At 39.4% G+C, this 144,179-nt stretch overlaps 2 long non-coding RNA genes and 1 pseudogene across 2 annotated transcripts; 2 read left to right on the top strand and 1 right to left on the bottom strand.

The window, feature by feature from the left end:
* The first annotated feature begins 35,728 nt into the window (after nucleotides 1-35,728).
* On the top strand, nucleotides 35,729-37,273 carry LOC125091530 (ubiquitin-conjugating enzyme E2 variant 2-like; annotated as a pseudogene).
* Nucleotides 37,274-43,498: 6,225 nt separating this feature from the next.
* Nucleotides 43,499-127,989, top strand: LOC125092122 (uncharacterized). Its single transcript, XR_007124832.1, has 4 exons — nucleotides 43,499-44,039; nucleotides 53,313-53,454; nucleotides 115,274-115,403; nucleotides 127,844-127,989. It is a non-coding gene; the product is annotated as an uncharacterized LOC125092122 (long non-coding RNA).
* On the bottom strand, nucleotides 44,033-47,432 carry LOC125092121 (uncharacterized). The gene is made up of 3 exons (XR_007124831.1): nucleotides 47,309-47,432; nucleotides 44,673-44,883; nucleotides 44,033-44,140 (listed from the first exon to the last, which is right to left on the bottom strand). It is a non-coding gene; the product is annotated as an uncharacterized LOC125092121 (long non-coding RNA).
* Nucleotides 127,990-144,179: the final 16,190 nt, after the last annotated feature.

Genomic DNA, 144,179 nt, shown 5'->3' with positions numbered 1-144,179 from the left:
GGTTCTGCCTTAACAAGGCATGAGGAAGGCCTCGTATGCACATATTCAAAAACATGATGAAATATGGAAGAAGACAGCATTTTTTTTTTCATTATAAAAAAATCTCTGGTATCTGATTACTGTATCTATACTTTCTAAAATCTGTGACATCTTTTTAAATTATTTGAGGAACCTCCAATTTGTCTTTAGAACTAACAGGCCTCTCACATTTACTGAATATGTAGTTGAGGGGAAAACTCTGATTTTTGAAGAGCTCAGCTGAGGTTGTTTTATTTCCTCATAGAAGGAGCTCCCATATCTGTTTTTCCCCCCAGTTACTTCAGTTGGGAAGAAACATTCAGTCTTAGAAATGGATTTTTTTAATGCCCAAAATCTGAATTCTCACCTGTTCCTCTGTTGGGAAAGTACCTACATGATGAGTCACTTTCTGAGCTGCCTTGTGTCTGTGGCCCGGACCTGTGACCCAGGCCTGACCCATCTGTTGTGCACATACCAGACTTGGAATCAGTGACTAGGGAGGCAAAGAAGCTGGGAGAGAGGCATTTTTTTTTTCTGACAGTAACAGCCAGAAGAATGCAGTATTAGTGGCAAGAGTTCAGTGGTGATGATGCCAGCTCTGAGATCTGGAATATGACATGACTGAAATGTATTTCTCCTGACGCTGGTACCAGGGTGTGGCCTTGGCTGTGGTCCTGCCCATGCTCCCCCTACCCCCAACTAACTTCTCCCCTTTTCTTGAGCCTATATCTCAAATCCAGCCAGTGACTTTATTACCTATTAAATGGTCTTTCAGTAAATTCCTTGTTTCTTAAATCTGCCAGAGTTGGTTTCTGGTGCTTGCTGAAACTTGGAGACAATTTGTTATAGTTCCCACTAATTCCTGAGAATTCTGAATGTAAACTTACCCTGTGACCCAGCAGTTCTACTCCTAGGCTTAAACTGCATAGAAATGCAAACATGCACTAGAATGTCGGCATCAGCATGATAATAAAGGACAAAACCTGCGAGCAATGCACAAGTACATTGACATTTGTTCGTGATGTCAAATGAATACATAAATAGTGGCAAATACTTATAACAGAATACAGCAACGACAATGATGAACCACTCAGAGATGAACCTCAAACCAAATGCTGAGCAAAAGAAGCCAGACAGCAAAAAATACATACCTATCAATTCCATTTGTGTTAAATGCAAAAACTGGCCAGATGATATTACAATATTAGAAGTCAGGGTCAGGGCACCTGTGTGGCTCAGTGAGTTAAGCCTCTGCCTTCAGCTCAGGTTATGATCTCAGGGTCCTGGGATCAAGCCCCGCATCAGGCTCCCTAAGCCTGCTTTCCCCTCTTTCCTTGCCTCTCCACCTACTTGTGATCTCTCTCTCTGTCAAATAAATACACAAAATCTTTTTTTAAAAAGTCAGAGTCATGTTATTTTTGTAGAGGAAAATGTAAGTAGGAAGAGGCCCAAAGGGGTGACTTGTGGGGCTCCGGTCATATTCTATCACGTGACATGCATGATGATTTTGTGGATGTGCTTCCTTTTTGGTAATTTAGACAGTACTTGGAAGATCAGCAAACTTTTCTCTTTGTGGTTATCAGTGAGCAGACAAAAGTGAGGCTGGGAGAGATGAAATAACTGCCCGAGACCCTAGAAATAGTTAACCAGGCTGCCTGACTCCCACTCCTAAGCTCTTCATGTTGCCTCCCAACTGTCTTGGCAGGAGGACTTCACAAGCATCGGTGAGTGACTACGAGGAGTTTGGAGATTTAGGCACCTTGCCCAAATCTCAAAGCTAGTCTGTAGGTGATGGAGCCATAATTTCTGTAAACCCAGTTTCTATGTGTGTTCCGTTCACTGCATAGTTCTGAAATTGGAAAGATGGCTCATACTGACAGCATACAAATAGCGTGTATAAAAACCTTATGTACTGCTGATAGGAAATGGTATCCATGATATATTCCCACGAAAGTGAGCAACCAGGGTACAGATTAATATGTGTGATATCAGGGCACCTGGGTGGCTCAGTCGTTAAGCGTCTGTCTTCAGCTCAGATCATGATCCCAGGGTCCTGGGATCTAGCTCCATGTTGGGATTCCTGCTTGGTGGGAAGCCTGCTTCTCCCTCTCCCACTCTCCCTGCTGTGTTCCCTCTCTTGCTGTGTCTCTCTCTGTCAAATAAATAAACAAAATCTTTATATGTGTGTGTGTGTATGTTACGCTGCCATTTGTGTAGAAGTTGAAAATCTCTGTGTGTGTGCACATGCAGGTATGTGCATTTGTGTGTTTTCTTGGAAGTATTAAATATTTCTGGAAGGATCCCCAAGAAACTGGTAACACCGATTGCTTTTGGAAAAGTGACCAGGTTGGCTGAGGGACAGAGCCAGAAGAGAAAATTTTAAAGAGACCCTTTAAGTCATTAAAATTTTGAAACAGGGGAATGTAACGTGTATTTTAAAATACATTTAAAGTCTCAATTCTACCTAAAACCAAAAGTGGATCTCCCCAGGATATCGTATATGAGCAGTGCATAGAGGTGAAGAATTCAGGATTTGGGGGAACTCTGTTGATGTGTTCAATTTGGGTGAACACTTATTTTCCTTGTGTTTTAGGTTCTTAGTCTTACAATGAAGTAAAGATATGTCTTGGCTCCTTCAGTGGCATCATAGGTGAGTAGAAAAGCTATGATTTTTTTTTTTTTAATGATTAGCAGCATTTTGGTATACCACTAGAACATGATCCTCCTTTTCCTCTCTTTCCCTCCTTTCCTAATTAAATGTATCCACTGATTATCCATGTCTCATCCCTCCTCATTCCGGACCTCACAAGCACAAGTTACCCACAATTTGAAGAGCCTCTGCTACTTTCAAAATGTGCAAACTTAGGCCTAAAATTTTATGTGTGACCACATTTTAAACCTTTAGGGAGTGGACAATGGGACCTTCCTATGTAGGTAATGAAAATGAGTAAGTTATATGAAGCATAGAAATCCCTTCTTTGGAGAAATTCTTTAACAGAATTCTACACATAATGAATGAATGGGCTGAGTGAAGTAAGGAACCCTGCCCATAAACAGTCAGTAATCTCTTTGCTCTGTCCTAACATTTGGTGCCTGGTGCTATCAGAGCCAGAGTTAATCTCTTCTGGGAAAGGCAAAACTATGGAGATAATAATAATATTTTATTATGGAACTCAAGGAATGGCCTATACTTTGGAAAGCTCAACATGCATTATTTTGATCTGTTTCAAGCCATCAGTGGATACAACAATATATATGGAGGCAAACAACACCATCTACAAATTAATCATCCTTTTTGTGCATTTGGGCATTAACTAGTTGTCACATAATTCTGTGCCCTAATTGGATCAGGCCTCTTGTGTACCAAGAGAATTCTCCATCTTGTAGATCTTTTTATACCTCTCTTTTCCATTAACCAATCCTGCAAGTAGTCACATAGGTTTAGGCGAGTACAGCACATACACACACATAAAAATATGTTTGGAGAGAAATTAGTATGCTGATCAATAAAATATACATGAAGATATTTTTTAAGTGATGCTGAATGAGAACTGAAATGTCTGAAGGACATCAAAGCAGTTGGCAAGGGGCGCCTGGGTGGCTCAGTGGGTTGAGCGTCTGCCTTTGGCTCACGTCATGATCCCAGGGTCCTGGGATGAAGCTCCACATTGGGACTGCTCAGCGGGGAGTCTGCCTGTCCCTCTGCCTCTGCCCCTCCCCCTGCTCATGCTTGTGCTCTCTCTCAAATAAGTAAAACTCTTCTTAAAAAGGCAGCTGGCAAGCCTATTTTAATAGATAAAGATTTTTGTGGGAAAATATATGTCTAGATGGAACAGTCACATTGGCAGAATTTTAAAAACTATACTACCTTACCATTTTCAGTATTTCTTAGATATTTTTAAGTGTGTCTAAATAATACTGCTGGTAATTTTAGCTGTTTGCTAATATTGGCTCTTTGTAAAAAATGAACTTTTCTTCTTTACATGGTTTTAGAGATTTGTTCATTCATTTAAAAATTTGTATTGAGGTGTAAGGTACATACAGTCCAGCATACAAATCTTAAATCTACAACTCTGTGAACTTTTGTCCGTGTGCATATACATACCAGGGTAAGTAGCACTCAGATGAAGACAGAGAACATCTCCAGTACCACAGATGGTTCCCTCACGACCTTGCCACTTGTCCCATGCTCCTGGAGGGAACCACTCTTCTGACATCTGTCACTATACATTTGATTTGCCCATTATTGAAATTTATGTAAGTGGAATCATATACCAGTAATGGGGCTCATATAAATGGAATCTACTCTTTTGGGCCAGATTTTTTTGGATTATCATGACATCCATGACAGACAGCCACATTGCTGAGTGTAGCAGGAGTTGATTCTTTTTTCTAGAAGAGTAGTAGTCCACTGACTATACCACGGTTTGTTTATTCATTGTACTGTTGATGCGCATTTGAGTTGGTTTTAATTTGGGCTGTTATAGAACTGCTCAGGGGGGCCTGGGTGTCTTAGTCAATTAAACATCCAACTCTTGGTTTCAGCTCAGGTCATGATCTTGGGGCCGTGGGATCAAGCCCCATGTTGGGCTCTGTGTTCAACATGGAGTCTGCTTAAGACTGCTTAAGTCTGCCCCCTCCCAAGTAAATAAATCTTTAAAATAAAAGCTGCTAAGAACATTCTCGTACCTGACTTCTGTACTTGTTCTTTTGGGTGTAAATCCAGGTGTGTGATGGCTAGGTTATAGGGTCTGCATTATGTTTAGCTCTAGTAGATACTGACAAACATTTTTCTAAAGTGGTCGTATCATTTTATATTCCTGGCAGTGATGTATGAGAGTTCCAGTTCCATATCTTCGCCAATACTGGGTGTTGTCATTGTCTTAAATTTCATAGTATCTGATTGAGGTTTTAATTTACATTTCTGTAGGTAGTAATGTTGAGAATATTTATATATGCTTATTGCCTGCTTGGGTATCCCCTTTTTCTGAAATAATAATTCAAGTTTGTTGCCTATCTTCTTACTTGATGCTTTCATATTCTGCTTTATTGAATTTGTGATCCAGTAGGCTTCCTTCAAAAGTGTAGAGGTCATTTGGAAAACAAAATAAATTTGAAATACGTTCACTTTATGGCAAATGTGCTCCACTACCTCAATTTCTTTTTTTTTTTTAAAGATTTTATTTATTTATTTGACAGAGAGAGATCACAAGTAGACGGAGAGGCAGGCAGAGAGAGAGGGAAGCAGGCTCCCCGCTGAGCAGAGAGCCCAATGCGGGACTCGATCCCAGGACCCTGAGATCATGACCTGAGCCGAAGGCAGCGGCTTAACCCACTGAGCCACCCAGGCGCCCCTCAATTTCTTTTATAAAATATTTCTATGTACATGTGAGATAATAACATATTTCTTGGTACATGTGAGATAATAACATATTTCTTGGTACATGTGAGATAATAACATGAAAGAGAGAATGTGTGCCACTTAAAAAAAATCTGTTGAAGAACTTACATTATCAACTATAATTATTTGTTCCTCTTACCTGAAAGCCTCTTCTGCCGTTGTGAAAATGAGCCATATTCACTGACACGACAAATGCTGATGAGACTGTGGAGCACAGAATTGCTTATACATCACGGGGCGGGGGGGGCATGCATAATGGTAGAGCCATTTTGGAAGACTATTGGGTGGTTTCTTACAAAACTTAACATCCTCTTACCATATGATGCAGCAGTCATGCTATTTGGTATTTACCCAAAGGAGTTGAAAACTTTAGTCTAAACAAAGACCTACAATGTTATTCATAGTTACCAGAACTTGGAATCAACCAAGATCTTTCTCAGTAAGTGAGTGGATGAACAAACTGTGGTACATCCAGACAGTGGAATATTATTCTGTGCTGAAAGGAAGTGAGCTGTTGAAACCATGAGAAGATGTGGAAGAAGCTTAAATGCATATTATGGGATGAAAGAAGCCAATCTGAAAGGGCTATATACTGTATGATTCCATTGTGTAACATTCTGGAAAAGACAAAACTATGAAGATAATAAAAAGATTAGCAGTTGAATGGGCCCCCTGGGTGACTCAGTCAGGTAAGCATCCAACTCTTGATCTCAGCTCAAGTCAAGATCTCAGGATTGAGTTCAGGCCCTGCACTGGGTTCCATGCTGGGGGTGGAGCCTACTTAAAAGAAAGATTAGCAGTTGCCAGGAGTGGGGAAGTGTGGGGAGAGGTGACTAGAGAGAGAATGAAATTTTTAGAGCAGTGAAAAATATTGTGTATGATAAACAGTGGTGGGTACATATCAATATACTTTTGTCTAAACACATAGAATATACAACACCAAGAGTGAACCATAAGATAAACTGTGGGCTGTGGGTGATTATGATGTGTCAGTATAGATTCTTCATTGGTTAAAAAAATGGTACCATTCTTGTCAGTGATGTTGATGATAGGGGGACCTATGCTTGTGTGGGGGCAGAGGATATATAGGAAATCTCTGTGACTTCCTCTCAATTTTGTTGTAAACCTAAAATTGCTCTTAAAAATAGTCTTAAAAAATTAGCCAAATTTTTCCACAACTTCCTGGCTCCTGGATTTTACTTTAGAGCCTGAGATCAAGACCTAAAACCTTAACTTGGTAAATAATTGTTATTCAAATTAGACCAGCTAACAGAACCTCTGCTATGTGACTATTAATGGTACATTCTTGCCTCACCAGATGTATGGAAGATAGAAATATACACAATTTACAAAGTAAGCTTTACAAAAATCAATCTTAGTGACATTGTGAAGTAACAGTAATGGTAGTAACAGCATGAAAAGTACTTTTAATTCTTCAAAGCCCACTTACATACATTGTTTTCACCAAGACTGGCAAAGACTGGTAAAAAGGATGTTATTTGCAGTGCGAAACTGAACAAAGTAATGGACCAAAAGCTTAAGTGTCTTTGTATGAAGACAAGTTTCTCCATTTCAAAAGTACTGATACATATCAATAATGAGATACTGATCTTCCAACGTACCATTCTTCTTTGCCATCTCAATTTACTTCTCTTTTGGAGCAATAGCGAATATCCTCTCTTGTGCTCACCACCTGCTAGTAGTCACAGAAACAAATCAATGGACAATTGATCCAAGTATTTCCTTGAGTTAAATCCAGCCATCTCAAAATGAGCACAAGATTGAATATCCTTCCGTAGCTTGTGACATCAGCTGAGCAACATGAGTGAATTACAGCGGCATGTCCCCTCTAGGGCTATCTATTATCCAATATGTCTTATTTAATTTTCAGTTTCAGGCAGGCAAATTGACCATGTATACTTGCTTGTGTCAGTAGCTAATTTTAGATCACCATTCTAATTGGAAATGGCATGCCCGTTTAGCTTGTCATGTAAAAATTCACATTTTCTGATTAATGTGGTTCATTTATATTAGATTTGACTTGACAGAATGGCAGTGTGTAATATAGGAGGCAAGTGTGACAGGATTCCTCTCTCTCTCACTCAGTCACACTCTTTATAAATGAGCCAGTCAAGGCATCAGACTGCAGTGTCTTCCCTTTAATGAGATAAATTTTGAACTCGCACCTATTCTAATGTGACTTTTGTGGTATTTTCTTAAAAGTAGGGCAACCCTTACTGGAGGGGGGGACGTTTTACTTGTAGTCCTGCCTTCATATACATTCATGGCCAGTGGACAAACTGCTGTGATAGAAATGTTGCTCTTCTGTCACTGTTGTGGGTCTGTGTGTCTAAACTGCAGATCGGATTTAGCTGGGCGTCTGTGTTTTAAATGCAATTTGAAGACACTGGTAGGAATTATGAATTATATAAGTAATACGCAATATCGTGATTAGTCTGAAAGAAGTAAGAACTGGTAAAATGAGAATTGCAGCTAAAAATAAAAGGAAATGCTTTGTCGAAGATGAGTTGACCATAGAGTGGAGGGTCTATTTCTGGGCTCTCTATTCTGTTCCATTGATCTATGTGTCTGTTTTTGTGCCAGTACCATGCTGTCTTGATGATGACAGCTTTGTAATAGAGCTTGAAGTCCGGAATTGTGATGCCACCCACTTTGGCTTTCTTTTTCAATATTCCTTTGGCTATTCGAGGTCTTTTCTGGTTCCATATAAATTTTAGGATTATTTGTTCCATTTCTTTGAAAAAAATGGATGGTACTTTGATAGGAATTGCATTAAATGTGTAGATTGCTTTAGGTAGCATAGACATTTTCACAATATTTATTCTTCCAATCCAGGAGCATGGAACATTTTTCCATTTCTTTGTGTCTTCCTCAATTTCTTTCATGAGTACTTTATAGTTTTCTGTGTATAGATTCTTAGTCTCTTTGGTTAAGTTTATTCCTAGGTATCTTATAGTTTTGGGTGCAATTGTAAATGGGATTGACTCCTTAATTTCTCTTTCTTCTGTCTTGCTGTTGGTGTAGAGAAATGCAACTGATTTCTGTGCATTGATTTTATATCCTGACACTTTACTGAATGTCCAATGGAAAAAAGACAGCCTCTTCAATAAATGGTGTTGGGAAAATTGGACAGCCACATGCAGAAAAATGAAATTGGATCATTTCCTTACACCACACACGAAAATAGACTCAAAATGGATGAAGGATCTCAATGTGAGAAAGGAATCCATCAAAATCCTTGAGGAGTACACAGGCAACAACCTCTTCGACCTCAGCTGCAGCAACATCTTCCTAGGAACATCGCCAAAAGCAAGGGAAGCAAGGGCAAAAATGAACTATTGGGATTTTATCAAGATCAAAAGCTTTTGCACAGCAAAGGAAACAGTTAACAAAACCAAAAGACAACTGACAGAATGGGAGAAGATATTTGCAAATGACATATCAGATAAAGGGCTAGTGTCCAAAATCTATAAAGAACTTAGCAAACTCAACACCCAAAGAACAAAGAATCCAATCAAGAAATGGGCAGAGGACATGAACAGACATTTCTGCAAAGAAGACATCCAGATGGCCAACAGACACATGAAAAAGTGCTCCACATCACTCGGCATCAGGGAAATACAAATCAAAACCACCATGAGATATCACCTCACACCAGTCAGAATGGCTAAAATTAACAAGTCAGGAAATGACAGATGCTGGCGAGGATGCGGAGAAAGGGGAACCCTCCTACACTGTTGGTGGGAATGCAAGCTGGTGCAACCACTCTGGAAAACAGCATGGAGGTTCCTCAAAATGTTGAAAATAGAACTACCCTATGACCCAGCAATTACACTGCTGGGTATTTACCCTAAAGATACAAACGTGATCCAAAGGGGCACGTGCACTCGAATGTTTATAGCAGCAATGTCTACAATAGCCAAACTATGGAAAGAACCTAGATGTCCATCAACAGACGAATGGATAAAGAAGATGTGGTATATATACACAATGGAATACTATGCAGCCATCAAAAGAAATGAAATCTTGCCATTTGCGATGATGTGGATGGAACTAGAGGGTATCATGCTTAGCGAAATAAGTCAATCGGAGAAAGACAACTATCATATGATCTCCCTGATATGAGGGAGAGGAGATGCAACATGGAGGGTTAAGGGGGTAGGAAAAGAGTAAATGAAACAAGATGGGATTGGGAGGGAGACAAACCATAAGTGACTCTTAATCTCACAAAACAAACTGAGGGTTGATGGGGGGAGGGGGGTTGGGAGGGGGGTGGGATTATGGACACTGGGGAGGGTATGTGCTATGGTGAGTGCTGTGAAGTGTGTAAACCTGGTGATTCACAGACCTGTACCCCTGGGGATAAAAATATATTATATGTTTATAAAAAATAAAATTAATAAAAATTAAAAAAATAAAATAAAATAAAAAGAAATGTTTAAAAGACGAAAGGAGAAAGATAAAAAGTTAGGAATTTCTCCTAATAAAAGAAGACTTTATTTTATTTTTTAAAAAAATTGTATTTATTTATTTGACAGAGATCACAAGCAGGCAGAGAGGCAGGCAGAGAGAAAAATGGGGGAAAGCAGGCTCCCCACTAAGCAGAGAGCCCAATTCGGGGCTTGATACCAGGACCCCAGGATCATGACCTGGGCTGAAAGCAGAGGCTTTAACCCACTGAGCCACCCAGGCACCCTGAAGACTTTATTTTAAATAATTTATGAGTTCTATATACTCTGTGCCCTTCCCGTTATCATGGGGAAGTATGTTCCTTCTAAACCTACTTTGTTGAGCTGTTTTACCTTGAATGGATGCTATACTTCGTCAAACGTTTTTTCTTTGTCTATTGAAATGATCATATGGTTCTTATCATTTCTCTTAGGGATGTGAGGCATCGTTGATTGATTTGTGAATATTGAATCACAGTTGCGTCCTAGGAACAAATCCCAGTTGATTGTGGCGAATGATTCTTTTAATGTATTCTTGAATTTGGTTTCCTAGTATTTTCTTGAGGATTTTTTTAATCCATGTTCATCAGGAGTATGGCCTACGATTTTCTTTTTTTGTCGTGTCTTTATCTGGTTTTGGCATCAGGATGATATTGGCCTTACAGAATGAACTGGGAAGTTTTCATCCCTCTTGTATTTTTTTGGAATAGTTTAAGAAAAATAAATATTATCTTTTTTTTAATGTTTAGTATAATTTGCCTGTTAAGCCATCTGGCCCTGGACTTCTGTTTCTTGGGAGTTTTTTTAATTATGGATTCAATTTCTTTGCTGGTTATCAGTCCGTTCAAATTTCCTGTTTCTTCCTGTTTCAGTTTCAGTAACCAGTTTTTCTAAAACTTTATCCAGTTCTTCTAGGTTGTGCAATTTGTTGGCATATAGTTTTTCACAATATTCTCTCATAATTATTTATATTTCTGTAGTGACGGTTCTTATTTCTTCCCTCTCAGTTGTAAATTCATTTATTTGAGTCCTTTCTCTTTTTTCTTGATAAGTCTGGCTTGAGGTTAATGAATTTTATTTATCTTTTTCAAAGAACCAGCTCCTGGGGCACCTGGGTGGCTCAGGCATTTGAATGTCGGACTCTTGATTACTGTCCAGGTCATGATCTCAGGGTCCTGGGATGGAGCCCTCTGCTTGAGGATTCTCTCTCTTGCTCTCCCTCTGCCTCTCCCCCCACACTTGTGCTCATGCCCTCTCTCTCTTAAATTAATAAATATTTTTAAAAAGACTGCTCTTGGTTTCATCAATCTGTTCTATTGTGGGTTTTTTTTTGAGTTTCTATATTATTTATTTGTGTTTTCATCTTCATTATATCCTTCCTTCTGCTGGTTTTAAGTTTTGTTTGTTGTTCTTTTTAGCATGGTTAGGTTGCTAATTTGAGATTTTCCTTGGTTCTTGATGTAGGCCGGTATTGCTATAAACTTCCCTCTTAGAACTGCTTTTGCTGCATCCCAGAGGTTTTCAACTGTTGTTTTTATTTTCATTTGTTTCTATGTAGATTTTTATTTCTGGTTTGATTTCCTGGTTGACCCATTCATTGTTTAGTAGGGTGTTCTTTAATCTCCATGTGTTTGTGGTCTTCCCAGATTTTTTCTTGTGGTTGACTTCAGGTTTCATGATATTGTGGTAGGAAAAGATTCATGGTATGACTTCAGTCTTGAATTTGTTGAGGCTGGTTTTATGGGCTAACATGTGATCTGTTCTGAAGAATGTTTTGTGTGTGCTTGGAAAGAATGTGTATTCTGCTTTTCTAGGATGGAATGCTCTGAATATAGCTGTTAAGTCCATCTGGTCCAATGTGTCATTCAAATCCATTTTTTCTTATTGGTTATCTGTTTAGATGATCTTTTCATTTATGTAAGTGGGGTGTTAAAATCCCCTACTATTAGTGTATTTTTATCAATTAGTACTTTTATGTTTGTTATTAATTGTTTTCTGTATTTGATTGCTCCCGTGTTGGTGCATACTTAAAATTGTCATATCTTCTTGTTGGATTGTCCACTTTAGTATGATAGAACGTCTTTCTCTGTCTCTTGTTACAGCCTTTGTTTTAAGGTCTGTTTTGTCCAGTGTTAATTGTTGCTACTCCAGCTTTCTTTTGACATTCATTTGCATGATAGATGTTTTTCCATCCCCTCATTTTGAATCTGCAGGTGTCTTTAGGTCTAAAGTGAGTCTCTTGTTGACCCTGGTCTTAGTTTTTTGTTTTGTTTTGTTTTGTTTTTTATCCATTCTATCACCCTGTCACACTTTCTTTTTAATCCATTCTGTCTTTTGATTGAGGCATTAAGGCCATTTACCTTCAAAGTAGTTATTGATAGATATGTATTTATTGCCATTTTATTACTTGTCTTATTGTTGTTTCTGAAGTTTTTCTCTGATCCTTTCTTTTCTTTCTCTCTTTCATGGTTTGCTGCATTTCTTTAGATTTCTTTCCCTTTATTCTCTGCATATTTATTAGTGGTTTTTCATATATGGTTGCCATTCAGTTTGTATATAACCTCTTCTGCATATAGCTGTTTGTATTAAGTTGATGGTCATTTAAGTTCGAACCCATTCTTTCCTCCTCTCCTCCCCACATTTCAGGTATATGTTATTATATTTTATATCCTTCCACTTTTTTGAGTACCTTCACTGGGTGTTTGTTGTTTGTTTTTTTTAAACAGAAATACTCTTTTTACTGCCTTTGTGTTTCCTATCTTTATTCTGTCTCTTTTGGTCTCTCAAATTATTTTGGACCCTTAAAGGGTCCCCTTTAATATTTCTTGCTGGTTTAGTGGTCACAAACTCTTTTAGTTTTTGTATGTCTGGGAAAGTATCTCTCCTTCTATTCAGAATGATAGCCTTGCTGGATAAAGTATTCTTGGCTGCAGATTTTTCCCATTCAGCATGTTGAATATATCATGCCACTCTCTTCTGGCTTGCCAGGTTTCTGTTGAAAAATCTTTTGATAGCCTTATAGGTCTTCCCTTGGAAGTTAAAGACTTTTTTGTCTTGCTGCTTTTAAGATTTTTTCTTCGTCACTATATTTTGCCAATTTAATTACAATATGTCTGGTGTGGGTCTGCCTTTGTTGATTTTTTTTTAATTAATTAATTAATTATTTATTTATTTATTTATTTATTTTTATGTGACAGAGAGAGAGATCACAAGTAGGCAGAGAGGCAGGCAGAGAGAGAGGGGAAAGCAGGCTCCCGGCTGAGCAGAGAGCCCGATGTGGGGCTCGATCCCAGGACCCTGAGATCATAACCTGAGCCGAAGGCAGTGGCTTAACCCACTGAGCCACCCAGCCACCCCCTGCCTTTGTTGATTTTGATGGGAGTTCTTTGTGCCTCCTGGGGCTTGGGATGTCTGTTTCCTTGCCCAGATTAGGGAAGTTTTCAGTTATTATTTCTTCAAATAAATTTTCTGCCCCCTTTTCTCTCTTATCTTCTTCTGGAACTCCTATAATATGAATGTTACCATGACTAATGGAGTCACTGAATTTCCTAAGTCTGTTCTTGTTCTGCATAATTCTTTTTTCTCTCTTCTGTTCAGCTTAATTGCTTTCCATTAATCTGTCTTCTAGGTCATTAATTCCTTCCTCTGCTTCTTCCATCCTGCTGTTCATTCCATCAAGTGTGTTGCTTATTTCATTTATTGTTCCTATTTTCCCTGCTTTGTTGTTCCCTTTCTCTTTGTTAAGGGTTCCACTCTTTCCTCAAGTCCAATGAGATTATGGCTTAAAGTTCTTTATCAAGCATGTCACTTATTTCTGTTTTGCATAGTTTTCTGGCCATGAATTTGTCCTGTTCTTTCATTTGGGATAAATTTCTCTGTCTCCTCATGTTGTTTGCCTCTCTGTGTCCGCTTCTTTGTACAGAGAGTCAGCTGTGTCTTCGGCTCATGAAAGTAGTGAGTTTATGAAGAGGTGCTGAAGTGCCCTGCAGTGTGGTGCCCCCCTTCACTGGAGCCCGGCACTTCAGCAGAGTCTGTCTCCTGTGTGTTTTGCTTATGCTATACTGTTGTGTCTTGAGTCATTTTTCCTTTCACTAGCATCATCTCTACTGACTCTCTGCCTGGTGTGGGCTATTCTTGCTCATCCATTATCCTGGTGGAACCCAGGCAGGCCCGCTCTGAGGGGGCATGCCTTCCAGGGAACTTGGGATTGGGACAGCAATATTAGTAAAATTTGCACTGAGCCACTAGTCCTGTGCCAGATTCCCCAATTTGCAGTGGTGACTGGGACTGTGCCCCTGGGCAGCTGGGGTCACGTGGCTGGGAATAGCACAAGTTATGGCTAGGTGCAGCTGGGCCCAGCATGTAATGGTGGGTATAGCACAGTACCACTGTGCCCAGCCCATGGTGGCAGCTGTGCCCCTGGTGGCCAGGCACAGCATAGGGGTGGGGGTTTGGGGCTCCTGGTGGCTGGGTGGAACCCGCATGGGGCTTTAACAAAATTTGCCCTGAGCCCAGGGTGGAGGCCAGCAGTCTTGGAATGGGTGGGTCCTCAGGAGAACTCATGGGCGTGGCACACTGCTGGAGGGTTAGGTAGCAAGTGTCCCTGTAGTTCCACCTCAAACAGATAGCTCTGTGTTTATGCTTGGGGTGGGAGGGGAATATGGTCCTTGCCAGCTCCCTCATTTTCAAAGAAGTCCCCCAACATGTTCCAAAATCAGTATGAACAGATCTGTCTTCTGTTTGCCCCACGTCTTGTGTCAACTGCCTCTCCACCCGGGTTGCCGTGTCTTTGAGGGTGGCGACCCAACTATCCCTGGCCTTCCCAGCTGGACCAGGGCTGAGTCAGCTGACTTTTAAAGCTCCAGGTTCCAAATTCCACTGGTTTTACAAACTCAGGGAATTTATCCTCTCTGGTTTTTAAAGCCAAAAGTTCTGGGGATTAGTCTTCCCGGTGTGAATTCCCTAGTGTGAAGGCCCTTTTCTCTGCCCTCTCCATGCATACAGCTCCCTCTCTCCCGGGGGGAACTTCCTTCAACCTTTCTGACCTTCCCAACCTTCCAGATGCAGCTTCTTCTCTATATTTAGTTGTGGAGTTTATTCCGCCTGTCTTCGGATTGCTCTCCTGGTTTCTGACTTGGTTATGGATGATATCTAGTTGTAAACTGGGATGGGGTGAGCTCAGGGTCCTTCTACTCCACCATCTTCCCAGACTCCTTACAATCAAGGTAATTAACACATCCATCACCCCATATACTTACCATTTTTGTGTGTGGTGAGAACACTTGAGAACTACTGTCAGCATATTTCAGGTATACAAGACAATATTATTAACTATGGTCATCATGGTGTACATTACATTCTCAGAATTAAACATCTTACAACTAAAATTTGTACCCATTGTGCAACATCTCCCCATTTCTTCCACTCTTCTCCCCAGCCCCTGGCAACTACCATTCTACACTCTGCTTCTCTGGGTTTGATTTTTTTTTTTTTTAGGTTCCACATATGAGTGAGATTATACAGTATTTGTCTTATATCACTTAACATATTGTCCTCCAGGTCTACCCATGTTGTCACAAATGGCAGAATTTTCTTCTTTCTCATGGCTGAAAAATATTCCATTGTATATATACACCACATTTTTTCTTTATCCATTCACTTACATTGTCTTCATATTTTGATTGTTGTGAATAATGCTGCACTGAGCGGTTATCTCTTGGAGATATTGATTTTATTTCCTTTGGTCATAGACCCAGTGGTAAAACTGCTGCATCATATGGTGTTTCCATTTTTAATTTTTGGGGGGAAGTTCCATACTGTTTTCCACAGTGGTTGCACCAGTTTGCATTCTCACCAACAGTGCACAAGTTTCCCTTTTCTCTACTCTTTCACCAGCACTTGTTATTTCTTGTCTTTTTGGTAATGGTCATCCTAACATAGGTGATGTCATATCTCATTGTGGTTTTGATTTGCATTTCCTTGATGACTAGTGATGTTAAGAACATTTTCATTTATTTTTTTGCCTTGTGTGTCTTCTTTGGGAAAATGTCTATTCTGAGATGCTTTATCTAGGAAGAATTGTGGGTCACTGGTGATAGTCATGAAAACAAATTTCTCAAAAGCATCTCTATTCCTCCTTGAGGTTATTCCTACCCCATTCATCTATGGAATCTGCTTTGGCAGGAAATTGGAATAAATATCTATAAATTTAGAATAAGGAAAATGAAGGATATTTCATGTGTATGGATAATCTTCATAAAGTAGAACCAGAGCTACTAAATATAATAATACTTGCTTTGTGGCAAACACAAAACTCAACCTCAAACAGAGAGCAGTCACACAGCCAGTAAGCAATGGAGCAAGGACTTGACCATAAGTCTTGGGATTCCAAGTCTAATGTTTTTCTAAGACTCAGAATCCCAAAATTATTAATTAATTAATTATCCACTGCACTTTACTACTAGTGATCTAAATTGGGAGTGCTAAAGGGGAATTAAAACATAAATATTCTCCACTGTAGCTAGGTGTTTTTAGACATAAAAGGGATTTTATTACTTATTATAAAATTGGATATTGCTCTAAGCATTCTTCACAATTCTGTATTTCTGGGAAGGCAGATGATTGCCACATTCTGTAATTTCATTGGGCAGTAATTGATTTACTGGTTGACCATTGATAATTGGTAAAATGATTTCATTTTAAGTGAAATCATTTTAAATTAATTTTATTGAATTCATTTTAAATTAAAATGATTTTGTTGGTTCAACAAAAACAAAGGAAAATTATTCATGGCTAATACTACATGTTATAGCACAGTACTCATTGTTTCTTGTCTGAGTGAGAATTCTGCATTTCATATTTACTACTAGGCTTTGGAACTGTGAATACTATCACATACTGTGTGTGGTGGGGAGGGCATGTGTGTGCTCTGAGATTGGAAAATATTATCTTCCCTGTATTCTGTGTAAGTTAGTGTCTATCATAAACCCAATGAAATACATTTATTTAGTTTGAATTATTATTGACAATTTTTTTAAAGTTTTTATTTATTTATTTGACAGAGATCCCAAGTAGGCAGAGAGGCAGGCAGAGAGAGAGAGAGAGGAAGAAGCAGGCTCCCTGCTGAGCAGACAGCCTGATGTGAGGCTCTTTCCCAGGACCCTGGGATCATGACCTGAGCTGAAGGCAGAGGCTTTAATCCACTGAGCCACCCAGGCGCCCCTATTATTGACAATTTAAGAATAAAATATTATCGTCAGTTTATAGCTCCAGAGAGGATACCTATCCATCCACTTCTAAGTATAGTCTTTATTTTTACTGAAGTATAGTAAATATACAATATTATGTTAGTTTCAAGTGTATAATCTTTTCACAAGGTAGGTGTCTTATGATATTAAAACATCCATAATGAAGAAATCCAAAATGTTGGCAAATATTCTAGAACTTACGGCTGAACCCTTCTTCACCATTCCTTTGCTTTTGCCATAATCCACAATTCACTATGTCAGCCTGAGACTTCTACAGTAGTTTCATGGCTAGCTTTCTTGAGTTTGGTCTTCAGCCAGCCAGTTTGCCTTAACTGTCATTAAAGGAGTCATTAAAAAAATAAAATAAGGGGCGCCTGGGTGGCTTAGTTGGTTGGGCAGCTGCCTTTGGCTCAGGTCATGATCCCAGGGTCTGGGATCGAGCCCCACATCGGGCTTCTTGCTCAGCCGGGACCCTGCTTCTCTCTCTGCCTGCCACTCCCCCTGCTTGTGATTTCTCTCTCTCTCTTTTTCTCTCTCTCTGACAAAGAAACAAAATCTTAAAAAAATAAAATAAATAAAATAAAATAAAAAAGAAGTAATTTTTCTTAGGGGTTATTGTAATTATGCTACTTTCTTATTCAGCATGTCTTATCCCCTAGAGTCTCAGTGCTTCTGCTCTAATGCCAGTTTGCTATAATCATCATAGTTGTGCTAACATGCTTACATGTTTACGTATAATCCCTGGCAAACATGTAATTTTACAGTTGGGGAAACTGAGGTTCAGTATGAGCAATGACGAAAATAAACATAACCAAACTGTATTTGGCAAAGTCTGGGTTTGATCTCAGCTGAGTCTTATTGCCTCGGTTTACCTTTCTAACATTATTCCTCCTTATTTTACTACACATACAGTTAGCAGTGGTCATTCTGGTGTCCACACGTTCTTTACAAATATAGCGTACTAGTACTTTTGTTTGTCCTTTTCCTTTATTGGAGTTCCCCTTGTCTTCCCTTTAGAGACTCAAATTCTACCCATCTTCCAGGGCAACACAAGCTCCAGCTCCTCTGTCTTCATTGATTTCCCTCTCATTTCACTTTTTTTTTTTTAAGATTTTACTTTTTTTCTTTTTTTTTAGATTTACCCCTTTTAGAGAGAGAGAATGAGAGGACAGGGAGAAGGACAAGCAGGCTCCTGCACTCTGCACAGAGTCCAATGTGGGGCTTGAACCCAGGACCCTGAGATCATGACCTGAGCCAAAATCAAGAGCCAACTACTCAACTGACTCACTTTCTATAGCATATTAAAAATTCGCAGTATTAGCATGCTGTCATCATTATTTTGTGAACATTAATCATCCCTACCAAAACATACTGTGTGCTGCCCGAGGGCAAGACCATGTTTTATATGCCTTTGGTATTTCTTGGCAGGGTCATAAGCCCATTGTAAATAATAAATGCTGGCTGTTTAACTGTTATTTTGCTTTAAATGAGCCTTTCCTTTTTTGGCCTTTTCTCAATGAGAATAAAAAGGATTTATTCAAAGACTGTAATTAAACTTTAGCTACAAGTCATTCTGCATTTTAGTTTTGTAATATTATAACAGTAATTCTTATTAGGTTCTTCTTTTACCCATTTGACATAAAATAGTAAATGTAAAACATGGGAAATAACAAATTACTTTAGGAAGCATTCTGAACGCCCTTTGGAGTTCTCAGGCTGACCTGAATAAATAATTTGAAAATCCTGGTGTGTCCTGCATTTTTATGCTTCTAAAATGGTCTATGAAGTAAAATTCTTAATCGTTTATGAAAAACAAACACAGATCATGGAGACCCAGGAAAATGTAGTAGGCAAAGTAAGATTAACCCCTTTAGTTGCTAATGTCACATCATACTGTCTAAACAACATAGGGGTGGGGAGACCCCTCAGTAGAGCGCTGGCTGGTGCATGTGCGCCGGCTTGCTGCTTCTTTCTTTATGGAGAGCTGTTTCTGTCCCAGGTCCTTCACCTCTGCCTTGCACCCCTGCATCCCTCCCTTCTCCCTGCCTGGCCTAGCGTCAAAACATTTTGTAGACTAATCGAGTCTAAATAATTTCATTTGAATTTTGGTAAAGTGACATTCAGAAGTTATTTCTCTTTGGGATAAATCTTCCTCTTAGTAGGTATAGGTCTCAAAGATATAAAAGAAGAAAGTCATATATACGTATATGTACATGTAAATATGTGTATATGTTAGAGAATATCTCCATACTAGCTTGATAAATAAGTACCTAAGTGATAAATATGCATATCAAAGGTATAAAAGAAGAAAGTTACATATATACATTTATACATACACATGTGTATACGAGTGTGTGTATGGAGAGAGCGGGCGAAGAATTCCCCCATATTAGCTTGGTAGTCCATTTCTATAAACATTCCTAGTGATGATTCCTTAGATGGAAAGTTTGTATCCTTTTTGTATCTTTTTTCTTCCTACATCACCCTTTTCTCAACTTTCTTGTGCATTAATGATCCTGGTATAGGCATTTTCCAAGATTGATGGACGACTAGCTAAAAGGTTTCATAGCCCAAGGCAAGGGAGAGGTCCATTAACTTCACATGGTCAATAATTTCCCTGGGTAATGCCCTCTTCTGAGATTTTATTGCTAATAAAACCCATGTTTTAATGTTCAGAAAAATTAAACATCATTTTAAGTTGCTCATTCTTAAAATTAAACCTGTCCTTGTCTTTTTGCTGTGTCTTCATTCCTCAAATATGAAGGTATACTCTTTTCACATCTTTCTTTAAAACTTAAGTTTAATTTTCTTTTTATAAATTGAGTCCCACACTTAAAAACTAATACTCATTTTCAAGGGACACATTTGTATAATTCCCTTAACTAAAGGAATCAGACATGGTATTCTGAAATGGAGTGTCTGTAACTAATAGCTTTAGTCAAACCATATATTTATATCTGGTAGGTATATTAGGATTTCTAGGTTGCCAAGTCCACCTGAAAAATAGGGAAAAAGGAGAAAAAGACACTCACCATCAGTTGGAAAAAAAATAACATAATTTTGTTGTTTCTGTGGTGTTTAATGAATTGGCTGAGACAGGCTGAATATAAGGCCATCTTTCCTGCAGACCTTCCTTTTTCATCCAAAGAAATCTTTTGTGGACTATTACTGGCCTTTTAGTTGAATTTGTCACCCCACTCTGAAACCATTAATTCTTTGTATGGCTTTTAATTTTTAAATATCTTCAGATCACAGAACTTAAAATGGTGCTTTGCATTTTCTGAAATAGGATGAAATGAGTTTTGATTTTTATTTAAGACAGAGACAAAGGTATTAAAAGGTCCAAAAAAGTGAGAAAGTCTACTTAAATATTTTTCACACACTTGGGGAAATTACCAGTAATCTCTAGACCTGGGTGCATAAAATCTCATCCACATTGTATCCAAATACACAGTGCAAGGTGTCTTCTCCCAGTTTGCTTTCTTTCTATGATGGAATTAAAAAGTACAGAGGGAATAAATGGGAATAGAAACACTTTCTTTTGAGCTCATCCTTACCAGCTGGGTGTCCTCTGCAAAATTGCTTAACCTGCTAATACATTCGTTATATATCACCTCCTCGAAACTCTATTTAGTAACAGTGGTATTTGCCTTGCCTAGCTTATAGGGCTGCAGTGAGAAGCAATGAAGGCAATGTGGGTGAAAGTGCTTTCTAAAATCTAAAACCAAAAACAAATCTCATATACCAAATAGGAACAGAGCTGCAGTTCAGCCTTGCTACTTTCCTTGGCATGGAATGTCTCTCTATAAATTACTTGGCCTGCCATTGGCAACTTGGGAAAGAAAAAAAGAATCAAGGTCAAGAAAATATGCCCATGAGTTATTAGTCTGCATGTTAATAAGTGAAAATGGTACCCATTATGGCCCTGTAAGTTGTAAAACCTGGGGGAGCCATGTTGGCTAATTATGTTAATGGTTAGATGCTGGAGGATGTTGAATATTAATTCCTGTATAGAATTTGTCTAATCATCCATTTCTTACCTGCCAATCTCTTCCGACTACTAATCAATCAGGCAGAAAGCACAGAACTCCAGCTATTAGAAAACAAATGACCACACGTATGTATCCAGCCATGCACCTGAATCCTTCGTTTTTTGATGAAAACCTATTGCCTGTAATAAAACCACGTTGTGAATATTTACTTGACCTTTTTATGTAGAATGTATTTCCCTTTCTGTAGGGAGATGTATAATACATGCAGACATAAAAATGGCTGTCCAATGAGGTCAAATATTTCCAATAATATTACCCCTATAATCTGGTTTCAAAAAACCACTCTGTTTTCTTAACTGATAAGAGAGAGAACTAAAGAAGCTAGTGATGTGAGGCCACCTAAAATGGACTGTGGGAAATTTACTAAAATTATTAAAATGTTGGGTAGGAAATCTTCATCTCTAGGAGTTCATCAGGCGAGGAAAATCCATATTCCTTAGTAAATTAAAAAGATTCTCAAATTTGTGCAGTGCTTTAACTAGGGTAGTATTGTTATTGGGGGAAGAACAATTCATTGAGGGGGACCATCCCTCAGAGGGCAAGACATTTAGCAGTCAAGCTCTTGCCCTGTAATGACACTACCCATAGTCATGGTGACAAATGGCCATTAGGAAGAGAAATGTGTCCCTATTGAGAACCACTGGAAGGAAAATTCTACATGTTAGGGTTGGACAGACAGAAATCTAGACTTTTGTCAGAGGGTAGAGCCTAGAGACCCAGAGAAAGAATAATAACAAATGGCAAACAAATGAAACTTTGCAGATAATTTTAATTAACAATAGTGAAGAAAGCAATTTTAATAGTACTTTATTACTTATAGATGAGTAGCTTTTGTTGAAACCAATCTTTGCATAATTCTTCTTAATCACTTTGTCACTTTCAGTTATTTCTGATAAAATGCACTTTACTCCACAAAGCAATCATCAGTTATATTTATTAATTGCCAATTTTCTATCATTGACTTTAATTTTCTCAGTAGATACAATTTGCTCAAATTCCCCCAAGAGCCCTGGCTCTGCATCTTATCTCCTAACACACATCACCCTGTCCTCACATGGCATTGACACAAGGAATTTTCCTGTTGGTTTCTTCTCCAGATACTTATAGACTGGCTAATAAATGTCCTACCCTTTCCTTAAAACACACAGTCACGAACTAATAACTACAAATGCCATCACTCTTTTGACATAAGATCTGTATGACATCCTGTAGGTTCTGTGTGACTGGTCCCTAGCGAGCTCTGAGACTATTTCCTACTCCTTAGCTCTTCACTTCCTCTTTTCTGCCCTGGCTGCCTTGTAATCCTGGACACTGTGCCTGATCCCACTTGAGGAACTCTCCCTAGCAGGCCATCAACCAGGACGTGTCTCTCCTAAACTTCCCATGGCCCTCTCCTTTTCTTCTTTCAGATCTCTACTCATCTCCTCAGAGAGGTCTTCTAAGACCTCTAAGACCATCTTGTTCTTCCCCTCTCCCCTACTCTGTCATTCTCTATAACTTTTGTGGGCTTCACTTTTCTTCAGGGAGCTTACTGCCCCCTGCCATTTGTTCTATAGTAATTACCCAACAAATTCTTTATCAATGACATCTGAAATTGCTAAGGATAGGCTACCTGGGGCTGAGTCCCAGTGCTGTGCCTTCCTGATGGCAACGTTTGGCCGTTGCTTAACTTTTCAGTGTATCTACTTCAGAGTGCTGCTGTCCCACCTTCCTCCTTGGCATTAAGGTATGTCTGACTTGGAAAGAACTATGGAGAATATTGACTCCAACTTTCTGTCAAAGGCAATGATATTTGTTTTTCTCTTCCTGTCCTGCATCCCCTCTTCTCTCTTAATTTTATCTCCTTCTTATTACACAATCTCAGAATGGTGAGGAGGAAGAATCACCCTCAGAGTTTTTCGCCATCTTGTATATGTCCTTTTTATGAGAATCCTACCTGGAAAATGTCAGTGACCTTAATTTCACCTCACATCTGCTTTTTAGTAAACACAGCCTTTCAACTGAATGGATTTTCTCTATCATACAGTACAAAGAGTGACAATTGTCATTTGATTATTTGGCTAATTTCAAGTCTCAACAAATACACAGAATAGCTCTTATCTCCTCACAGGTGATAGGTGCTGAAAGTAATAGGAGAGATTGCTGAAAAAGTGTCAGTTATAGTCCACGTCCTTAACAAAACTTGCAATATAATTATGCATATAAAAATCAATGTTCATCAAACAATCTTACTTTAGTTTTTTAAACATCTAAGGGTGTAATTTTTTTGTTCTCTGAAGAAAATTTTTGCAGCTTTATATTTTTTAAATATTTTGGTTAAGTTAAAAAATTTAGAACTCAGATTTTCTCAAGTATGTAAGTTCAATTACAAATCTTATACTGCTTACATTTCTAAAATTATAAATAATCATTTATACTTACTCTTTGATTGGTGTTCATTAGCTCACAGTTAACAGGTTAAATTCCCCTAAACAATTAACCTCAAATTTACTTAAATTTCCTTAAGAATTTCAATTTACATCTCCTGATTTAATATATCTGATTCTTACAGTTCTTCACGAGGCTCCCAGCCTGACACAGTCTTCATCACTTAAGCAACTCCTGTGAATCTGGTACAGCAGAAACATTAATAAAGTAAACCAGGACCACTTACACATTTAAATATAGCTATCAACTTTAAGATCCTCTTACACCCTTCAAGTCAAAGTCACAAGTCTGATGTTGACAAACCATTTCAAATCAACTCATTTTACATGTCAGATTCTCCCATACATAAGCTGCTTTTAAATGTGTTAAGCATCTTAAAAAGAAAACCTGCAGAGATAATAACTGAACTGGCAAAAGGTAATCCTGAACTTAACACAAAATAACATTATTCTGGCTGGGATTAGAAGTATTGTCTCTGCTTTTAGAATTGCAGAGATACAACTACAGGATCCAAGGCATGGCACCGTAATTTCAGTTTGTGGTAGAAAAGTCAATGTCAGAACATAGGAGCCCCCTCCTAGAGTTTTATGTTGAGTTTCTTTTCCATTTTAGTTAGTTCAGCCAGTCTCTTATCATCTGACTGGATGCCATATTGCTTTAATATTTTTTCCTGGCTGGTTCTCATCAGCTACCACCCCTCTTATCATAATTTTATATTAGACTACGTAACATGAGTTCAAGTATCATATCTAATAGTTCCACTGTGCCATATGCACTGTGTGCACAAAAGTAAACTATTTTTGTGTTACCTGGGGAATTTCTATGAGCAAATATATGCTGGTAATAAAAGATGAGATTCTGTTTTAGCTCATGTTCATGTTTAATTTCAGAAATACACAACTACTTATTAGTGGATCTTAAAGCAAACAGGATAGCAACAAATCCAGTGTTTTGAGTTTGATTGAGCACCTTTTTAGAATGAGAAAAATTGATTGCAAGGTTAAAAAAACAAAAGGACCTAAAACCAATTGGTGTTTGGGGGGGATTTCCCATACAACTTCTCAAGTTAGTAAAAAACAGTTTTTTAAGTCTAGTCCAGCTCATGAAACTATGAGCTGATGGCCAAGTTCAATAGCTGGAAACCTATAGTCCAATCCAACTTCATCTGCAGCCCCTCCTTTTCTTTTAAACTGCCTTGATTTATTGTATTAATGGCATTGTAACTAAAGCCAAAGCTAAAGAAAAGAACCAGAGGACAAGAAAAGCAGTTGAATTAACTTTATAGTCCTCTTCATATTATCCTTCAAAATCTTTACTTCTACAAAAAAGGGGAAAAATAAGTCTTTAAAGTGGATGTTATTTAAAGGAAATTTTCAAGTGCCGGCGTTTGCAAAGCTGGCCGAGGGAACTATAGGCGATTAAGTAGCCGGAGGAAGAATGTCAGAACGAGCCTGAGGTTTCCATGTGAAGGCCTTGCTTCCTAATTGTTATTATGCTTACAAGGACACTCTGTAAAAAGAAAAATGAATGCCTTGTTCAACACCTGCTGTAAAAAGATGCTGGGACTCTGTGGCTTGCTTAAATCATTTTTTTCCAGAAACAAATTGCCGAACAAGCCCTAGGCCATTTAATTTCCAAATACCAGTAATTAAAATGAGTAACATGGTCAGAATTTGGCAGGGCCACAGCTTTCCTTTCCCTTTTCATTTTCCCATAAATTTTAGTGAAGGTCAGATTTGTTGAAGGGAGGAGAGGGGGCGAAACCTGCCGGCTGCGTGCTCATGGGAGGTTAAAATATGACTTGTTCACAGTGTCCCTCATAGTTCAGTACTTAATGGTCCTTGACGGGGATAACCTAGAAGTTAATTTTACTCTGTGTCCCAAAAGCAGTCATTGTCAATGTAATCTTTCTTGTGGGCTGAAGGGTATCGTCAACAAATGGTCTGACTCTCAATAGCAATTGACCAGCAACATCTCAGATCCAAAAACTCATGCCTGTGGCTCCTTATTGATTTGTTTCCTACTCAGAGCAGTAAAGATATTTATTCGGGTTTCATTTCACTTTGTTTCTTTGCCTTATCTCTTCTACTGGTCATTTTTTACACATTTCTCCCCAAAATGAGCTCTGAATAGTTTTTGCATTATTTTTTTTCTTAAGTTCATAGTACATCCAACTCAGAAACTGTGAAATGCTTCACAGTACATCATATACACCTGTGTTGAGGGAAAAAAAAACCACAAACTTTTTAAAGGGATGCCTGGCTCTTGGTCTGGGAGAGATGGAGTGCAGTCTCAGTCTCTGTTCCTCAGATGAGCTCTGCTCTACCTAGATGGGCTGACTGAGGTCCCTCTCTCACCTCTCTTGTCCTCGTTGCCTAGTCTGTAAAAGGGAAAGATGATGAAAAGTTGCCTCAGTGACACAGAGCCTACAAGGCAGATTAACTTGGGGAAGAATAATGAGTCTAATTTCCACGGTGGAGTCATCATGAATAAACAAATAGGGCTTTTCCTTTTCCAGTCTACCCCCCCTAAAGAGAGCAGTAAAGCCTGAGCTCCTGGAAGTTTGGGCTCTCCTCACCCAGCTAAGAGTAGCAGGCATTGATCTTCAGAACACTAGCCACCTGCGGTGCTGTCCACAGTGGCCCTGCTAGAAAAGAGGACTCTCCGAATCTATGGAAGCTAGACAATAAATGCCAAGGACATGAACATCATCAAGGGCCTTGAGTGGCAGAGCCTGTCATAAGGGACATTGCATTAGAACGGTTGCAATCTGATTGAAAGCCTTTAATAATGGAAAATGTGGAACTAGAGGACAAAGGACCAGTGGGAAGATAACTTTTCCGAGATGGGAGTAAGAACACATGGAGATGACCTATTTATTAGCACATTAAGTACAACCTGATAGACTTTTGCAGACAAACGGACAGCAAGACTGAGATCTGCCTGGTTCTCTCCAGCTGAGCCCTGTAAAACCAAGAACTCCAAAGAAACAAAAAAATGGAGTGTGGTTAGACTCAGGACTTGGTGTTCCTGCAAAGGCAACTAGATGAGTCTGTACGTGCACAGACACAGTTTCTTTACTCTTGGATGGCTTCTGATCACAGATCTTACAGTACAACTTGAGAGTTGCTTCTTGTCCAATTATTTCTGACCTGATCCATAGGAGAGGAAAGATGATAAACAGAGCACAATGAACACGGGAGAGAACTAGGTAAGGAGTGAGGCTCCTGTGAATTTCATGGCCTACGTCATCTCTCCAGGCCTCACTCGTCTCCGGAAATGTGGTTGCCTTGACAGTAAAAAATGGATTTTCTAGCCCTGACCAACTTTTCCAGGATGTTTTGGAAAATCCAAGAGAGTACTGCGCTCAAGGGCAAGTTCACTCCCAGATTATCACAAAGCTTTGCCAGGAACATGATATTCTGGGTGGAGAAGAGCGCGGGGCTCCTTCCCTTCTGTTCAGTTGGGCTCTGCAAGCAGGGCTATGCCCGGTCCATATGTTTTGAGTTTAATGAAATAGCTTTCTCAGCTTTTACTTGGGTTCTTTCATTTCAGCATTCACCTAAGTGTCCCAGTGACTGGAAAAATGGATTCAAGCAAAAGGCAGAATGTTTCCCTTCCCTGGAGGACATAAGACTAGATTCAGCCTATAACAGATACTGACCATGCCCCGTCTCTCTGTGTCCCTGAGACTTGATGCTTGTTGCTGTAGACGTCCAGCTCCCCATGTCTATAACCCTGTGCCTAAGCACCTGCGCAGCGCTGAGGAATGAATACCTCCTGGGGCAGCCCTCAACCCTTGATTCTCCCGAGAGGTGTATACATGTCCCAGCTCTCACACTGATGGAGCAGGTCTGGGGATGTGTGGTGTACTCTTTGCCAGAGGAATTCTGCTCCAGGTGGCTGTCATGGTAGTTGGCTTAAGGTATCGGCTACCCTCCCCGCCCTGTCTCATAACCTTGTTCTCCTACCAACGTTATCTGTACCTCCCAAGGAAGCTCCTTGAATTTGAATCTCTGCCTCAGGTCCTGAATCTGGAAAAAAAAAAAAAAAAAAAAAAAGAAACCACCAACCGAGACAAGCTTCTTCAAATAAATTCTCTTCCAAGAAGTTTCTAGTGACTCCTACAAATAGATGACTCTTCGGTCATGCCGCATGCTCATTAGAAGCATTCGGATATGTCTGTGCCATGGCAACGGGCACACATAGAGCTCTTCCCCAGGACACTTCCATGGCAGGATGACCCCAACCATCCACCAGTCAGGATGGAATTCTTCCTCGTTTCAAGCCAAAACTCCTCCTCCTGTACCTAGACTATAGACCAAATCACTTTTTTAAAAAATATTTTCTTTATTTATTTGAGAGAGAGAGACAGGGTGAGAGAGAGAGAGAACCCAAGCTGGGGGAGGGGCAGAGGGAGATGCAGACTCTGCTGTTCAGGGAGCCCGATGTGAGGCTCAGTCCTGGGACCCCGGGATCATTACCTGAGCCGAAGGCAGATGCTTAACCAACTGAGCCACGTAGGTGTCCCCCAAATCGCTTTTTATTGAATTTAGCTTTATCGAAATACAACTGAGCAACAAAATTATAAGGTATTTAAAGTGTACATCGTGGTGATTTGATAGATATAAATATCATGGAAGGATCCCCCCCCATCTTGTTAAGTAGCTTCTCCATTGCTACACAGATTTATCTATTTTCATTTCAAAGAAAATATTGAAGTTCTACTCTCTCACTAAATTTCAGTCACAAAATCGCATTATCAATCAGATGGCTTTAAGCAAGAAATAGCAAAGGGGTTTTCAGTTTGCCATGATGAGTCAGTTATCAGGATCTTCTATAGTTGTTCAAAACCCCAGAGCATAGAAGGGAAAGTAATGTACTATCGAGAGCAGCAATGATAGAAGTAGTCATTATTCCAAAATTATTATTTCCACTTTCCAGTTTCCAATAATAATTTCCAGTTTTCTCTGAACTATTTATTCTGACACCATATACATGTACTTTACTCTTCCTTGCTTCCTTAGTGGGCATGAGAAAGGGGTTAAGGGAGTGGGAGAAGTTTACTTTTAACATAAACATTTGGAAAATAAGTATTTTACCTTTAAAATGGATTCTCAAATAAAGACATTTCCTGAGAACACTACTCTTTCAATACCCTTAACCCTGGTAGTTTCCATATGGTCTAATTATTTGAAACATGGTCGATTTGAACGTCTCTCATTTACTTGTTCACCCTTAACCTTTCCTCAAAAAAGGAAAAATCAGGCCAGTATAACATAATTTAGGTACAAAGCTCCATGTTATTTTTTAATCTCCAAATAGAAGTGAAATTCACAAACGAGATAACTAAAATGCTGCCCATATAAATCTCTCCATATAGAAATAAAGTAGAAAAGTTACCTTTTCAAGATGTGGTATGCAGAACCCTAAAATCGCCTCCAAGATTCCCACCCTTTGGTGTATACATCTTTATGATACTTTAGTGTGGGTGGAATCTGTGAATATAATAGGAGAGTCCCCTAGTTAGAAGACTGAACTCTCATGGTTCAGTTGACTTTGAATTAATCAAAAGGGAGATTATCCATGGTGGGCCGGGCCTAATCCGGTGAGTCCTTACAAGGGAGATTTTGTCCTTCCTGAAGTCCTAGAGATTTAAAGGCAAGAGACAGCGGCACCTGGGTGGCTCAGTTGTTAAGCATCTGCCTTCGGTTCAGGTCATGATCCCAGAGTCCTGGGATCAAGCTCTGCATCAGTCTCCCTGCTCTGTAGGAAGCCTCCTTCTCTCTCTCCCATTCCCCCTGCTTGTGTTCCCTCTCTCATTGTGTTTTGCTCTGTCACATAAATAAATAAAATCTTTAAAAAAATAATAAAGGTGAGATTTGTAATTGTAATTCTGCCCTCAGTGGAGTTAATAGTCATGTCATGAAGTGGCCTGTGGGGAAGGTGATACGATAAGAACCTGAGTGAACTGTAGGAGCTGGGAACTGTCCCCAGCTGACAGAAAGCAAGAAAACAGAGATCTCCATCATATATTCTTTTTAAAAAAGATTTTATTTACTTGTCAGCAAGAGAGAGAACACACAAGCAAGGGGAGGGGCAGAGGGAGACTCCCCACTGAGCAAGGAGCCTAATGAGGGACTCTATTCCAGGACTCTGGGATCATAACCTGAGCTAAAGGCAGACACTTAACAACTGAGCCACTCAGGCATCCCTCTCAGTCATATATTCTTAAGGAAATGGATTTTTCCAACAACTTGGGGAAACTTCAAAGGGAAACTTTCAGCCAGGCTTCCATGTGTGGACATAATTGGCCAACATCCTGGTTTCAGCCTTTTGAGACCCTCAGCAGAGGGCCCCAGCAAAAACGTGCCAAATTCCTGACCTGTGCAAACTATGAGACAATAAATTTGTGCTGCTTTAACCTGCCAAGTTTGAGATCATTTGTTAAGCAGCAATATATAACCAATACACAATATTTCCTTGGAAATCGAGTTGCCAGGATCAGTCTGTTATATTAAAGGTCTGTAATTCCCTGCATAAATTCTTTGCATCTCAGAAGACACCATCAAGAGGATGAAAAGACAACCTATAAACTGGGAAAAATATTTGCAAATCATATGCCTAAAAGGGACTTGCACCCAGAAGACTTAAAGGACTCTAAAAAATTCAGTAATGGGGCGCCTGGGTGGCTCAGTGGGTTAAAGCCTCTGCCTTCAGCTCAGGTCATGATCCCAGGGTCCTGGGATCGAGCCCCGCATCGGGCTCTCTGCTCAGCGGGGAGCCTGCTTCCTCCTCTCTCTCTGCCTGCCTCTCTGCCTACTTGTGATCTCTCTGTCAAATAAATAAATAAAATCTTTAAAAAAAAATTCAGTAAGAATAGATGATACCCCAAAAGAGATAGACAGATGGCCAGTAAGTAGAAGAAATGCTACTCAACATGCTGAGTCATCAGGAAGATGCAAATCAAAACCGCAATGAGACTTCACTTCATATCTGCTGGGAGAGCTGTAATAAAAAGATGTGAAGAAATCCAAACCCTCCTATATTGCTGGCGGACATCTGAAATGGTGCAGCCATGTTGGTAAAGAGTCTGGCAGGCCCTGAGCAATCCCACTCATAGGAATCTACGCAAGATACATGAAAACCTGTCCACACGAAGAGTAGTATGTGCATGTTCATGGCAGTATTATTCATAACAAAAAGTGGAAACAGTCCAAATGCCCATCAACTGATGAGCAAATTATGGTCTAGCCATACAATGAACTATTATTTAGCAATAGAAAGGAATAAAACACTGCTGCCTGCCTGCTGTAACATGCTAAGTGAAAGAAGCCTATCAGAAAAGACCACATATTGAGACACCTGGGTGCTTCAGTCTGTTAAGTGGTGGACTCTTGGCTTCAGTTTAGGCCATGATCTCAGGGTTGTGGGATCAAGCCCCATGTGGGGCTCTATGCTGGGCATGGAGCCTGGTTAATATTCTCTCCCTCTCCCCTATTCCCTTCCCCATATCCTCCACCCCCTGCTTGTACTGTATCTGAAAAAAATTCACATATTGGGGCCCCTGGTTGGCTTAGTTGGTTAAACATCGGACTCTTGTTCACAGCTCAGGTCTTGATCTCAGGGTCATGTGTTTGAGCCCCATGTTGGGCTCCACACTGGGCTTGGAGCCTACTTTAAAAAAAAAAAAACCAGAAGAGACCACATACTCTATGATACTATTTATATGGAAAGCCCTGAATAGGCAAATCTATATAAACAGAAAATACATTAGTGTTTCCTTGGGGTGAAGGATGAGAAAGAGGCATGACTATTAATAGTATAGGGATTCTTTAGAGAAAAATGGAAATAATCTAAAATTAGATTGTAGTGATGGTTGCTCAACTCTGTCAATATAGTAAAAACTGTTAAACTGCACACTTAAATGAATTTTATGGTATGTATGTTATACTTCACTAAGTTTTTCTTTAAAGGCTAGCTTCTCCTTTTTTTGTTGGGACCATGCTTGGAGAGCAAGTGTTCTATAATAATGAGACCCCAAAAAAGAAAAAATAAAAGGTCAGTCCCCTGATAGGCATAAGTCAGTGGCCAGCTCTAATATGCTTTCTGATGGTGCTGGAAAGGCAGAAAAGCACAGGGAAGAGCAACAGACATGGACAGTGATTTGCTTACCTTTGCTCACTAGCTTGGGACCCTCTCCAAGCCTTCATATTACTTGGGTAGCAAAAGGAGGGATTGGACTGGATAAATCCCCAGGCATTCACAATTTTAAATGTTCTATTCACCCTAATGATTAATACAAGATAATCACTAAACTGGCATTTGAAGTATTCAAATATGCCAAGATACCACTGAAAAATGCTCTCATCTTCTTTAAATGAAAGAATTTATTTAAATCCAAAAGTGTCACCAAGAATGACCTCAAGCATTACATGGTACTTCTTCTGTGTTACTTAGTCTTGATTTTAATGCTAATGTAAGGGTCAGGATTTCATACAAACTACCATTTAATTCTGAAGCACAATTATTTGCCCTGGTTTTCCTTATCCCAGTTTTGTTCTTTCTCTCTAACTAAATTAATTTCAGACCGTTTTTCATTTACCTGTTCTGAAAGCTCAGAAATGAGAAAAGGAAAGAACACAAACCAGTTTAATGCAATGAAAAAAAATTCAGGTTCACATAGAACATCTAAATGGCTTTCAACTTTCCTTGGTCACTAAATACTCGCAAGGCCTTAGTCTATTAGTTACTAAGGTAACCCAAAGCTGACAGCATGTTGATATAACTTTCAAGGCCAACAGGTTTTTCAGTATTTCACAGATAATGTTGCATTAACCTCAAACTTGTCCTTTTCCCAAAAGAACAATATTTGCTTGAATGAATCTGTTACAATTTTATTTTGGGTTTTTTTTTTAAGATTTTATTTATTTATTTGACAGACGGAGATCACAAGTAGGCAGAGAAGCAGGCAGAGAGAGAGAGGAGGAAGCAGACTCCCCGCTGAGCTGAGAGCCCAATTCGGGGCTCGATCCCAGGACCCTGGGATCATGACCTGAGCCGAAGGCAGAGGCTTTAACCCACTGAGCCACTCAGGTGCTGCCCCCCTTTTTTAAGGAGCTTTTTGCTGTACTTTCCTTTGGCTCAGGTACCATTTATTCTCTTTTTAAGGTAGCATAGTAGTACAAGTCAGATATCTTTATTGATGCCTACGTTAAACCACTCATTTGTCCTTTGTGCTGATTACTCACAGTCAGAGCCAGAATCTGTGTAGTCATCCAAATGTTGCTCAAAAGAGAGGACATCTTTCATTTATCCGGACAGCGCCACAGGAGTACTCCTGGTGTAAATCTAGGCAAAGAGGATGTAAGAGGGATAAAGGATAGAACTGGACAGTCTTTTTTCCTTTTTGTCATTAATGACCATGTATAGACTCACAGGAGAGAAGCAGGATGTTCTGCCCTCATGTTAAGAATGAGAAGTTATAGCCAGGAATCTGGTATATTCCTCGCAGAACCCATAATTACAGTGGGAAGGTAGGTGTGCCACCTAGCCTGTCTAAGAATCATCTACTTGCCAAATTTATGCACTGTGCTGATTGAAAGTGGGAAAAAATGTGCTGAGAGTTCATTAGTCTTTGCCAAATAATCCAAATTAATAGTAAATTAAGGTAAATGTAAATTTGAGGAGATATATTAAATATTAAAATCAAATATATTGACAGCAGATGATCTCTCTGTTTAACAGTGTATACTTCAGAAACATTTGAGATAATTTACATATAATAAATCTGACCCAAGAAAATGCTGGTATCTGAAATCATGGTAGTGTTCAACCATTTGTAAACACTCTCCCACAAATCAGGTACTAATATTGGTTGGTGGTGAATTCCTCCTTCTTCTGAAATTCTTCAAGTTCTTGGAGATTAAGTACTTCTTGGGAGCTCTGAAATTTATTTACTTTCAGGGCATCTGGCTGGCCTGGTTGGTAGACCATGCAACTCTTGACCTTGGGGTTTTGAGTTCATGCCCCACATTGGGTTAGAGACTACTTAAAAAAAAAATTTTTTTTTAGTTTATTTACTTTCAGTTTAGTGAATCTTCAGGTATCCTTAAACCTTGACCTTATTTACTTAGATTCTACTAAAAAATTATTTCTGGACCTTGCTGGTTATATCAAGTTCATATTGAATTCATCAGAGGGTTTACTCAGGTCATGATCTCAGGGTCCTGGGACTGAGTCCCACTTTGGGTTCCCTGCTCTTCAGGGAGCCTGCTTCTCCCTCTCCCTCTGCTTGCCACTATCTCTGCTTGTGCTCTCTCTCTCTGTCAAATGAATAAATAAAATCTTAAAGAATAAGTAAAGTGATAGTACTCTTTTCAATTTAGCAAATATTTACTATGTACCTGTAATAGTTAAGATGCTAAACTAAGCATTACAATTAATTCATTGGTTTATTTTATTTCTTTGTGTAACTGCCCATTTAAAGTTTAGTCTATTAAAGCTAATTTTTGTTATTTCCCTGTGGTAATCCAATCTGACTCTTGAAGAATGGGGAAATTATCTACCATATGCATATTTTGTACTAGATTATTAACATCCAGTTATGTTGTAGTTTATTTGAATGTGTTGAAAAACAAATGAGACAAATGAATGTTTTGCTTACTGCAGAAAACCTTGTCATTGAAAATTCAATATTAGTAAATACCCTACTTTTGTAATTCATGATTATAAGAATGCCAATTTGCATGGCACCTAATGATAAATAATGAACAGTATAAGATTAGAATTTGGCATTTACTTTGTGTCATAACACTTCTCAAGATATATTTTGTAGCTAATAATCCTGTATTACATACTTGAAACTTGTGAAGAAAATAAATCTTACACGTTCTTACCACAAAAAAAGAAATAGTAATTGTGGGACATGTTGGAAGTGTTAGCTAATGCCATGGTAGTAATCACTTTGCAATATATAAGTGTATCAAATCTACACGTTGTCTGCCCTAAAGGTACACAAGGCTATATGTCAATTGCATCTTAGTAAAGCTGGTAAAAAGAAATACTTTGTTGAAATTCACTGTGAATAGTGTAGAGTTTGAAAATAGAATCAACGGAATAAAAAGCTAAAAGACAAGAATTGGGTGCATTTTTTCATAGTTGCATATTCAGGTTTGTCTAGGTAAAAAGAACTTCCCTTGGTGTTTCCCCCATTTTAACTGATATTTTTCTGCTTATTTATAGTTTGTTTTGTCTTCCTTGTGTTAATGAAATTCTGAAAGGACAGTCAAATGTCATGGAGCTTTATTTTATCACCTAAACCTTTAGTTTTTCAAAACTAGATTTAAAAAAATTAAAAATAAAAATAAAAACTAGACTTAAGGGGCACATTGATGGCTCAGTTGGTTAAGCATCTGCCTTCGGTTCAGGGGGGTGTCTGCTTCTTCCTTTCCCTCTGCTCCTCCCCCTGCTTGTGCACATGCTCTCTCTCTCTGTCTCAAATAAATAAAGTCTTTAAAAAATAAATAAAACTGGGTTCAAAATTCAATTAAGATCACATAGACTGTTCACAAATAAGCCACCTTAAATAGAATAAAGTATTAACCATAACACAGGAAAATGTAAAAACAAAGGAGCAATGTTTGGAAAAATTCTAAAACAGTAGAGATAATCTTATAATATAATTGAAATTGTATTTTCAGACACTGAAAAGATAATAAATAGCCTTTGTCTTGTCAGGTTTTAGTGAATAGATGATATACTGAGTTTGTTTTCTCGGTTTTTCAGCTGCATGTGAGTAACTTCTGATTATTTTACATTTTTACTGAATATGTTTGACATCTAACACTAAATTTAAGGTGTGTGTGTTACTTTGATACATTTATGTATTATAATATGATTGTTCTTGTAGCCATACTAATAACATTATATAATTATAGTACAATATTGTTGTCTATATTCATTATAGTGTACATTAGATCTCTGTAGCTTATTTACTCTATCCCCAGGGTAACTACCATTTTACTCTGTTTTTACAAGTTTGAGTTTTTAGATTTCATGTGTAAGTGATCTCATGTGGTATTTGTTTTTCTCTGACTTATCTCATTTAGCATAATGGGCTCAGTGTCCATCTATGCTGTCACAAATGGCAAGGTATCTTCCTTTCTGATGGCTGAGTAATATTCCATTTGTGTATAGATACCACATCTTTTTTTTTTCCCATCCATTTTATCCATTGGTGGCCTTTTAAGTTGTTTCCATATCTTGGACTGATTCTTTTTGAAGATTTTTTTATTTATTTTTTGAGAGAAAGAAAGAGCAGAGTGAGTGAGAACACAAATTGTTGGGGAGAGGCAGAGGGAGAGGGAAAGGGTGAAACAGGCTCTCCGCTGAACAGGGAATCCGATGCAGGGCTTGGTCCCAGGACCTTGGAATCATGATCTGAGCTGAAGGCAGACCCTTAAGGTAGATGGAGCCACCCAGGCACCCCTATCTGATTCTTTTTAAATTAAGAGACTTTCCCGTAAATATTTCACTACCATTGCTTTACTCAAGAAGACTAAACACTGTAATATATTAGAAGGAACATAGATCTTTAAAGTCAATTCATCCTGACGGAGAAAACCTAGTAATACATGGCCAGTTATAATATCGGATAAACAGGTAATAACTGAATCACAAACATTTTGCCATCTACTCAAAGCCTAACACTGTCAGAGAAGTTAATGAATGCAAGGCAGTTATTACACGTTTAAAAGAAATGTAACCTTACTTTGTAAGTAGGCTAGTCACAGGATATATTGACGGCATAATCATGCTTTATCTTTCCTTGTAAACTGTAAACAACTTAAGATCTGGGACCGGTTCTTACTCACTTCTTCATTCTTCATAGTTCATATCACTGATTCCTGAATTCAGAATGTGAACAGATGTAGGAACAAAAACCAGACTTTTCCTTCTTGACAGTTTAGTGTAAATTCTGGAAAGAAAGGCCTCAATGATTATGATTTCTCTAACTGCCCTGCTTGTCCCTACTATTCACACATAATCAGCTAATTTGCTATACATCTAACAAAAGAGACCAACTCTCAGCTGCTTTTCTCTGTTAAACAAAAGTATCTTTCTCATGCGGTGACCTCTCAGGATTTTCTGGCCCTTTGTAGCTATCGTGTGCTTTAATGAAGACCCATACATATGCATTTTTTTCCTTCAAAACCATTGTTATGAAAATATTCTGAATACGGTAAAAGCACTTCCTAGTAAGTTTCCACCCTTGAAATCCAGCCACTTTTAATGCGAGTTACAGTAATCAAAATTCTTGGTTCAAATTATTTTTAAAAAATTGTACTCTTGGAGTTGGGCTGTAAAAGATGGTGGTCTCCACAGACAAATTATGAAAACAGAATACATAGCCTGAAAGTAAAATGTGGACCTAAATATCCCTCCTCCATCTGTTAGATTTGTAACCAAAATTAATATGAATGGAATTAATAATTCCAGTGGATACAGAGGGCATACCAGTGTTATCAAAATGGCAAAATTCATACAGCATTAAAGTTGTATTTCAAAAGCCTAAGACGTCTAGTAATGTCCAAAGAAAACACGAAGTTTCTATGGCCACCAGAAGGACAGAGAACAATTAATTTTAGTGGATCTTAAGCTTGTCTTAAATCAACCATCTTCTGTTCATATTAATATCTTGATTAAATAGTACAATGTAAAATACCCACACATTAAGCAAAAGAATTCCCGCTGGTAAACATCACCTGGATGTTTGTAAGAATATATTTAATATCTATATACCATTACGTTTTAAGTTTACGGGAGGAAAAATGCAGCACAATTTTCTTTCCTCTTGTTAAGGTGCTGTCACTTAAGCATAAACCCGGAGTACTCCAAATAGAGTTCAGGTTTACAGGATGAAAGCCTAGGGAAGAGTCAGATGCTATAAAAACGCATGTATTTCTGAAAAGTTAAAAAAAAAAATCTCAAGAAGGAAAAACAGGCATGCTTTATCCAGCTTGCTTCGTGAAAGAGCTTCAGTTGAAATTGTCTAAAGTAACAGGTATAAGGAATATTGTCACAAGTTGTGAATGTTTGAAGCACTATGAGTACTGACTACTAGTAGTAGCATAAATATGTTCAGGATTGTTTTGATGCCTGTATTTTATGAGAAAAAATTGTGGTGGAGGAGGTTGATGGATTTCTGTTAAAAGCCATTCCTTTGTGTTACAGGAAATGGGGTAAATAATGGTTTACCATCTTCATTTGACAAACCATGCATTTTAGTGAAATCAACACAAAGGAAATAGATGTATGGATATGTGATTTTGAGATTAAAGTGAGTCTTAAAATGTGAACAGAACGTGGAAAATGTCTGGCGGGGGGGCGGGGATTGCACTCTCTGTAGTTGGCCAGTTGTACAATAAAGTTCATTTCAGTTTTCACCTGCTTGTTTTATTTGGGGCAACATATCCTCTTACTCATAAAGCATTCAAAACCTTTGAGAAAGATAACAAGCACAGAGAGGAGGAGAAAAAATATTGACTTGTCTAGGAAAAAATGCAACTGTGATTACCTAAGATTCTAGAGGAAGAGCAAGTGCTCAACCAACATGTTCAACTCAGAGCTCCCAGAAAAATCTGTTTTCTTTGACGTGGTCCCAGATCCATCCTTGGATTTTTGATCCCCAAGAGAGTCTAGTTGACCTTTTGTCTTGGAACTTTAAGTACTGTGTATGCACCTCCTGGCAAAGCTCTTTACTATAACTTTTCTTTGTTGATGTCCAGTCATTCAGCTGCCCCCCTCCACTGATTTTCTGGATTCTACTGTGAATGCCTATAAGTCATTATATTGACAAGTTGGAGCTTATTAAAGAAACCAGTTCACGTACACTCTTGTAACTCTTCAGAAAGCAACTGATTAATTATAAAATATTAGGAGTAGCTACTATTATTGCATATCTGATCTATTCTAGGTACAGTAGTAGGCATTCTCTACATGTCTCTTAATGATAGAGAAAAATCAATTTGTTCAGTGGAAGTGTGTAGACCTTCATTCTGCAGTAGGTTGTCTGGCCCAGCTTGTGGAATCCTTAAATACTTAACTTGAGATTAAGATTTCATAGCTTTGTAGTTCATTTTGTTTGCTCCTCCATCTACAGACCAGGCCATACACAGCCCACACCTGTGGAAGGGAAGTGCTCACATGTGCTCTCACCAGTGGCCTGAGGCCTCAGTTTGACTTTTTTTTTTTTAGCTCTAAAATGGTCTCCTTGGAAGGTTATACACTTACAGATTATAAAATTGAAAGTTGACAAGGGGTTATTGTTAAGTAAATCCCTGCCTCACGAAGGAAGAGATGAAGCCTCAGTGGAGGTCTTCCTTCCTTACATAGGTCCCCAAGTGACAGAGTATATGGTCACATACCACCTGTGTATGCAACACAGCATCACAAGGGGCATGTGAGACCCCAGTTGGGTCACTTCCTGCTTGGGAAGAACACTGGTGGTATTGAGACAGCCTCTTGTAGCACTTCAGCCCCCCGAGTACTGCCACAAGTGTAGTGGGTCACCTCAGGATGTTGGCTCCCTTTTTTTGGGCCACTATTTCATGATACATAACAAAAAAAGGATTTGGGGCACCTGGGTGGCCCAGTGGGTTAAGAGTCTGCCTTCAGCTTGGGTCATGATCTCAGGGTCCTGGGATTGAACCCTGCATCGGGCTCCCTGCTCAGCCTGGAGCCTGCTTCTCCCTCTGCCCTTCCCTTTGCTCATGAGCTCTCATCCTTTCTCTCTCTTTCACTTTGCCTCTCTCTGAAATAAATAAAATCTTTAAAAAAAAGAAAGAAAGAAAGGATTTGTCTCAGCCTCTCTCCAAACTAAACAATCCATGAGCAGAACTCAGAGAAGTTGTTTCACTAAATACATCCTCGCTACTATCACCATAACCTCTAAGCTGATCCCAATCAAAAAAGAAGCTAAGACACCATAGCACTACAAATGCAGGCAGATTTAAGAAAGCAAATGGTGGCCCTGTATTCTGCAACTGTATCCTGTATCCAAAGACAGGGCTCTGTGAACCAGACCATACCCCTCCTCCAGAAATTGGGCAGCAACTCTCCCCAGGCCCTAGAGCATGGTACAAAGACCAGTCACCCTGATCCCATGAAGGCACAGCAACCTACCTCCCATAGCACCACTTCCTGTGTCTCCCCTCTTTCTCAGATCAGAGGAAAGTGATATTTGTAGTTATCTGTGGTCTAAATGTGGGTGAAATTTTGTTGTTACTGTTAGAACTAATCTCCAGATTAGTACTTTTGCCCAAATCCTAGAACCACTGAGTGTGGAGCTGGACATGGGACTCTATCTCAGGACCCCAAGATTAGGACCTGAGCGGAAATCGAGAGTTGGACCCTTAACCAACTGAGCCACCCAGGTGTCGGGGCATTAGGATTTTTAGAAGGGATTCTCCGTAACTGATTCTAATGTGCAGTCAAGAGTGAAAAGCACTGATGGATCAGATTTTGATGATGTACCAGACATCGCTTGACATGGAAATGACAGATGCAGAGTCCCCCAAGAACCTTAATTCTTGGGGAAGGACAGATAAATGAAGGAACAGTTTTGGGAACCTAAAATAAATATTATAATGGAGGACTCTACCACAAACTGTAGAAGTACAAGAAAAGGAACCATTCAATCTGTCTTGAGAAGTCAGAGCAAACATTTCAGAGAATAAGGCGGGCAGACAAATGAGGTGAGCACTCCAGGTGTAGAAGCATTGGAAGGTATAGAGTGCTTCAAAAACTCCAGGCAGCGAAACTGTTTGAAGATGACACTGGGTTTGTAGGCAACAAGCAAGTCCTGAAGGATCTTGTCAGTATTGGGAATGATGGGCAGCCTTTGAATAGTTCTGAGCAGACGAATGATGCAATTACCCTTGTGTCTAACTCACTTGTCTCTGGCATCATTGTGGATTTAAGGGCCTGGGGAGACTAGATGCAGCAAGATTAGACCAAAGTCTGTAACAAAACTACAAGAGAGCAAGTATGATTGTTTCTGGCTCCCGAAGAAGTCTGCTAGAGATCCGTGATAAATCTTACTTCTCACAATAACTTGCACTTGAATACTAGGTAATCGTGGTAAAGTTTTCTTCTCTATTTTAGAAACGATATTCTTTTAAAAGCCTATTATTTTGTTCCTGGGGATCAGTGAGTTTCCCATTAGGAAATATGGTTAACCCCCACCTGGTTCAAAACTAAGAGATCTTAATAGAGAGCTGAGGGGAAAATGAGGCATGCTGAGGCACCCAGAGTCTAGCAGGGGTGGAAAGCCATTGCTACTTCTAAGGCTGAAGGGGAAAGGGAAGAAGCAGACACTAGTGAGAACCAGAATCAAGGAAGAGATGCTGCCAGCTGGTGTGGACAGAAACAGCTACTGCCAGAACCATACCTGAAACAAGGCTGAAACCAAGAAGCCCCCTGACCTTGTTCTCTTTGTTCTCCCCCCTCTGATCTGATGATGACTCCCATTGGCCAAACCCAACCTGAAGCCATTCATAAAGGAGCCCAAGAGGTTTCATTCAAAGTGTTTGGACTCCTGAGAGCATAAAGAAGGTCATAAAAGGACAGAGAATGCATCCAGAGGCCAACAGAGAATAACCAGGCTGTGGATGAACATGATATCAGAGCAAAAATATCTTAGACATGATCTCCCTCCTGATGGTCAGTAGATGACTAAAGAAAAATCATGGTAGACTGTATAACACCCCAACCATTGGCTATAAAGCAGGAACCTTCTTCCCACGAACCAGACTACCAAGAAATTCCAGAGAGTCAATAAGGACTTTTGTAGGAGGGAAAAGTAACTGCTAATAAATTGAGGACATTTTAATTAAAAGCTAAAATTATAGAGTCGACATAGTTCAGGTATTAAAATTTTTCTTATCTACTCAAACCTTTATCCATTTCTTATCATTCCTCTAAGAAATACAGAAATACAGCTAAGGGAAGTATGGTATGTCAGATGCTTTGTATATGGAGTTCAGTGAGACATACACCTTGAGTGTGCTTATAATAACATTCTTTTTTTTTTAAAGATTTTATTTATTTATTTGACAGAGAGAGATCACAAGTAGGCAGAGAGGCAGGCAGAGAGAGAGGAAGGGAAGCAGGCTCCCCGCCGAGCAGAGAGCCCAGTGCGGGACTCGATCCCAGGACCCTGAGATCATGACCCGAGCCGAAGGCAGTGGTCCAACCCACTGAGCCACCCAGGCGCCCCTTATAGTAACATTCTTAAAGGTGCACACAGGTATTGGGTGCCATTGGGTGAAGACTGTCCTTCCTCTAGCTGGGAATTTTGGCCTCTTTTATGCAGTCCACAGCTTTGGGAGGGTTCAGTGGTTCCCGGAGAGAGAGAATACCTATGTAGACAACTATTCAGAAAATCAGCCCTGGAAATAAATTGGATACGATTTGCCACACGTATCCCCTTGTTAAAGCATCTGGTACCTCCTTTTGGGAAATTAACAGTTATCAAGTATCAGATGTTAAATTATAAATCCTAGTGTTTTGTTAGCCTATAAGTCAGGGTAAAACTGAACCACTGGGGTAGATGAGATAGAATTCTTCATATAAAGTATGCAATGTCATTACCACTGCGTATACTGGCCACTGATATTTGAAAATGTTCCTCATCAGGGCACCTGGGTGGCTCAGTCGGTTAAGTGTCTGACTCTTGGTATTGACTGAGGTTATGACCTCAGGGGTGTGGGGGACTGAGCTCCACATTGGGCTCCAAGCTCAGTACAGACTCTGCTTGTCCCTCTCTCTCTTCTCCTCCCCCCTGCTCCCTTGCCTTCTCTTTCTCAACTAAAATCTTTTTAAAAAATAGAAAAATTAAAATGTTTCTCACAATTCATTTGCGAAATTGTGTGGTAGTGCTTTACACATATGTAAAGACATTTGTTTAAAAATATTTTCATAAAACTTGCCTGTGAATATACCTTTCTGCCCCATCAGGTTGTGAAGGCCGGAGGGCCTTGTCTTATTCCTTTTGTAGTTTTTACACAGGCTACTACATTTTCTTGTATATTGTAGCTGCTCAGAAAATCTGTATCAAATGCTAAAAAGAACTGCTACACTAAATATGTGTACAACATAAAAATTATACTTCTCATTAGTCAAATAATCTGTGGAACTGAAGGTACTATACTTCTGTGGCACACTTGGATCCTCAGTTTTAAAAGCATTTCATTTTAACTGGAATAACTGTGGTGATCATTTTGCAGTATATACAAATACTGAATCCTTACATTGTAGGAAACATGTTCAATACTGAGATGATACTCAAGTCATTCCATCTTTCTTTGATAATTTAGGAAAGCTTTTAAATATTTCAGAGCCTCAGCGTCACTAGTGAGAATATCAGTTTTCAATGATCCGTGTGGGAGAAAGCATTAATAGGAATTTCTAGTTGACAGAATATCAGAAAAACTAGACTTTATTTTATTATGGTTGGTTTTCACTGAAGTAACTGGAATGTGGCCTATTGACCTTTTTACTTAAAAGGCTCTAATCTTATTACATAAAGCTAGCTCTTGGTGTCCAAAATTCCTTGCTTCATCCTGTTCCCCATAGTCCATTCTGTGAAGTGGGAAAAAATTTTAAGTTCGCCCAAGATGACTGAAGTTGACTCCCAGGCTTGAATAAAAAAGACATCTCTTAGGTCCATAGTGAAGATCTCAATCCTTCTAAAGATCTCCTATTTCACTGCCAGGGGCTAAAAAAGAGCTTTGTAACATTCAGCTGTCCAGCAGGGTTTAATACTTCTACTAAAGAAAAGCTTTTATTTTGGATTTAGGCGAAATGTTCCCATCACTCATGAGTGTGTTGCAAGACTATAAAATTACTCATACAGTTGCAGCAAAGACAAGGCATGTTTGAATGAGAAGAAAACATGAATTATACTTTTTAATAATAGAAGAGATTTCTTACAACTTTCATTCCCACACACATCTAAGCTTGATGGAGAGTTGTACAAATTCAATTTCATAAAAGTAGTTTCAACTTCACACACTTTTTTACTTCTTTCAACACATAACATTTTTCTGTATATCACCCCTAACATAAATCAGTTTTCATAGATCAGTTTTTGTTTTTTATTTCCTATTTCATAGATAACTAAAAACTCTTATTTGGGTTATGGTGCTGGTTGTAGATCTCTGATTTTTTTTTAATGTCAGGTTGTGCCTTGGTAAGCCAGAAGAATTCATACACATGTATGTGCGCACACACACATGCACTCACACTTGCTTTTTGGCTCTTCCTCCAACTATTTGGCTGACAAGGCAAGAAAAAGGAAGGTTCTGGCTTCCATGTTGCCCCACAGTCAATCAACAGGGTTGGTGCATACTAACAGAAATGAGTAAGTATTCTTTCTAGTATATCAGTTCTTCTGGGAAGCTGGTATGTTCTCTATGGCCATGAGAGAGAAATTCTCAGTTACCTTCAGAAAGTATGGGGTGTCTGTTAAGCCAAAAAGAGATAATTTTAATGAAGATAAGAATAATGATCACCAATTAGGTATAGCTTGTCCACGTTCCACTAAGTCCCAGCCTTCAACCACACATTTCAGTTTTCATCTCATTTAGCCAATAGTCTGGTGACCATGTAAAGGGAGTCTCATTATAAGGTGGATAATAATGGCCGTGGAGAAAACCAAAGACCAGCGAGATGTTCCAAGGATTTCCTCCACTCAAACATGCCATTTATAAAAGAGGTGAGTTTAGAAGGAAGAATTTAGAAACTACTTTCACTTATATCTTGTCAGCAAGCCTGTATTCTATAAATTAAAGGGAAAATTTTAGATAGACTTAAACAACTAGTATTACCAGCTTAAAAAAAAAGTAAAGCTGAGAGAAGAAGTTATGACCCAGTTTTTAAGTAACTGTGAGGATGAATTTACTGATCTAATTCTAATATAGTAGAACCCACTTGAAAGCTGAAAGATACAGGTTAATGCTAACAAAGGTGCATAACAATCTTAAAGAAGTAGTACCTCCTGGAAATCTGGAGATTGGATTTGTGACCTTTCTGATCGTGCTTCATCTCGGTGGTTCTTTAGAGACTGAAAACCAGACTGGATACTCATGGCTGATCCAATGGCATAAGCTTACTCTTATTTAATTTTTCTCTGGTCAAGGGTACAGTGTTTACTCTGGTAAATCATCCCTGAGTCTTGACTCTCTTCTTTTAAACTTCCTCCCCGGCTGATAGGAAAGCAAGAGATTGAGACACCATTTGTGACATCAAGAAGGGGGTGAACACTGGGGAACCTGGGTGGCTCAATCAGTTAAGCATCCGACTCTTGGTTTCAGCCCGGGTCATGATCTCAGGTTCCTGGGATCAAACCCCAAGTCGGACTCCAGACCCACCAGCGAGTCTGCTTAAGATTCTCTCTCTTGCTCTGTCCCTCCCACTCATGCTCTCTTTCTCTCTAAAATAAATAAGTAAAATCTTTTTTTTTTTTTTTTAAAAAGGAGATGAACACTTAAAAAGGTGAGGGGAGTCACCACCCAGGATGGGTTAAGGGTAGGGTTAGGGGAAATTTTAGAAGAAGCCATACCTAAGTAAATTCTTGATATATGTTTGGGGTTGAGCTAAGTAAAGAAACTGGGGAATGTGTTCCAAACAGGGAAACAAAAGGAAAAGTTTTGAGTCTTGACATGACATGGCTTGTGTAGAGAATCATAGGAAGTCTGGTATGAATTCAGGAAGCATGAAGTGGGAAGTGGTGGGAAATAAGTTTGTAGAGAAATTTCTAGCATGGACCAGATCCTGCAGATGTATATCCTGCTAACAAGTTGTGTTTTGCTAAGTCACTTAGTATAGAAGATAAATTTAAGGGACATAGTGCAAGAATCAAGGTGGTTTCTTAGGCATCCAGGTAAAATTCTTCTCCCTCAAAATTGTCAGCATAAATCTGTCTCAGAAGACTTCACTGACACATGTAATGAGCTATCTCAAAAACGAGCATCAAGACGTTGCATTGGAGTTGAATCTTTACGTGAGATAAAATTTTGCACTGACAATTCAATAATTCAGAAATATGGAGTAAAAGAATTTAAGACTGCTTGCCAAACCCATTGGCTGGGCAACCAAACCTTTAGTTAGACAGTATGTCCTAGAAAGAACACTACATTCGGATAATGGCTGCCTCCTCCTCCTTAGATATGTTGAGTAAAGATTAAAGCAGCACAGACTTCTGTGAGTATTACCATTCTAGTGCTAAATAGACATGTCCGTCTCATGAGGGCACATCTGTGCTGGCCGGGATCAGAACATGGGCCTGAAACCTAGCACTCCAGTGGCATGTGGTAGGTTTTATGTATCTATTTGAAAACTGATCTCTGCAAATGGCCTCTTCCTTACCAGTAGCTATGTAACTTGAGAAAACCTAACATAGCTGGGCTTAACAGCCCAGTAATTGTGCAAGAAACTGCATCTTATGAGGATTGAAAATGAAGGACAAAACAGGGAACAATGTGAGAATGCCTGGAGTTAATACATGGGCATGTGAAATTTGCCTGACTTGGCTTGTCCACGTCTCCTCTGGAAAATTTATTTCATCGCATTTATCCTACACAAACTGCCCAGTAGTGCTCATTACTTCTGTTGGTACTGTGTGTGGTAGGCAGAATACTGGCCTCTCAAAGATGTCTCCATCCTGATCCCTAGGACCTGTGAATATGTTAGGATACGTGGCAAGAGATAAGTACGGTCACAGGTGGAAGTAAGGTTTCCATTCATTTGACTTTAGGATAGAGAGATTATCCCATACTATCTGGGTAGACCCAAGGTCGTCACAAGGGCCTCTTGCAGAAATGGGAGACAGAAGAGTCAGAACCAGAGAGGTGGCACCATGAGAAAGAACTGGCATTAAAGCTGGAAGATTACCACCAGTTAAGGAAGGTAGGTGATCTGTACAATGTGGAAAAGGCAAGAAACTCGATTTACCCCTGGGGGGCTCCAGAAGGAATGTAGCCCTGCCAAGACCTTGATTTTGACCAATGACACCCATTTCGGACTTGTGACCTCCAGACCTGGAAGAGAGTACATCTGTGTTGATTTAAACCACTATTGGTGGTAATTCATTATAGCAGCAGTTGAAAACTGATACATCATGTACGCGACAAATGTCATTTAGCATTGTTTGCTGAAACTTATATTGAGGCATAAAGAGGAATCTAAAGCCCTCAGTTTCTATTCAATCCACTATTTTATTCATACTGCAACATCCTCATTTTTGTCAAAGGCAATAGGGACACAATAGGACACCAAAGAACCTTGGGGAGATAGGAACAAATATGCTTTTCTATTTTTCATTAGCTGATTAGATAAGGTTTCATACAATGTTTTATTTAAACTCCTTCGCTAAATACAATCACCTTCACCCTTTGGAGGATTTAGCCAGAGCAATTTGGCAAGTGATTATGTGAACTGAGAATTGATTTAAAAAAAAGAAGAAGAAGAAGAAGAAGAAGGAGAAGGAGAAGGAGAAGGAGAAGAAGAAGAAGAAGAAGAAGAAGAAGAAGAAGAAGAAGAAGAAGAAGAAGAAGAGGAGGAGGAGGGAGAAGAAGAAAGAAAGAAAGAAAGAAAGAAAAAGAAGATAGGTCAGTGCTGAGCTCCTTTTACCTTGACCAGACTCGGTGTTGTTTCCACTTACTTCTTCCTGACCCTCTTTCATTCAATTTCTTCTGTTAACTGCGGTCTGTATTCACTTTCAAAGAACAAAGCACACAGTTTCACTCCGCTGCATTTCCCAGGCCTCCCAAGGAGGACCTGGTCCTAAGGTCAGCATGTTGAGGCACGGATGAGAACGGACTGCCCTGCTGTGGGTAGCTATAGCTCCACCTCTGGGAAGGCCTTGACAGCTCTCCCACCCTGTCCCCCTCCGGAGTCCTTCCCCCTCCCGCTCCCTCTTGCGGGACCGCCTGCACAAAGCATCACATCAGCACTGTTTACCACAGGAAGCCGGCCAAGGAAGTCATAACAGGACAATAGACATACAATCTGATAACCTTGTTAGCTCCAATCAAAGCTCCAAACAAGTGGGAGAGGTTGGTGAAGTGGGATAAAACTGCTGCAGTATTTGGGTTTGTTGAAGTGGCTTTTCAGGTTTTCTTTTTCCCCAGCTGAAGGGAAAAAAAAAGTAGTGTTTCTTATCCCTTTATTTAAGATTAAAACCAGGCACAAGGACACTAAACAAAACAACATGTACAAGGCTAAGGTTAACTTTTAAAAGAATACAAATTATAAAAGGAGAGGAATCTACAAAGTTTGTAATTATCTCCTAATGGAAAATAACATAAAACTTTCTTTGTGTTCTCAGATCTCTGCAGAAGCGTAATAAGTGTGGAATAACCTTCATGATCCAGAAAAAGTTAGGGATATGAATTAATTTGTGTAAATGATAACCAGTAATGAATTCATTTCAGATAAGAGGGCAAGGATGATCAAGGTCTTTGTATTTTCTGTTGTATTTACTTCACATTACAGGATACTGTTTCAACACACAGAGGTCTGGCCAGGTTCGGTTTGGCCTCTTACTCCCTCCTTCATACCTACCTTGTGCTTCAGGGAACGTTCTGACCTTTAAAAATATAATATTAATCCCACAATTATCTCCCTAGTTCCGCAGCGGACATTAACATACACATTCTACAACTGTCTAAACTGTGGTTTTTTACACAATGTCTTAGTCTCCCTTCTCCACCTTCAGTTCCTGAGTTCTTGCCATTTCCACGATCCTGCGGGAAATAGCGTGGACCTCCAAGTCAGCCCTCGGCACTGCTCAGGCCCCGGGACCTGGTTAATCGTCTCTGTGCCTCAGTTTCTTCATCTGTAGCAAAAGACAAAATCATAAACAGATTCAACAAGTGGGCCTTTGGACACATTTGAGTGGGTCATTTTTATATCTGGTGTTATTTTAAGGTTAAAAATAGGTGAAACTTGATGGTTTGGCATGACTCCTGATGAATCTTTTGCTCTTGTGTTTCTCTGAAAGATTAGTTCACCACAGCTAAGTTCATACTGGCTTAGTACTCTGTATCTAGGTAGGGCATTTTATTGTGAACATTTTGTTCAGCCGTACTTTACTGTTTTACTATTTGGAAGTCCCAAGCAACAATTCAGAGTGTATGTGTGTGTGTGTGTGTGTGGTGTAGGTATGTGAGTGCCCCATACCTGGGGGGAAAAAAAGCTTCTTCTATGGCATTGGAAAATTGTAGTGATAAACAGAAATCACTTTATTTTTCCTATTGGCCTTTATTTGGGAGGGATGATAAAGTGGCATTTCTCCAATTATGACTTGGAAAGTCTGAAAATAACAAAAAGGTCTGTGTTGCTTCCTCTCCATCTTGTATATAACTTAAATTGAAAAAAAATCTCAGAAATGAAATTTGGAGAGGATAAAAATCATTATTTTTACACATATGGTACATGTGTAGTTCCAATTCACCAAGATGATGATGAGAAAATAGAAAAAGCAGAATAAAAAGCAATGTATTTGCTATGTATTTGGCATCCACCTACATAAATAGGTGGTGTATTGCAGGGTTTATCTAACAATTACATAAAACGATTGAGTCTTGGCAGTGAGAAGTTCAATATGGGTTTTCTGTTTCTTAGCTTTGAGTGTTTTTAGTTTAAAAATATTCCTTTACATAGATTTCCAGGCAGTCTTTTACTTATATGTCTATGAATCCATTGTTTAAAAGGCTTCACTGCCCTAAATATCTTCACCACTGGTCTCTTCCAGTACCTAACACTTCTAGCAATTTTACATCTTCGTACGAGGCCACTGAAAGATTGTTAGAGAATCCACAGTATTTGGAATGGATAGATAGGTCATCATTATTCAGCAACAAGTCTAGCATGAATTAGTTTAAAAAGGTGTGGCATTTCTTGGGTTAGTGATCTTCATGGAGTCTTAGACTTTGAACCTGGTAATTCAGATCTAGCTGATTCTAACCTTATTTTTGTATATCCAACTCAATTGAAGGTTTAGTTTCATTGATAATCATGCTTCTTGGCACTAGACTGAGTCTACCTATAATCACCAAATCATCTTTAGGAATACACTGAAGGAAGAAATACTACTGGTGATGAAGATCTAAATTTATTCAGTGCCTCCATTTCTTTTTGGAACTCAAAATAACAACTGAAATTCAAAATACTGGGTCAGGGGTGTTTGGCTGGCTCAGTCAGTAGAGCATGCAACTCTTGATCTTGGAGTCATGAATTACAAGCCCCACAATGGATAGAGAGATGACTTAAATAAATAAAACCTTCAAAAATACTAGATCATCTGAAGGTAAATACAACTATAAAATGAGAACATATACCATCCCCAAAGACTAACAACTGCCTGAAGTAGGGTAAGGCAATTAAGATGTCCATGAAGTACTTTTCCATCCAGAGGCCAACTCTAAATATTTCTAATGCAACATGTTGAAATGAGACAGTGTTTTATGTTCTAGTATGAACATATTGACTCAGTTTAGCTTACTGATATGAAATGTGGAACGTGTGAAATTCAAGCATACTCTGCAAGTCCCATTCTTTTTTCTAAAAAGGGTTCTTACCTATAATCAAGGTGACATGTAAATAATTAGCTTGAGTTTTTGAAATGTAAATAGGAGACGGTTTATTAGCTTGCTAATTGTTGGTCCCTTAGAACATGGACTGTAATTCGATTTTTAGCCAAATTGAAGGGATGCCATAGAGTGAGGTAATTGAGAATAAGAAGAGACTGGATCCACTGCTAGCTAAAGGCAGATGTGATCAATTGAACAGAGCATATATCCATTTGGCCTTTCATCTCTGAAATTCTAGCAATCCAGAAAAGTCAACTGAAAGGGATTTCAAGACAGGACTCACTTTTTGTTTATTCTGTGTTTCCTACTATACCTGGCACACCACTGAGTCTGGGCTTAGTAGGCAAATCTTGGCACAGAGTTGAGTGAGAAGGAATCAAGAGAAGTTTGTTTCTGAGTTCCATTTGAATGTTGTCAACGGCATTTCTTCCCAAAATTGATTCATTTTGATCTTCAATAACTAACGTTCCACATTGCATTTTCTGCATCAAAACATTTAAGTTGTATTGAAATGCCTTAAGATCAAATTAGATATTTCTAGCATTGATAGGCATCACTTGCACTGGACTTGGACTTAGTCATTTCTTAACTAAAGAAATAAATATTGTGTTGATTTTGCCTAACAGGTTATTTGAAATAGCAGTTCATGTTCCTAAATGAAAAATTATCTTGCGATGCATGAAAACAACTATAAAACACAGAAAGAATGGATATTTTATATGGTCTTTAAAATATGGTATCTACTAGTTTTATAATTAATGTAATTCACATAGTGCCAGGGGCTTATTAGAGAAGTTACATGAACTGGAGTGGTAGAATCTAACTTCTTCTATTCTAATGCTAACAAGAGAAGTCATATATGAGTGACTACTTCTCAGACCACAAACTTAGCCTTCTGAATACTGGAGTAGTAAAACTCCAAACTGAAATAACTCATTAAAACATTCTTTACATTTGCAGCTGCTTTTGCTTGCCCTTAGTTGCTCGGCTCCAACCCTAAATTTACAAACCGTGTGTGTGTGTGTGTGTGTGTGTGTGTGTGTGTGTGTTCCTCAACACACTAGTACCCTTGGGAAGCATATAATCTTTTAAACTGAGATATTTTTGGTACAGATTGTAAATTAGAGCAGTAACAAAAGTGACACTGTATCTTGATTGAATTTCAAATGCAATCTTTGTTCAGTTAAAAAATAACGAACTAGATTTATTTAGAGTCTCAGTTATGACCTTGCAAATAAGGTGGCTTTGGAAATGACGTGAACTCTTCTGGGTTCTTATTTTACTTTCAAATGGCTTTACCGATAATTCACAAATTGATGTTAACTACCCTGAGTAATTAAACAAATGACCCCATGTCAAAACAACAACAGAAAGAAGAACGAAATATCCTTCTGGAAGCAGGGACTCTCTGGGCTTTGTCATCATAACATTATCCACGGGGAAATAACACCCCTTTACACAGTGCCTTGCTGTGGTCAGCATCTTGGCTTCCCAACATGATGATGCTCAAACCTGTTTGAGTATTCTGTAAATGCTAGAACAAGATACTTGAACAAGAGATATAAGATTGCACAGAATCAGAATTTGAAAGTAGGAAGGAGACTAAGTGGTTGCCTAATTCAATCTGTTAGTACAGGTTTCCTCCACAATCCTAGCTTTCCAGAGTTTTGGCTTGTGACCCAGAATAGAAAAAAGATGCATAACATACATTCTGATGCTGTATATACCAACTGGGGCCTAACTGGACCTGAGAGTTTCCATAAAACAGTACTTACTGTGGGCAAGGAATTCAGATACTTTCCCACTTATGTTCTATTTTATATCTGTTTTTAATTTGCTGATGGGTTGAAACTTGTTCACCGTGCTTGCTACAAAAAGTGTGATCGGTGAACCAGCAGCTGCAGCATCACTTAGGAGTTTCTTAGAAAAATGAAGATTCTCAGGTCACCTAGTGTCCAATAAGTCAGTTAAGCATCTGCATTCAGCTCAGGTCATGATCCCAGGGTCCTGGGATCCAGTCCCATGTCGGGCTCTGTGCTCCATGGGGAGTCTGCTTCTCCCTCTCCTTCTGCTTTTCCCCCCAGATCATGCTCTCTCACGCTGGCTCTCTCTCTCTCAAATAAATAAAATATTTTAAAAAGAGAGAAATACAGAATCTCAGGCCTCAGCCCAATCTAGTGAATCAACAGGCACGTTTGAGCCCCAGGTGATTCCCAGCACTTTAAATTTTGAGAAGATTGTTCTACCTCATCCTTAAGGGCAGTCAAGCCTTTCCTTGAACCCTCTCACTGTGAGGTGTTTTTGCCCTCCTCAGGTACCACCTTTTATTTTCAAACAATTATGTTTACAGAAATATCTTTGTTACATTAAGTGGAAAATTGGTACGTAAAGTACCAGCTTGGAGACCAGCACGGAAACAGCATTTCACAAATGATAAATCCTTGTCCTTTCCCACAGAATCTCCACCCACTGGCACTAGTCTATCTTCTTGTGAAATTGACTTAAACTTCTTTGCACATGGCAGTCTCTCTGCTAAAAATAGAGGACTCTCTGGGACTCCTGATTTCTCTCTCATCCTACGCCTAAACAATCAACAGTCCTGATGAATTTACCTTCCAAATATTTCTCCAATTAAGTATTTCTCAAATTAGTGTCCAATAAGCCAAGGATGAAGGAGGACTGGTCAATAAACATGGAAAGTCATGGCAGCAAATTAAGCATTCACAATGCTCATTTAGTGAGACATTTAATCCACATTCTGAAAAAAAAAAAGGCAATTCTCAGTACATTTTGTTAATAAAGAGCTATTGTTTTGACCACCAGAGACCCTAAAGCTCAAAAGCATGCCACCACCCAGAATACCCTAACATCTCCCGGTTCTTATCAGACTAGTGCCCAACTCCCTGGCATCTGACTCATCCCTCTGGAAAATCTGGAATATTCTGCACATGTTCAAAATGCAATGAATATTTATTTCTTAGCATGCTTCTTTCCATTCTGCCCACCTGGAGCTGGATAACTGTTCCCATTGTTCATTTCAGTGTGCCTCCCACTGCGTCAGCTGTTGAGTTGGAGACCACTCAGTGATCCAGCTGTGACATAAAATGTCATTGCGAATCATCCCTGGACTGAGACATTTTCTCCCTTGAGACTCCACTGATTGAAGCTGGGTTACATATAAGTGTGAGTATAAACATATTTCCCATATCTTTTTGACACTCAGAATGGTTTGTATTCTTATGAACAGAAGAGGACTTGGTATTTAAGAGGATGTCATTGGGTCAATAAGATACAGTCATGAGAACAGTCTTCCCATTCTTTGGGAAATATCTGGGATGTATGTTGAGGGGTAAGGGAGTTGTCAGGCCAGTTCTATGATCCGGTTCCCTGGAGATGAAGTTTCCTTGTCAAAATCAGTTCTTGCCATTACTTACTACTTTGCTGCCATTGGGTCAAGGAAAAATGCTTTAAACCTTCTAAGCATTAGAATTTCAGGCATGGGGCTGTCTCGTGAACAGGAAGATGGAAGGAAGAACATTTCCCAACTTTGTCCTCTGTGTGAGTTCTTGATAACAATCCCGTGTAATAGAGCAGTCCTCTGTGTTTCTGGGAAAAGGGCTGATGCTTCTGCAATCCAAACCAAACAGAAAACTTTTCTGCCCCTCATTGAGAATTCTTTTTACTGTTTTGCTTCATGCCTAACAAACTGATGTGAGTTGTCCTGAGTAAAACAATAACAACTAGACTCTTGTATCAACGCCATGTAACCTATCAGATGACCTAATGTTAAATAAGTTTTGTTAGGAGTGAAGGTGAAGAAACACCTTTTTTTAAAAATGGCTTTATTGGGGCGCCTGGGTGGCTCAGTGGGTTAAGCCGCTGCCTTCGGCTCAGGTCATGATCTCAGGGTCCTGGGATCGAACCCCGCATCGGGCTCTCTGCTCAGCAGGGAGCCTGCTTCCCTTCCTCTCTCTCCGCCTGTCTTTCTGCCTGCTTGTGATCTCTCTCTGTCAAATAAATAAATAAAATCTTTAAAAAAAATAAAAATAAAAATAAAAATGGCTTTATTGACATACCATAAATTCTCCCATTTGAGCTGTACAATTCAAAGGCTTCTAGTATATCCACAGAGCTGTAGATTTTTGAACATTTTTGAATTTTTGATTTTTGAAGCCACTTTTGAACATTTTCATCACCCTGAAAAGAAACTGCACGCCCTTTAGTAGTCTCCTGCCATTTCCCCCATCCCCCACCCCCACTCCTGGACAGGTACTAATCTCCTTTTCATCCACATAGATTTGCTTTTTCTGAACATTCATAAAAATGGAATCATACAATATGCAATCTTTTGTGACATTCATTTCTTCTTTTAACATAGTGTCTTCAAAGTTTACTCATTTATTGTAGCATGCATCAGTACCTCATTGCTTTTTATAGCTGAAAAATACTCTGTTGTAGGGTTACGCCACATTTTGTTTATCTGTTCATTTGTTGGTGGACATTGTGGTGGTTTTCCACCCTTCAGTCATTACAAATAATTCTGTGATGAACTTTTTGTGTACACAGGCATTTAAAATTCTCTTCATTATACTTAGAAATATGGAGGAGGGTATGGATTTCATGGAGCACTGCATGTTATATACAAACAATGAATCATGGAACACTGCATCAAAAACTAATGATGACTATATGGTGACTAACATAACAAAAACATACAATTATAAAGATTTGGAAAGAAAAAAGCCTGATAGGTCATAATGGTAACTCCATACATAAATGTTTGAGCATTGCCCAAACTGTTCTTCAAAGTGGCTGCACCACTTAAGGTGCCACCGGCAATATATGAGGGTTCCCTTTGTTCCATGTCCTCACCAGCATGTGGGATTATCTATTTTTTTTTTATTATAGTCATGCTAGTGGGTGTCAAGTAGTATGTCATGGTGATTTCGATATGCATTTCCAAAGAAAACTACTCTTAAAATACCTCTCACACAAGTATGTAAACCTGGAGATTCACAGACCTGTACCCCTGGGGATAAAAATATATTATATGTTTATAAAAAATAAAATTAAAAAAAATATTCAGTAGAATAAACAGAAAAAAAATACCTCTCACACACATGTAAAAAGTGAATATTTCAGTTCAATCAATTTCTGAATAGACCATGCCTGGAGAGGCTGCTAAAATTACAAAAAAAATCATCTGATGAATCCCCTGTCTTTATGGAAGGAAATTTTATTACACAAGAGATTATTTGAGTTTGGGATTCAGAAATCATCATTTTAAATAATTAAATTCCCAGAGCTAGTCCCAGGCTTAGCCCTAATCAATGATTTTGTCTTTATTAACAGTAGAGGTGGTAAGAATGAGGGGAAAGTCATCTTGTATTCATCCAGCAAATGGTACAAGTGACTCATCCTCTCTGAGACTGAGTTTTCTCATCCACAAAATTAAGTTAGTAATGCTACCTAGCTCAGGGCACCTGGGTGGCTCAGCTGATTCTTGGTTTTGGCTCAGATTGTGGTCTGAGGTCATGGGATCGAGCCTTGCATCAAGCTCCACACTCAGCATGGTGTCTGCTTGAGATTCTCTCTCCTTCTCTTTTGGCCCCTCCTGCTCATACTTGCTCTCTCTCTTCCTCTCTCTAAAATAAATAAATAAATTTTTAAAAATAATAATGCTACCTAACTCATGCCATCATGTAAGGATTATGTGAGATTTTTCTTTCCCATGTGAAATGTAGTATTTGACAGTCAGTTACTGTAGTTAGCTCCTATTAACGGACAGGGTGAGTCATCAGAAGTCTTCTCTGTTGTGAACCATGAGAGACTATGGACTCTGAAAAACGATCTGAGAATTTTGAAGGGGTGGGGGGTGGGAGGTTGGGGGCACCAGGTGGTGGGTATTGTAGAGGGCACGGATTGCATGGAGCACTGGGTGTGGTGCAAAAATAATGAATACTGTTATGCTGAAAAAAATTAAAAAATTAAAAAAAAAAAAAAAGAAGTCTTCTCTGTTATAAGAACTTAAGAAAACATCCCCTGCAGGGGCGCCTGGGTGGCTCAGTCATTAAGCATCTGCCTTCGGCTCAGGTCATGATCCCAGGGCCCTGGGATAGAGCCCCAGGTCTGGCTCCGTGCTCTGCGGGAAGCCCGCTTCTCCCTTTCCCAATCCCCCCGCTGTGTTCCCTCTTTCTTTCTGTGTCAAATAAATAAAATAAAATCTTTAAAAAAAAAAAGAAAACATTCTCTGCAAATATGGAGGATTTACTGAACATTTTGATAAGTTGTTGTCCATCTCTACAAAAGGTGTTTTTCAATAGCTCCAAAATTCCCCTTGAAACCTAAGTTAGCTTCCAGTAAGAACAAACTGTGAGATAGGCTGGTTGGGGAGGTGGCATATTGCCCTCCCCAGAAGTCTTCAGTGTGGGGAGGGCTTGCAGCCTTCCAGCAACTTAACTGTCATCCCTCCAAAGCATAGAAGTGGCGTCTAGTTTCCTCAGCCTAATTCTCTGTTTGCTACAGACTGAAGGTCTTTGGATTCCCTAGAAACCTAGGAAATAAAACTCCCTGGCCTTGAATTACTTGGCCTTGTCCTCAGAAATGATGCTGGACAGAACTGTGAAGTAGGTAAGCTTGGGTTTTTTCTGTTCTTGTTTGCTGCTCCTTTGTTCCTTCTATTGCCCTTTGGGGCACCCGGTGCCCACATGAGGCCCCTGGTTACAAAGCATCTTCCGGCACAGATCCTACTGCCTTCCTTTTCCCCTCAGAAACACAGGTGTGAGCCCTCTCCATCCTCTACCCCAATTCCATCTAAACCTCCCTTCGCTCAGAATGACTTTTTACATAGCTGAGAAACAAATAAATTCATTCAGCAAGCCCGTATTGAATAGTTCCTCTGTGTCAGGCACTGTACTAGGCCCATAGATCACTGACCACATCATAATCCAGGCCCCGCAGTAGCATGGAGAAGATCAACAAACATGCCAGTGGTTATAAAACAGTGTGATAATAATGGATGTGACATTCGCAGGGTTGCTAGGAGAATTCAGAGAATAATTGTAAAACACTTAGAACAGTGCCTGACCCAGAATCAGTGTTACATTCATGTTTATGGCACCAATTACATGCCAGTAAAAGGCTATGCCCCGGGGGCTGTGGGAACATGTACTAAGGCCATGCATCCTAAGCTGAAATACTGAAAGCCTGAGCCGGGTTGAAGACAATAAGGGTTTTTATCAAGTTAAGATGTGGAAGAGATGTGTTCCGTGTAGAGGGAACATCTGAACATGAAGAGACATGAAAGAACACGACACAGTTTAGGAAGTTCAAAGGTTTCATTATGGCTAGAATATAGGCGACGTGAGAAGGCACAGGGGATGAGACTCCAACGGTATAGTGCGAGGTGCATAAATTGCATTAATGGCCTCTATCAGCCTCTAGGATGTAAGCTGTACGTTGCCCTCAAGGAACACTGGGAAGGGGAATGGGTGTTGCATGGGCAAGTGGCAGTATTTGCCATTGTAGTAACATCAGGAGAGTTGTTGGGAAGTATTCTGAGATCTTAAGTACCCTTCAAGTGAACATTATGACCTATGTTTGTAGCGATCTTTTCTTCAGTGAAATAATTAAAATTGGATAAAGCCACAGCGTGTTTGAAAGAATATGAAAAAGTTACTGAACTTTCTAGACTTTATAAGAAAAATCTAGCAGTTGCTCAGTTGAGTGCTGCACTTTTCAGGAACTGAGAGGGTCAATGGCATTGGTAGATCAAGGTGGAATCTGACTAAGATGAAATACTGAATAAGATATGGGTCCTGGTTTACTATTCAGTGAGCTTCACTTGATGAGTTAATTAGCTCTCAATGCCTTTTCAGTGGGGGGATCCTACTGAATGCTGTATAGCTGACATTTCCAATATGAATAAGTCCACCTCCCACTTAAGTTCCAAGGAGTTTCAGGAATAGTGTTTGTGTTAAAATACTATAAATTTGAAATAAAAATTGGCAGTAAGAATTACAGAAACACACAGTAACATCTTGTGATAGGTAGTACAATTTGTTCTTCTAACCCTGGCAGATACTTCATGTGCCCTGTAAAAATGCTTTAAAATCCATCAATTCTCCATTGAAATCTGATTATTTGGGGGATGTTAACAAAAACATTTATTACTACAAACCTGATACATTTTATTTTTTAAAAATTTTTTTTAATTTATTTGACAGAGATCACAGGTAGGCAGAGAGGCAGGCAGAGAGAGAGGAAGGAAAGCAGGCTCCTTGCTGAGCAGAGAGCCCAATGCGGGGCTCGATCCCAGGACCCTGGGATCATGACCTGAGCCGAAAGCAGAGGCTTTAACCCACTGAGACACCCAGGGGCCCCCATTTTATTTTTTAATGATAATATTTTCAAAATAAAATTTTCCACAATGTCTAATTCTTCGAAACTAAATTTGATTATTCTGTGAGAATTTCTGTGGTATCAAGGCACCTGCATGACTCAGTCGTTTAAGTGACCAGCTCCTGATTTCGGCTCAGGTCACAATCTCAGGGTCCTGGGATCTGCTTGAGGATTCTCCTCCTCTCCCTCTTTCCCTCCCCCCACTTCATTCTCTCTCTGCCTCTCTAAAAATAAATAATTCTTGAAAATAAAATAAAATTTCTGTGGTATCTTAGAAGCTTCATGACCTATTCCTAGCCCACATTCCCAATCTTACTGTTTTCTAATCCCCAATATATTCTCTTCCCTAGAGTCAAATCAAAGCACAATACAGAGTCTTCATTGACCTACTTGTGCCTCGTTGCCTACTTGATTCCTTGCTTCTTGATGTTTTTCTCTCCCTTCTCTGATTATTTGATTCCTCACAGTTGTTCCATGTCTGCTCTTTCTCTGAGGGCTCCATCATTCCTCTGGTCATAATTACATTTACTCTTTTTTTTTTAAACACTTCATAATTCTCTTTGTTGAGTCCTGTATTCTATTTGAGCTAGTTTCATATACTTTTCTTTCACTGTTCAGGCTACTGCATTCTGGTTTCCGCCCCTACCACACAACTGAACCTGGCTTTCATAAAATATTCACATTCTCCTGCTTGCCAAATCTAGCAGAAATTTTTTCCATCCCTTTGATACTTTTACCACTCCTTCATCTAAAGATTCTCTTATCTTTTGCCCAGCCCCTGGAAGATTCGTTTTCAGGCTTGCTGTTGTACATTTGGGCATTAGCTAAACTCTCTGGGCCATAGGTTGTCTACCATGGGTGGGTCAAAGGTGCTGCATCATCATGACCCACCACAGCTCTGTAGAGCCCGAATCCTGCCTGATGGAACATGTTATTTAGTCATCACATTGACAGAATGGGAAAAAATGACAAATTATAGCTGACCTAGTTTATATGTTGTTCTTCTGAAACTTGAGGTAGTAACTCTCAATTGTGATGACTATTGGGAGAATTAATGCTATTTAGCATACTGTGTATCTTCCCTATGTAACTTCTTTCCTGCTTCCACCACAAAAATGTAAGCTCTATGAGGACAAGGCATCTTATGTGCTCGGTCCACTGTTTTATCCCTTGCTCCTAGAACTGGACCTGGCACATAAAAGACACTTCAGGAAAAATGGTGGAATTGTTGATGGATGGAACATATTTAATACACAGTAGTCATTCAGTGAATTTTTGCACTACTGAATTGCAGGGAATTCTATACTGTTGTTAATTATAATTTAGCTACAGAAGTTCATCTGTCCCCTTGTGGTTATTTAATCTATTTATGATTTTATGCTTTTACTGTAGTTGCTGTTGACTATTATCTATTTCCTACTTTTAGTATGTGCACATTTTATCTTGGCTTTATGATAACTTCCTGTTATCTTCATTCTAAGTGTGGCATCCACAGGTGGGCTTTTTAGAGAAGACTTGGAACCTTAAAAAAATGTGTCATATGCTTCAAATTGCTTTTGAAAGAAGGCAAAGTGTAAATAGGCAAGAATATGTTGGACGAAACACAGAGATCTCTTTACAGGTAGAGGCTGGTTTCCTGGCTATTTTTAACTTTGTCATTATTGAAAGACCTTGAACCCCAAATGCATTTTGGGTTTTTTTCAGTTTCTTTGTTTGTTTGTTTGTTTGTTTGTTAGAGGGAAAGAGAGTGGGGGAAGGGGAGAGGGAAAGAAAGAGAGAATCTTAAGCAGACTCCACGCTCAGCATGGATCCCAATGCAGGGCTCGATTTCATGACTCATCATGACCCAAGCTGAAATCAAGAGTTGAATTTTTAACTGACTGGGCTACCCAGGTGCCCCTCCAAATGCATTTTGAATGGTAGATACACAGAAATTGAGTGATTTCTTTACTGGGTTTCTCATATATGAGATTGGGCTATTCATTCTTTACCTGTAGAACCTGCTTCATGTGGTAATCCCAGTCAGGATACAACCTCTTTGTACATTGGCTTGTCAGGTGACCAGAAACCAAAGTTAGGTGAGGAGAAGGATGTTGCTGTTACCATGAAACAGAAATAAACTCAGTGGATCATATGGTAATAAAACCATGCTTTTAGCTTCACAAATATTTTATTACTTCCAGACAACCGATCTATTCACGCTGGTTACTTTCTGGCAGCTCATGTATTTATTCAACAGCTATTTATCATCTATCAATTTGAGTCCCAGCTTCATACTTAACAACTGCATATTTTGGGGCACTGCTTCTGTGCCACAGTTTCCTTGTCTGTAAAACAGAAATAATGTAGAACCTGCTGTATAAAACTGTGGACAGATTAAAAAGTAATTACACTTAGAAAAAAAAAGAAAAAAGTAATTACACTTGGAATAAGCTTCAGCAAACAGAGTTATCAAGAGATGTTAGTTATTCTTCCATTATCCTAGAGGCAATACATTTCCTTTTTATTTATACAACTTTACATTAAATTGCCATTGCTTGCAAGCAAGAGTCTCGATTTCAGGAAACTGCAGCTCGGAAAGGTAACATAACCTGCCTGGGATCATACAACAAAATGAATGGCAGATATCTCTGGAGACCCAAATGATCGATGTCACGAGTCAGCTGCCCCCAAGCAAATTATTGAGTCTCGAGGTTCCCCTGTACGGCTGGAGCCTGTGAAATTCCTACTGGTCAAAACAGACCCACCAGATGTGGGAAGTGGCACTGCCTACAGTGTGGAGACCTGCTTCCCAGTGATATTCTCTTGATATCACAGCAAGCTTGAGGTCCCTGGTAGTTACCCGCCTTAACACTGCCCTCTCCATCCTTGGTAATCCCAGTCTCTTCAAAAGCACCTTTAGACAGAAAGGTTGCAGTAAGGTAGCCCTTTCATTTCTCTGAATAGTCCAGAACAGAGGAGAGAATATGCCTTGCATGGGGCTGCAAGGAGTACCCGGGACCCGAGTTGAAGAAATCAGTACACCTACCAGGAGAAAACCTTCAGTTTCCACCAAAAGATTTGCCTGGCACTTTAAACCGTATTATCCCTGAAGATGCAGATAAGATGTAGATGTATTTAAAGATACAGAAATATACATATAGATAAAATGTAGAGATTTTATTTTTTTTATTTTTTTAAAGATTTTATTTATTTATTTGACAGAGAGAGATCACAAGTAGATGGAGAGGCAGGCAGAGAGAGAGAGAGAGAGAGAGAGAGAGAGGGAAGCAGCCTTCTTGCTGAGCAGAGAGCCCGATGCGGGACTCGATCCCAGGACCCTGAGATCATGACCTGAGCCGAAGGCAGCAGCTTAACCCACTGAGCCACCCAGGCGCCCCTGTAGAGATTTTAAAGGGCTAACATTATCACCTTATCGCAGCGTATGCCTATTTTTATACCAGACACATATATCTGGATATAACATAGTTGCTTGACCACTTCAGCGCTAGGTTGTAAGGCTCAGGATTTCATCTACATTTTTTTTCCATTTAACACACCCATGTGTTAATCATGAATATATCTGTCTGGTAGTACAACAGACAGTCTTAATTTATGGTTTTTTATTTATCAAGTTTTCCACAGTGAGCATATATTATTTTAGGATCAGTAACACAGTTAAGCATGTTTATTATTTTCCAGGAAGTAATCCATCTTGAGCTAAATGTTTAGGAAATTCTTGATATGTTTCAGGAGCCAAGTTCTAATTATTTTGGATACAGTTTTTTCATTTAGAAATTCCACGAGGTCGATATTATTATCTTTAATTTTTAGAGAACAGGGTTCATTAGCGTAGCTCATTCAAGGACGCCCGGGTAACAAGTAGCATAATCTCCAAGTCTTTGAAGCATACAACAGCAGAAAAAGTAGAGGAAAGAAAGAAAATGATCAAATTCAGATTCATCGTTGGCAAATCTGGGAATGAAGGCTGAATACGTTTGCCCAAATTGTTCTAATAGTATCTGTAGCTTTAATATCTCCATCTCCAGAGAGCAAAAAATATAATAATAATGGTTTCTGAAGGGGAACAGTCATGGTTGACAGGACACATAAGCAATTCAGAAAATAATTTAAGTGAAGTTTAAACCAGCCTGAGCATATAGCCATTTTTCTATTCACCAAGAGTTTGCTAGTCATGAGTAATTGTAGAGGGAAATGTTTGAAGAATATATCCTTTGAAAAAGTGGCAGAGCTGAATGAACTCAAAAAAGAGCTAAAGATGATTCACATTTTGGGAATATAAAGTTCTCATGAGCCTCAAAGACAGAATCTGGTTCATTCTAAACAGGTCAAATGTTATTGCAGCAGGCTCCTCCCTGCTAAATTTACAACTAGCAGGCACAACTTCACACTCATGAGGGATTAACTACGTTCAGTTATTCTCACCCTTCCAGAGATCATTTCCTGCAGCTTTGCTCCCTACTGAATGTTTAACAACTAGAGTTATCAGAACACAGAAACAGATTTTAGCTTCAAAATTAGTCAGATACTCCTGTGGAAAGAGAAAAAACTCAGACTGTTTCCTCTCTTCCTCAGTGTACTTATAATCCTGATTTCAGCTTGATGCTCAAAAGGAAACTCTTCACATGAAAGTAATCAATTACCTTTAAATTTACTCAAAATTCAAGTGAGGACTTTTAACATTGTAAGATTATTAGAAAATTTACGATGATCTCAAATATATTTACTTACAGTCTATCCATTACAAGTGAATTAAAAAAAGCATTTGGGGCTTTTGGATGGTTACATTTTAGGATAGTGGGAGTAACTGGCCTAGCCCCAGGGTCCTTAGTATACCCCTCCAGAGACAATTACACACAAGCTGTCCCAGGACCTCTAACAGCTAACTACATCTAGTTGCACTGTCACCACAGGGAAAGGACACAAATTCAGTCTCAGTGTCTTCTACCATTTTAATTGTTATAAAGGACGCAAAGGAGATGCTCAGAGTGGCAGAATTTCCAGTGCTCACATAAACAGTCAGGTTCTTCCTATTTGTAAAAGAAAAGGCAATTTCCAGGACAGAGCAGTTAGCTCTATGAATCATGTATCACAGTCAGAACATTTTTTGATAGTGAAAATAACGCTCTGCCTCCTTCAGTCCCACTTCTCTTTCCAGTTACTGCCCCATCTCTCTCCTCCTTCATGGCCAAACTTTTCAGGACCATTATCTATACTTGCTTCCCATGTTCTCATCTCTCATCTTCTCTACCCATTTCCTCTGGCTGTCATCCCCTCGTCTCTTCCCTCTGGCGAGGTAACCAATGACCTTAACTACTACACCTACTGGCTCTTGTTACTATTGCCTTCATGAAGCTTACATTCTCATTGGGAGACACAATTACTTGAATCACCACATGTTTAAATTAGAGTTGCAAACCCCCCAAAAAAGTGATATGAAAAAAAAGTTAAGTGGACTGTGAAAGCTTTGAATAAAGTGCAGAAGAGGACTTTTTCTTAATATTTTTTGGAAATGAAAAATAAATATCAGTTGGTTATTTCCTCCTTTTTGAAACACAATTTCCTTGGAGATCATGACAATATGTTCTCCTGATTTTATTCCTACTTCTCTGAATCTTCCCTTCTATTCTCTTTAGATAACTTATTCTCTGTTCCCTGTAGAACAAATATTGTCCTTTCTCTGAGTGCAGCCTTAAGGCCTCTTCCAATCTCACCCCATGGTTGCCCAATTAGTGCCCCATAGTACCCCATCCAATGCCCAGGGTCAGTGTCTATCTGCCAATGGCTTCCAAATATGAGTTTCTGACACATATTTCACTTGTTAAGTCTAGTTTTGTGTATCTAATGGCCTTGTTGGCCAATTAACTTATTTCAAATAAAATGTCCAACTTGGCCCTCTGCCATCACTCCAGACCAGGTTACCCTCATTCTCTCACCTGGACTAGTGCAGTAGCCTCCTACTCCTCATTTCTCTGCTTACAGTCTTACCTTCCACAGTCTATTCACTGTGTTACAGCCATAGTGATAAAAAAAAAAAAGTGGGGAATGCCTGGGTGGCTCAGTTAATTAAACATCCGGCTCTTGGTTTCTGCTCAAGCCATGTCCTCAGGGGTGTGGAATCGAACCCTGCATTGGGATCCATGCTCAGCCCAGAGTCTGCTGGAGATTCTCTCCCTCTCTTTGCCCCTCTGCCTACTTACACACTCTCGCTAAATAAATATATAGCCTTAAGAAAGAATGTTGTTTTATCTCTATTAAGATCATTTAGATGTTAAATGAGATTAGTGGAAAGCATACATTTTATGACATGTGTGAAATGTCATATATGCAGCTTTATTATTATTGTGTCATTGATAATAGCAGTATTGGAAACAAAGTTTTCATATATGTGTTTGCAACAACATGGATGGACCTTAAGGGCATTATGCAAAGTGACATAAGTCAGACAGAGAAAGACAAGTACTGTATGATCTCATTTACATGTGGAATCAAAAAAAGAGAGAACAGATTGGTGGTTGCTAGACTGGGGGTGGGGGGTAGGGATAGAGGACAAGATGGGTGAAGGAGGTCAGAAGGTACAAATCTCCAGTTATAAAATTAATTAGTCTGGGGATGTACCATACAGCACAATGACTATAGTTAATAAAACTGAATTGCAAATTTGAATGTTGCTAAGAGCGATCTTAAAAGTTCTCATCACATACAAAAAAACTGTAACAACGTATGGTGATGGATAGTAGCTAGACTTAACTAGTGTAATGATTTGGCACCATGTAGCATTATTTTGTACAAATAAAACTAGTGCAAGGTTATAAAAAACATTTTCATATATGTCTATTAATTAGCAATCAGCTGAAGAAATTAAGATATATTCTACCCACTGGAATATTATGCAACCATTAGGAAGAATCAACTCTGTGTATAAGAAGAGTGTGAATGAATTCCAAGATATATCATAAAATGTAAAAGTAAAGCCTGAAAGAGTGTATGTCATATACTGCCACTTGTGTTTGATAACTATAAAATTTATAAGTGCAAATGTTTCTCAGAGAAATTGATCTCACTTGCTCACTCGGGGGAAGGGAACTGAGTGGTTAGAGAAAAGCTTTCCATTTTATACTCTTTTGTATCTTGGCATTGTCTATTCCAAAATATATTTTTAAAGTTTAGTTTAAAAAAAAAATCAGGGGGTACCTGGGTGGCTCAGTTGTTCATTGTCTGCCTTCAGCTCAGGTCATGATCCTAGGGTCCTGGGATTAAGCCCCATGTTGGACTCCCCGCTCTGCGGGAAGCCTGCTTCTCCTTCTCTCACTCCCCCTGCTTGTGTTCCCTCTCTCGCTGTGTCTCTCTGTCCAATAAATAAATAAAATCTTTTTTAAAAATCAAGATCTATACTAAGATCCTAGCCTTAGAAATGTTAAGTATAGCTCTTCCCATAAGTGGCCTGAGGTGATCTCTGAAAATGGTTCACTATTCACTTGACCAGAAGACCCCACAAAATCATGCAAATCAGGAGGTTCAGAACTTCATGTTCACTACAAGAACACATGCGAAACTGCCCAGACCATCAAGGGTATGCGTGTCTAAAAAGCCACCAAGTATCTGAAAAATGTCACTTTGCTGAAGCAATGGGTGCCATTCTGTCGCTCCAATGGTGGCGCTGGCAGGTGCACCCAGGCCAAACAGTGGGGCTGGACACAGGATCAGTGACCCAAAGAGAGTGCTTAATTTTTACTGTGCATGCTTAAAAACGCAGAGAATAATGCTGAACTTAAGGGTCTAGATGTTGATTCTCTGGTTATGGAGCACATGCAGGTGAAAAGAGCCCCCAAGATGCAGGGTAGAACTTACAGGGCTCATGGTCGGGTTGACACACCCATGCGCTCTCCCTGCCACACTGAGATATCCTCACTGCAAAAGAGAAAAAGAGGGGCGCCTGGGTGGCTCAGTGGGTTAAGCTGCTGCCTTCGGCTCAGGTCATGATCCCAGGTCCTGGGTTCGAGCCCCGCATCGGGCTTTCTGCTCAGCAGGGAGCCTGCTTCCTCCTCTCTCTCTGCCTGCCTCTCTGCCTACTTGTGATTTCTCTCTATCAAATAAATAATAAATAAAATCTTTAAAAAAAAAAGAGAGAGAAAAAGAGAAGATTGTTCCTAAGCCAGAAGAGGAGATTGCACAGAACAACAACAACAAAAAAAAGCTATCCAAGAAGAAACTGAAGAAACAAAAATTTATGGCCTGGGAGTAAATTCTGCATAAAGTAAATGAAAATAAAAGGAAAAACAGGGGAAAAAAGAAATGGTAAGTGTATAAAGCCATGTACATAGATAGACACATACACAGACACACACGTGCACACACGTGTATGTTTGGCCTGTTAGGCAGAGGCTGCACAATTAGCTATTCAGATTTTCCTGCAGATTCAGGAAGCAAATCTAAAAGTTTTTTCATGATTTTGCTGAGTACTCATTCTGTGACTATCTCTGTGGACCTGCCAGGAAAATCCTCTAGAAACAAACTTTTAAAATTTAATTTGCTATTTGTAGAACATCTAGAAACCCATAAAAGCATACATATCTCATAGGTGGAATGATTGAAATTCTGTGTTTTGCTGCATACACCCATACTTGCTGGTTAGGGTCCTGGTTCCTTTATTTTCCCTTTTCTACTCAAGGAACTCTGGCAAGGGAACCTGCTAGAACTCACAGATCTTGCCTCAAACCTCCTTGATGGAAGAACAATGCCATGAGAGATGATAATGGAGAAAGAAAGCTTAGGTGGCTCAGCCAGAGAAGGCTTCTATGAGGAAGCAGAAGTGGAGCAGAAATCTGAGGCATGAGTAAGAATTGGTGAGGTGATGAAGATGAAGTATTAGCATAAGCATATGTCCCACATACATTTAAAATCTCCCTCCTGAAACAACAATGAAATGACTGAAAAGAAATTAAATTGGCACAATCCGCAAAAACAAAGGGAAAGAAAGAGGATATGGTAAAGAGGTACCATTGCAGCCAAGTGTTGGAAGATGGAAAGAAGATAGTAATCACTGACTGAGAAGACCAAGGAAAGCTAAATTCAGACTATGTGGGTAGCAAGATCCAGAAATTAACTGATTGATGCTCTAGAACTCCAGAAAGGTTCAGAAACCATAGGTTTGAAGTACCAATTAAGACATAGATACAGGTAGGACTGAAAAGGAAGAGGCTCTGTAATGGCTTTACTGACCCCTAGACACCTAGGTCTCCTCCCCTGGTGGACAAGAGGTATACTCTCTGGCAAGGTTGAGCCAATACTTTCTATTGACTGCATGTTAGAATCAGCTGGAGAGCTTTTATTTAAAAAAAAAAAATTATTTGAGTGGGGTGGGGAGGGGCAGAGGGAGAGAAGCCAACTCCACTGAGTGTGGAGGCTGATGTGGGGCTCGATGCTGAGATCATGACCTGAACCAAAAGCAGTGGTTGGATGCTCAACCAGCTAAGCCGCCCGGGTGCCCCTCTGGGGAGCTTTTTAAAATTCCAGTACTCAGACTTCCTTCCAAAACAATGAAATTAGTGTATCTGAAGATAACACCTTGTGAATTATGACTTTTAAAGCCACTCAGGTGATTACATGTGAAGCTCTGGCTGAAAAGTCACTGGTGGTATACTAGGCAGAGCTACTAAAAAATGAAAGAAAAATGTACCAAATCAGCATAGAGACAAGCCTACCTCTACCCATACATGCAGAGCCATCAGCCACCACTTCAGTGCCGGTATGTTAATATAAACATCAGCCAAGAATTACTAAACATTTGAGGGAAGCCACAAACATCAAAACCATGGACCAAAACCAAATGGTTACAAGGCAGGGAGCGTAAGAAGACTTTTTAAATACCTGTAAGTAGCCTCCTTAGCGATATAGGAGAAGGTTGGCTTCCATAGAACAAGAGCAGGATGACATTTTTATAATTCAGAACATAACAAAGAGCCCCTGGAAATGAAATGTAGATAGTTGAAGTAAAGAAAAATATTCTGTAGGAAAAAAAAAAAAAGAAGAAAAATATTTGGTAGAAATGTTGGAAGACAACGTTGAGATCATTCTCCATGACATTGAACCAGAAGAAAACAGAAAAGAGGAGAGAAAAGAAAATTGCAAAGTTACTTAAGGATATCTGACATCGTATAAAAAGGAGGTACAGTAAGAGAGAACCACTGAAACAGAGTGAACAGAGTAAGGGAAATATAAAAATAAAAATATGAGAGGGGCGCCTGGGTGGCTCAGTGGGTTAGTCTCTGCCTTCGGCTCAGGTCATGATCCCAGAGTCTTGGGATCGAGCCCCACATCGGGCTCTCTGCTTGGCAGGGAGCCTGCTTCCTCCTCTCTCTCTGCCTGCCTCTCTGCCTACTTGTGATCTCTATCTGTCAAATGAATAAATTAAAAAAAATCTTAAAAAAATATGAGAATACATCTGCAAAACTGAAGGATGCAGGTTTCCAGATGAATGCCCAAATACTATAGGTATAAAATTACCCACACCATGATACATGAGTACAGGATTTCAGAATGCCATGGGAAAAGAAAAGGTTCTAACAACCCTCAGAGCTAAAACAAAACAAAACAAAACAAAACAAAACAAAACAAAAAAAAAACAACAACAACAACGAAAAAGAAAAAAGAAAACACCAAACCGGTAGTATGACGTAGATTGAGGGTGAGAATGGCATCTGACTTTGAGAAAGCAGAACTACAATTTGGGAGACAGTGGAGAATTACATGCAAAATTCTGAGGGAAAGTGATTTCCTAACTAGAATTCTATAACTTGACAATCTACTAATTGAGGAGGAAGGGAGAATAAAGGCATTTTCAGATAAGCAGTGTCTAAAAATGTACTTTAACGACAACTTCTCTGGAAGCTACTGGACGATGCTTCACCAAGATAAGGAAATAAGACAAGAAAAAAAGATACTTGATGCAGGAAACAGGGGATCTCACACAGGAGGGATGTAAGGTGATTTTCCAGGAAGATAGTGAAGGATTGTTTCAGGATGGTATTGTGCAGACCTATGGAATAATCAGTCAAAATTGGAGTAGGAAGACAGAAGATTCCAGAAGGGCTAGCTCTCCACATTCTAAAAAATGTTACTGGTAACTTATTTGATGTATTTGAAAGTACTGAGAAGAAAATAAACTTCTGTTACGAGTTTAGGGATAAATCAGCAAGTAGTCCACATTACACTAAAAACAAATAAAATACAGTAATTATGAACTCCAGGGGAAACAGAAGTAGGTACAATAGAAGAAATATCAAAGTACGCTTTGTGGCTCATCAATAAACACTATATCATCATAAATATGTCCATATTAAATACATATTTAGCCAGCAATTTTTTAGAAGCCACAACTTTTTTTAGAGGACTGGAAAAAAAGGGAAGTGTGAAAGGAGAGGAGGTATTGGAGGTGGTGGTAATTAAGGGGAAAATTGTTTGTGATTAATAACGTTGCCTTCCATAGTAAGAAATCAGTGTATATTATGTAAAATTGAAAACCAGGAAATCAGGTTATAAACTTACAGGGCCAAGACCCATAATTATTTTTAACAATTCTCATTTCTTTATTTTATTTCTGGCCTTAGGAATAGGCTACATTTCTTAGTCTAGGTTGCGGCTGTGTGATTTGGCAATGGCCAGCGGGACGTTGTTAGAAGTAATGTTACCCTCTCCCAGGCCTTGCCCTTAAAAACTCACCCTCCGGGGCGCCTGGGTGGCTCAGTGGGTTAAGCCGCTGCCTTCGGCTCAGGTCATGATCTCGGAGTCCTGGGATTGAGCCCCGAATCGGGCTCTCTGCTCTCTCGGGGAGCCTGCTTCCTCCTCTCTCTCTGCCTGCTTGTGATCTCTCTGTCAAAAAAAAAAAAACAAAAAAACAAAAAAAACTCACCCTCCACCTTCTGCCTTCAACAAAGGCCACATAACCCTGGAATCCATGAGCACTACAAGATGATGGTACCCTAGATAACATGTATAATTTTACTTATTAATCTAATATATTAGCTATATAAATATATGTTACTCATTCATGTTTACTTGGAACTTTACCCCTTAATGTTTACTTGACACAAATACCAGTTCAAAAGGAATGGGGCCATTATTTTTTTTTAAAGGTTTTATTTATTTATTTGACAGGCAAAGATCACAAGTAGGTAGAGAGGCAGGGATAGAGGGGTGGGGGGAAGCAGGCTCCCCGTGGAGCAGAGAGCCCGATGAGGGGCTCGATCCTAGGACCCTGAGATCATGACCCTAGCTGAAGGCAGAGGCTTTAACCCACTGAGCCACCCAGGCGCCCCGGAATGGGGCCATTATTGCCTAAGCTTCTCTGCAGGCTTCTGACATTGCTGGTTAAGTTGCTAAAAATAAAAATGGTGTTATTACTCCTGTTCCCTACACAGAGAAAGAAGGGTCTTTCTCTTACTACTTTCGCTTACTACTTCTCTTTACAAACTACTAACCAGAACACTTTCTCATGAGTATCCTGTGTATCTGTAATGTTTTTTTTCATAACCCCAGCATAAATAGGGCTGGTTCTGGAATTTAAGCTAGCAACTGGGGCAAACTCACTGAAAGTGATCAAACAATATGGGTGATAACCTCTCTGTGTCTTCAAATGGGATGAACCCTAAGCAACCATTATTCACTGGCTGCAAGCGCTCACAATAGTATCACCGTGTTTTTCTGTTCCTAGAACATATTGTGTCCTTAAATTAAACAATATGGAGGGAAGAAGGAAGAAGCCAAGAGTGGCATGACTAAATTGAACACTGCTTCTCTACCTCATTTTCCCTTCCATATTTATAACCCTGTTATCTACCCCTCTAAGCTAGGTAACCGAAGAAGCTGAGTCAAAATGTCTTTGAAAAGAAAATGTCTTTGAGCCAAATGCCTCCTGTCCAAAAATTCCCTAAGCTGCCATTTCATAGTTATTTTGCAAATGAAGTAATAAACTTTGATAACTTATAGTTCACTTGATGGTGACCCTGGCCAACGCTACAGTGAAGTACAGGATGCTTCAGAAATTGAATCCTAATAATTAGTTTTAACTAGATCTGACTTGTATTTTGATGCTGTCAATTTACTACATGCATTTGTCTTTTTCATTTTTCATTCTGATTAAACTAGTGGAGCTGATATACTTAGCGACCTATATATTTCTTATTTTAAATTTTTATTTATGTTTTTTTATTCAACCATGTGAAGCAATTGAATGCTCTAGCTGGGTTTATTTGGGTCCATTCCATCAAATAGTTACTTATTGGGCACCGGCCAGGTACCTGGAGAGCAGTGGCCTAACAAGGGCATGGTGGTGGGAGCAGCTCACCCTGAGTGTAGGCAAAAGGGAGTGCGGATCTATAAAGAACCCAAACAGTGATACAGCTGACTAAAACCAACCTGCTTTTCATTATCACTGTGTGCAAGCAATTGTAAACAATGGCAAAGCCTTTTGTGTCCCTAAGTTTTAGGCAATTGCTGTGGATACTGCTGAGTTTCAGTAATATATGTGTTAGCTTCAATGTAGCAAGTATATACTTTTTTTTATTATTATGTTCACTTAGCCAACATTAGTAAACTGTTAGTTTTTGATGTAGTGTTCAATGATTCATTAGTTGTGTATTAACACCCAGTGCTCATCACAACAGCATGTATATATATTTTTAATATGCATTTTATTCCACATGAAAGTTAAGAAGTTAAGAAGGGAAACTCAGTGTTTTCCAGTGTGCTGTTATCCCTGACACGTTGGAAGTTAAGAAGTTAAGAAGGGAAACTCAGTGTTTTCCAGTGTGCTGTTATCCCTGACACGTGTGTACTCACCTACACATATTTGTTTCCTGAGTAATTTCATTACAGTTTGGAATTTTTCAAGCTTGCTTTGGGCGCAGTGTTTGTTTGCAACCCTATGGCTTTAAGTATTCTTGTGGTCAAACAGTAGATTCAAAGTAAATAAGAATAGTAATAAATAGATAGATGATAGATAGATATGAAGATAGATAAATAGACACAAAGATAGATACATAGGTAGATAAGGTACGTATTATAAAGAAGAATCAGAATTTTCACATTTTGCATAACCACTTAGAGTTTTGTGTTTAAAGTTTAAAACAGTGAGGGACACCTGGGTGGCTCAGTCGGTTAAGTGTCTGCCTTTGACTCAGGTCATGATCCCTGGGTCCTCTGATGGAGTCCCCAGTTGGGCTCCTTGCTCAGCAGGGAGTTTGCTTCTCCCTCTGCCTGCCACTCCCACTGCTTGTGTTTTCTCTCTCTTTCTGTCTCTCTCTCTCTCTGACAAATACATAAATGAAATCTTTAAAAAATAAAAAATAGGAAACCTCCTTAAAAAATTTAAAACAGTGAAACAGTGAAAGCATGAACTGCGAAGTATCATATTTTTGTTAAGAAAGTATAAGTAATTTACTCCATATCCCATTCGTGTGTATACTCTGTATCAAGTATCTTTAAAGGGGTATGTGAATAACTTCTTAAAATTTGCTTTTACCCTTGTTGTGTGTTTCTGTACTAAGAAATGAATCACGAAAATATGGTTACTATTGATTATTACATGATTATTACTGAAAATAATGTTGCCATTTAGAGAAGGAGTTTGTTAAAGAATGATCTTCTCTAAGTGTCAGATATGCTAGGTACATAACCACAATAAAATGAGCCAGCCAGACACTCACTACCCTGTCCTTCTGATGCAAAGAGTGAATTAGACGTGAGGCAGGAAAATAAATGTGCTAATGTATTCAAGATACATTTTTATGCACTTAGGTCATCTCTCACCCCCCTCAAGAAACATAGTCTTTAATGCCAAGCTGTCTAAGTCCAGAACTAGGAAGAATGTTCTTGGAGTGATTTTTGTCATAGGTCCCTTTAACTCTTAGTAGTGGTGTTGACAAGTAGTGTAATGGTAAATTCTGCCTGAAGTCAGCTTTTGTAATATCTTCATTAATATATAATTCATATACCGTACAATTAATCCATTTAAGGTATACAATTCATGGTTTTTAGTGCATTCAGTAATATGTACAACTATCACCACAGTCCATTTTAGAATATTTTTGGCATCTTAAGAAGAAACCTCTTATTTTTTTTAGCATTTATTGTTCTTTTTTTCAGTTTTTTATTTTAATTCCTGTGTAGTTAACAGTGTTATATTAGTTTCAGGTGTACAATATAGTGATTAAACAATTCTCTACATTACTCAGTGCTCATCATGATAAGTGTACTCTTAATACTCTTCACCTATTTCACCCATCCCCCCCACCCCCACTAACTATCAGTTTGTTCTCTGAGTTAAGAGTCTGTTTCTTGGTTTCTCTCTCTTTTTTTTCCCTTGGCTCATTGATTTTGTTTCTTTAATTCCACAGATGAGTGAAATCATACAGTCTTGGTCTTTCTCTGATTTATTTTGCTTAGCATTATACTCTCTAGTTCCATTCATGTCATTGCAAATGGCAAGATCTTCATTCTTTTTATGGCTGAATAATATTCCATTGTATATACATACCACATCTTCCTTATCCATTCACCTATCCATGGATACTTTGGCTGCTTCCATAATTTGACTATTATAAATAATGTTACAATAAACATAGAGATGCATATAACTTTTCAATTAAATGTTTTTATTCTTTGGATTAATACCCAGTGGTGTGATTACTGGATCATAGGGTAGTTGTCTTTTTAACTTTTTGAGGAATCTCCATGCTGTTTTCCATAATGGCTGCACTAGTTTGCATTCCTGCCAGTGGTACAAGAAGGATTCTTTTTCTCCACATCCTCGCCAACACTTGTTGTTTCTTATGTTGTTGATTTTTAGCTGTTCTGACAGGTATGAGGTTATATCTCATTGTGGGTTTGATTTGCATTTCCCTGATGATGAGTAACATTGAGCATCTCTTCATGTGTCTGTGTCTTCTTTGTAGAAATGTCTGTTCATGTCTTTTGACCATTTTAATTGGATTATTTATTTTTGAGTTGTATCTGTCCTTTATACGTATTTGGATACCAGCTCTTTATCAGATATGTCATTTGCAAATGTATTCTCCCATTCAGTAGGTTGCTTTTTAGTTTTGTTCATCATTTCCTTCACTGTGCAGAAGCTTTTTATTTTGGTGGTGGTTTATTTTTCCTTTTGTTTTCCTTGCCTGAGGAAACATACCTAGAAAAATTTTGCTATGACTGATGTCAGAAAAATCACTTCCTATGATCTCTTCTTGGATTTTTATGGAAACCCCTTATTTTTTAGCTATTGTTTCCCTATTCCCCTGTGCCTCCCCAACCCAACCCTAAGAAACCACTAATCTACTCTGTGTCTGTAGATTTTCCTATTCTGGTCTTTCACTGAAAGAAATCAAATAGTGGTCTTTTGTAACTGACTTCTTTCATTTGGCATGTTTTCGAAGTTCATCCATGCTTTACCATGTATCAGTGTTTTATTCCTTTTTATGGATGAATAATATCCCGTTAAATGGATAGATCACATTTTGTTTATCCATTCATCTGTTGAAACACTTGTGTTTCCACCTTTTGGTCATTATGAACAATGCTGCAATGAACATTCATGTTCAAGTTCTTATGTGGACAAGTGTTTTCATTTCTCTTGGTTATATATAAACCTAGGAGTGGAATTATTGGGTCACATGGTAACTCTGTATCGGCTCATTTAAGGAACAGCCAAAATATTTTCTAAAGTGGCTGAGAGGTTTTCACTCTAATCTTTGCTGCTGATGAGGCCAGGAGAAGTTTCCAACTGTGTACAGAACTTGCTCTTTTCTGGCAGGAAAGGAAATTCTCAGATGGGAAAGCATACTATACTCACAACCAGGAGATGTGGATCATGATCTTGGCCCTGCTTTTAATTATCTGTACAACCTTGTGCCATTCATCTTCAGTGGGCACAGAACCTCTGTCACTGTATATAAATTAAGGGAATTGGATTAGATGTTACCCATCTCTGAACTCCACCCTCAGAGGATTGCAAGTAGTGTGACATTATTCAGTAAACTGACTAACCATTGTACTCATGTTCAAGATTTTGTTTGGTAAAGAAATAGGATACGATTTTTCTCTCTAGATTGTATCTTATTCTTATAGAAAACCAAAGATTTCCTATTGTTGCTTGTTTCAATTTTTCCTTAGGTAGACCGTGTGCTGCTAGTTCCATACACAAAGTTCCTATAACCTAGAAGTATTTCCAATCTCTTTTTAGACATGGGTCTTTTATTGGTTAGAAAGAACATCTTCGGGACGCCTGGGTGGCTCAGTTGGTTAAGCGGCTGCCTTCGGCTCAGGTCATGATCCCAGCGTCCTGGGATCGAGTCCCACATCGGGCTCCTTGCTCAGCGGGGAGCCTGCTTCTCCCTCTGCCTCTACCTACCACTCTGTCTGCCTGTGCTCATGCTCGCTCCCTCTCTCTCTCTCTCTTTCTAACAAATAAATAAATAAAAAAATCTTAAAAAAAAAAAAAGAAAGAAAGAACATCTTCACAGAACTGAAACTGGCTTATAAGCCTGCCCAGTTTGAATATGTCACACCAGGCAGAAAAACAGTTGTTCTTAGGTCCATGCTACTTCGTGTGTGGGGTCACAGACAAGCGGTGCTGGCATCTCATGACAGCTTGTTATAAATGCAGATTCACAGGCCCCATCTGAGGGCCAGCATGTCAGAATATCTGGCTGTGGGGTCCAGCAATCTGAATGTTAACAAAATTTCCAAGTGAATTATCTTCACGCTGTCTCAAAATTACTGCCTCAGACCCTATGCCGTGTGGCCCTCCACATTAGTATATTATATTCCAAGCTTGTTTCTAGATTTAATATATAATCACTTTTTAGACAGAAGATCTGGGCTTCACCTAAGCATCTTTCATGGAGGGTTTGGAACTAAATGTGCTGGGTTTAACAGCTGACACTTAATCCATGCCAAACGGGTGATGTCTAGTAGCAACAGCTGAATCAGTAAACCTTGGTTTACTTTGATCTGACCCAGAAGGAAAATCACTTCCTGACTGGATAGTTGTACAAGTGAGCCTGCCTGTGTGCTTTATCCCCCCCACCCCAGAATGAATTACAAAATCTTCAAACAGTGTATTTCCTATCATTTTTCGTATTTGTTTCTCAAGGAAGAGTCATACAAGAAAAACAACAAATATTTGAGTAATGTTTTACAATTCCAGAGTTGTTTTCATGTGCCTTTTATCATTTGATTTTCATGGGAACCCTGTGAAATAATATGATAACCCTCTGACTTTCCATGTAATGTGCCCAAAACTTAGTGGATCCAGGGTTCATAGATCTCAGAAGATTGGGTAAGAGAGGGTGACTTTGGCAGTGAGAATGACCCTCACTCTGATCTATTCCCATTGGGGTTCACATCCAACCCTGGCCAAGCAACAATGCTTAAGAGTTCCAGTGGAAGTAATGTAAGGAAGCTCACAGTCTACGCAGTCCACAGGATGTGAGAGAGGAGATAGGAGGAGAGCACCAATATGCCGAACAGATCACCAGAATCCCCACGGGAAGATCTGGCTCTCCAGCTTGACAACAGGAGACTCAAATCTGGGAAGTGAAAAGAACGGGGTCATGGGAATCATTTCTCCATTTGTTCTACAACCTGAATTCTCATTCTCTGCCAAGCACAGTGTCCTTCTCTGGGACTGCACTTGAGAGAAAAAGCACAGGTGGTCCCTGTAACCATGGGCCTTTTAGTCTTGTGTGGGAGACAGAGATTAATAAGTTAACTCTGGCAATTAATGTATAATTGGAATCATGAGTTGAGATCAGTGCTCAGGGGAAAGAAGATTCACACAGGTTTATGAAAGAGGATCTGACCTGGTTGGGAGAAGGAAGATTTCCAGAGAAGTGGCTCTTGAGATGAGAACTGAGAGACTGAGTAAATGTCAGCCAAGCCAGCATTCTTCAGAGCTATTATTTATTTTCTGCCTCATATTTTTGTAATACCTAGATTTGGGACTGTGTTATATATAACATATTAGTATATCTATATACGGATGCAATTCATAATAAATAAACATAGATTTGGCGGGGTGGTGTTCGTAAACTCACCCTTTCAGTTTGTGTGGCCCAAGGCATGAGCATGAAATGATTGAATAGGAACGTGTGTTGGTGGGTGGGAACAGAGGACAAACCAATTATCATTATTTCTCACTTTTGGAAAAACTGAATCAGCTCGAATGCCAAAAAACAAATAACTAACTAATGCCAAAGAACAAATAACTAACAGACCTTTAAAACCCTCTCCCATCTCCACAACATACACAAGAATGCTAAACCTATAGGGAAAACTGCCACATGGGCATACAGCTTGGAGCGAGAACTGCAGCCCTGTATTATCTATTACTGCATAACACATTATCTCCAGAATTAGTGGCTTCAAAATAACATTTTTAACCTCACAGTTTTTAATGGCCTGGGAATCCAGGCATGGTTTAGCTGGTCATTTGGCTCTAGATCTCTCACAGGCTAAAGTCATCTCGAAGTCCTGACTGGGAAAGATCTGCTTCCTATCTTGCTCACATGGTTGTGACAGGATTCAGTTCCTCATGTCCTCTTGACTGAGGCCTCAGTTCCTCATAAGCTGTTGGCCTTCCTTACTTCCTTGACACATGGGCCTCTCTGTAGAACGTTTTCCAATATGGCAGCTGGTTTCAATACAGTGAGCAAGTGAAAGGGCAGGAGAAAGTGCCAGTAAGAAGAGGAGGGCTAGCAGGGCAAGTCAGTCTTATAACCTAATTGCAGAAATGATATTCTAACACTTTTGCCATATTCTACTTAGAATCATGTCACTAGGTCCACTCTGCACTCAGGGGGAGGAGATTACATAAGAGTAAACAGTGTGAATACCAGGGGCAATGCACTTCTGGTCTTTGCTAGTAAATTTTCATTCACTGAGGAAAGAAAAAGACCTTTAGAAAATACTCCATTTTGGGGAATTACTGATTTCCTGATATTTCCTTTTGCAGTGATTTGTGTATAAACTTCATTGTGTGTTTCCTTGTTTTCTTTGTGAAGAAAAACCAGTGAAATATAAAAACCTATTGTCAAAATATGTTTTTCATGGTTTCCACAAACAAACTTATCTCATCCTGTACTGATAATTCACTTTGCTAAAGCAAAAGATTTGAAAATTTATTCAGGACTCATCTTAAATGAATGGCAAAAAGAATGTTTTTAAGTCAAAAGCCTCAGAATGCTTTATTTATTTAGTCTGACTCATCTGAGTCAATGTTTTAAGGAATATAATGAGGGGTGCCAGGGTGGCTCAGTGGGTTAAGCCTCTGCCTTTGGCTCAGGTCATGATCTCAGGGTCCTGGGATCGAGTCCCGCATCGGGCTCTCTGCTCAGCGGAGAGCCTGCTTCCTCCTCTATTTCTCTCTCTGCCTGCCTCTCTACCTACTCTACCTCTCTCTGTGAAATAAATAAATAAAATCTTAAAAAAAGGAGTATAATGATATACAAACCAAGACCTTTGAACAAAATACTGTGAGATATTATGAGGGACACAAAGATAAGTCAGGCTCATATAAAACTAGATGGACAGTAATATAAAGTATAATTAAGAATGTGTGTTGTCAAAGATAAACTCAAAATGGATAAAAGACCTCAACGTGAGGCAGGAATCCATCAGAATCATAGAGGAGAACATAGGCAGTAACCTCTTCAACATCAGCCACAGCAACTTCTTTCAAGACATGTCTCCAAAGGCAAAGGAAACAAAAGTGAAAATGAACTTTTGGGACTTCATCAAGATCAAAAGCTTCAGCACAGCAAAGGAAATAGTCAACAAAACAAAGAGGCAACCCACGGAATGGGAGAAGATATTTGCAAATGACACTACAGACAAAGGGCTGATATCCAAGATCTCTAAAGAACTCCTCAAACTCAACACCCAGAAAACAGATAATCATGTCAAAAAATAGGCAGAAGACATGAACAGACACCTCTCCAAAGAAGACCTACAAATGGCTACCAGACACATAAAAAAATTTCATCATCATTAGCCATCATGGAGATTCAAATAAAAACCACACTGGGATACCACCGTACACCAGTTAGAATGGCCAAAATTAACAAAATAAGAAACAGCGTGTGTTGGAGAGGAGGTGGAGAAGGGGAGACCCTCTTACACTGTTGGTGGGAATGCAAGTTGGAATGCAGGTTGGTGCAGCCACTTTGGAAAACAGTATGGAGATTCCTTAAGAATTTAAAAATAGAGCTACCCTATGACCCTGCAATTAGACTACTGGGTATTTACCCTGAAGATACAGATGCAGTGAAAAGAAGGGCCATTTGTATCCCAATGTTCATAGCAGCAATGGCCACAATCGCCAAACTGTGGAAAGAACCAAGATGCCCTTCAATAGACGAATGTATAAAGAAGATATGGTTCATATATACAATGGAATATTACACCTCCATCAAAGAGGATGAATACCCAACTTTAGTATCAACATGGACTGGTCTGGAGGAGATTATCCTGAGTGAAATAAGTCAAGCAGAGAAAGTAAATTATCATACGGTTTCATTTACTTGTGGAGCAAAAGGAATAACATGGAGGACTTTAGGAGAAGGAAAGAAAAAGCGAATTGGGGGAAATTGGAGGGGGAGACAAACCATGAGAGACTGTGGACTCTGAGAAACAAACTGAAAGTTTTGGAAGGGGGGGGTTGGGTGAGCCTGGTGGTGGGTATTAAGGAGGGCATGTATTGTATGGCGCACTGGGTGTGGTGCATAAATAATGAATCTTGGAACACTGAAAAAATTAAAATAAAAGAAAAACAAACAACAAATGTGTGTTGTGAGGGGCACCTGGGTGGCTCAGTTGGTTAAGTGTCTGCCATTTATAAATGATATCATTGTGTATATACATGGTAAATACAACATAATCAATACACAAATTAGTAGAATTTAGTAAGATTGTTGGATATGAAATCAACATTAAAAATAAATTATAGGGGGGCGCCTGGGTGGCTCAGTGGGTTAAGCCTCTGCCTTCAGCTCAGGTCATGATCTCAGGGTCCTAGGATCGAGCCCCGCATTGGGTTCTCTGCTCGGCAGGGAGCATGCCTCCCCCTGCTCTCTCTCTGCCTGCTTCTCTGCCTACTTGTCATTTCTATCAAATAAATAAATAAAATTTAAAAAAAAAAGAATCTCTGCGGGAAGAAGCGAGGCATCAGAATGACTCTTTAAGGGGCACCTGGGTGGCTCAGCGGGTTAAGCCTCTGCCTTCAGCTCAGGTCATGGTCTCAGGAACCTGGGATCAAGCCCCGCATCAGGCTCTCTGCTCAGCAGGGAGCCTGCTTCCCTTCCTCTCTGCCTGCCTCTCTGCCTACTTGTGATCGCTCTCTCTCTCTGTGTCAAATAAATAAATAAAATCTTTAAAAAAAAAAAAGAATGACTCTTTAAAAAAAAGAAAAAATAAATAAATTATAGGGGTAGGTGGTGGCTCAGTCAGTTAGACTTTGTTTCAGCTTAGGTCATGATGTCAGGGTCCTGGAATTGAACCCTGGGTCAGGCTCACTGCTCAGCAAGGAGTCTGTTTCTTCCTCTCCCTCTGTCCCTCCCCCTACGCATGCTCTCTCTCTCTCTTTCCCTCAAATAAACAAATAACATTTTTAAAAAGAATGTGTGCTCTGGGGCACCTGTGTGGCTCATTCAGTTGAGTGTACTACTTTTGATTTCAGCTCAAGTCATGATCTCAGGGTTGTGAGACCAAGCCCCACGTCAGTCTCCATACCAAGTGAGGAGCTTTATGATTCTCTCTCTGCCCCTCACCCCATTCTTCTCTCTTCCCTCTCTAAAAAAAAGGAATGTGTGTTTTGTAGTTAAAACTGTGTGGCTTCAGCATACATTTGTTAACCTCTCTATTTCAGTAGTTACACCACAGTGGTGTTGTGATGGTTAATTTTGTGTCAACTTGACAGAGCTATGGGGTGCCCAGATATCTGGTTAAACATTATCCTGAGTTTGTCTGAGAGAGGATTTCTGGATGAAATGAACAACTGAATCAGTAGACTGAGTAAGGAAAATTGCTTTCCCCCATGTATGTGGATTCATCCAATCCATTGATGGCCTGAGTGGAACAAAAAAGCTGAGTAAAGGGGAGATACTCTCTCTGCCTGATTGTCTTCTCATTAGGACATCACTCTACTCCCACCTTTGTACTCGGACCTGGACTGACACTTACATCATTAGCTCTCCTACTTTTTCATGCTGTTGAACTTGGACTAGAATTCTATTATGGGCTCTCCTGCTTCTGGACTTCTCAGCCTCCATAATTACCTCGGCCAATTCCTTCGATTAATCTCTTGAGAGAGAGTGAATCTATTCCTTTTGTTTCTCTGGAGAACCTTAATGTAGTTGTTGAGTTAATTGCATAAGATAAGTAATGTGAAGGGTTTTTTACTGAAGTGTAATTGACATACAATGTTATCTTAGTTTCAGGTGTACATCATAGTGATTCATAAACTCTATGCATTGCTCAATGTCAACTACAATCAGTGTAGTTACTGTCATTTTGCATTTAAGTTTATTGCAATATACTCAACTATATTCCCTATGCTGTACTTTTCATCCTTGTGACTTTCCACACTAGCTGCACCATGTTACATTCTCACCAGCAGTGCACAAGCGGTCCCTTTCCTCCACATCCTCATTAACACTTGTTATTTCTTGGCTTTTGATACCAGTTTTTCTGACAAATGTGCAGCGATGACATCTTACTGTGGTTTTGATTTGCATTTCTTTGATGATGAGTGATATTGAGCATCTTCTCATGTGTCTGTTGGCCAACTGGATGTTTTCTTTGGAAAAATGTCCATTCAGGTCTTCTGCCCATATTTAATTACATTGTCTGTGGCTTTTTGGGGGGTGTTGAGTATGTAAGTTCTTTACATATTTTAGATATTAGCCCCTTATCAGATATGCCATTTACAAGAATCTTCTCCCATTCATAACTTGCCTTTTGGTTTTTATGATGGTTTCCTTCCCTGAAAAGCTTTAGTTTTTTTTTATTTTGGGATAGTTCCATGAGTTTATTTTTGTTTTTGTTTCCCTTTCCTGAGGAGACATATCCATAAATATGTTACTGAGGGGGATGTCTAAGAGATACTGCCTATGTTTTCATTTCAGAGTCTTACAGTTTCAGGTCTCACATTTAGGTCTTTTATTCATTTTGAGTTTATTTGTGTGTATGGTGTAAGAAAGTGGTCCAATTTTCTTCTTTTGCATGTAGCTGTCCAGTTTTCCCAACACAGTTTATTGAAGAGACTGATTTTGCCTTATTATATATTCTTCCTCCTTTGTTATAGATTAATTAACCAAATACATGTGGGTTTATCTTTGGGCTCTCTATCCTGTTCTGTTGATCTCTGTGTCTGTTTTTGTGCCATTACTCTTTTGATTACTACAGCTTTGTAGTCTAGTTTGAAATGTGGGTTTGTGATACCTCTGGCTTTGTCCTTTCACAAGATTGCTTTGGCTCTTCAGGGTCTTTTATGGTTCCACACAAATTTTAGTAGTATTTCTTCTAGGTCTGTGAAAAATACCATTAGTATTTTGATAGGGATTGCATTGCATCTGTAGATTGCTTTAGTAGTATAGGTATTTTAACAATATTGATTGCTCTAATCCATGAGCATGGTGTATTTCTCCATTGTTTGTGTCATCTTCAGTTTCTTTCATCATTGTCTTGTAGTTTTCAGAGTATAAGTGTTCTACCTCCTTGGTTAAATTTATTCCTAGGTATTTTATTCCTTTTAATGCAATTGTAAATGGGATTGTTTTCATAATTTCTCTCTCTCCTAGTTTGTTATTAGTGTACAAAATGGACAGATTTCTGTGTGTTGATTTTGTATCCTGCAATTTTACTAAATTCATTTGTTCAAATAGTTTTTTTGGTGGAGTCTTTAGGGCTTTTTTAAATATAGTATCATGTCCTCTGCAAATAGTGACAGCTTTACTTTTTCCTTACCAATTTTGATGCCTTCTATTTCTTTTTCTTGTCTGATTGCTATGGCTAGGACTTCCAGTCTGTGTTGATTAAAACTGGTAAGAGTGAACATTCTTGTCTAATTCCCGATCTTAGAGGAAAAGCTTTCAGTTTTTCACCATTGAATATGATGTTAGCTGTGAGCTTCTCATATATTGTTTTATTATGTTGAAGTATGTTCCCTCTAAACCCATTTTGTCAAGAGTGTCCACAAGCACTGTTGTTCCTGTAGAAACCTCCTGAATATCCTTGCCCCTCTGACCACGAACTAAGATTAACCAATAAATCTCCTTCACATATACCTCAGGCACTTTCCAAACTGCTACTTCTCCGCTGTGTCTCATATTGAGTATTTAGTGTGCTGACTCTTTAAGGGCAGAGACTCCTTTTCTTAATACCCTCCCTATTTCCTGGAGTTAAGCACCACCAGTTATTAAAGCTCCTGGAGTTGAGTCTTACTGATTTTCTTTTCGTTTTTTATGAGAGAGAGAGAGAAAGAGAGAGAATGACCACAAGTTGGGGGGTGTAGAGGGAGAGGAAGAGAGAGCATCTTAAGCAGGCTGCACAACCAGCATGGAGCCCAATGTGGGGCTTGATCTCGTAACCCGGAGGTCATGACCTGAGCCAAAATCATGAGTCAGAGGCTTAAATGACTGAACCATCAAACCTCCCCAAGTCCTGCTGAGTTTGAAAGCCAGATTTTATGGGGACTTACCTTTTCAGTGTGGGTCTTCGGAGCTGAAGGTGTCTGGTATGTGGTCCAATCCCCTCACTCCTCCATGCCCATGATGTCCCTCCCATTTGTGGTTAATAACACTGGGGGTTTGGTTCCCAACTGTGTTTCTGCCCCTCTTTTCCCTTCAATGTAGCCTTCTTTCTATGACTAGCTGTGGAAGATCTGTTCTGCTAGTCTTTAGATTGTTTTTAGAGGGGCTTAAAATAGATGTAGGTGTTGCCTCACTGTATCTGTGAAATGATCTTTTTAAAATATTTATTAGTTTAGAGAGAGTGTGTGCAAGAGGAGGGACAGAGGGAAAGAGAGAGAGAGAAAAAATGAATCTCAAGCTGACTCCATACTGACCAGGGAGCCCAATGTAGGGCTCAGTCCCATGACCCTGAAATCATGACCTGAGCCAAAAGTGCCTAACTGACTGAGCTACCCAGGTGCACCTATAATTGATATTTAATGTTGATTTCATATCCAACAATCTTGTTAAATTCTACTAATTTGTCTATTGATTATTTTGGATTTTCCATGTATATACATAATGATATCACTTATAAATGGCACTTTGATTTCCTCCTTTATACTGCAGCCTAAAAGCTCCCAAGTTGTCTATCCTTCTAGATACTAGCTATGTCTTTGTACTTGTATAGAAGTGTACTTAATTTTTTTTAAAGATTTTATTTATTTATTTGTCAGAGAGAAAGAGAGAGAGCAAGAGTGAGCACAAGCAGATAGAGTGGCAGGCAGAGGCAGAGGGAGAAGCAGGCTCCCTGCTGAGCAAGGAGCCCGATGTGGGACTCGATCCCAGGACCCTGGGATCATGACCTGAGCCGAAGGCAGCTGCTTAACCAACTGAGCCACCCAGGCATCCCAGAAGTGTACTTAATTTTTAAGCAAGTTTTTATGGAGTGATGACATATATAGAAAAGAATACATAAATCATAATTATGCAAGTCTATGAATTGTCACAAAACACACCCATGTGACCACCTCCCAAAACAAGAAAAACACCATTAGCAGCACATCAGAAGCCCCTTCCATACTTCTTCCCAGTTTTAACCTAAGCATTTTTTTCCTAAAAGTAACCAGTATCCTGTTTTCTAATAACTTTTTAAAAGATTTTTATTTATTTATTTGACAAAAAGAGATCACAAATAGGCAGAGAGGCAGGCAGGGAGAGAGAGAGGAGGAAGCAGGCTCCCTGCTGAGCAGAGAGCCCCATGTGGGGCTCAATCTGAGGACGCTGGGATTATGACCCGAGCCGAAGGTAGAGGCTTTAACCCACTGAGCCACCCAGGCACCCTAGTATCCTATTTTCTAAAACTATAGAGTGGTTTTACCTTTTTGTAAACTTAACATATATGCAAAGTTATAGTACTTAATCTTTTTTTTTTTTTACATTTTTAAGTGCTTAATCTTTTGTGTTGACTTCTTTCTCAGTCTTCATAAGCATCCATGGTATATAGCTATTCATTTGTATTGCTGTGCAGTATTCCATTATAATCTAACATATTGATATTTTGGTAGTTTCCAGTTGGAGATTAATAGGAATAACATTATGAGCATTCTCATACATGTCTCTTGGTATGTGTATCTACATATTTCTGTTCAATAATGCCTAAGAATGGAAATTCTATGTTAATAGAACAAAGAGGAAAACACGTAAGATCTCAGTAAGGACAGTGAAAGTGTTATAAAATAATGACTCAGGTCCCAGCAGGCAGAGTTGGGATATGTACATATACATATATGTCTCTAGGCATGTGTAATCAGGTGTCTACACGGCCTTGGAGAAATTGCAGCAGTCCTGGCCATGCTGGCTCAGCCATTTGCCAGATAACTACATTCATTCAATAAATATGTGTATCCCATTAAATGCCTTTTATGGTTTTAGACTGAGGATTCAATGATGACTAAAATGCAGTCTGTTACTTTAAGTTGCCTGCAGCCCAGCACAGGGTTCTTTCTCTAAAGGGCCTTTGTGGTTTCTCAAATGAGAAATACTAGCCAGTCTGTACTCCATGTGACCCCACCCAGATACTTTCCAACCTATGATACTTTCTGTAGGTAGAGTAAACATTGATTTTAGGAAGTTACTAATGATTTAAAGTGGATCAGTGATATTACATAAAGAAACCAAATCCTAATGTCAGGGTCATTTCTTTTTTTTTTTTTTTAAGATTTTTATTTATTTATTTCACAGACAGAGAACACAACTAGACAGAGACAGGCAGAGAGAGAGGAGGAAGCAGGCTCCCCACTGAGCAGAGAGCCCAATGCGGGGTTCAATCCCAGGACCCTGAGACCATGACCCGAGCCGAAGGCAGAGGCTCAACCCACTGAGCCACCCAGGCACCTGCCAGGGTCATTTCTTAAGGAAATTTAATAGAGCATGGGAAAACTGTGAAACAAATAAACAAAAAAATACAAGAAAGGACAATGATATAGAAGAGAAAGTCCATGTTATTTTGAAAAAGATTTTAAAATGTCGGGAGATACTATTAATGACCTTTGTCACCAGATAAATGTGAGAGAAGTGAAAAAGAGAAAAATACTCATATGATGATAGAAGTTAAAGAGAGAGTACAGGAAGGTTATGGGTACTGAGTCTAGAACTCATCTGAGTAGCGTAAGTGTGGAAATTTTGACTTAATCTTAGAAATTGTTTATACGTCTAGTTTCCAAGTCCCAGTTTTTAGAGGAAAAAAGCCTATTGAGGTCTCTCTGAAAAGTGCAGAAGTCTGAGTAACTTTTCAATGTTATCTAACATTTGGATAAAAGATAATTTTTAGAATCCAGATTATTCAATAAATACATGGATTTCATGCTTGAGAAAAATGATCTCAATAGAGTATATTTAGGATCTAAACAAAATTTTGAATAAATTCAGAATTCAGTCTCAGCCCAGAAAAAGCATGGGATTAACCCCAGAAGTCTTTAAATTGGATATTTTTTTCTAACATTACCAACTTTAAAAATCATGTAAAGAACTTGATCTGCCTACATATAAATTGTGTTGTGTCTAAAATAGTCCTAATACTCTGAAAGGTTGTCCTTTATTTTCTAGACACAGCAACCGTTGTCCGTACAAAGTAGAGGTAGTACCAATATCATACAAATTTAACAAATAAAAGCCAGTCATGTGCTCTGATAACTCAGATCCCTCAGTCCTTACCTCCAGCAACTCAAATGGAAATTCTACAGGTAGTACCTTCCATCCCTTAAGGAAGAAAGAAAGAACTATAGCAAAGCACACATTGAAAACTACCCTTACCAACCCCTCAGGCTCTTGGAGTTTTCTAATCCACTTATAGCCCACCCATACACAGCTGAGGTGAGCTGTGGAAAATGTCACTGGGATGGTATCAGGAATGCTGCCATATTGCCACTTCAATTCTCCATTAAGTGCTGAAAACTTCCCCAAGGGCTGATTTTGTTGATTGCATGGATCCTTGTGTGAAAAACTTGTATACTACATTCCTAAAATATGCAATTCACTTTTATATACTGTCGGTGGAAATATAAATCGATGCAATATTTCCAAAGAGCAATAATCAATGTATATAGGATTTAAACACACATATTCTTTGACCCAAAAATTCTAGTTCTAGAACTTTATCTTACAGATATCCTTTCATATATGCACAGAAATGTATGGTCAAAAATATGTTTTCCAGCATTTCTGTGATAGCAAGATAATGAAACAAGATACATGTCCATTCTCATTGGCTGAATCGATTATGGTAACTTTAGAGTGTGATATCCTGTCATCTCTGAAACGTATAAGGTAAAGCCATATATGATGGCAAGGAAAGACGGAATGATAGAATATTTTTAGGTAGATTATAGAACAGCTTGTGTGGTCTACATTTAGATAAATGTCTATGCATCCATTTATTTACTTATATGTGTAATAGATAATATACATAATCAATGGATGCTCTATTTGGGATTAGGATTATGCAGGAGATTGGCACTTCCTACTTCATATGCTTACATATTGCTTGAATATTTAATCAAAAGATCACATGAGTTCCATATTGTTTAAAAAAATATTCTTGGGCCACCTAGGTGGTTCAGTCGGTGAGGTGTCTGCCTTTGGCTCAGGTCATAATCCCAGGCCCCTGGGATCAAACCCCAAGAGTGTGGCTCCTTGCTCAGTGGGGAGCCTGCTTCTCCCTCTCCTCTGCCCCTTCCTCCAAACTGTGTTCTCTCTTGCTCACTCTGCTCTCTCTCTCAAATAAATAAATAATCTTTTAAAAAAATTATTCTTTAAGGATCATTGTTCCAATTTGTCATGGCCATTTAAAAACATATCTTGTTTTACAACCACACATAAATCAGGAACACTGACAGATATTCTCCTCAGTCCAGATCATCAGCTAAGATTTATTCACAAGATTGATTCCACCCATTTTGGCTTCTTCCCAGTCAACTATCATTGGCTCCTTGGACCTCCCCCCTTCCGCCCAGAGCACTGTGACACCATCCTAGCTCATACTCTCCCTTCCCCTACTGTCTCCCACTTCCTGTTGTTTCTTTACCTAGCAAGTCTTAATGCCTTTCATAGTTACCTGACTGGCTCGATGTGCATTCCAGCCCAGACCTTTCTACTTCCTTTTGATCTAACAATGATCCAAATGACACAAATATAAATACATCAAATGTATAAAGCACAATCCCTGTAATACAGACCTGTAGTTCTTACCAAATATTCAAGTTTTCACCTAACTGACTAGATCTGGGCAATAGACTGTGAGCAAAAGTGATGATTTATGGGCTGAGATGATGAAAAGTTGCATTGGGACCCTCCGCCTTCTTATCTTCTGTTATGATGCTTCAGGACAGCAAGATGGCAATGGACTGCTTCCTCTTCTCTCCCATCTTCAAAGTATCATGCAGGTGCTTCTCATGGGGGAAATCAAATCAAAACCCTGTTCACAAGAGAATGTGGGAAATAAGAGTTTCCAAGTTTCCACCCTTGGGATATAGGAGAGAGCTTAGAAGGGCACATACAGTGTATACACTAACAAAAAGTATTGCCCAGGAGTGATAGCTTTTCTTATTAACAGAAGGAATGGGTGCAAACTTATTCCTGTTATAGCACTGCTCTGCTGCATTGGCATACCATACTTTCCTGAGTGGGTGAAGAATAATGTGATGTTCTAGTAAATGGGCCAGGGACTTACATCAAAGAATGTTTAGTCATGAGATCATTGTTGAGACAGAAAATAAATATTGAGAACCATTGGGCTGGAAAATCTGGAAGTGCATCTTTAAGCTCCCTACCCCAGTTCCATAGCAACATGAAAAGCATGTCTTTGATACATTCTAATCAAATCAAGTCAAAGGTAACGATTGTACTTTAAACCCAAGAGCACAAGCTCTGTTTATCTTCTGTAACAATATTTTGGGTCTTGGGAATGAGATAATTTGAGATTCTGTCAAAACACGTGGCATCAAATTAATCTTAATTTAGTCTCTTAACTAAAGTAACACGGGAATTGATTCTTTCTGCATACTTCAGAGCCATTTTTCACTGTCATGTGTAAGCATTCCTGTCCTCTCGGCTACCACCCTAAGTGTTAGCTCTTTCAATAATAGAACAGGTCATGCAGTCATTAGAAGGTGGTAGGAATTCAGTCAGACATTTTTAGGTCTACCTTGCAATGCTTCAGGCTTCTGAGAGGCAGCAGAGTAAGCCAGCTTTCATTTGTTTCCCCTTTCAAAAGGATGTTCGACAATTTAAATATTATGCATGTATTATCCATATCTGAGTATAGCCCTTCCTTGTGTTAAACAGTTCTTTGAATGCTTACATTACCCTCATCCTGGAGGCAGTAGGGCACAGAGGTTAAGCACACAGGGGATGGGATCAGACCATTTGGGTTTGAATTGGGCTTAACTACTGTGAGCCATGTACTCTTGGGCAAGTTCCTTAATCTTTCTTAACCTTAGTTTCTTCACCTATTAAATGGGAAGACTAGTACCTATTTTATGGGACTACTGCAATTTTTAAATGAGTTAACACAGTTATGGCACTGAAAACAGTGCCAAGCATGTAGAAAGAGCCCAAGAATATTAACAATTATTGTCATTCAGTGATATACTTCTCCCATGGGTCTAGTCAAAACTGCTGTACCCTCTCTTTGAATCTTTCTTACTCCATACAGTGTCAGTGGCTCTGAGAATCTCCCTGTGCATCATGGTGTGAGATTTGTGAGCCTGATGATTTGAATCTTACCCCAATCACCAGGAGACATTATTTTATCTGAAAAAGAAATCAAAGGATCCCATTTCCAGTAGCAACAAAGACAATAAAATACTTAGGAATGAATTAAACCAATGAAGTGAAAATCTGTACACTGAAAACAGTAAGACATGAATGAAAGAAATTGAAGAAGATCCAAATAGATGGAAAGGTATCCTGTGTTTATGGACTGGAAGAATGAATATTGTCACAATGTCCATACTACCCAGAGCTGTCTGTGGATTCAAGACCATCCCTACCAAGGTTCCAGTGACATTTTTTAGAGAAGTAGAAGAAACAGTCCTGAAATGTAAATGGAATTCCAGAAGACCCCAAATAGCCAAAGCAACTCTGAACAAGAACAAAGGGGGAAGCATCACAGTTCCTGAATTCTGATATAATTTATGAGCCCCCTGAGGCACCAAGTGGCCACAGAGCCCTCTGAAAACTGGATTATTTCCCCACACAAATTAGATGTCTACTTAAAGGCAGTTTCCCAAACACGGCAGGCTCTCTCACTCCTCTGTGGCTCTGTGTGCGCTGGCCCTCTGTCTGCTGTGTCCCTCATCCTTTTTCATCTGGATTACTCCTATTTATCCTTTAAGACATAGGTTAAATGCTGCCTCCTGTGAGAAGCCTTTGCTAACATGCTGTCACCCACCATCTCTCCTGGAAAACTTAGAACCCAGTTAAGTGAGCTACTCAGTACTGTCCTTCCTTGTTTTCTATGTACTCTTGTACTATGTACTCTTCTGTCATTTCGTTTATTTCCTATCTTTTTTTTAAGATTTATTTATTTGGGGAGAGGATATGAGTGGGAAGGAGGGGCAGAAGGAGAGGGAGAGAGAGAATCTCACTAACCACTGAGTATGGTGCCCTATGTGGGACTCGATCTCAGGACCTTGATATCATGACCTGAGATGAAATCAGGAATCAGATGCTCAACTGTTTGAGTCACCCAGGTGCCCCTTATTTCCTATCTTGACACCATTTTCTTGTCTCCTTTCATCAGCAGCCTATCCATTCTTTCAGTAGGTCAGTAGTCATTTGTGAATGAATGAATGAATGTGTATCTACCGAATATATCATTCCTTTATCATTCTGGATCTGTGCGTATCCAAGAAGGAGAATGCATGATCATCCTAATCAGAATGAGAAGGCAGAGACACATAAAAATGTAGAAGTGAAAGATAGTGTGTCAACAGTTGCTACATTATGTCTACATGATAAGCAACCTCAGAAATCTCAGTGATATAGTGGGGCCTGGGTGGCTCAGTTGGCTAAGCGTTGGACTCTTGATTTTGGCTCAGGTCCTGATCTCAGGGCCATGTGATCAAGCCCTGCGGGCTAGGAGCTCAGCGTGGAGTCTGCTGGAGATACTTTCTCCCTCTCCCACTGCCCCTACTACTCGTGCGTGTGCTCGATCTCTCTCTAAAATAAATAAATCTTTTTAAAAAATTTCAGTGATACAAAACAGCATTATTGTCCCTCTGAGGTATGCTGTCGTGCTGGTCAGATTCAGGATTCACTCCAGACTAGATTCCGATCTTACCTCCCAGCACCTGAGCTAGGATGCTCTCATGGAGCATCCCTGGAGCACAAGAGGGAAATGAACCACCAACACCTGCTTAAGCTTCTACTCACATTCCATTGACCAGTGCAAGTCATGTGGTAAAGAACAGCACCCGGGGAGGAGGAGGTAGTCTCTAAAGTCTCTAACCACGGAGGGGGAGTTAGGGAATAAATATTTGCTGAATGACAAATCAGATTATCATACAGCGTATTCAGAATATCCATTCTCAAGGATTGGTAATTCCACTGAGTGCTCCGAAGGTACAGGGAAGAGAAAGATTTTAATGGCTCAGTGCAGACCAGGAAGATTTGACAAATGAAACGACATTTCAGCTAGGCCTTTAAAAATAGTTAAGCTTGCATCATGGGGCGCCTGGGTGGCTCAGTGGGTTAAGCCGCTGCCTTCGGCTCAGGTCATGATCCCAGGTCCTGGGTTCGAGCCCCACATCGGGCTTTCTGCTCAGCAGGGAGCCTGCTTCCTCCTCTCTCTCTGCCTGCCTCTCTGCTTACTTGTGATTTCTCTCTGTCAAATAAATAAATAAAATCTTTAAAAAAAATAAAAAAAATAAAAATAAAAATAGTTAAGCTTGCATCAGACTAAGTGGGAAAATTGGCAGGTTTTGGGGGTGGAGGAACTGAATGAGCCGCTTCCATAGCACGGTTCAGTGTGTTGAAGAGGTGCTGAGCACCATTAAAAGGGGACCAGAAGAGTGGGCTACAGAAGGTGGAATTCCTCCCTCGCCACTTGTTTTGCTCTTGAACTATTTGGAGCAATTAGGTTGTGACTCTTGACAGTACCTCTTGGCTCATTTTGCCTTTTTGGAGTCTCCTTGCTCCCAAATATCAGTCAGGGCCCAGCTTAGGCTGGTTTAGCAAAAGAGAATAACAAGGAATGTTAAGTTGACAAGGACAGGAATATGGAGGCTCCATGAGATCCATGCGTGGCCACATCATATCCCATAAGTCTCACGAGAGTAGCACATGTGCTACTAAAAACTGGATTCAGAGCTCATGCTGTCACAACTGGAACACAGCCAGACCTAGGCTCCTAGCCCTTACTTACCATCGGCATCACTGTCTCTATGGCCCCTCAACAGGGCTGGCCCCACCACTGCTGCTTCTGCTCCCGCACACTTGCGAAATACAGTCCAAGTAGTGCCTGCCACTGAGCACCGCTTCCAGAGTTAAACTTTGGGGTGGATGTGCCTCATTGACTGAGCTGAAGTTCTGTAACCCTGTTGTGGGGCCTGCGGGGAAATCAGATACCTACCACATTTAGCGTTTGCCCTGGGAGGTAGGCCCCACTTCCCATTTCTTTTTTTTTTTTTTTTTTTAATGTGACAGAGAGAGAGAGATCACAAGTAGGCAGAGAGGCAGGCAGAGAGAGAGGGGAAAGCATGCTCCCGGCTGAGCAGAGAGCCCGATGTGGGGCTCGATCCCAGGACCCTGAGATCATGACCTGAGCCGAAGGCAGTGGCTTAACCCACTGAGCCACCCAGGCGCCCCCCCACTTCCCATTTCTTAGGCAGAAAAGTCTCCAAAACAGGAAGCGGATCCGAGGCTGGCAGTCAAAACACATATCCACTGACCTCTACCCTTAAAAACTGCCCTCCATCTTAAAAAAAAAAAAAAAAAAGAACTATTAACATACTAACTTCACATCCTCTTCCTCTGAGATCCTAATACAATTTGTTTTGGAACTAGTCCTTAGATGTTTGTCTCATGCAACTGTGAATTTTCAAAATGTGTATTTGTCTCTCTGGCTAGCTCGTAAGCCATGTGGGGGCAGTGACAATGGATCCTGTTTCTAGGAATCCATCGTGCTTGTCACAGGTCATTGCTCATCGAGAGCCGCTGAGATCGGTAGTAACTGATAAAAACAGTGAGGGACTGCCGAGAAATTGGGGGAGCAGTGCGATCATGATGTTCTAATATTGTGATGTTTTAGGCTAGCGGTAATGAAGGTTTGAATGGGGCGTCGAAGTGGAAAGGCAGGGACAGATGGCAGACAATTAAGGCTGAGGAGTGCTCGGGCTGCTAGCGCCCCCTCGGGCGAGCCCAAGGCGCACATGGCTTCCCAGCTGCTTCGGAGCCTCACCTTGGGTGACATCTCAGCAAGAGCTTGGAATGGGCCATGGTGGGAATATTTACACCACAGATTCTGCAAATGCTAAGAATCTGGACTCTTATCTTTTCAGGGAGCCAGTTGTGAAATGTTTACCAGCCTGCCACGGCGCTAAGGCAAAAGAAAGTCTCAGTGCACATCTTTCATTTTTGAAATGAATATTCAGCTGTTGAAACCCTGTTACATGGATGTTCTCCACATTTTCAATCGAACTCTTTCTGATGTGGCTCCTTGGATATGAATAATTTTATTTGCCTGTAAGGAAGCAATAGGGACGGATGGAAGGATAGGAGCATTTATATATTCATAATTTGGCAAGAAGAGCTTTCAGGTTAATTTTTAAGATCCTTCTAGCATAACTTAAGATGACAGCCGAATGACAATTTAATCAGCGTGATTTCGTCTCTAGGAGATACCTAGGTAATACTGACGCAGAAAACCCAGATTAACAACTAAGAGCCAATTCCTAGCTCCTGTCTTCACTCTCTGCCCTTCCGCCCCCACGCCAGGAGACATCTTCCGTCATGAATATAGGTATTCTCGCCTCAGAAGGGAGAGACAATTAACCATTTCATTCCATGGGCAAAGGACAGCCACGGCGCTGCACCGTCAATGCACACTGCTATAAGACAATGGAAAACCACTCCCCTTAAGTATGAAATAATACATGCATCTCAGTTTGAACTGCATGATGCTAGTATAGCTTTATAACCTTCTTGTTCAAATGTTTATGAAATGCTTTTCAGCAGGCTTTCATCGGCAGCATCCGCCACTGGAAAGCTTCCCCGCTCCCAGGTCCCATCCTGCTGTTACCCTCTTAGGGCTGTGTGGACCGCGTTGCCATGTGTCCATCAAAGGGAACAATGCAGAGGGGTCTCCAGATGACTGTTTTGGCCAGCATTAAGTGTCAGAGTGGCAGTGTTTCCCTTTGTGAGATGAAGGACGCTGGCCCTTAAAAGTCTTTAAGAAGAAATATCGTGAGCAATTTCTGTAAAAACTTAAAATCAAACGTGTTTTTTTTCCCCTATTGTGCTGCATCTGGTTTCTGTAGAATGAATCTTGTTGATGCCAGTTTCAAGGTTGCTATTCTTTGTGCTTTTAAACCAAGGTCAAGCTAGAGGCAGCTCAGAGGCCTTGAAATTGTCATTGACAAGGAAAATAGAAGCTTTATAGTTGGAGTGCTAATTAATCACTTCTAGAAAAACAGAAATAGGGAAAAATATAGACACAAACTTTTGCATGTCAACAGCTAATAGAAAATTTACTTCGTGATCATAGTCATGTAATTATATGGGTATCAACATACTTTATAACACATTAAAATATATGCTCTGTAACTAGATAAGTTTAGGGGGGAAATATATAGTCTATACTATAACAACTTAAATACTACTATGTAAGTCTGAAATTTCAGAGTTAACTGTCTCAATTAAAATCTGGCTCTGGGGGCGCCTGGGTAGCTCAGTGGGTTAAAGCCTCTGCCTTTGGCTCAGGTCATGATCTCAGGGTCCTGGGATCGAGCCCCACATCAGGTTCTCTGCTCAGCCAGGAGCCTGCTTCCCTCTCTCTCTCTGCCTGCCTCTCTGCCTACTTGTGATCTCTCTCTCTTTCTCTCTCTCTGTCAAATAAATAAAAAATAAAATCTTAAAAAAAAAATCTGGCTCTGTACCACCTCTGGATTTCACTGGATTTCAGTATCTCCTAAGTGACTTAAGACAAAAAATGCTGCTGTTAGCATGTTTCTCTTCATTTACAAAATATTTAACAGTTAACTCTGAAAGAACTCACATAGGAACCAGTTCTTGAAGTGCTTACATTCAAAACTTGTGCGTGAAAATTGATTTGTGTCAAGGTCAGAGTTTACTCATTCTGATCAGTCTTCGTAGCTTTCATGAGAACTTATTATGTGCCAGGTGTTGTGAGATGATTTTCCTACAGACAAAAAAGTGTGTTTCTGGTATTCTTCTGAAATACTTAACATAATGCAATTGATGTAGCGTTGACTTTCAGTGAGCACTTTTTGTTAATTGCTGGTTCAAGAGTTGGATTGACTTTTTTTGGTTACCTTAAAGAGGTTTACCTTAAATGGACACTTAGAAATTGTTTTCAGGAAGAAATTCAACTTGATTTTAATATGAATGAGTAGCATCATGTTGCTATAAGAAAGCGAACCCTTCCAATTTAAAAAGATGATGTGAGTAAAGTCATATTCTATTTTTCCAGAATGTTAAGAAACCAAATATTATATATAATTCATTTCTTCATTATACAAATAATTAAGCAGGCAACAATTGAAACACTGAATACTCACTATGAACCAGGAATTATATAAAGCTCTAATGACAACAGCAATGCTCAAAACATCCACCATTTCTGCCCTCATGGAATTTTGGATCTAATCAGACAGCTCAGTCACTTTCTTTCTTTTTTTTTTTTTTAAGATTCTATGTATTTATTTGACAGAGAGGGATCACAAGTAGGCAGAGAGGCAGGCCGAGAAAGAGGAGGAAGCAGGCTCCCCGCTGAGCAGAGAACCTGATGTGGGGCTCGATCCCAGGACCCTAAGACCAGGACCAGAGCTGAAGGCAGAGACTTAACCCACTGAGCCACCCAGGTGCCCTCACTCACTTTCTGACAGGAGAAATAAACACCTGCTATGGGAAGACTTAGGATAGTTACTCAGCCCAGAATGGGAGTTCAGGTGGGGTTCCCCACAGGAGGTAGTCTCTAAACACGAAACCCAAAATAGAGAAAAAGGATTAGCTAAGCTGAAGAAACCAGTGGCATTCCAGGTAGCAGAAAGAGCAACTCCTCCAGAGAGGAACAAGACCTTGAAGGGATTAGAATCATTTAGTTGTATCTCCAGTTTAGCATTTAAAACAAAACAAAACAGTAGGAGAGTAGGTTCAGAACTCCAAACCATTGAATGATTTCAGTAAGGGATTATGATGAGATTTCTGTCTTAAAATGATCACCTTGCCCTTGGAGTTGGGAACGTAATGGAGGATGGCAAGACTGGAGGGAGGGAGATCAGACCCTCACAGTATCAAACTGTGACAGGATGCTGGTCTGAATTAAAATGGTGACAGTGGGTGGTCTGATTGGATCAGTGATTAGTCTGGAATCCGCAAGTCTGGTGATACATTGAACATGGAAAGTAAGGCTGAGATAGGTCTAGGCCAGAGTTTCTCAACTTTGGCACTATTGATATTTTGGATCAGATTATTCTGATATTGTTGGGGGGGCTGGTCTGTGCACTGTAGTATGTTTATAGTATCCCTGGTTTCTACCCACTAAATAACAGAAGCCCTCTCCCCCTAGCTGTGACAACTAGAAACGTCTCCAAACTGCCAGTGTCCCATGGGGGAGCAGAACTGCCAGTGATTGAGAACCACCCATCTATTCAAATGTCAGTGTTTTCCAGCCTTGTCTCCACAATAGAATCCCCTGGGAAGGTTTTTCAACACACTGATGTCCTGCGCTCATCCGCTACCCATTAGATAAGAATCTCAGATGGTAAGACCTAGACATGGCTATATTCTGAAATAAATTCTAATGTGCAGCTAAACCGAGAGAGCTGCTGACATAGAATAATAGTTAAATATAACAAACCCAGACAGATTAACGTGCTCTGCAAAACCACATATTTTGTTTAATTTTCAACATTTTGAAGTTAACTTTTTAAATGTCCTACTCTTCATGGTCAACATAATGTAAATGTTCCCATTGTGATTCAGAGCCATAATTATGAACACTTGAAAATATTAATGTACAATTTAAAAAACTGCTGTTAGGCATTATTCCATGGATGGAGTGTTAGCCCAAGAGTATGATTCATTGCTGGTTCTGTCTTTGATTTTGGATACCTGTAGCAAGTCCAAGAAATTATGGACATTCAAGGGTCATTTCTTGTTGTTATCAGTGCTTCTATATTTATTTGTCTCTTCCCTTGCCTTCAGTCAGCAACCTTTATTCACTACACTTGATACTCCAATTTGGAATTTTAATCAGTTATAGACTGAAAAACCTTCTAAAACAGATTATTATAGCTGAGCTAAGTGGTAGCTTTCAGGAAGAGGTTAAGAATGTTTTCATCTGGGCGCCTGGGTAGGGTCATTGGATTAAGCCTCTGCCTTCAGCTCCACCTGGGATTGAGCCCCACATCGGGCTCTCTGCTCAGCAGGGAGTTTGCTTCCCCCCCTCTCTCTGCCTGCCTCTCTGCCTACTTGTGATCTCTGTCTGTCAAATAAATTAAAAAAAAAAAAGAACGTTTTCATCAAAGTAGTGCAATAATATTCAGTACCTGGAAGGCTTTCTGACTTATTCTAAGAACTTAGTATAAGGCACATATCCAATTTAGATAATACATCACACACACACACACACACAGAACCAGCAAACACATTCATCTATCCATATAGATGCAAAAATATGAGTAAAACATTATCAAATCAACATACTAAGAAAATAATACATGTAAACTCTACAAAGTTTACCCTAACAATAAAATGATTCAACATTACAAAGTATAAGAATGAAATACAATACATTAAAAGAAAAAAGGAGGAAAAGCATATGATCGTATTTAACTACCAAAAGTGTGATAAAATTCACCAACTATTTTTGCTTTTAGAAAATATTTTAAAAAGACACCTGAAAATACGACTTTCCTAAACCTATGAAAACATTTGAACCCTAAGAGAAAATATTAAAAACTCTCTTATTACTTAACAAGAAGACAAAATATGCCTTCTATCAGCACTAGAATTCAACACTGAGTTAGGAGTTCTGGCCAAAGTTAAAAATACTTGGAAGAGAAATATGAGGCATAAATGCTGGAAAGGAGAAAGTGAAATAGCCATAATTCACACTAGATGTTTTTCCTTTCTAAAAATACAAGAAAATCAAGTCATAAAAAATTAAAGTGAATTTTAAAAAGAGTTCAGGAAGGTAATAAGATAATCAGACAAAATCAATGGTTTTCTAATATACTCCTAATAATTATGAAATATAAAAGATCACATTCGCACCAGCAAAATACCCTATGAATCAGCCAAGAATAAGATGTTTTAGATTTAAATGGAGAAAGCGATACAACTTCACTGAAAAAGAAGAAAGAATATCTGAATAAATTAATCTAGATAGCACACGCTTGAAGGTAAGGCTCAGTACTAGAAAAAAGACCATTTCTTCCAAAATTAACCTAAAAGCTCAATGCAATCCCAATCATTGTACCCATCAAATGTTTAATAATTCTTACAGTTTACCAAAAAATTTCATCCTGATGTTCATTAGGAGTAGAAAACGTACAAAAATAAAAAGGAATATGTTTAGAATTATAGTAACTTGCCCTATATGTATTAAATATACCATAAAAGATTAAAATAATGTGATACTGGCACCAAAATAAGCACATAGATCCTGGAAAAGAATAGGGTACAGTCCCATCCCATAAGGGAATTTTTTATATGATGAAGATGGCATTTGAAATCCATAGGAAAAATGAAGTCTCTTACAAATGATGGCATTACAAGTGTCTGTCGTTCAGGAGAAAAATAATATGCTATCCTTCACCCTATATACAAAAACAAATTCCAAATGGATAAAATACCTTAAAATTAAAAATCAGACTATATAACTGCCTGATGAAGGAGGGCAGTTGTTGTGATGAGCACTAGTTGATGTAGGGAAGTGTTAAATTGCTATACTATACACCTTAAACTATTATTACACTCTATGTTAACTAACTGAAATTTGAATAAAAACTTTAAAAAATTAGAAAATAAAAATAAATAAAAGTACCTGAAAAAAATATAGCAGAACATTTTTATATTTGTGATATGGAAGGACATTCCATTTTTTATTATGTTCAGTTAGCCAGCATATAGTACATCATTAGTATTTGATGTAGTGTTCATTGTTTCATTAGTTGCATATAACACTCAGTGCTCATCACAACACTTGGCCTCCTTTATTTATTTTTTTTAAAATTTTTTAAAGATTTTATTTATTTATTTGACAGAGAGAGATCACAAGTAGGCAGAGAGAGAGAGGAGGAAGCAGGCTCCCTGAGGAGCAGAGAGCCAGATGTGGGGCTCGATCCCAGGACCCTGGGACCATGACCTGAGCCAAAGGCAGAGGCCCCAACCCACTGAGCCACCTGGGGGCCCAATTTGCCTCCTTTAATACCCATCACCCGGTTACCCCACTCCCCCCGCCTCCTCCCTTCTGTAACTCTCAAGACAGTGAACACCGAAACCACAAAAAAAACCAGCTTGGTGAAATTTGCCACATAAAAATGGAAAACTTTGGGACGCCTGGGTGGCTCAGTTGGTTAAGCAGCTGCCTTCGGCTCAGGTCATGATCCCGGCGTCCTGGGATCGAGTCCCACATCGGGCTCCTTGCTTGGCAGGGAGCCTGCTTCTCCCTCTGCCTCTGCCTGCCACTCTGTCTGCCTGTGCTCACTCTCGCTTCTCTCTCTATGACAAATAAATAAATAAAATCTTTAAAAAAAATGGAAAACTTTTATGTGACAAAGGAGCATAAACAGAATTAAAAGATGAGCAAATGACTGGGGGAAATATTTTCAGGACATTTATCAGGCAAAGAACCATCATCCATAATATTTTTTAAATCTTGGAAACTATAGGAAAATGACACACGTAACAACAACAAAAAAAAAACAGGGAAAGGAGGGGATCTAGATGTCTCAGTTGGTTAAGTATCTGCGTTCAGCTCAGATCATGATCCTAGGGTCCTGGGATCGAGTACTGCATCAGACTCCTTGCTCAGCAGGGAGACTGCTTCTCCCTCTGTTGGCCTCTGTAACTGCTTGTGCGCATTTTCTCTCTGACAGATAAATAAAATCTTTTTTTTTTAATAGGGAAAGGACATGAACAGATGGCTTATAGAAGAAACCCAAATAGCTGATGTATGTGAAAAGAACCCATAACCTCATTAGTAATATTGATAGTCATTTTACTATCACTTTCCCCAAAATATTGTAAATACCAGTAACTTGAGAGTTTACAAGTATATGGAGGGAAAGGAGCACTTTTGTACACATTGATGGTGGGGTGATGTTGTTATAACCTTTTGAAAGGGAAATTTCGTAACAGTTGTCAAGCCTTTGAATAAATTGGACTCAGCAAATGGCATTCCTATTGATACTTCTTACAGAGTGATTATATGTGTCCAAGGAAATATGAGTGTTTTATAAATTGCATTCAAGACCAAAAACTTGGAATTTCCCTTTTTAGGAACATCAGTAAAGATTAAATGTTATGGCACATCTGTATCATGGAATACTGGAAAACCATGTAATTATTTAAAACATTGAGCCAGAAACATATGTCATAGGATGGAAATAGCTCCAAGGTACACAGTTTACAAAAACAAAAATGATTACATTTTATTCCTAGTTTCTTACCATTCCCTGCCCTGCTTCCCTTAGTACCTTATCAGTTTCCCCCGGAACAGTTACTTAATAAATCACCCACACATGAATCTTCATCTCAAGGTCTGACTCTAGGCCAGTCAGCCTATGATGGGCTCCCCGCAGGGGCATGGTGACATGGAATGAAAAGCTCCACACTTACCCTGGGGGGCTACTGAACACAGCTAGCACAAGATCATCCTGTTAAATGAAATCCTCCTTGGCAGATAGAGGCAAGTGACCCCCAGATTATCTGAAACATAGCAAATTACTAGGAATTGGTTATCCCTGGGAATTAGGGGTTGAGGGAAGGTGAAAGATTTTTACTCTTTTTCTCTGCATCCTTCTGTGTCATTTGAATTGTACAGAGTGAGCATAAGTTCAAACATTACAAATGGTAAAAAAAAAAAAAAAAAGACTAATTACAATGAGCGTGACTTCAAATATTTTAAGTGTAGTTTCTTAAAAAGGGCTTTGTCACTGTTGTTCTGTTGGTGGAACAGTCTTCAAAGTGGGTTTGGGTTATCATGGGAATACACAGCCTTCCCAAGGGTATATAGGCACTAAGAACGCTAAGAAAATCAATTTCCAGATCCTAGCTTTCATATATGCTCTTACCTAAAATTGGTAATACCAACCCCTTTGCAGCCTGCCTTTACAGAATTATACTTCTATTACTTTATTTTTTCTCCTGTCCAAATATTACTATAATACATTCCCCCCCAGAGCATTGAAATATGTGGGTGTCAAAAAATAATTAGAAATATTAGTATTGCTCTTGAAAAAGCAAATGAGTCTAATGACTTGGTAACAAATCCTTTAGCATGACAGGTGGTTTCCAGTTTTTTTTGTGTGTGTTCAAGAAAATAGGAGTACCTAACTCAGTTGTCAGCTAATAGATCATTAAAATGCATTCTTGATATATGACTATCTTATATTGGCATATAATACAGGAGTTAAAAGAATGGAGTCTTATACCTTTAACTTTCATTAAAGTTCTATTCCCATCTACTTATTTATATGAAGGTTTATCAGTACTTAGATCTAGAAGAGCAAACAGTGAGAATCGACTCGATGTGGAGTTCTGTCTCTTTGTATAATTAACATTCATCCAGAAATATAAATGAATTAGGAAAAAAAATCCCTAGTCATGTCGTCAAGAGAAGCACTTATTTATTTATTTATTTATTTATTTTAAAGATTTTATTTATTTATTTGACAGAGAGATCACAAGCAGGCAGAGAGGCAGGCAGAGAGAGAGGAGGAAACAGGCTCCCTGCTGAGCAGAGAGCCCGATGCGGGGCTCGATCCAGGACTCTGAGATCATGACCTGAGCCGAAGGCAGCAGCTTAACCCACTGAGCCACCCAGGCGCCCCAAGAGAAGCACTTTTTAAAATATTTTATTTATTTATTTGAGAGAGAGAGCTTGTACATGAGCATGGGGAGGGGCTGAGGTAGAGGGAGAGAGAAACTCTAAGCAGAGTCCCTGTTGAGTGCGGAGCCCACTCAGGGCTCGATCCCACCACCTGGAGATCATGACCAGAGCCAAAATCAAGAGTCGGTCACTCAACTGACTGAGCTACTCAGGCACTTTGTTAAAAGTGTTTAACAAATTTTTACTTTTAATTTTTAATAATTATGTGTCGAATTGTGTGCCATATAGTGTTTTGGGTTGGGTTCTAATAATTGCCAACATAGTTAATCCATAACAAAGAATTTTTTGTACCTAAAGATGAATGACCATGGGAATTTTAAAATGTTAATTTTGATTCTTATAAATATTTTCTAAATGGATAAAGACAGGATAACTTGTATGACTGAAGTGGAATAAAAATTTAATTTCCAGGAAAAGGGGAAACAGTAAAACTTCCTACTGTTAAAAAAGAGCTTGTCCATTTATTTTTAAATTGATAATGGTATCAGATAACTATGATACTCCAAATACTATGCTCTTCTCCAGGATATGTTTGTTTCTAAGCAGTCTTACTTAGTTTTACTTCTGAATGTATAGCTAATGGTAATCAGCAAATTTTTATTAAAGTAAGCATCATTCTGTGTTCAAGGTAGTGTTCCAGAACATGAGACCTTTAGAGTTTCAACCTCTAAGAAGTAGGGCTTTACTAGTGATATTCTGAGAAGGAGGGAGACTCTCATCGAGTCATTTCAGTCAGGGACAAGAAGGAACAGTCTCTTCTTCTAGGACACTATGCCAAGCCTGTTTGAAGTAGCAGATTGTAGCAGTGAAGAGGCAGGAAATCGCTGAACAGGTTAGGAGGAAATGTCTTCAGAGAACATTCTGCTCTGGGGACAAGCAAAGGAGTCTGCTCTCTCTGACCAATGACTCATACATAACCTCTGTAATCTACTTCTTGGAACTTGGCTGATTTCGATTACATGCTTTGAACCCACTCTTTTCTTGTTAACATCTGGGGAAACTGCTACTGGTATTTGGTAGAATGCTGCAATTGGGATTTTTAAAAATGTCTTTTTGTCTCTCGAATTAATTATAGTAGGAAAACGAAATGGTCGTTTCCCTCAGGAATCTAAAAATTATCACGCTGGTTCACTCTTCCTGGACAACTAGCAGAGGAATTTCTCTCTGACAGCTGCTTCTAAAAATGTTCAGAAATCAAATATAGGGGTGCCTGGGTGGTTCAGTCAGTTAAGCCTCCTCCTCTTGGTTTCAGCTCAGATCATGATCTCAAGGTCCTGGGATCAAGCCCTGCATCCGGCTCCATGTTCAGCAGGGATTCTGCTTCTCTGCCTTTCTCTCCCTCTTCCTCTGTCCCTCCCCCTGCTTGCTCAAGCTCTCTCTCCCTCAAATAAATAAATAAATCTTAAAAAAAAAAAAGAAATCAAGTTTAAAAACGTAGGTCCTCACAGTAGCCTCAGTCCCCTCCAGAATCACTAATACTTATTAAACACTTACTATGTACCAGTCCCTATGTCAAGCACCTTGCAGAAAAAAAATCATGTTACTCCTCATAGCAACTCTATGTGAAAGGGACCATTCTATCACCATTTTACAGATAAGGAAACAGACCCAGAGCACTGAAGTCACTTGCTCGGAATCACACAGCATTAAAAGCCACCTGTCACGTTGCTTGTAAATGACAGATCTGGCTTTTGCAGGTATTTGCCAATGCTGTTCATGCTGGAAAGCAGGTCATTCACAGTTCCATTCCAATTTATTATCCACTAGCAGCTCTCAGGATAATTCATTTCATAAACTTATTTTCCAGGATCCATCATGTAGATTGGTACTTAAAAATAATTACTGTGGTTAATGTTTCCATGTTAAAAATGGTAAGCTGAACTTCCTGTTTTGTAATTTTCACTTTCAGGCATGTACTTCTGCAAATCAGTAGTCTTTTTCCTCTTTCTAGTCCTCATTTTTCCATGGAGGGCATGGTCATATTAATACAAATGAAAGAATTGATCAGAATTGAACTTTTAAATGTTGTTTTTTTTTTTTTAATTGCTCAGAAAAGGGCAAATGAGAAGCACTCCAAAATTATACCCTTAGGTCAGGAAATAAATACAAATGATCCAAACTCATTGAAAAATTATCATGAAAGAAAGAAGCTAAGAATTAAGTGTGATAAAGTTAATGAGGTTTATCCAAGCATTTGTGCCAACAGCAGTGGGGAGAAAATGCAGGGTCCAGTGAAAACCGATTCTGTATTTTGAAGACTTCCTATTACAACATAAGCCTTATAAGGGCCAAGGCTTATCTGTTTTATACAGTGATGTGTCTGTAACTCTCAGGCCAGAGTCTCTTACACACGTGGATGCTCAGTATACATTTGATGAGTGAATTAATTCCTCTCATGTATTATGGGACTGAAAAATGATTATCGTAATGATTGCCAGAAGATGGTATTAATGGTAATCTTTTGCCATTACTCATTACTAAGTATTATTATATATAATAGTGATATCCTCTAAACAGTGATACCTTCATGCTCCCCACTTTCTGCTGATATGTGACAGTAAGACAGTTGAGATATTGTCGGTGGGGGGAGGGTAGGTGGGGAACCCAGAGCTTGTATTGAATATCCCTTCCTGTCCAGAATATCTCAGTGCAGCACTGCTCATAGAGTGGCCTGCAGACCAGGCCAGGTCTGTGAATTGTTTGTTGTCAGTTCACAAGATTAAGTACAAAAACTGAGGAGTAACCAAATTTTAAAAAAAATACAGTCACAGCAATTTTACTTTGCTGTAACAGCTAGGAATTCAATTTTATCGTAATTTACAAAAATATCAGAACTTGGTAAATTCAGAGTTTAGAACAAAAACACTCTCTTCCTGAGGGCCAGTATTAAAGATAGGCTTTATTGGAATAGTCTGTGGTTTTGTGATTTGCAGAGCAGGAATATGGTCCATTACAAAATGCAAGCCATTCTTCATGCCAGGCCATTATTGTCTTTCTTTAAGTTTTTATCTCTATTCCAGTTAGTCAATGTACAACATTACATTAGTTTCAGGTGTACAATATAGTGATTCAACACCTCCATACATTACCTGGTGCCCATCACGACAGATGTACTCCTTAATTCCCACCACATATTTCCCCCAACCCCCACTCCCTTCCCCCCTGATAACCATCAGTGTGTGTTCTCTATAATTAAGTCTGTTTCTTGCTTTGTCTCTTTTTTCCCCTTTGCTCATTAGTTTTGTTCCTTAAATTCCAGACCATTAATATAGCATAACTCCTTTGAGTACAGAAGTCCTTTGATGTTTAAGACTCCTACTAAGTGCAAATATCTCTAATGGAAATCTTATTTACATCCACTAACCAGGAACACTTTAGGCATCACTTCCCACCTTGACATAATAAAGGGCCAAGAGGATAAGTCAACTAGTACTGAAGGTGCCAGGAACAATCTTGAGTAACAGTAAAAATAGCAATCGCGATTGCCAGAAATGGGACCAAATGACCGTTCATCTTAGAAATATGGCAACTGCAAAATTAAAACCGTTAGTTCCCAGATGTTGCTATGACCCATGATTTCTAAGTAGTATTTGAACACCGATTATTTTAGTTTGACCTAATGTAAAAATTTACTAGTAGATAAAATTTACTTGGAAGCAGCCCAAGTGTCCATCGATCCATAAATGGATAAAGTCGATGTGATATATATAGATATAGATATAAATATAGAAAAATATATATAGATAAATCTATATATCTATATATAGAGATATAAATATATAGCTATAAATTATATAAATTTATAAAAATTTATATAAATTATATAAAAATCTATATAAATATATAGATATAAATTATATATAATTATATCTATATCTATCTATCTTTATACACACACACACACACACACACACACAACAGAATAGTACTCAGCCATAAAAAAGGGTTAATTCTTGCCATTTGCAACCACATGGATAGAGGTAGACAGTATCATGCTAAGGGAAATAAGCCAGTCAGAGAAAGACAAATACTGTGTGATATCACTCATATGTGGGATTTAAGAAACAAAATAAATGAGCAAAGGGAAAAAAAGAGAGAGAAATCAAGAAACAGACTCTTAATTATAAAGAACACACATATGCTTACCAGAGGGGAGGTGGGGGACAAAGGAAGTCAAATAGCTAAACCCAGATTTAGAATATCCATGGGCACAGATACAGAGTGCAAACAAGTTCTGGTCTGTTACCACAATAATCTGGCATACCTGGCACTGGTTTTGAAACATCACAGGCACTCAGAAATAGCAGTTGAATAATGGAATACTGGTGATTTGTCTATTTTTTTTTTTTGTTATCAACATGGACCATTGACACATGACTAATATATTGATGTCTACCAGGGCAAAGTCTCTAGTGATGTGCTTCCTGTATCAAGGGGATATAAAAGGCATGTTTTCCAGATTTTCAGATGCCATGATGTTTGAAGCTAATACACTGAATGATATAATTAAAATCCAAAATATTGAGTTAGAATCCACATAATATTTTTTAATTTATCGGAGTATTATATTCATTGTACATGTTTTGTAATAAAACAAAAAATGTTTTATATTAACACATAGAAAGCATGTAAAAATGTGAATAACCTAATGACTAGTAAAAGAGGATTGATTAATAAATTATAGCAATCTATATAATGGAAAACTGTGCATCTTACAAAAGATGAGATATAGATCCACTGGATAAATACATACACTGATATCAATCCATCTATCTATCTAAATGTACTTATATTCTTATGTGGAAACATTTTTATAATACTGTTAAATTAAAAAGTGAGTTACAAAACAGTATATTAAATATAATTCATTTTTGTTATATACAATGCATAGACACATACACGATCATATATTTATAAATGCAGAATACCGTCTGGATGTTTACAAACAAAAATGTCTTGAAAAGATACCTGCATCCCCATGTTCAGTGCAACATTGTCATTAATAGCCAAGATATGGGGAAAAAAAAACCCAGGTGTCCATCAAAAGATAAACGGGCAAAGAGAATATGGCATACATATACAATGGAACATTACTCAGACAAAAAGAATAAAGTTTTTCCACCTGTGACAGCATGGATGGAATTTGAGGATATTCTGCTAATTAAAGTAAGTTAAAGAAAAAGAAATACCATATGATCTCACTTACATGTGGAATCGAAACAACAACAACCAAGCTCATAGGTACAGAAGCTCATAGGTACAGAAAATGGAAAACTATCTCTGGTAGTTGCCAGAGATAGGAACTAGGCAAGATAAGTGAAGGTGGTCAAAAAACACAAACTTCCAATTATAAAATAAGTAAGTCACGGGGATGTAACACACAGTATGGTGATGAAAGCAGACAAGTAAGCAAACAGTATTTTTTAAAGACTTATTTAGTTATTAGAGGGCTTGTGAGCACGTGGGTGGGGAGGGGCAGAGGGAGCTTGAATCTCAAGCAGACCCCAAACTGAGTGTAGAACCTGACCCAGCTCTTGATCTCTCTCACAACCCTGAGATCATGACCTGAGCGGAAATCAAGAGTTGGATGCTTAACCAACTGAGCCACCCAGGGGCCCTGGTAAGCAAACAGCATTGCTTACATTGTACAAAATGCTTAAAACCTAGTTTAAATGAAATGACTCTCTTTTGCTCTAAAATCTAAATCCTGTAGCTCCCTTCTTTCTGGCTTTTTTTGTATCACAGACAAAAATTGTATCTCTCTTTCACATAATAATTCTACCATTGTAAGAACACAAAGATCATCTTGTTCTTTTCTTTTGCCCTTCAAACGTTCTTTGTGTGACATGAAGGTGGACCACCCTTTTACCCAAGAGATCCACAAGCACCACGATGTGCTGTTTTGGGTCTCTCTGGGAGTTAGCTGTTTGGTATCATCACCTGCCATATGTGTTTTGTGCAGCAGCAAGAGGCATATTCTCTACCACTGCCCACGCCTATGGTGATCTTCGCTATTCCTTCCTTGAAGTGACCCCTTCTCTCCTTCTAGTTGTGCAGTTTGTTCTGTCAGTCCTCAGGTCAATTTCTTGAGCATTCAGAATTACTTGATGATTATCTAGCTGTGGTCACAGACTGAGGCGAGCCTAGGGTCCTCCTACTACACTGCCATCGTCTCTCCTTCCTGGAATAAACATAATATTTTATATTTTTAAATATTTTATTTATTTATTTATTTACAGAAAAAAAATAGAGAACCCCCGTGAGAGGGGGAGGGGAAGAGGAAGAGGGGGAGAGAGAATCTTAAGCATGCTCAGCACAGATCCTAACTTGGGGCTCAGTCCCACGACCCATGAGATCATGACCTGAGCTGAAATCAAAAGTCAGGCACTCAACTGATTGAGCCACCCATGTGCTCCAACATAATATTTTGGAAGGATTACTAGTGAGTTCTGCATGTCGATACCAAAAATTCATTTTTGAAGTTTAGAATGAAAGACCACGTTTCACCTCAAGTCATTTGAAGAAGAGATTAGGTTTAAGACAATTCCAACGTCATTTGAAGCCCACAGGATCATTTGTCCAGTAAAAAACATAAAAATGCAATTTTCAGTCTACATGGATAGGTATTTGGAATCATTATTGTAGAGCCTAATAGTACTGGTAAGACCAACACCCATACATTTCGTGCATTTTTAGATGTTCCAACTAAAGAACTTTCACAAGTTAGAAAAAAAGTCTCAAGGCAAGCAGCCAGGATGGTGAATAATGTGGAAGTCACAGAAATTTATCCTAAAGCAAAGAAACTTAGAGGAACATGATACTGATCTTCCAAATCTGAAGAAGTATGTCATATAGAAGAAAGAACAATCAACCTGTGATGTTTCAGCATTTCCTAGAACCAGCAGCTAGAAAGTTCCAGGGAGGCAGGTGTTCCCTCAATGACAAGGCCTCGCATTTAAACACACATGAAATGGAACCCTTAGTAAAGAATGAGCTCCCCTCATGGAAGGTGTTCAAGCAGACACTGTGTGATTATCTCTCAGGGACATCGAAGAAGTAATTTTTTAAAATTTGGAGCAAGGTTGATCTCCTGTGGTTTAAGTTCACCACCAGATTCAAGCTTGCATCTGGTGCTTTGCATGGCTGGAGGAAGGGACAGGTATGAGAGGGAGGGCTGCTGCCAGTGTTGGAGAAGGCTCACTCTTGTCACTCATATGTGAATTAGTTATAATAATACTGTCGCAGAGGACCAGACTGAAGAGAAGATGAGTCAAGGTTATTTTGTGATGGAAACTGAATGACTGCAAGTACTGCCAAGAGGAGAGTCACAAATTCACTTCAAATAAAGAAAGTGAAACTAGGAATTTCCCGTTTTAATTATTTTGTGTACAAATTCTATTGTTAGTGCACCCATGAGTTTGCCTTGTTATTCCAAGAAGATGTATGGGGTTTTTCCTTTTGCCTCTTCTCTCTATGTAGTGATCTTTATCCTTTTATTACTGATAGAAGCAAACATTTATTTTTAAATTGTAAAGCCATTATTATCCTTCCCCTAATTAATTCTATCTCTGTGGCTGTGGCTTGTAAAGTACTGCTTTTCTGTGTCTTGAAGTACAAACAAAACTGGTTTTAAACTGTTCCCTGTGATGTTAAGCACAAAGAATAAAATAAATAAGTTCTGTTCACAGTCAGGATTTATCTGTTTCAATTTTTTCTAAAGCACAAAGCATTATTAATGAAACACTTAACATTAAACTCCCAACAGCCTGGTATGAAAACAACCACACTAATCCACCAGATAAAGAGAAACATGGGAAATCATTTTTAGTGGGAGCGGGGGAGGGATTTATGCACTTTTAGTGGAGTTTTAAAGGTTCTGGGTTCTATTATTTTGTCAGAGACATGAAGAAAGGGAAGCTGAATGCTCTTTTTAAGTGACTCGGAAGAGCTTAGAAAACAATGGAGTAGGTCTGGGGATGAGCAAGAGAGTGTGTGAGTGAGACCAAATTTCTTATTAAATGTGCAAGCTGAACCCCAATGATCCAAAGAAAGTTCCATAATAAAAACCCGAGACACTGTCTTGCTCCCTACTGGCCCAACTGTGAGAAGTAAGGGGACCGTGCCAGGAAAGAGGGTTGTCAGGGAACTCGGTTAGCAACCCACCTGATAATCTTTGTTAGCGGAAGAGAGGGAGGGATCTATCAAGGCTGTCCCTAATGGGAACTGAGTTTGCGCCAAAACCTGCTGAAAGAGAAGAGGAGGCTGAAGTTTGTAATGATAATCAAGGCTTTGCAGTTCAAAAGAATATGTGTGAGAAGCTACATGGGGTGCCTTTGGGAACAAGAAGGGATAGAATAATGGATAAGGGTCCTTTGGTACGGATGGTGTTAAAAGCACACCAGAGTCTTCAAAGATCACATTTCACACCTGTTCTTTTGCTCCCTTCATAAGTCTTCATTTACACAGATGATGCCACTGATTCACGGTCAGTAAGATGTATATATGGAGTCTACATCTTTGGAGATGGACTGCACTCAACGAAATCTCAAACCTTATCCCTCTCCTGGCCAAGTACATATATGTATGAGATGATTAGCTTTGGTTTCAAATAGTATTTTTTTTCCATGAAACCTAATTTCTCCATCTATGAGACTCATTGACCCCAATAGAAATTAAAGTTAACACAAGTCCTACGCCTAGAGGGCTCATAGAAACATCACACACTTCAATAGATAATAGCCTTCTATGAAAGATGTTCTTTCCACAAAAAGTAAACTCACTTCTTGCTGAAGAATCAGATGTAACTTTATGAAACTGCCAGATTTTTAAGTGTAAGAATCAGCACGATTATTACAACTGGTATCTTCCATTCGTCAAGGGTTCCCCCTCTTCCCCTTTCTGCAGCCTGCGCTGACCCTTCTAGTTGGGCTTCAGATTGGCCATTAGGGAGTAGAGGCCAGAGACTAGAGGGAGAGAGGAAGGAAGGGCAGAGGACTTAGCGCCCCAGCTCCCTCTCTGCCCAGCCGTCCCCCCTCCCCCCCACCCCCATCTTGGCTGCTTTCCTCCATCAAAGGCTAGAGCTCCTATCCCCCTTCGCTCTCCACACTGCCTTGTCTGGTTCTCTGTGCCAGGAGCACTTCCCTCCCCTCATACCTTAAGGCTCCGGGGCGGTAACAGCCTTCAGCACTTACTAGCCCTGGGGACACTCATTATCCTTTGTGGTTCTCCTATACTCTGACTACTCATTTGTAAATGTATTTATTAAACTATCCTCAAATGACCCGGGTTGACAGCTCCCTCTTGACACTAAATGTTTTCAGTGCCTAGCAAATTCACTAATACAGGAGGAACAGGGACATTCCATAGGAAGATGAAAGTTTTATACTTGGGTTTTCTCCATTAGTAACTACTATAAAAAATCCTAATGTTTGCTCGCAGCTTATTCTATGCCAGAAACTGCTCTGAAGAGTAGACACGTGTCAACTCACATAACCTTATCATTAAACCCCTGAAGATAATACGACCATTATCCTTATAGGTGCAGGAAGGTGAAGTGACTTGCACATGTGATACTATGATTTATAAGAAATTTGTATTTGGTCTTCATCCCTATTTCTAACCCAGAGCTCCTAAAACCCTTGGAATTTCCTAAGCGATAAGAGCAGTAAGAAGTGTCTTTGGTTAACAAACCCTTTTCAATCACACCTGAGTTTATGTTAATGAGGTGACTTTTGGGAAGCACCTCAGGATGGGGGCTGGTTGCCAGGGGAACCAACCACATGGCTGGAAGATTAGAATTTTCAGTCCCTATCTGTGTGAGCTCTGGAGAAGGGAGAGGAAAGAGAGGTTGAATCCATGGCTAATGACCAATGATTTAATCAATCATATCTATGTAATGAAAGCTCCATAAACACCCAAAAAGACAGGGTTTAGAGAACTTCCATCTTGGTGAACATGGGAGATGTAGAGAGAGTGTGGCACCTGGACAAGGCATTGCAACTTGGCACCCTTGCCCCATGCCTTCCCTGTGCCACTCTTGCGTCTGGCTGTTCCTGAGTTATATTCTTTTATAACAGACTGGTCATCTAGTAAGTAAAATGTTTCTCTGACTTCTGTGAGCTTCTCTAGAAAATTAATCAAAACCAAGGAAGGAGTTGTTGGAACCTCTAATATGTAGCCAGTCAGTCAGAAGCACAGGTGAAAACCTGAGTTTAGGATTGGCAGCTGAAATTAGGGGTGGGGGGTGTCTTTCAGGACTGAGCCCTTAACCTGTGGGATCTGACACTATCTCCAGATAGAGTGTGTCAGAATTGACTTGAATTGTAGGACACCCGGCTGATCTCAGAGAACTGCTTGGTGTGGGGAAAAAACATGTTGGAATTGACACTGGAGTTATACTCAATATCACACAACTAACGAGTGGCAATGTTGGGACGTTGAAGCAAAGAGGTCTGACTGCTGAGCACATGCTGGTAACACAGAACAAGACCACCCTTATATATAAGAATGCTACAAATGTAATTCGTGGGAAAATGTATGTAGTCCAAATGGAGAATCACATTGATCAAAACTTCCAACATGTATAAAGTTGCTAAGTATTAAAATTAGATATTTTGGCTTCAACTGTAGCACAAAAATTTCTAGAAGATATAATGTTATGCCAAGGAGAAATGGTGCTTTCAAAAAGGTAGACTGGGGGGCGCCTGGGTGGCTGAGTGGGTTAAGCCTATGCCTTTGACTCAGGTCATGATCTCAGGGTCCTGGGATCGAGCCCCACATCAGGCTCTCTGCTTGGTGGGGAGCCTGCTTCCCCCTCTATCTCTGTCTGCCTCTGTGCCTACTTGTGATCTCTCTCTGTGTCAAATAAATAAATAAAATATTTTTAAAAAGGTAGATTGGGGAGGAAATTAGTAATTTTTGAGTACCTATTCTATACCTAAACATATGTAGTTACAGGGCACCTGGGTAGCACAGTCATTTGAGCATTCAACTCTTGGTTTCAGCTCAGGTCATGATCTCAGGGTCTTGGGATCAAGCCCCATGTGAGGCTCCCCACTCAGCATAGAGTCTGCTTGGGATTCTCTTTCTCCCTCTCCCTGTGCCCCTCCCCCTCCTCTGCTCACACACCTGCCCCTTTCCAAGGAAAAAAACCACACATACATACTTACATACATTTTACAAAATATAATCCTTATAGCAAAACTATGTGACAGCTGCCACAGTCTTTATTTTATAAATGAGGAAACTGAAGCTCAGATTGAGGTCACACCACCGAAGGTCCCTGACCTACTTGGTTGAAATGTGGTGCCCCCCTCAGTCACAAGGGTGATGGCATTACCAATATAGGACAACTGAGAGATTAGCGACATATCGCAAGACCCATGTGAAGCCCCCAATTCTGAAGCCATCATAACACACAGTCCCATATCAGAGAATGAGATGATGATGACACAGATAGCAGTAACAAAAAACAAGCCACGGGCCACCTTTTGTCATATTTCCAGTTGGTTCTGTCAAATCTGATGACCCTTTTAGTGACTCTGAAACAGCTCTTCCATCTGAGGTAGAAATCAAGTCAGGCTCCTTCATTTCACAACAAAATGTTAACTTTGCTAACACAGTTGGTGTCTTCACTGAGCAATTTTACAAAAACTACTTACCAAGTCCAGTTTAAACTGATAATCAACCATCCGCTCTTGAGTTAAAGGTACTCCAGACAACTGCTGATTGAAAAACCTCAGACTAAGGAGCATTAGTGATGGGTTGCATTTCTGTTTTTCTCTCTTTTTTTTTTTTAAGATTTTATTTATTTATTTGTCAGAGAGAGAGAGAGAGAGAGAGAGAGAGCACAGGCAGACAGAGTAGCAGGCAGAGGCAGAGGGAGAAGCAGGCTCCCCACAGAACAAGGAGCCTGATGTGGGACTCGATCCCAGGACGCTGGGATCATGACCTGAGCCGAAGGCAGCGGCTTAACCAACTGAGCCACCCAGGCGTCCCATCTGTTTTTCTCTCTTAATAGATGAATGTCCACCCAGTTTTCTTATTGGTATAGATTCCGGATCTCTCAGGCACGAGACCAGAGTGGAAGAGGAATCAAATGTCTTTCCATCTTCAGTCTAGGTTGCTCTGTCTAATGAACCAAAGCATGGGTAAGAGATTTTTTTTCTTTTTCCAGTTTATAAGCCATAGTATTGTGAGAAATTCCTCCCAGATTTTGTTAGTAACATCTTTTTGTCTGTATTCTAAGCTCTTTTTTAGTTATTATTATGGGTGAATATTCATGAGAATATTTTGTGATACATTGAGAGGATCTACAATTAGAGATACTGTTTATATTCTTTTACATTTCTATCTTTTAAATTATAAGTCTAAGTGAAGAAGGTTAAGGAATAGGGAGAAAATGGGCACCAAGTAAGACATCATGTTATATTATAATGATTATATTATATATATAGTGGTTATAATATATGTATAACAATTATATTATATACATTATATAAATATATCATAATGATATATTATAATGATTATAATATATGTTATACTATAAATTTTGTCAGCTTTTTGTTTCCTTTCTCTTAAAATATGGAACAATTTGCCCATTTCTAGAGACTTCTTGATTATCTAAAGCTATCTTATGTGGGTACTGCATTCTTAATCAATTATAGAGTGGAAAGTTGTTATTTTTATTTACATTCTTTTAATTCTCCTAAACTCTGTTCTAATAAGTTAGCATGTAATGACCTTGTAATATATGAACTCAGCTCTATGACTAGCTACATAGTTTGTTGAGCCCGACACAAAATGCAGCTGTGGGACTTCTTGTTCCAAACTTGTATCAGTTCCAAAATGACAACAGTAGAGCGTTAAACCAAGCCCTTCTAAACACAGGGCCCTGCCTTATGCTGCCGCGTGGACCCCATGCCTATGAGGCCAGCCCCACTCAGTTTCCAAGATATGGTGTCAGTACATTAAGACATTTTACTGTTGCATTCTTTCTTGGATTATTTTTAAGCAAGAGCTTATATAACAAACGGCCCAGAGGAAGCTTCCTGCCATATGAAAGGTATTAATTTGCCCATTCACTTCCTTTTATTTAAACAAAGTAGAAAGCTTAAAACATTTTTTCCTGGTATTTAAGTTTAGGAAAAAATGTCTCTTTCCAAACAAATGCATGTGATTTCATTCATTTTCTGTTCCTTCATTTTCAAATACCGTGATCAGCCTCTACCCTCTAATACTGCTCTCGACCCCGCAATAGATCTGTGAACAGGACAAATCCCTGCAAATCCCACTCCATGGGTGGATTTAGGATCCATTTTCTAACTTTCTCAGGGAAACTTGCAGCTTTCCTGAAGGCCAACAATGTTTCTAGCCTTTTCCCCCACCAGACATTAGCCCCCTTTGCATGCTCTATCAGAGACGCAAATATTTGAATTTTATTCCAGTGCACAGTGGGAGCAAAACGGGGGAACCACATTCTAACATACAACCCCCCTGTACTTCACAGAGTTTGTTTTTCATGCAAAAGCAAATTTCTTTATAATTTATGTGAACCATTTAGACATGACTGAAGACTCTCTTTCCACCTAACTCATTAACTGATAAATCATTGGTATTTTATGGCAAATTTTAGGCTTCTCTCTGTCACCTTCTGTCATGATCAGGCATCAGTGTTATGTCTAGTCTCCGATAAAAAGGGGAGGGGAGCGAAACCAAAAAAATCTGAACAAAGCTTTTCCATTGACTTGTGAACACTAACTGGCAAAAGACGGAAATGCTGTCCCAGCTGGAACTCCGAGCTTTCAAATCCCCATATCCAAACAAATACCCCCGAAGTTCCCTGGCCTGGCTACTGAACAAGATCATATTTATGGACAACACAGCAGCACATAGTTATTAGGAACTTGGAGCTTTGAATCAGATATTCTATCACTCCAATTCTGAATTAGAATCCCTGAACTTCCCCCAAATAGTGGCCCAGAGGGATGAAGGGGCTGAGCACAGAGGATTTTTAGGGCAATGGAGCTACTCCATATGGTATGATGGTGGATACACGTCATATATCTTTTCATATATCATATATACCATATATCGTATATCTGTTGAAATTCGTAGAATGTCCAACACCAAGAGTGAACCCTAATACACACAGTGGACTTTAGGGGTTAGTGATGCGTCATTGTAGCTTCACCAGCTATAACAAATGTGCCGCTCTGCTGGGGAATGTGCGTGTTGGGGACGGTCATGCGTATGGGGCAACAAAGGGTATATGTGAACACTGTTGTGCTCAGTACAGCTGTGGACCTAAAACTGCTCTTAAAAAAATACAATCTGGCCGCTGCCTTCGGCTCAGGTCATGATCCCAGGTCCTGGGTTCGAGCCCCACATCGGGCTTTCTGCTCGGCGGGGAGCCTGCTTCCTCCTCTCTCTCTGCCTGCCTCTCTGCCTACTTGTGATTTCTCTCTGTCAAATAAATAAATAAAACCTTTAAAAAAAATACAATCTATTAAAAAGGAGAAACCAGGCCCACATAACCCTCCCAATCCATTATATCCTTAGCCAGAACACCACTCTCATCTTTACTTAGTCTTGTAATAAAACATAGTTTGAAGCGCAACACTTTGAAATTTAAAGTATCTCCTAATGGCTTGAAATATCTCAAAAGATTAAAAAAATACTGAGTCAGTAGAGAATGATAGGGCAGTGAATAGCTGGTGAGTGTTCTCTATTGCAGACATTGTAAAAATACAAATTATTGAGATAGCTCCTGAAATTACCACATCCACCATAAAATCCTGAGGAATGGAAATAAGTGGGAATTGAGTGAGCTTTTCCAAACAGCTTCACTAGGTCACTGTTTGTCTTACTCAGCTCAGGCCACCAGAACAAAATACAACAGACTGGGTGTCTTAAATAGCAGATGTTTCTCTCTCACACAGCTCTCGAGGCTGGGAAATCCGAGATCGTGTTGTTGGCAAGGTAGGTTCTCTGATTTCTTCTCATGGCTTGTAGGCAGCAGCCATGTCACTGCGTGCTCACGTGACCACTTCTCTGCACATGTGCAGAGAGAAAGCAGCAGCTCTCTAAAGTCTCTTCTTATAAGGACACTAATCCCCTCATGAGCCCTACTCTCAAACTTCATCTAAATGCATTTACCTCTGAAAGGTCCCATGTTCTAAGTACCATCATTTTAGGAATAAGAATTTCAATGTATCAATTTTGGGGTGGTGGGGGGCACACAGGACACAATTCAGCCTATAGCAGCATGTGTCTTGGCCCTACACATAGAAGATAAAGCAGGGGACTTCATTTGAAAAGTGCTTAATAGGGGCGCCTGGGTGGCTCAGTGGGTTAAGCCGCTGCCTTTGGCTCGGTCATGATCCCAGGTCCTGGGTTCAAGCCCCGCATCGGGCTTTCTGCTCAGCAGGGAGCCTGCTTCCTCCTCTCTCTCTGCCTGCCTCTCTGCCTACTTGTGATTTCTCTCTGTCAAATAAATAAATAAAATCTTTAAAAAAAAAAAAAAAGAAAAGTGCTTAATATATTCTGGCCCTGGGTTAAGGTTTTCAATATACTATTTCATTTAATAGAGCAAACCAAATTGGGAGGCTCAGAGAGATGAGATCACTTTCTCCAAGTCACAAAACTAGTAAACTTTGCACATTTCAACCCTGTTCCCATCGGACCCTGGTGCTGGGTCCATGGAGCCTTTCTTAAATTTCAGTACTTGCCGTTAGCTGATGTAAGAACGATCGGGCCCACAGGAAATGGGCTCATACCTCCAAGGCCACATGAAATCAATTTGAATCAGGAAGTCAATGTTTTTTATTTCATAGAGGGAGCTACAGTTGGTCAAAGAGCATAGATCTGTGTTTGCCCTCTAATCCCTGAATGAGTTGAACAAATTGATTTCTATAACTGCTTAGTTAGCATGAAGTCAGACAAAGGGATTTGGATGGTGTGCACTGGTATTTCAGGACTGGCTGTTGTTCTGCATTCTTCTTGACCATGTGATTTTTCATGTCCTTTCACATCAGTATCATCTAGCTTAGGATGTAAGGACTATGTCAATCGAAATTACTGTGTACAGCCAAGTATAATAGCCAAGCCAAATAGGAATTAAGAAAAGAAGCACGCTAACTCCTCTTTACCCGGCAATGTCCCGAGGTACACCTTCAAATTCTTGGCTACTAAGCCAGGAAAATCTACAGATATTCGTCCTCGGGCTTGGAACACAGCAGATCCAGCCTCCAAGATTCTTAGCCCTCTCCCATGTTGACCTAGTACCCAGTACTACATCACAGCTCCTCCCTCCCCCACATTGCCCAAACAGCCCCCATTTAGTGCTACAGGGGTTAACAATTGTTTTCTGTAAAGGGCCAGATAGTAAAGGCTTTCACCTTTGCAGACTATATGATCTCTGTTGCAACTACTCACCTCTGCGGCCCCAGACTATATATAAACAGATGAGTGTGGCAATGTCCCAGTAAATCACTTTCATTTTAAAAAGGCGGCAGACCATATTAGGTTAGCTAGTGGTAGTGTGCTCACTACTACACAAGTAAATGACGTCCTCTTCCTTGAAATTTGTATGATGAAGAGTATTCATTGATACCACATGCTTCACCGAAGAACTCACTTAAAATCCCCAGTGAAATTCTCGCTGTTTTACCTCAAAGCCTCTTTTGGCCTCCAGTAGCCCCCAGTTGCTTTTCTCTCTCCCTATCTACCGCAGAGACCCAAATGCTCTTAGAGCATCTCAGTTCTTCCTTAAAACTCGCAAGCACCATTAAACAGTTAACAATACCCACTGTCCTTTAAAAGTGGTTAAGCGAGTACTATTGTTAGTGGACTGTGTCCCTCAAAGGTCTTACTCTCTACCCCTAGATTGCATTAAAAATGCAATGTCCATCCGATAATCACCTAAAAAGGACTTCTGTATCATTAATCATCAGGAAATCACAGACTTAAAACTCAATCACATACCACTGCACACTCACTAGAACAACTGAAATAAAAAAGCTCGACGACACCAAATGTTAGTGAGGACATTGCTGATGGGAATGTAAATTTTTACAGCCACCTTGGAAAACTGTTTGGCAGTCCTTTGATAAACATATATCTACCCTCTGACCCAGCCATTGGACCCTTTTTATTTATCCAAGAGAATTGAGGCCATATATCCACATAAACCTCTGTACACGCATGTGCCTAGCAGCTTCATTTGCAATAGCCCAGACCTGGAAACAGGCCAGGTGTTTCTCCATAGTGAAATGAATGAACTGCGGTACATTCATATCATAAGATACTAGTCAGCTCCAAAAAAAGGGGGTGGGAAATGAGCTACTGCTATGGACCGAATGTGTGTGTCCCCCCAAAAGTTATCTGTTGAAGCCTTAATTCTCAATGTGATGGTACATGGTAGTGCGGCCTTTGGCAGGTAGTTGGGCCATGGCATGGGAGCACTCATAAATGGAGTTAGTGTACTCAGAAAATGCAACTTGAGAGAGATTTTCTTTCTTAGCCGAGGATACAGCAAAAAGGCACGCAAACTGGAGAGAGGGCTCTCACCAGATGCTGAATCTGCTGGCATCTTGATCTTGGACCTCCCAGCCTCTAGGTCTATCAAAGATTAATATTTGCTGTTAAAGCCACCCAATCTATGTGCGTTTTTTTGTTATAGCCCCCAAACTAAGACAACTACTGAGAGACACAACAACATGAATGATTGTCAAAAATGTTATGCTAAGTGTAGGAAGATAGATGCAAAAAAGAGTAAAAAAGTATGACTCCTTTCTGTGAAATTCTAAATAGACAAAATTAATCTGTGGAAGGACAAATGAGATTTGTGGTTGCTTCTTAGGTGGTATATGAGGATTGACCAAGAAAGAGCATGACAGATCTTTTGGGGGTGATGGAAATATTGTGGGTCTTGATATGCATTTGTTAAGCTTATTAAACAGTGTACTTAAAATCTGAACATTTCGTTGTACATAAATTTTACCTAAGTACAAAAATATTAGAAATATTATATTTATCTGACATTTTTAAAGTCCCAAGACAACCACTGGTGTTCCAGCCATAACCTCTGCATTCCAGATAGTGAAAAGGAGAATGAATGGGAAGATAAAAGAACAAAGGACACATGCTGGCTATCTGTTCATTCTTACAGAGACTAAAAGTCTCATCAACCACTTGCACTTAACTCTTGCTGGACAACCCTAGCTACAGGTGAAATGGAAACACAGACACATGCACTCTTTGGACAAGCACCTTCCAGACAGCATAAAATCTGTGTTTATAGTAACAAAAGCAAGGGGAGAATGAATAGTGGCTATCCAATGGTAGGTTCAACCACACCACAGAAACGTGTGTCTACACACATACAATGTCTTACATAACTTCAGGGGATTCACGGACTTTCACTGGATCCCATTTTATCTGAATTCTTTATTTAAAAAAACTACTGGTCTAGGGAGTTTGAGCAACTAGTCACTATTTTTTTAAAGATTTATTTATTTATTTGAGAGAGAGAATGCGTGTGCACATGCAAGCAAGCAAGCCATGGAGGGACAGGGGGAGGGAGAGAGAGAATCTCAAGCAGACGCTGTGCTGAGGGCAGAGCCCGACGTGGGGCTTGATCACATGACCCTGAGCTCATGAGCTTAGCTGAAACCAAGAATCAGACACTTAATCGACTGAGCTACCTAGGAGCCCCAAGCAACTCGTTATTATTAAGCACAGTTAATGAAAGTGTGTCAATGGCAGGTTCACACGGCAGTGAGCATTCATGAGATGCAAGATGGCTTAAAATATGGCACACTCAGCCTCCTGGAATGAATTTTGTCACCTAGGTCTCTGAAAGACTGCAATTCATTAAATAGCCTGTTCTGGATTGAGCATTATTTAATTCTGCTGCCTTCTGAACCATACGATATGTGAATTTAGGAAGATAGGCCACTTCACTTAAGTATACATTTTACATACACACTTGATTTGATGACATTAGTTTGCAGGTGTCTCTACTTCAATTAATTGCATATTGGTGAAATCCATAATTTAAACTCCGTATAAAACTGAAATATTCAATTGATAGTCTCTTCAATATCATTATTCCACATAAATTGGAGTGCTGACAAAATGTTGTCCTTTATTTTTTTAAATAATAGCTTCAAGTATGTTCAAGATTAGATAACACAGAAAATGTCAACAAGATATGACAAATATGAAATGAAAATAATGAGATGAAAACTTCATATCTTTATCAAATTTTTCCTCCATAGCTACACCAACTATTTTTCCGTATCAAATTGGGTTACAAGACACCCTGTGCCCTGCCTAGTTTTTTCAGCCTGATTGGAAGAACAAAAGAAAAGTACCTTTAAAAAGCCCACACAGATACACAGTATTTTTACTGATCAGTAAGTTAGAAGTTGATCTGTAAAAACACACCGACTTCCTTTTATTGTAATAGCGAAGAAAGAAAGAAAATGATTGAGTTTAATGGAGGGAATACGTAACAGATTCTACACAGTATATTTGAAGACTGAGTTAAATGACTTTATTTTACTTATAAATCAATCTCTTGCCCAAGTAGATATTGAAAAATAAATGCCTATGGCCGTTCACTAAACCCAGACTGTGGAAAATGTCATTTTAACACTGAGTCAGGCATTGATGCAGCGCCACACTGCTAAATGAATCCTTCCTGTCCCATCACAACACACAGAGTTCTGTCTGTTGTGTACCTTGCCAGTGGTGGGGACTGGTTATGGAACATTTCTGTCTTCTGCTGAATACTGGTTCCCTCAGGTCCGAATCCCTGGAACTTACGAACTCTACTTCGATGGTGAAGGGGATTTTGCACATTTTATTTAATCAAGGATCAAGATGGGGAGGTGATCCTGGATTGTCCAGTTATGTCCAATGAAGTCAAAAGAGTCCTTTGAGAGAAAAGGTGATGCAAAGATCCAACCAGAGAGAGAGATTTGAAGATTCTATGCCACTGGTTTTGAAGACCGAGCAAGAATCTGTGGGCCAGACAAGGCAGTGCATTCTGACAGGCTCCAGAAGCTGAAAGACGCAAGGAATGGATTCTTTCCTAGAACCTCCAGAGGGCACCAGGCCAGCTGAACCTCTTGACTTTAGCCCGATGAAACTGATTGTGGACCTCCGGCCTTCAGAACTGTGAGAAAATGGATTGGTGTTGTTTGAAACCACTACGTTTTGTGATATTTTGTTGCAGCGACAGGAGGATACTGATACACTTTCTAATCAAAACTGCTCGAGAAGGGTGGTATTATTAATACACACCCACACTGAAGAAAATGAGATGTGAAGAGAGGAAAGAAAATAAGCAAATGTACAACACTAGCAGATGCCATTAAGATGTGGCCTCTGGCCATGACTTGAAGACCACAGACCATTTCTCCTCTATTATCCTGGCTCATATGAACCATCAGAGTGCATTTCACTATGTATTATCCCCAAAGTTTGTTCCTTTGCTTGAAAAGAAGCAAATCATAGTGTTTCATAATACATGCATTTCAAAGGGCGAGTATTTGTTCTAAACAAAGAGGAGATTGAACCAAATATTTGCAGGCCCTAGTCTGTTTCCATAAGGAGGCTTGTGTATACCAAATTAAACTCATTTGCCCCTGTAGGTAGGAGAAATATGGAGCAGTTATCAAGAAAGGATTGTGTGTGAAAACTTCATGGAGAGAAACTGTAAACCCAGGAGTGGTCAGCAGTAATGAAATCATTGAACGGTTGTGAAGGAGTTCAGCCTCTGCCTGAAGATTTCACAATCCTGCTGGGCCTCTTTGTAGTGGAAATGTGATATGCTCATCCAGGCTTCATAAGAGTTCCTCTTTTGCTAGCTAAATTGAAATTCAAAAGGAATTTACCAGAAACACCTCATGTAGGATTGTACAGTTGACCCCTTGAACAACATGGGTTTGAACTGCATGGGCCCAGTTATACACGGATTTTTTAAAGTAAGTACACTGGAAAAATCTTTGGAGATTAGCAACAATTTGAAAAAACTAGCAGATGAACCACATAGTCTGGCAATATATAGAGAAAAAGAAAAAGGTCTGTCACGAATGCATAAAGTATGTGCAGATACTCGTCCATTTTATCATTTACCACCATAAAATATATGCAAATCTATTATAAAAAGTGTAAAATGTATCAAAACGTACACACACACTTACAGACCATACATGGTGCATTTACAGGCAGGAGAAATGTAAACAAATGTAAAGGTGCCGTATTAAATCATAAATGCATAAAATTAACTATAGTAGCGACACCTGGGTGGCTCAGTCATTAAGTGTCTGCCTTCAGCTCGGGTCATGATCCAAGGGTCCTGGGATTGAGCCCCGCATCAGGCTCCTTGCTCAGCAGGAATCTTGCTTCTCCCTCTCCCACTCCCCCTGCTTGTGTTCCCTCTCTTGCTGTGTCTCTCTCTGTCAAATAAATAAATAAAATCTTCTAAAAAAATTACCTGTAGTACATGTTGTCCTACTGCAGTAATTTCATCTCCAGTTCCTGTTACTATTGTGGTGAGCTCAAATGTCGCAGGTATCTGCTTAAAATAGTGTGATGCTCATGGTGTCTGTGTGAGCAGTTCATCTCTGCAGTAAATTGCCTATTGCATGGGGGAAAAGCGATCTCTCGTGGGTCTCGTGTATTTTTCATCATGTTGAGTACAATACCCTAAACCTTGACTAACACCCTGGGACCATATAAAGTGCCACTACTGATGCTGCAAGTGCTCCCAAGAAGCAGAGCAAAGTCACCACAGTATAAGAAAATGTGGAGCTGGTTGGTATGGACCACAGATGGGGGTCTGCTGCTGTGGGTGTCTCACCCGTTCAAGTTTATCTTGAATCCGACATTAAAGACCTTTGCAAAAAAAGAAGAAGAAGAAGAAGAAGAAGAAGAAGAAGAAGAAGAAGAAGAAGAAGAAGAAGAAGAAGAGGAAGAGGAAGAAGAAGAAGAAGAAGAAGGAAATTCATGAGCCCATCACTGCAGCTCTGCCAGTGGGCACAAAAATCTTGCCATTTTTCCAAAATACCTTTCTCTCTTATATTGAAAATGCAGCTTCTCTGTGGATGAAGGACTGCTATAAGAAAAGCATATCTAGGGTGTTATATGCAAACAATGAATCATGGACCACTACCTCAAAAACTAATGATATACTGTATGGTGACTACCATAACATAATGAAAAAATATTAAAAAATAAAGAAAAGCATATCTATAGACGCTAATATGATTGGAGAAAAATTGAAGTCATTGTATGATCACTTAAAGCAAAGGGATGATGAAGGATCTAATACCAGCAAAGAATGGTTTGATAATTTTAGAAAGTGGTCTGACCTAGAAAATGTCAGGATAACAGGATAAGTAGCTTCTGTCAACCAAGAGACAGTAGACAAGTTTCCAGATGCCATTAAGAAAATCAGTGGGGGGTTGGAGGAACCTGGGTGGCTCAGTCAATTAAGTGTCTGACTCTTGATTTCAGCTTGGGTTATGATCTCAGTGTTGGGGGATCAAGTCCTGCGATGGGCTTTGTGCTGGGCATGGAGCCCGCTTAAGATTCTCTCCCTTTGCTCCTCCCTGCGCCCCACTCATGTGCCTGTGTGCACGCTCTCTCTCTCTTAAAAAAAAAAAAAAAGGAAAGGAAAGGAAAGAAAATCAATGAGGAGAAGGGATATCTGCCTGAACAGGCTTTTAATGCAGACAAAGGTGCTCTCTTCTGGGAAAAATAGCCACAAAGGATAATTATTAGTGAGGAAAAGAAATGAGCACCAGGATTTAAGGCAGAAAGGGATAGGCTAACTACTGTTTTGTGCAATTGCAGTCAGGTTTATGGTCGGGACTGTCCTTATTTATGAAGCTGCTAACCCCAGAATCCTGAAGGGATCCTGAAGAACACCAGCTGCCAGTCTTTGGGTCATATGATGAGAAGCCTTTTTCTGGATTGGTTCCATCATGCTTGTCTTCGAAGTCAGGAAGTACCCTGCCAGTAAGGTACTGCCTTTTACAGTTCTTTAGACATTGAACAGTGCCCCCAGCCACCTAGAATCCCATGAGTTCAACACCAAAGGCACTGAAGTGGTCTACTTGCCCCCAAACACAATGTCTCCAATTCAGCCTCTGGATCAGGGGGTCATGAAGACCTTTAAAGCTCATTACATACATACTCTATAGGAAGGACTCTCAATGCTATGGCAGAGAACCCCAACAGAACATGAAAGTCTGGAAGGATTACGGCAGTGAAGATGGCATCATTGTTATAGGAAAAGCCATGAAAGCCATCAGTCTGAAACAATAAACTCCTGCTGAAGAAAACTGTGTCCCAGATGTTTTGCACGACTTCCCAGGATTTCTACAGAACCAGTCAGGGAATTCATTAATGAGATGGTGGCTATGGCAAGAAAGGTGGGATGTGGAAGATTTCTAGATATGGGTCATGGAGAAGTTCAACAGCTAACAGACACCACACCAGAGGAGTGAACAGAAGGCAGCTTGATGGAGATGAGTGCTTCACTAGCAGCACCAGACAATGGAGAAGATGACCTAGAGGTAGCAGAGCAGAAAACAAATGGGCATTAGACAGTCTGGCAGAAGGGCTTCAATTATTCAAGACTGCTTTCAACTTCTTTTACAACCCAGACCCTTCTATGATATGGACACTGCAACTAAAGTGTGCAGGGGAAGGATTGGTACCACACAGAAACATTTTCAGAGAAATGGAACAGCAAAAAAGCCAGACAGAAATTGCCACGTATTTTTTTTTAAATTCAATTAGCCAATATACGATACATCATTAGTCTCAGGCATAGTGTTCAACAGTTTACCAGTTGCGTATAACACCCAGTGCCCATCCCATCACGTGCTCTCCTTAATGCCCATCACCCAGTTATCCCATCCCCTCACCCACCTCCCCTCCAGCAACCCTCAGTTTGTTTCCTATAGTTCAGAGTCTCTCATGGTTTGTCTCCTTCTTTGATGACTTCCCATTTAGTTTTTCTTCCCTTCCCATATGATCCTCTGTGTTTTTTCCTATATTCCACATATGAGTGAAACCATATGATAATTATCTTTCTCTCATTGACTTATTTCACTCAGCATAATACCCACCAGTTCCATCCACGTCAATATAAATGATAAGATTTCATCCTTTCTGATGGCTGAGTAATATTGCATTGTGTATATAGACCACATCTTCTTTATCCATTCATCTGTTGATGGACATCTCAGCTCTTTCCATAGTTTAGCTATTGTGGACATTGACACCATGAACATCAGAGTGCAGGTGCCCCTTCAGATCCCTACTGGCTATTTACCCCAAAGATAGGAATGTAGTGCCATGTATTTGTATAAAGTTCCACTGAGTGTGCCTGCCTCTCCTGCCTCTGCTTTCACCTCAACCTCTTCCTCTGCTAGCCCTCAGACAGCAGGACCAACCCCTCCTCTTCCTCCTCCTCCTCCTCCACCCATTCAACGTGAAGAGATGAGAATGAAGACCTCTATGATGGTCCACTTAATGAATGGTAAATAATCATCATGCCATATAGGTGTGTTGAGTGTCTTCATATGAAAGTCTTACAACTGTACAGCAAGAAATGTATGGGCCATTTTGTGCTTCACCATCATCATTGCCTAAGTGTAGAACATTGTGTGTAAGTCATTTATGGAAGTGCTTAGCCTACCCTTCCATAAGCATAAGGTAAGTGATATTTAATATGAAATTAATAATGTTTTCATTTTCTTACTGTTTTCTAACTTTGCTTTCAAAGAACTATATTAACATACAGGGTGCATCTCATGATTGGAGAAACATTTCAGCCTTTCATCACAGGTGAGAGGTTGTTTAAAAAAGTAACTATTTCCAATATTATATTATGAATATGATTGTAGTATTGCATGCCATAAAAATTTTATGACAACTCCTTCATTAGTCTGTAGGCTTGCTACTGTGAAGCAATTGTGTCAATTACACTAGGCTGCCATAAAGCAATCCAATTGCTGCTTCTGCATTATCAGTGCATGAATTGTTATACCTGTAAATAAATATGAATTTCTATTTCACATCATATTTTCATTTTTAATGTCTAACATTAGTAATACCTATAACATCTGTACTGAATTATATCATAGCCGACAATATTGATGTAAGTACTCACAAATGACTTATCTTGCAAATAGATAATATATATTTATAAAATTGATAAATATAATACAGTACTGTATTTTCTCTTTACGATTTTCTTGATAATGTTTTCTTTTTTCCAGCTTACTTTATTTTAAGAAAATACAGTATATAATACATATAACATGCAAAATATGTGTTAATCGACTGTTTATGTTATCAGAAAGGCTTCCAGTCAGGAGTAAGCGATTAGTAATTAAGTTTTGGGGAAGTCAAAAGTTATATGTGGATTTTTGACTGCACAGACAGTTGGCATCCCAACCCACGTATTGCTCAAAGATCAAGTGTATTTGTAATATTTGAGAAGTGGTGAATTAAAACATGGTTTCATAAATCTTAAAAACATAGAATGAAGCAATTAATGAAAAAAGAAAAATACTTAAGGTAACTATGATAATTGTATCTGCCCAATGTATGTGGTGGTGGAGTTATTTTTTCAAAGTCTCTGAAAGGTTCTGGATTTGGTGAAAGATGACCAGATTATTTGTAATTTAACCTTTCTTCAAGTGAAATTTTTCCCTTTAAACCAAAATATCTTTTTTATATGTTGAGGTATAATAGACATACGTTATACTAGTTTCAGAGGAACAACATAATGATTTGATATTTGTATACACTCTGAAATAATTACCATAATGAGTCTAGTTTTCTCCCATTACCATAAAAACTTACATACTATGAAATACAATATTGTTGACTATACTCACTGTGCTGTTTGTTACCTCCTTGTGATTTAATTATTTTAGACTGGAAGTTTGTACCTCTTGACTCCCTTCTCACATTTCACCTACCTCCAAACCCCTCCACTGTGGCAATCACCAGTCTGTTCTCTGGATCTGTGAATTTTGTTTCACTTGTTCACTGGCTTGTTTTTTAGATTTCATGTATCAGTGAAATCATATGGTATTTATCTTTGCCTGACTGATTTCATTTACTATAATGCCCTGAAGTTCCCTCCACGTTGCTACAAATGGCAAGCTTTCATTCTTTTTTACGGCTGAGAAGTATTCCAGTGTGTGTGTGTGTGTGTGTGTGTGTGTGTGTGTACCACATTTTTATGCATTCATTTATTGATGGGCACTTAGGTTGCTTCCGTGTTTTGGCTATTATGAATAATGCTGTGGTGAACGTAGGGGTGTATGTATCTTTTTGAATTAGTGTTTTTGTTTTCTTTGAGTAAATACCCAGAAATGGAATTGCTAGACCATACAGTAGTTTATTGTTAGTTTTTTTTTTTTTGAGAAACCTTTATACAGTTTTCCACAGTGGCTGTGCCAATTGAATTTCCACTAACAGTGCACAAAGGTTCCTTTTTTTACTATATCCTCACCAACACTCGTTATTTCTTGTCTTTTTGATAATAACCATTCTGATGAGAGTGAGGTGACATCTCATTGTGGTTTTGATTTGCATTTTCCTGATGATGAGTCATGTTGAGCATCTTTTCATGTGTCTATTGGCCATCTGCATGTCTGCTTTAGAAAAATGTCTCTTCATGGGACGCCTGGGTGGCTCAGTTGGTTAAGCAGCTGCCTTCGGCTCAGGTCATGATCCCAGCGTCCTGGGATCGAGTCCCACATCGGGCTCCTTGCTTGGCGGGGAGCCTGCTTCTCCCTCTGCCTCTGCCTGCCATTCTGTCTGCCTGTGCTCGCTTGCTCTCCTCTCTCTCTGACAAATAAATAAAATCTTGAAAAAAAAAAAAAGAAAAAATGTCTCTTCAGATCCTGTACCTGTTTTTAACTGGCTTTTTTATTGAGTTGGATGAGTTTTTTTATATATTTTGAATATTAACCCTTTTTAAATACATGATTAGCAAATATCTTCTCCCATTATGTAGATTGCCTTTCTCTTTTGTTGATGGTTTCATTTGCTGTGCAGAGGCTTTTTAATGTAGTCCCATTTATTTATTTTTGCTTTTGTTGTCACTGCTTTGGTGTCAAATCCAGAGAATTGTCACCAAGATTGATGTCATAGAGCCTATTGCTTATATTTCTGCTAGGTTTTATGGTTTCAGAAATTACATTCAAGTTTTTAATACATTTTGAGTTAATTTGTGTGTATGGTGTGAGATAGTGATCAAGTTTCATTCTGCATGTGGTTCTCTAGCTTTCCCAGCACCATTTATATCTTTCCCTATTGTATATTCTTGCCTTCTTTATTGTAAATTAATTGAACACATGTGCATGCATTTGCTTCTGGAGCATCTATTCTGTTCCATTGGTCTGTATGTCTGTTTTTATCCCAATACCATCCTGTTATGGTAGCTAAAGCTATGTACGATGTTTTGAAATCAAGGAGCATGATGCCTCCAGTTTTGTTCTTCTTCCTCAAGATTACTGTAACTATTTGAGACCTTTTGTGTTTAATATACATGTTAGCACTGATTGTACTATTTCTGTGAAAAATGCTGTTGAAATTTTGGTAGGGATTGCGTTGAATATGTAGATTGCTGTGGGGGGTATGGGCATCTTAACAATATTAATTCTTCCAATCCATGGGCACAAATATATTGCCATTTATTCCTGTCTTCTTCAACTCCTTTTATCAGTGTCTTGTATTTTTAAATATATAGGTATTTTACCTCCTTGGTTAAATTTATTTCTATGTATTTTATTGTTTTTGATGTAGTTGGGAGTGAGATTGTTTTCTTAATTTCTCTTTCTGATAGTTCATTGTTAGTGTATAAAATGCAATGGATTTTTTATATTGATTTTGTATCTTGCAACTTAGCTGAATTTGTTTATTCTCAGTTTTGGGTGGAGTCTTAAGGACTTTCTACATATAAGATCACATTGACTGACTAGTAACAGTTTTATTTCTTCCTTTCTAGTTTAGATGACTTATTTCTTTTTTTTTTTTTGCCTAATTCCTCTGAATGGGACATCCAATATTATGTTGAGTAAAAGAAGAAAGAGTAGGCATCCTTGACTTATTTCTGATCTTAGAGAAAAATCTTTCAACTTTTCATTATTGGGTATGATGTTAGCTGTGAGCTTGCCATGTATGGCTTTTATTATGTTGAGATACAATCTTTATATACCTGCTTTGTTGAAAGTTTTATCATAAGTGGAAATTGAATTTTATCAAATGCTTTTTCTGTGTCTACTGAGATGATCATATGATTTTTATCCTTCATTCTGTTGATGTGGTATATCATGTCAATTGATTTCACATGTTCAACCATCCTTGCATCCTGGAATGAATCCCACTTGATTATGTTATATGATATTTTATATGTATTGTTGAATTCATTGTGCTAATATTTTTGAGAAGATTATTCATAAAGTTTATCAGGGATATTAGTATGTAGTTTTCCTTTCTTGGGATAATTTTGTCTGATTTTGGTATCATGGTAATGCTGACCTCATAACATGAGTTTGGAAGAATTTCCTCCCCTTCAGTTTTTCTTGGAAAATTTTGAGAAGAATAGTTGAGCAGGAAGGGTCGCCAGTATGTCAGAAGGACATCATACCTAAGAAGGTATGGACCACAGAAAGATGGAGCGCTTCTCTCCCAGTTTGAATTTGATCATGGCCATTTCCAAAGCCATCGAACTTGCTGGGTTGAGCTACCATGAATTTGCACTTCCCTCTCAGGGAGACATGGCCTTAAGAGAAGACAGAATTCTGTCTCGGGAGGAGCCTGCTTCTTGCCATTGGTCTTTCCAGTCTGTGCTGTCCATAGGAATCCAGGACACTAAGGAGCTAAACAAACCTGCTGTTTGAATGAGGGAACCTGCATGCTTTGGTCCTTCTGTGCCTGCCCTCCCTCCTCCTATGGCTGGAACTGTGAGCACAAGTGGAGCAAAGAGAACTGTGAGTCTGTGCCTGTGACACCTGGTTGCCCAAGAAATGTTCCATGTGTAAAAGCTGGCATGGCCTACTTCACTGCTTTCCTCAGACATTTCTACCAGGTTGTGGTAAGTGGATAAGTCCCTTCTTTTGTCCTTTTGGATGGCCACGTGATAAATGAGCCTTACTGGTTTCCAGGGTTCCAGGATTAACACTTTGGGTACCACATTTTTGCTAGCTGGCATCTCCTTGCTCTACAAAGTTACTATTAATGAACACTTGTGTGCACTATTGCCCATGCAAATTTCAGGATCTGTAAAGGCTGTCACTCCAGTGTCATAACAGAGTGATGATCATTTGTTAGTTACCCTGAAATAGTAATAGATTTTCCTAATTGTCCCTAACATTGTCTTAAAGTACCAACTACTTTCCTCTTCCTGCCCTCTCCAAAAAACTTCTTTAAAAAAAAAAGTCAGTCTTATCCACATTGTGACCAAGGTCTTTGTTTCTCAATACATGTATTTCTACCAAGGGTTTCTTCTTCTTATTTTCCTTTCACAATTGAATTTTTTCATTAGATTATTAAAGACTACTCCTAATACGGGACTGAGTATAGAGCTTGGAGTAGAGTTGATCAAAATCAATTAAAACCTCATCTTTAAAAAGAAAGGAAAGGAAACCCCTTAAATGGAGCAGATGAGAGGGAAGGGGCAGATATTAGAGGTGAGGGACAGGATGCTGAAGTATTGAAGTGTGTGTGTGTGTGTGTGTGTACATACACGCCAAGGAGAGTTAGAAAAGAGAGATAGAAAAGAGGAAGCAAATGGGAGAGAGATTGGAAAAAATAAAATGGATTACTTGGTTGGTGATTAGATGAGCATGAGAAGCAAGTCAAAAAGCTAAGTTGAAAGACAAGTTTCTCTCATCTGTAGAAAGGTATAGAAGGGGGCGCCTGGGTGGCTCAGTCGGTTAAAGCCTCTGCCTTCAGCTCAGGTCATGATCCCAGGATCCTGGGATCGAGCCCCGCATCGGGCTCTCTGCTCAGCAGGGAGCCTGCTTCTTCCTCTCTCTCTGCCTGCTTCTCTGCCTACTTGTGATCTCTGTCTGCCAAATAAATAAATAAAATCTTTAAAAAAAAAAAGAAAGAAAGAAAGCTATAGAAGACAAGGATAGCCCCTTTTTTCTCAATGCATTGCAAAAAGAATGAAGTCTCCTTGGAAAAAGAATTGTAACTTTTCCCAACAAGAGCAATTTTTTAAAAAATTAACATATAATATATTATTTGCTTCAGGGGTACAGGTCTGTGAATCATCAGTCTTACACAATTCACAGCACTCATCATAGCACAAAACCTCCCCAATGTCCATAAACCAGCCACCCTATCCCCCCCAATCCCTAGCAACCCTCAGTTTGATTCCTGAGATTAAAAGTCTCTTATGGTTCGTTTCCCTCCCCAGTCCCATCTTGTTTCATTTTCTCACTCCCTACCCCCCACAACTCCCCGCCCTGCCTCTCAAATTCCTCATATCAGAGAGATCATATGATAATTGTCCTTCTCTAATTGATTCATTTCACTTACCGTAATACCCTCTAGTTCCATCCACATCATTGCAAATGGCAAGATTTCAGATTTTTGAAGGCTGCATCGTATTCCATTGTGTGTGTGTGTGTGTGTGTGTGTGTGTGTGTGTGTATACCACTTCTTTATCCATTCATCTGTTGGTGGACATCTAGGTTCTTTCCATGGTCTGGCTATTGTGGACATTGCTGCTATAAACAATCAGGTGCACATGCCCCTTCGGATCACTACATTTGTATCTTTAAGGTAAATACCCAGTAGTACAATTGCTGGGTTGTAGGGTAGCTCTATTTTCAACTTTTTGAGGAACCTCCATACTGTTTTCCAGAGTGGCTGTACCAGCTTGCATTTCCACCAACAGTGTAGGAGGGTTCCCCTTTCTCTGCATCCTCGCCAACACCTGTCATTTCCTGACTGATTAATTTTAGCCATGTTGACTGGTGTAAGGTGGTATCTTATTGTGGTTTTGATTTGTATTGCCCTGATGGTGAGTGATGTTGAGCATTTTTTCATGTGAGCACTTTTTCATGTTGGCCATTTGGATGTCTTCTTTGCAGAAATGGCTGTTCATGTCCTCTGCCCATTTCTTGATTGGATTATTTGTTCTTTGGGTATTGAGTTTGATAAGCTCTTTATAGGTTTTGGATACTAGCCCTTTATCTGATATGTCATTTGCAAATATTATCTCTCATTCTGTCGGTTGTCTTATGGTTTTGTTGACTGTTTCCTTTGCTGGGCAAAAGTCAAAGGACAGTTTCCTTTGACTTCACATGTGATGAAGTCCTAATAGTTAATTTTTGTCCTTGTTTCCCTTGCCTTTGGCGATGTTTCTAGGAAGAAGTTGTTGTGGCTGAGGTTTAAGAAGTTGCTGCCTGTGTTCTCCTCAAGGATTTTGATGGATTCCCTTCTCACACTGAGGTCTTTCATTCATTTTGCATCTATTTTTGTGTGTGGTGTAAAGAAATGGTCTAATTTTATTTTTCTGCATGTGGCTGTCCAATTTTCCCAACACCATTTGTTGAAGAGACTGTCTTTTTTCCATTGGACATTCCTTCCCACTTTGTCAAAGATTAGTTGACATTGATCCACGTGTCTGTTTTTGTGTCAGTACCAAAATGTCTTGATGATAACAGCTTTGTAATAGAGCTTGAAGTCTGGAATTGTGATGACACCAACTTTGGCTTTCTTTTTTAACATTCCTCTGGCTATTTGAGGTCTTTTCTGGTTACCTATAAATTTTAGGATTATTTGTTCCATTTCTTTGAAAAAAATGATGGTATTTTGATAGGAATTGCATTAAATGTGTAGATTGCTTTAGGGAACGTAGACATTTTCATAATATTTGTTCTTCTAATCCATGAGCATGGAAAATTATTCCATTTCTTTGTGTCTTCCTCAATTTCTTTCATGAGTGCTTTGTAGTTTTCTGAGTACAGATTCTTTGCCTCTTTGGTTAGGTTTATTCCTAGGTATCTTATGGTTTGGGGTGCACTTGGGGTACACATGAAGGGATAGAATATGAGTATAACAATGAAAATTAGAAAGATTTTTAAAAAGGCATTGATAAGGGCGCCTGGGTGGCTCAGTGGGTTAAGCCGCTGCCTTCGGCTCAGGTCATGATCTCAGGGTCCTGGGATCGAGTCCCGCATCGGGCTCTCTGCTCGGCAGGAAGCCTGCTTCCTCCTATCTCTCTCTCTCTCTCTCTCTGCCTGCCTCTCTGCTTGTGATCTCTCTCTCTGTCAAATAAATAAATAAAAAAAAATAAAAAAAATAAAAAGGCATTGAAAAGATAAAATAGTTATAAAACCTTAAAATAGGAAAGAGGAAAAAAATTTTTAAATAGAATAAGAAAAAATTAAAATTTAAAAAATTTAATTTTGAAAGACTAAAGAATCATGGAGAAAAACCCATGAATTCTATGTCCTGTGTTCCTGTAGCTCTGGAGTTCCACAGTTCTCATTGATCATTGAACTTGGTCTTGGCTGGATGTTCTTGCTGATCTTCTGGGGGAGGGGCCTGTTGCAGTGAGTATCAAATGTCTTTGCCCAAGGCAGAATTGCATTGCCCTTGCCATGGGCCAGGCTAAGTCATGTGCTCAGGTTCACTCTCGGAAGCTTTTGTACCCCAAACGCTTTCCATACAGCTTTGGAGGATGGGAATGAAGATGGCAGCCTCCTAATCTCCAGTCTGGAGGAACCGAGAACTCAGGGCCCCACTTCTCAGTGCACCCTCAGAGAAAAGAAGTCAATCCCTCCCGTCTCCCTGGTCTCTAGCCATGCTCCATGCTCACCCAGCCTGTGACAGAGCATTTCTATGTCTGGTGCATGGCCCCATTTGGAGTCTCCAAACCCACCAGCTTCCTGTCATGTGCCTCATGCCACTCCTCCCAGGGAAGGAAGGAGCGGGTCTCTCCAGATCTGCTGCTTTTGGGGTCCCTACTCAAAGAGCAGTAGCCTGACAGTGACTCAGATCATGGTTTAAAGTAAGCCCAAGCTGAGAGCCCACCCCTTGGCTCCATCTCTGTAGCCAGCTTCTCTGCTCTGATACCTGGGGGCTCTGCCACACTCAGATACCTCTACTCTTTTTGTGTCCCCATAGGTCCTGAGACCACACTGTCCCAGTAATGGCTCCAACCCCTGCTTAGCCTCTGGAGCAAAGTCCCTCAGTGGAGCAGACTTCTAAGTGTTCCAATTTTGTGTTCTGTTGCTCTCTCACTTACTGGGAGCCAGAGTTTCCCCCTGCAGTCTATCTTCCCATAGCTTTAGATTTACTTCTCCACACATCCTACCTTCTGGAAAGTAGTTGATTTTCTGTTCCTAGAATTGCTGCTCTTCTTCTCTTCTATCTCCTGTTGAGTTTGCAGGTGTTCAGAATGGTTTTATAACTATCTAGGTGAACTCCTGGAACCTGATGATATTTCAGTCTCTTACTCATCTGCCATCTTGCTCCTCCCCCCCAACAAGAGAGCTTAATAAATTATGTTATCTCCATACTTTGCAAGTATTTTAACTGTTGTAAAAGAGGAAATGTTCACAACATATTTAATTATAAACCAGGTAGCAAAACGATGTATGGTAAAACCCATTTTAAAAGACATTATGAAAAAAGTAAAACACATTTGTATATGAGTATGCCCAGTAAAAATAGGAAATATATTAGAAAAAAAGTTTGAGAAGAACAGATAATAAATCTTTAAATGTTCAGTAGAAATCGTCATTGAAGCAATGTAGTCCTGGTTGTTGGTGGGTATCTGATTACTGATTCAGTCTCCTTGCTGATGATTGATCTATTTTGTCATCATTCAGTCTGGGAAGATTGCATGTTTCTAGGAATTTACCATTTCTTTTCTTAAAGATTTATTTGTTTATTTTAGAGAGAGAGCACGCATAAATGTGAGGGACAGAGGGAGAAGGAGAGAGAATCTCAAGCAGTCTCCACAACAAGCATGGTGACCAACTCGATCCTGTGATCCCAAGATCATGACCTGAGCTGAAGCAAGAGTCCAACGTTCAACTGACTTTGCCACCCAGGCACCCCAGGAATTTACCATTTTTTTCAGCAGGCCCATAGGAGTGTTCCAAACTGGAGTGCACCTGCAAGCAGCACTAGCAGGGTATAGGGAGAGTGCAAAAATGGCATCCACTATCAACTCCACGCCTGGAGTGAGCTCCGACAGACCCATCTGCCCCTCAAGCAGATGCTCTAGGCTTAGCCACTGAATATCCTTCACATACAGTCTAGGCACTTTTCAACCTGCTGTCTTTGTGGAGGTTCCCAGGGCCAGTGAGTTTGTGTACAGGCCCTTAAAGGGCAGAGTCTCAGTTTCCTACAGCCCTTTGGATCTCTGAGACATCAGCCCCACTGGTTTTCAAAGCCAAATTTAGGGGGAGTCTTGTCTCACCAGTGAAGGTCCCAAGGGTTGAGGTGCCTGATATGGGGCACAACCCACTTGCTCCTCAAGGATGCACTCCATATTTGTAACATTCCTCCCACTTATGGGTGGCCACCCGAGGAATGGGGTCTTGGCAATACCAAGTCTCTGCATCTCCTCCATACCTCAATGTGGCCTTTTAATTTTGAGGAGGAGCTGTTTAGCTAGTTTTCAGGTCTTTTTTGGAGAGAATTTTCCTATATATAGCGTAGATTGGGTGTGTTCATGGGCAGGAGTGTTTTAGGGCCTTCCTGTGCCACCATCTTGAGCCACCACTCTCCCAGGGAAATTTATAATTTCCTCTATGAGAAAAAATTTGACAATTTTAGCGGATATGTTTCAATAAGTCATTGAAACATCATCAGAGGAGATAGTTCTAAAGGGTTGCAGAAAAGCAGATACTAGGCTGGTAAAATAGTGACATCTTGTGGTAAGAAGTAGCAACAAAAATCCCAAAAGTGAGAGGCCAAGTAAAATGGGGGGGGGGAACCCACAAAAATACCCCTTATATAATCTTTGTTTTTGAAAATGAAATTTTTTTCTCATTTTGGCTTTTGGCTATGAGAAAAATTCTCAGTTTTACGTTATAACCATATTTCCTATACCAATAGGGACAAAGGAGTTTAATTGAGAGAATAAAACCCTGCTTATAGAAATAAGTAGGACACTGCAGATATTTCCTTCTATATATTCATTATTTAAAACAAAAATATTTACCTTTGAAATTCATGTAACATGAGACTTGGACTTTTTTTTTTTAATTTAAATAGAAAGATAGAAAACCTGCTTTTCCCTCTAAGGTCTATAGTGGAGGCTCTTGGCGATTTTGCCCCTTGTTCCTTCTGCCAATCCCAGCAGTCAGCTGCACGTGGGTGGCCAGTCTGATAGTCAGTGCCTTTTCTCTGCCTGAGATGGGTCTCTGGATGCAGAAATGAGACCTGCTTGTGCAGCACAGGCTGGAAGTACTTGAAGGTTAATACCCGCCTGAGCTTCTTTCTGTCAGGATGAAGGCCACAAAGGAAGAAATACCTCAGTTTTGTAAACGATCAGTAAGACAGTTTTGAGTTGTCTTCTATGTGTTCTCTCAGGGGGGCCCAGAAGAACTGAACTCCAGTTTGCCACAACAGTAACTTGCTCATTAATGTACCTTTTTAGCGTACCTGGACAGCACAGTTAGTTAAGTGACCAATTCTTGGTTTTTGTCTCAGGTCATGATTTCAGGGTCATGGGATCAAGCCCCAGGTTAGGATCCATGCTCATTGTGGAGTCCGCTGAGATTCTCTTTTCCTCTCACTCTGCCCCTCCTACTTGTTTTTTCTCTTTCTCTTTCTCAAATACACAAATACATTTTTTAAAGTTTTTAGCAAAGTTTACTAAATAACTTTTTAGTGACTCATGTTGGTAATATCAGAATAGATTGGTATCATTCTCCTTCTTCAAGGAAAAATGCTAATTAGATAGGAATACTAGATTTTTTAAAAAGGATACTCAGTTATCATTGTTTACTGCATGAGCTCATGTTGCTTCTTCTTTTTTTTTTTTTATTAACATATACTGTATTATTTGCCCCAGGGATACAGGTCTGTATATCATCAGGCTTACACACTTCACAGCACTCACCATAGCACACATACCCTCCCCAATGTCCATAACCCAACCATCCTCTCCATACCTCCCTCCCCCTGGCAACCCTCAGTTTGTTTTGTGAGATCAAGAGTCTCTTATGATTTCTCTCCCTCCCGATCCCATCTTGTTTCATTTTTTTTCCTTCCCTACCCCCAAGTCCCCAAACCCCTCTCAAATTCTTCATATCAGGGAGATCATATGATAATTGTCTTTCTCTGATTGACTTATTTCCCTCAGCATAATACCCTCTAGTTCCATCCACGTCATCACAAATAGCAAGATGTCGTTTCTTTTGATGGCTGCATAGTATTCTGTTGTATATATATACCACTTCTTCTTTATCCATTCATTTGTTGATGGACATCTAGGTTCTTTCCATAGTCTGGCTATTGTGGACATTGCTGCTATAAACATTCATGTGCACGTGCCCCTTCAGATCACTACATTTGTATCTTTAGGGTAGATACCCAGTAGTGTGATTGCTGGGTCATAGGGTAGCTCTATTTTTAACTTTTTGAGGAACCTCCATGCTGTTTTCCAGAGTAGCTGCACCAGCTTGCATTCCCACCAACAGTGTAGGAGGGTTCCCCTTTCTCCACATCCTCGCCAGCATCTGTCGTTTCCTGACTTGTTAATTTCAGCCATTCTGACTGGTGTGAGGTGGTATCTCATTGTGGTTTTGATCTGTATTTCCCTGATGGCAAGTGATGTGGAGCACTTTTCATGTATCTGTTGGCCATTTGGATGTCTTCTTTGTGGAAATGGCTGTTCATGTCTTCTGCCCATTTCTTGATTGGATTATTTGTTCTTTAGGTGTTGAGTTTGATAAGTTCTTCATAGATTTTGAATACTAGCCCTTTATTTGATATGTCATTTGCAAATATTTCCTCTCATTCTATCAGTTGTCTTATGGTCTTGTTGACTGTTTCCTTTGCTGTGCAAAAGCTTTTGTTCTTGATGAAGTCCCAATACTTAATTTTTTCTCTTGCTTTCATTGCCTTTGGTGATGTTTCCAGGAAGAAGTTGCTGTGGCTGAGGTTAAAGAAGTTGCTGCCTGTGTTCTCCTCAAGGATTTTGATGGATTCCTTTCTCACACTGAGGTCTTTCATCAATTTTGAGTCTATTTGTGCGTGTGGTCTTAAGAAATGGCCCAGTTTCATTTTTCTGCATGTGGCTGTCCAATTTTCCCAACACCATTTGTTGAAGAGACTGTCTTTTTTCCATTGGACATTCCTTCCCACTTTGTCAAAGATTAGTTGACCTTAGAGTTGAGGGTCTATTTATGGGCTCTCTATTCTATTCCATTGACCCACATGCCTGTTTTTGTGTCAGTACCGTACTGTCTTGGTGATGACAGCTTTGTAATAGAGCTTGAAGTCTGGAATTGTGATGCCACCAACTTTGGCTTTCTTTTTCAACATTCCTTTGGCTATTCTAGGTCTTTTCTGGTTCCCTATAAATTTTAGGATTATTTGTTCCATTTCTTTGAAAAAAATGATGGTACTTTGGTAGGGATTGCATTAAATGTGTAGATTGCTTTAGGGAACATAGACATTTCCATAATATTTGTTCTTCCAATCCATGAGCATGGAACGTTATTTCATTTTTTTGTGTATTCCTCAATTTCTTTCATGAGTACTTTCTAGTTTTCTGAGTACAGATTCTTTGCCTCTTTGGTTAGGTTTATTCCGAGGTATCTTATGGTTTGGGGTGCACTTGTAAATAGGATCAACTCCTTAATTTCTCTTTCTTCTGTCTTGTTGTTGGTGTAGAGAAATGCAACTGATTTCTGTGCATTGATTTTATATCCTGATACTTTACTGAATTCTGTACAATTCTAGCAGATTTGGAGTGGAGTCTTTTGGGTTTTCCACATAAAGTATCATATCATCTGCACAGAGTGAGAGTTTGACTTCTTCTTTGCTGATTTGGATGACTTTAATTTCTTTTTGTTGTCTGATTGCTGAGGCTAGGACTTATAGTACTATGTTGAATTGCAGTGGTGATAATGGACATCCCTGCCATGTTCCTGACCTTAGTGGAAAAGTTCTCAGTTTTTCCCCATTGAGAATGATGTTCACGGTGGGTTTTTCATAGATGGCTGGAGGATGGATGATATGGAGGTATATACCCTCTATCCCTCCACTTTGAAGAGTTTTGATCAAGAAAGGATGTTGTACTTTGTCAAATGCTTTTCCAGCATCTATTGAGAGTATCATATGGTTCTTGTTCTTTCATTTATTAATGTATTGTATCACATTGATTGATTTGTGGATGTTGAACCAACCTTGCAGCCCTGGAATAAATCCCACTTGGTCGTGGTGAATAATCCTCTTAATGTACTGTTGGATCCTATTGGCAAGTATTTTACTGAGAATTTTCGCATCTGTGTTCATCAAGGATATTGGTCTGTAATACTCTTTTTGATGGGGTCTTTGGTTTTGGGATCAAGATAATGATGGCCTCCGAAAATGAGTTTGGAAGTTTTTCTTCCATTTCTATTTTTTGGAATAGTTTCAGGAGAGTAGGTATTAATTCTTCCTTAAATGTTTGGTAGATATCCCTTGGGAAGCCATCTGTCCCTGAGCTCCTGTTTGTTGGGAGATTTTTGATGACTGCTTCAATCTCCTTACTGGTTGTGGGTCTGTTCAGGTTTTATATTTCTTCCTGGTTCATTTGTGGTAGTTTATATGTCTCTAGGAATGCATCCATTTCTTCCAGCTTGTCAAATTTGATGGTGTAGAGTTGCTCATAATATGTTCTTATAATTGTTTGTGCTTCTTTGGTGTTGGTTGTGATGTCTCCTCTTTCATTCATGGTTTTATTAATTTGGGTCCTTTCTCTTTTCTTTTTGATAAGTCTGGCCAGGGGTTTATCAATCTTATTAATTCCTTCAAAGAACCAGCTTCTAATTTTGTTGATCTATTCTACTGTTCTTTTGGTTTCTATTTCATTGATTTCTGCTCTGATCCAATCACTTCTTAGCCTATTGGCTGAGATCAAGTGATTTCTGCTCTGATTTTTATTATTTCTCTTCTCCTGGTAGGTTTAGGCTTTCTTTGCTGTTCTTTCTCCAGCTCCTTTAGGTGTAGGGTTAGGTTGTGCATTTGAGACCTTTCTTGTTTCTTAAGAAAGTCTTGTATTGCTATATACTTTCCTCTCAGGACTGCCTTTGCTGTGTCCCACAGATTTTGAGCAGTTGTGTTTTCATTATCATTTGTTTCCATGAATTTTTTCAATTCTTCTTTCATTTCCTGGTTGACCCATTCATTCTTTAGTAGGATGCTCTTTAGCCTCCGTGTATTTTAGTTCTTTCCAACTTTCCTCTTGTGGTTGAGTTCTAGTTTCAGAAAATTGTGGTCTGAAAATATGCAGAGAATGATCCCAATCTTTTGGTACCAGTTGAGACCTGATTTGTGACCCTGGATGTGATCTATTCTGGAGAATGTTCCATGTGCACTAGAGAAAAATATGTATTCTGTTGCTTTGGGATGGAATGTTCTAAATATATCTTTGATGTCTATCTGGTCCAGTGGGTCATTTAAGGCCTTTATTTCCTTATTGATCTTTTGCTTAGATGATCTGTCCATTTCAGTGAGGGGTGTGTTAAAGTCCCTACTATTATTGTATTATTGTCAATGTATTTCTTTGATTTTGTTATTAATTGGTTTATATAGTTGACTGCTCCCATGTTGGGGGAATAGATATTTAAAATTGTTAGATCTTCTTGTTGGACAGATCCTTTGAGTATGATGTAGTGTCCTTCCTCATCTCTTATTATAGTCTTTGGCTTAAAATCTAATTGATCTGATATAAGGATTGCCACCCCCGCTTTCTTCTGATGTCCATTAGAATGGTAAATTGTTTTCCATCCCCTCACTTTAAATCTGGAGGTGTCTTTGGGTCCAAAATGAGTTTCTTGTAGACAGCATATTGATGGGTTTTGTTTTTTTATCCATTCTGATACCCTTTGTCTTTTGATTGGGACATTTAGCTCATTTACATTCAGGGAAATGATTGAAAGATATGAATTTAGTGCCATTGTATTGCCTGTAATGTGACTGTTACTGTATATTGTCTCTGTTCCTTTTTGGTCTACTACTTTTAGGCTCTCTCCTTGCTTAGAGGACCCCTTTCAGTATTTCCTGTAGGGCTGGTTTGGTGTTTAGATTTGTTTGTCCTGGACACTTTTTACCTCTCCTTCTATTTTCAGTGATAGCCTAGCTGGATATAGTATTCTTGGCTGCATGTTTTTCTCGTTTAGTGCTCTGAATATATCATGCCAGTTCTTTCTGGCCTGCCAGGTCTCTGTGGATCAGTGTTCTGCCCACCTAATATTTTTACCATTGTATGTTGCAGACTTCTTGTCCCAGGCTGCTTTCAGAATTTTATCTTTTTCCCTAAGACTTGTAAGTTTTATATTAGATGACAGAGTGTGGTCCTATTTTTATTGATTTTGAGGGGGGGTTCTCTGTGCCTCCTGGATTTTGATGCTTGTTCCCTTTGCCATATTAGGGAAATTATCTACTATAATTCATTCCAATATACCTTCTGCCCCCCTCTCTTTCTTCTTCTTGTGGAATCCCAATTATTCTAATAATGTTTTGTCTTATGGTATCACTTATCTCTCAAATTCTCCCCTTATGGTCAAGTAGTTGTTTGTCTCTCTTTTGCTTAGCTTCTTTGTTCTCCATCATTTGGTCTTCTATATCACTAATTTTCTCTTCTGCCTCATTTATCCTAGCAGTGAGAGCCTCCATTTTTTATTGCACCT

This window comes from Lutra lutra, chromosome X (assembly GCF_902655055.1).
Source record: "Lutra lutra chromosome X, mLutLut1.2, whole genome shotgun sequence".
In the NCBI taxonomy this organism is placed as follows: Eukaryota; Metazoa; Chordata; class Mammalia; order Carnivora; family Mustelidae; genus Lutra; species Lutra lutra.
The sequence above is the reverse complement of the archived record's forward strand: the minus strand, read 5'-3'. Positions and strand labels throughout refer to the sequence as shown.